Source organism: Lygodium microphyllum, chromosome 9 (genome assembly GCF_053477565.2).
Source record: "Lygodium microphyllum isolate KBCC chromosome 9, Lygodium_microphyllum_v1.1.10, whole genome shotgun sequence".
NCBI classification, from domain to species: Eukaryota; Viridiplantae; Streptophyta; class Polypodiopsida; order Schizaeales; family Lygodiaceae; genus Lygodium; species Lygodium microphyllum.
The window spans coordinates 24,346,336-24,490,514 of NC_141143.1; the positions used below are offsets into that span (position 1 = coordinate 24,346,336).

At 41.1% G+C, this 144,179-nt stretch overlaps 2 protein-coding genes across 8 annotated transcripts in view; both read right to left on the reverse strand.

The window, feature by feature from the left end:
• Nucleotides 1–11,847: 11,847 nt before the first annotated feature.
• On the reverse strand, nt 11,848–67,201 carry LOC148030874 (MADS-box transcription factor 23-like). Of its 4 annotated transcripts, XM_087684402.1 has the most exons (10): nt 67,051–67,201; nt 66,494–66,926; nt 66,250–66,334; nt 55,742–55,803; nt 55,541–55,640; nt 55,349–55,393; nt 13,056–13,103; nt 12,708–12,798; nt 12,418–12,487; nt 11,848–12,324 (listed from the first exon to the last, which is right to left on the reverse strand). In XM_087684402.1, exons 2-10 carry the CDS (start codon nt 66,838–66,840, stop codon nt 12,318–12,320), a joined length of 855 nt encoding a protein of 284 aa, XP_087540528.1. In that variant the 5' UTR covers nt 66,841–66,926; nt 67,051–67,201; the 3' UTR covers nt 11,848–12,317. The 4 variants fall into 4 exon arrangements, 3 of the variants coding, with proteins under 3 accessions (XP_087540528.1, XP_087540527.1, XP_087540529.1); XM_087684401.1 differs by lacking the exon at nt 67,051–67,201 and having other exon boundaries at nt 66,494–67,037; XM_087684403.1 differs by lacking the exons at nt 55,349–55,393; nt 67,051–67,201 and having other exon boundaries at nt 66,494–67,039.
• A 28,114-nt stretch (nt 67,202–95,315) lies between these two features.
• Nucleotides 95,316–144,179, reverse strand: part of LOC148030875 (agamous-like MADS-box protein AGL1) — a 54,492-nt gene continuing 5,628 nt past the window's right edge. The window contains exons 3-9 of one of the 4 annotated variants that reach the window (XM_087684405.1): nt 138,771–138,832; nt 138,589–138,688; nt 138,399–138,440; nt 96,430–96,477; nt 96,070–96,160; nt 95,783–95,852; nt 95,316–95,693 (exon numbers count right to left, since the gene is read on the reverse strand). In XM_087684405.1, the coding sequence (XP_087540531.1) occupies nt 95,687–95,693; nt 95,783–95,852; nt 96,070–96,160; nt 96,430–96,477; nt 138,399–138,440; nt 138,589–138,688; nt 138,771–138,832 (420 nt within the window). In that variant the 3' untranslated portion in view covers nt 95,316–95,686. Of the gene's footprint in view, nt 95,694–95,782; nt 95,853–96,069; nt 96,161–96,429; nt 96,478–138,398; nt 138,441–138,588; nt 138,689–138,770; nt 138,833–144,179 lie in introns of those variants that run through there. The other 3 variants (XM_087684406.1, XR_015691822.1, XM_087684408.1) reach the window with 3 other exon arrangements.

The window sequence follows — 144,179 nt, forward strand, 5'->3', positions numbered from 1 at the left end:
CTTTATAACCATATGCTTTTGAGCTTGTAAACATGCACAAAACTAGATCATGGAGCTCTAGATGGGCTTATGCCAACGTATTGCCCTTTACTTATGCATGTGTTGCAAACTTTGTAACACACCTTTTCTTTTATATATTAAGAAGAGTTCTTTAGTCATATTAGAATCTCTCAACGTGAGTCTACTGAGGAGAGTTCCTTTATATGAACATATTTTTAAAGTGGGTCTTTGATTTATTTAGTACATGTATATCTGACTAATAAAAATGAACATTGTATTTAGGTGAATGGTCAACACTAGTTATTGCAAGACGTTTGCTTCTTTTCTATGTTAATGGAGTTATGATGAAATGGTGGCACTAGTAGGCTCCACGCCATGCGCGTCTGGATGGTCAACTCCATAAAGTTGGGAAGCGCCTTATGTCACTAACGCCCAAACCGGTGCAATTCCTTGCATAGTTGGGGCCTTGTTATGATGTGGGGATCTAGAGTACCATGACCTCTTGGAACTTCTAGTAGTTGATTGTTGAATTAATAGAGAAACAATTGGCTATGATTGGTTTAGATCTCTAGCTCAAATTCAAGTTATTGCAAGATGATTGTACCCTAGAATTCTCCTATAGATATCATTGTAAAGAAGGACATAGTATTGAGAAGATTGCATTGAGAAAGAATACATACCCCCTCTTCAGCTCTTGAATGTGATTCAGATTGACTTTGCTAATGTTGAAAAAAGCCATCAAAATCACAAGAATGCACCCAAGATCATCCTACACCTTCCAACAAGAAGTTAGCAATCAAGGCATTCCCCTTAGTAATCCCAACCCCAAGTCCTTGCCCTAGATCCATGGGAGACGATACACAAGTGATCCCTACCCCTTCCTCTCAAAACATAAAGTAGAAACCAACAAGAGACTAGGTGATAAAGGCACTTGGTATTGAAGGGGAGTCATTGTGAATGCACAAAACATCATCATGGCTTGCAAATGGACTATTCTGCAAAATCAAACTCAAACAATAGTCCACAAGGTAAAAGTATCCGCACCAAGGAAAGGAAATTGGCCCTCTTGGCCTAATGAAATATATCAAGAAAAAATTCTAGAAGACTCTCAGGGCCACAATTACGACACACATCTTCAACAAAGGCCTAATTAGCCAGGGAATCTACAAAGCGGTTCCATTGATGGTGGGCAATTAGTTGATAAGTCATTGACTCAAATATCTCTACCATGTCCATGGCTACACGATAGTACATCCATAGAATGGGGTCCCTCACACTACAGTTTCCATTCAATTGGTTGATCACAACTGCAAATCACAAAATGATGAATATGACCACATGTGACTAAATTTAGCCCCATAAGTAAAGCATTATATTCTACCATATTATTAGTAAAAGGAGTGCCAAAATAAAATCCCATTTTCATAATTACTCTACGACGAGGATATTTAATGACACCCCTACACTAGCGTGCTTCGCGGGCCCTCACGAAGCACCATCAAAATACAATGTATAGCCCAAGGCTTCATTGATGTGCCATGCCATAGCGATCAACCTACACATACTTATGATAATCAAAGTCCAACAACCGAGAAAGGGGATTTATGAGATAGGTACAATTCCTCCTTCCTCACACTAAACTTAATGAGAATACTAGAAATAGCTCTACCACAATGGTGGCAATAAACCTTAATGTCCCATGTGAAGGATCCGTCTAGCCACTCAGTAATGTGATAATCCTTACTCCACCAAACAACTCTGCCTTGGTGGTAGTGTTGCTCTAAGTATGGATGCTTAAGATAAGGAATGACTTTTCCCGTCCAATAGCCTTGATATACTCTACAAGTTTAAGCTGGCGGATCTTGGAAGACTTGCATAGGCACCAAGTCCAATGTCAGTCCCTACACATAATAGGGCTTCAGCTTATTGAAGTTCACTTTAGTCTTAAACTCTACCCCTTGTAAATCTACTAAAATGGTTGTAGAGCCATTCTTCCCTATACAAAGAATTCTGTAAGGCCCATCCCACTTGGGTTCTAATTTTCCAGGGAATAGCTCACAATGTGCATCATAGTACACGGCCAATTGACCCTTAACAAATGTATATTTCTTGGCTCGTAGATTGTGTAGCACTTTTATCCGCTTCTTCCTTACCTCATGATGCAAGAAAGTATGTAATCTGATTTCATCAATATATGCTAAAGAAGCAAACCACTCTTGCAATGCTTCTATCTCGCCTAAAGAATGATTTAAAGCAAATCTTACGGTAGGAACTCAATCTCCAAGGGGGCAAGACATACTCTCTCCCATATACTAACTTGAATGGGGTATGGCTTGTCATTGTTTTGAATGTCATGTTATAAGCCCAAATAGCCACCTAAAGTTTCTTATCTCAATCATGCTTGCCCTCTGCTACAGTCTTGGATAAAATCGCCACAAGTTACTTATTGGTGCTCTCCACCTAGCCATTTGCTTGGGGGCTAAAGGTTTAGTTTTATTGTGTTTAATTTTTAGATATTCTGTCAAAGTTTCTGAAGAAATGTGTCCCACGGTTAGACACGAGCTCCTTGGGTGGATCAAAATGGCAAACAATCTATTTAAGTATGAAACTAATTGTTTCCTTGGCATTATCCTTCATTGTAGCACGAGCTTTAGACCACTTTGTAAAAGAGTCAGTTCCGACAATGATATAATGCTTCCATGTTGTAGACGAAGGATGCATAGGTCCAAGAAAATCAATGCCCCACTTTCCAAAGGGTAAGGTCACTAGAATCGAATTAAGTGGTCGCTTATAATTTTCACTAGTATCGTGCCTCTGATAGATATTGCAACACTTTACATAGTCAAAAGCATCTTGAAAAATCGTCGGCCACCAATATCCAGCATGTAAAGCCCTCTAGGTGGTAACTGTCGAGTGAAATGACTCCCTATGGTGAATCGTGGCATTTCTCTAAAATGAATGGCACCTCATCAAGCACCATACAATGGCCATAAACCTTATCCTCACCCTTTCTATACATCACACTAGCTATTAATGAAAAGTGCCATGCATGTTGTTGTCGAAAGGTATGCAATTTTCCAAAAGGTTTAACATATACTTCCTTATTGCCATATTTATTTCTTACTACTATTTGCTTTGTAGAGGGAATTGGAGTAGTATATATATCAACATACTTGCTAGAGAAATTATCCTCATGAACTCTCTAAGTGGTATTCATGGCCAAGCAATAAATGTATGTTGTATGAAAAGTTGCTTGCTTTTTTGTTGATGGTTTATTTTATTTGTTTGTCTATTTTAGTTACAAGTTTCTATGTGCAGTGTTTGCAAGCTTGTGACTACCTTGTTAGACACCACATATGAGGATATTGCTAATCCTAAAAAGCCATACAACTTTCTTCAACAACAAGTACCATTGCAAAGTGACACACATACTTGTGAATGGAGAGTGATTTCAAATGTCTACATGATAATAGATTCAAAGCTACTCAAGATAGACGGGGTGAATGTAAGTCTTTTTCATATTGTTCATTTTTAAAGGAACCCTTATTGGTTCACCAACTTGTTGGCGTATGGTGCGAGGATTACCCTGACTCATATATGTGGTGGATAAGGGAGTGGTGTATTGAGTTGATTTGGGATAGGATAATCAGACTAGTCGATCTGAACTCCCCTCCACAAAAATCTTCAACTAAGAGAAAGGGCAAGGGCAAGGGCAAGTCATCTATAAAGACTAGTAAGGTGAACTCCAAACAAAAAGGAATGCCAATGCTTTCTCTTATCAAGTTTGATCCATCTCCTCTTGAGCCTGAAGAGAAGAGAGTGCCTGCCAAAGTTGAATTCTATCAACAAAAACCAAAGAAAAAGGCCCCTGTAAGAAGACTACGAATCTTTGTAGAAAGTAACAAAGAAGCTACAATGCCAAAGAATAAGAAGGTGCCGGAGCGGGAGGAACATATATGCAAACAAAAACTTAAGAGGATGTCTTATTATTTTGTATCCTTGTATATTTTCACTTGAATTTATTTTTATAGATTCAAAAGGTAACTTTCATTTTTATAGATTCAAAAGGCAACGTGCTTCATGATAGCTTATACGTTTGTATTAAACAATATCTTTTTAACAATGTCACTCAACAAGATGAGATAATGTAAAGTTTTTATAGTTATGGCTCAAAACTTACAATTGTGGGATGCAAACAACTTATACAAGAGAAAGAGCGTTTGGCTCTCTTCCCAATTGTTTTACCATTGACTTTGAACTTATATAAGGGGATGTATTGTTTAGTAGCTCCAAGGTATTCCTTACATCCTTTAGACTCCAATTGGAAGTAACATTTATCTATTTTGCTTCTTCATGTGCTATAACTTGCACCTTAAGTTTAAAAGGCATGCAACCTGTATCAGAATCCAAGGGAACCCAAATACTTAGTCTAAGTTTATGTCTCCTATAATGAAAGCCCAAAGCAAGAGTTTGTCAAGTAATGTTGTAAGACAAAGCCAAGGATTAGAGGCATACATTACACCTCATGGCATTGCCCTTATGGTCATACTCTCTAGATTTCCAAAGCCTTCATATAATGTTATCCAAATCCTCTTCCACAAAACTTCTACTTAACCAAGATACCTTTGTTCTTTGTAAATGTGCTATTTTGAAGCATGCCACAAAGATATGTAAAGGTATAAACCATGATAGGCGTATTCTTCTTGAGATCCTTGCAGCCATCATGGACTTTTGAATATCTTTTGAGTTTAAAACTCCCATTGCCTTGTCAAGAATCTTCCAATTTAGAGATGAAAGACTTGGCAATGGCAAATCCTTGATATGTCCATATGTACCCGCTCTAGAGGGAACCACAAACTATGCATAATATATAAAAACCCCACCCTCACTATGAGATTTGAAGCAAGCTACCAAAATTGCAAGGAATTGTCGAATCTCTAGTAGACTTTCGTGAGCCTAAAAAGATATGGTAGTTTGTGATGAAATCAAAAGATTTGAAAAACATTGTTATGTTTGAACAAGATCTCGAAAACACTTCCATCCATAATAGTGGATCAACAATAAATATACTTTTAGAGATATCTTGGCTAAGAGAAGCAATCAATGCTCTATAGCCAATAGCAAAAACACAATAAAGTTATTTACAATCAATAGCACAATCATTCTAAATACTTAAAACTTTTGAGAACCAAAATGTATTCCCTCATACAACAATAAACTACAAAATCAGATAATCAAATATCTTTTTTCTCTAGCATGGACTTGTCCTTAGGAGGTATGCTAATATAGTCCTCTTTTTCAAAAGTACAAGAACCATTGACAACCATTTGGCCATACAATTTACCAATCCTCTCATAATTAAGTGATTTTTCTCTTGCAAATCTTGTCCTCAGTTTCTATGACCTCTTATGTTTTTTCTTCCTGGACAAACTCCTATTGAGATACACCCCTTGTTGGATATAGATGTGTCGCATCCTCGATCTTTGGATCTATAACTTTCTTGGATAATTTTGGGGGAATGTTAAGAATATCATAGGCTTTTTTATCAGTAGTAAGCAAGGGCCTCAATACCTTGTCCAACCTATACTAGATTCTGCTGACTATGCTAAAATCTTTGTTCATCAAGATGATCCTATGAGCATGAGTAGTAGCAACGCAAGCATCATTCATAAAGTCAATAACGAAATATTCAACTATCTTTTGAAGATAAAGAATTATTGCAAGCTGCAATTTCTTATGAAGACCTAATTCAACGGCCACTCTCTTAACAATCTATTAGAAATATCCTTAACTCATTTGATAAAAGTTGTCTTTGAAATGGCATGTTGTGTGGCTCTCTGGCCCTTCCTTATCTCACTAAAATACTTATGCATACAGTAGAATGTAGACCTTCTCTTTCTTTTAATTAGCTTTGAAGGCTCACTACCTTGAGTAGAAGAGGATCCAACTTGATCAATTGGTTGATTAGGTTTCCTCAGGGAGGTTGGAACCTTGCCATATGGAGGAGAGGATTGTCCACCAAGATCATAGGGTTGGTTATCAATCACAAGGGGTATTGTTACCTTGCCTTGAGTAGGAGGAGAAGACAATCTTTGCACTAGATTGCTTTGATTACTTAGGAAACTAAACAAAACCAGGAGTAGGAGGGATTTCAAGGGTAATAGCCTCTGGAACCTCTGATGGCCTAGCCTCTTGTCCACTATCCTTGTTGTTTATATAAACTTTCCTTGCTATCTACTTTGTTCTTGCCATTGGCCTAATAGAAAATAACAGCAAGAACAAACAAGGAATATCTGACTAAGGGAGCAAGAGCAAAATGATAAATCATAACTAATAGTAGTGGGTCTCGTCCCAATCGAATTATTGCACCATATCCTGGAGGAGGTTGCAAGGCATGGGCCGAGAATAGTTGATATGATGTAAGGAGTGGTAGTCCGTCCGTCCCTTTGACAAGTTTCAATCGCACTATATCGTGGAGGAGGCTAGGAAGCATGGGCCGATATGGTGGTGCAAAGAGTAGTAGTGCATCCCTTTGAGGACCTTCAATCTCACTGTATCATGGAGGAGGCTACACGGCACGATAGAAATTTAGTGATATGGCATGAGAAGCGACACTGCATCCCTTCCAGGACTTATAATCACATTGTATTATGGAGAAGGCTACAAGGCACGGGCTGAAAGTGGCATGATTATGATATGGCACCATAAGTAGAAGGTGGAGAAACTTGAAATTGACTCTCTACCATTGTATGATGACTAAAATGGTCAGCATAAGCCAAGGCCTATCTTATATAGTTGGTGTGGCCGATGATATGTGGCATTCTATATTGACTAGGGTTTCTGACAGCTGTCGACATGTCAAGTCGTCCCAATGTTGTATAAATACCTATGGCAAGCTTCTCGTACATTTTTTAACCCGATCTTGCAACTTTGATTGTTTTGTGCTCTTAATGTTATTTTTGAGTCTTCCTTCTCAGTTTTGCACTTTTTCTTTGGCTCATTTTTTGTAAGACAATACAAAGCAAGGATAGCCATTCGATAGGCTTGCAAATTTATTTTTGTGCCATATTTGCATTGCATCGATACAAAGCGAGGTCACATTTTTTGTGTGATCAGGTATTACTTTTTGTGCCATATCTTGGATCCTCGGATGTCTACCCATATGTAGACACACATAAGAGGAAAAGAAGAACGTTTTCTTCAGGGTCAAGGAGTTTAGTTTGTGCTGCCTTTGCTCTTGAAATTCCCTCAGCTTTTTCTCCATGCTCAACAGCAAGTGTGGGAATGCCTAAGAAATCTCTAGGCAAAGATAAGTCACCATTGAGGATTCCTAGATTATCTCAAATCACAGAGGTTTCTCCCTCATAAAGGCTCCTAGAATTTCTTCTTTCGAATGGCATGGAGTTATCTTATTATGCAATTGTAAATGATATTTCCAACCCTAATTGGGATCTTGACCATGTGGTGAACTCATTTGCGTGGATGACTTTATTGAGTTTGAAAGTCTAGCATTGCATGTGGTTGAAAAGGATACAAAGGAATATGTTCATATATCTATTGCGACCTCACCTTTAGAGAAGTCACTATTCACAAGGAAATGTGGAGCTCATTCTCTTCACAGGTTTTGTGCAATAGATGTGTTTTATTTTGCTCATTCTAGCAAATGCAAGCTTATGTTAAAATTAGTCGCATTCATTGTATATACTCTTGTTAAATATCCTATTCAATCTGATGAATAGTAGTTGGAGGTAGCACAGTCTTCTAGCTTTTGCCTAACTTTTTAGGTGGCAAATGAGAAGTGTACAAAGGAATGTATGGACCCTCAACAAGAAGCATATATTGTTGATAGACTAGATGTCACCCAATTCAGAGATGAGACCATTATTGCGTAGAGGTTTGTGATGTTGTAATAGCATTGTTGATGTCGAGAATAAATCCAAAGAACAGTTACTTAAATTGGACATAAAAATTGTAGATGACAAGTTTATTGTTGCAAGGGATATCCTTTTCTCTTTGTTTCAACAAGGCAAGAGATGCTAAGAAAGAGTTGGAGGTTATTAATGAGGAGTTTAACCGTCTTCAAGATCTACTTGGAATTTCCAATTTTGGAAGAGAGAAATTAGAGTATATTAAAGAATTGCAAGATAGCAATGAGACATCATTATCAATTAGTCTACGAAATCCAACCAAACTAGAGCAATGATGAAAAACAATTGGTAATATTATCTCTCATTTTGTAAGATACATTGATATATTTGAGTTTGACTTTTATCTGATATTTTTCTTTTTTGCAGTTGGAGATTTTTAATTCTGGTAACTTCTTGGGATGTGGCACAGGGTAGAGAGCTGGTGGTAGTTCATTGAAGGACATTGCACTTGGGCATTACTTGGCAAGGATTGATCCTCATATTTGCTTAGTATTCCATAACAACTTCTTAGAGGAAGCAACATGGCTTATATTGTGTGCTAATGCAATTACAAGGCTACTTGGTTTCTCTAGGTTATAGTATAATGCCCGCAAGGTGATAGTTTTGGAGAAAACACCAACAATTAGGATATTTGGTTATGGTCCTAGTTTCACTACTTCTAGAGTTGGATACTTTTTTACCCTCTCGTCTTATGCTTTGGTAGCAAATCAAACAGATATAAAATCCATAGTTGGCTATAAGAGAACATAATTTCTACGTTATAGAGGAAAGATCCCTAAGGAGGAGGAGGAGGATGTGAAAGCTCTTGAAAGCTAGCTTTGTACTTTTCTATCTTTAAAAATACTATAAATTCTCAAGTTTCATTGTCATCTTTAGTATTCATTCTTTAAAGTTGTCGTTGAAAAAACCAATTGAATAGCTCCTCAAGAGCATTGCTTTTCATAACTCCTTCTCCATATCTTGTTCTTTGAAAAAAACTTGTATATGCTCGATAGTGAGATTTTTCCATGTTGCCTTGGCCACAATAAGTTGCTAGGGGGCCTTGCTCCTCCACAAAATAAGGCTCATAGATATGAAGGATGTGATGCAATATAAGAGAGTAACAATCATTTTACACCATTGGACAATTTATCAAAGAAAACGTCGATTAAATTTTTTCTGTCTTACCAAATAAAATGTGATATGCTTTTCTCCCCATGCCTCCTTTATTACTTGAAGAAGATTTGTAATTGAACATTCAAACTCTCTTGGATATATGTATGTTGTCTTTTGTTGCTTGAGGAGCTTTAGAAAGACATTCAGGTGTCTCAAAACCTCCATTCTTAGAAATTCAAGTCGCAATGTGCTTATAACATTTGTTGTGATCCCAGACAACTCTCTCCAACACTCGTAGGTAATGCTCACTTGTTTTTTTAGTTTTTGAGCCTCCCATAGAGACATCAGCCGATACATCCCTTATTTTCCCTGAAAGTGTTGGAAGATTTTTTCTTAAGTGAACTTGACCCCCATGAAAATCCATTTTTAAGAGTAATGCCTCATATTTATTAATACACTCATCTAATAAAGGCAAGGGCTTAATCGAATATGCACAGTCGAGATGCAACTTGAGAAGTTTATCAATCATTCTAATCTCTATATGCAAAGTACAAATATGAACATTTCTAAGAGGAATTGAAAGAATAGGATCCCATGTCTTCCATGTTTTTAAATTTACTCAAATCTATAAAGTCTCTAGTTGGAGCTTTTCTTGTTGGGCTCCAATCTTTAGATCCAACGCTTTCCATGCAATAAACACAAGGATATTTTACATTTGCCCTATTGCATATTCCAAGCATACATTTGATAGTTTTTAAGTCGATGCTCGTATGCCATTCCACTTTAAAATTACAAATTCAATCAAGTATCAACATTCCTCCTTCACTTTGAGACTAAATAATGTTTGGAATACATGTATGAATGAATAACCATTTCAATGTTTGATGATTTTCAATTGGTACCTGCACCACACCAACCTACCAAATCTCCATCTCAGAGTGAAACTTATGCACTGATGCTTGACCCTCACCATTGTTGTAGTCCAATATCTTGTTCATGATGCAAATATTGACTCTTTCCATCTTTTGTCCTTTTTGAATATGTGCTTCATCCAACTTCAAGGCAAACTTTAAAACAATGTGACATTTTTATATCGTGAGTAAATACATATAGACCATTGCAATCTACACTCTTCTTAGATCAACCCATATTCTTAAATTGGCTAACTATCTTAGCCTTCCAAAGACAAGTAAAAAAAATGGACAAAGTATAAAAAAACATATAAGCATATTTGCACATACTACTTTGTATGGATAAAAGATCACAACACAAAGTGTACTATTATTGAAAATATATCCCTCTTGGAGTACCCTCAAAGATAACATACTTGAAATTCTTTATCAATCACTTGCTATTTTACACTTTCAACAATCTTTCCTAACATTAAGTCACAACCACTTTATCAATCTCTCTCTTATTATGGTATAGAAAAACCTTCTTTTAAAAGAGAAAAATAATGTTAAAAGATATTGTTACCCTCTTCAAGAGAGAAGGAATGTTAGAATAATGAAATATACTCATATGAATATGTACTTAGAGAATATCTAACTAGAAAATATCTAGATAAATAGGATAATAGATAAGATAGATCTAAAACATATGGAGGATACTTCAATAAAAGAACCTGCGATATCCACAAATTTTTTGTATATATATATATATATATATATATATACTCTCAACTATTCCAATACAAGTGTCTGATTCATTCTCCATCTCATTGCCTCATTGTCTCTTTCTCTTTCCCTCGCCATCACTTTCACTACAAACACGACTAATTGAAAAGCCATTTTCAAATGCATTGCTCTTAGTATCTTTTGTGCCTCCTCAATTCCATTACCTCCATACACATCACAATTCAATTATCCATTGACATATTCCCTACAAACGTCTATCACAAAATTATGTTCACATACTCCTAATCGTACGTAACACAAAGCAATGAAAGTGATGTATATTCTCAACATGAATGACATCATTTGGACCTCTTTGAGAATCATGTATAACCAACATATAATCCAAGTGTAATACATTGGAGAAATACGTCTCCTTTAACAAACTGAACTTTGCGACATAGCAATATGTACCCAAAACAAACAAGTGAACAATGAAGTAGATCATCCTCTCTTTTGAAGGAGAGCAGAATGCAAACAACATGTGCTCATCTACCTCAATAATAATATACCACCACTTAAGTTGCATCTTCATGCATCTAGGGGGTTCATATCGAGGCAAGATTTTCAATTTCCCAAAGGTTTGTATATTTCCTCAAAGCCAACTATCATGTTGCTCCAACCACTTTCTATGTTAGTAACTATCTTGATGAGAGCATGCATGGCTCGGATAAATAGGACCTTCCTAAACCTTAGCTCCTAAGAGACATCACAATTAAAAATAACAAAATCAAATGTATGATTCCTCAAATTGTTGAAGTTGAAGTGTCTCTTTGAGACCTATTCCTCACTCTTCTAGTGTTGGAAGATCTATGGAACCTAGAATCTCTAGCACTCAAACATTTTGGCTTAGAACTTTCAACCATATGGTCCTAGAGTCGTTAGCTACATTTAGTTGGTATCTACAAAATTACCGGAGTGTATGGCCTACTTTCCACTAGAGTGTAACAGAGCATACTTTTTTGGGTCACATAAAGTTCCATGGCCCATTAGTATGTTAGTGTGGGGGCTAACATTTTGGGTGTAGAAGACGCGTTCTAAACCTTGGAAGCTTCACGTCCAAGTTGAGTGAGGATGAAGTGCAAAACATGGAAGGACACATCAATATCAAGAAGTGGAGATAGATGAAAGAAGACCTATGCCCGGTTCGATAAGTGGATGGGACAGCTGGTTGGTTGTTTGTGAATGCCAATCCTGTTCAAGGCTACAAGACACTTGAACAGCATCAATTTGTACATCATCAATGTTTAATATAACTGCGGCTTATGTGCACAACCTCAAATAGCTGCTGATCCATACAGATGGTACTTTAAAATCTCTGGCAACATATGCGCAGTAAAACACACTCTTGTCATCTGTACCAGTTCTTGGTATCTCAAAAATATGTGCAATATTTATATTAATTAGCATACAGCCTTCCTTCTTAAAAGGAAATGCTACTCAAAATTAGTAGCAGCATATGCACAGGAAAAAAAACACGCTCAAGTAAGCTACACCACCTGTCTTGATATCTAAAATATTTGTGGAATGTCTATTGTCAGCATAAGTAAAGCCTTCCTGTTTTATTCAGAGGGGAATTTCTTACTTAGAATGTTTCCCTGAAGTGTGACCAGGCAGACAGCTACAGTCTGTACATGACATCACAAAAAGGATGAAGTTATTCACCACTTTCTTTTGAAACAGAATCCACCTGATCATGAAAGCAGCATAACACAATTTACCCCAGCTTCAATGTAATGGCATCATAGCAATCATCATCGGATGTGTGAGCAGCTCGGCAACTTGTCATTGCTGTAGGAAAAAAAGAAATAAGCCTTTTTAGACTAATCATTAGTTGCTTCATCGCAGGATCTGATCTACAATGGAATACCATTGAAAGTATCCTACTTTAATGTTAATCAGCCTGCAATGAACCCATTACAATCATTTTCAGTCCTATTCTTCAGAGCCAGCACCTTAACTGTGAAAACAATAAATATTGCTTGTATCGATTGTGAGGAAGATTTTCTACCATTGCCTTCAGAGATTGTTCCAGAACATGCTGTCCCAATGGTACTACTTGTTTTGTCCGGACCAGAACTTACTGCAGTAATTTCAGCCACCTGCTCGATATAAACACTCACCAGCAATTTGATCAAGTCAGTACCAGGAAAGTTTACAAAAAAATCAAACAAATAATGTTTCTTGTAGCGTGTAACTTAACGCAATCACCTATCACCTCTCACACCAATCAGTTACTGAAGTTCAAGGCTGATGCATGAACATTTTAAGTTCCCGACTGAAGTTCTCCCAAGAGTAGAAAGCAAATCCAATTTACGCAAAGTGTCAGAATAATTCAGAAATGGAAAAAACACTTAACCTTACGTTTCAGAAACTCATTTTCCTCTTGTAAACGTAAAAGGCTCTCCTGCACACAATTCATAAGGATCATGAACATACACAATGACAATGACAGCAATAATATTCATAAGGATCATGAACATACACAATGACAATGACAGGAATAATAATGCCAATGACATTGATAACAATGATAAGAACAACGTGGACAACGACAACAATGATGAATCTAGTGTCAAGGCATGCATGATGGTTACGTTATATCAAGTCAGAGATGTGTTATGTGACAATGTTTTACAGCATTTATCGCACTGTGAAGACTTTTGAGAATTTAGGATACATGCCCAAGAGTAAGGGACAACCCATGCAAGAGAATAAACTCCATTAATCAGGGATATTGCAATGCCAGTAGGTTCGTACAGGTTATCAATAATAATTTTCTTTTCAAATCAATTCACTAATAAGGTGTGTTTGGACTGTTGAATATGCAGCCCAGAAATGCAAATATATTGATTCTCTACTCATGTCATTATGCTCACAGAGGCTCCTACTAATGTGCAGGCCGCCCAGGGTCAGAAAAGACAATTATATTCATTAACTAAGCAGGTGCACTCTAGACCATGCCTCTAGGGTTTTGCAAACCTGGGTCGCAATTATATTTGCAATAAGAAAAGAAATAAGAAATTAGCCAAGTTTGTGAATGTTTTGGACTGGGGATGTGAAAGTAATATGGCAAAGAGAAACACTTCAAACATTTAGGCATTCAATAAGGATATTTGGCATCTCCTCATAACCAATCCAAAATGACAAGATTGGGTAATTATTTCAGTTGCTTTAAGCACACTGCAATAGCCAATGATTTATGAGGACATCCTCCAAGTGGACACTTAAGTGGGTCAAGAAACCACTCAGTGCCATGAACGAGGGACAAACCCCATCGCTTATTAAAGCCTGCTCAATGACTTTTAGCTCCTTGGAATGGCTCCACTGTAGGGTTAAGTAATCATGATTCATCACGTACTCGAAAACTAAGAGAGAAGCCCAGCGTATGTTTGATTTGTGTGTCATAGATAGAGAGAGAAGTGACAAGACAAGAGCAATGGAAACTCCATACACACATACAAAGTAAGATGAGAGAGCAAAAGAGACTGGATTAGGCCAATAAGTGTGCACAGGTTGCTAAACTTGGACATAAATCTCAGACCTTTGCATATTCAAGAACAACCAAGAGTTACGTAAGCCATTCTCCAATCCATCTACGTTATTTCTATGAGTGCTCTACATCATTCCCATAAAAGCTCATAGAGCTGAACATCTGTGACACGCCATCCCAATCTCTTTATAATTAAGAGAAAACCTATTAATAAATGCCCCAAGAAACTTTTATTCAGGGTTGTCTCTGTACGTAGTACAGACTGATTCGTACGGTACCGTACCTTTCTTGCCCAGACTCCAATCCTTGGGACCTTTTGGCCTACCATCTCCGCCAAGCTCCTTGGAGCATGTCTTCTCCACCCATGTCAAGAAAACGTGCAATTTTTAGGCCCCAAACCTAGCCCCATCTGCTATCCCCTACTTTTCCCAATCCCCCCCCACCCCCCATCCCATCCTAGAGAGGGTCTATGCAACAAGAATGACCTGCAAATCAATGGTATGACTACATCTCACAGTCCAAATGGACCAAGCAATAATACTAGCAATCAACTCCCACCTATGGTAGTGCCCTCAGTCTATTCTATCTATGAGGAGTCTAGTGTGGGAATCGTGCTCAAGTGCTAACAACAATGATAACTCCCGTGTGTTCTAGTGCCCTCAATCCACTCTTTGTGTGAAGTTTGACATGTGAGAAGCTTGGCTTGAGAATCATGTTGATCAACAATGAGAAAAGAGTGACTGCCTTAAATAGATGAGATTCTAGGCCTACAAGTGGGCTGATTTGCATGCAATCACCAAGGGGCAATTTAGGGTTTTATGCTGCTCATTTGTTGTGCATTGGATGTAGAGGTAAATTGAATTTAGTGATTGTTAGCTACAGAGGGCAGGGCAGCTTGCTATTCAAAATGTTGTTAGGGCATTAGACCAATCTAGCAAGAAAGAGTGGATCCTTGGAGAATGATCCCTCTCAAATTCTTGACTCTTCTTGGGTATTCACTTATACAACAAGTGTTTGGAACTGATGTGAAAAGGAGTAACTGCAAGGATACCAAAGTTTTGGGGCCAATTGGGTGTCAACTCATCTTAATTTTCTTGGGGGAAATCTAGCCCAAAGTGGTTAAGTGTTGAATTTTTTATTTCCATTTGCCATTTATTTTATAAATTTAATTCCTTGTTGTAAATTATTGTAAACCAATGCATTTTAGGACTCCACCACCCTTCTCTAAAAAGAAAGGTTGGTTTCACCAATGGTGCTCCCCTCCATGTCTATCAATCTAAGGACACTATACACGAGATTCATGGTCTTCACTAGGCTAGCCGCATCCTCCCACCAATACTCTTCCACGACAATGTGACAAAATGCAATTGCCTTGGGTTCATTATTCTCTTCCCAATTCTCCCACTCACGGCAAACAATAGTGTGAAGCAAGACATGCCACACCCTAATAAGCCTCCCAAGGAGATGAGCATATATGCAAACCTTGCCTTCAAAGGCTTAAGAAGCCCTATATCAATGTTTGCCCGTGTATGCTCAGAACCTTGGTTTAATTTCAAACTATCATTTATTTTACGAATTTCTTACTTGTTATAAATTAACCTTTTATAACTAGTGGTGTGCCCCTCCATGCCTATCAATTTGAGGACATTGTACATGGGATTCAAGGTCTTTACTAGGCTAGGTGCATCCTCCCACTATTACTCTTTCATAACCATGTCACAAAAAGCAATTGCCTTGGGATCATTCTTTTCGTCCCAATTTTGCCACTCTTAACAAACAATAGCATATAATAATAAGCCTCTCCAAGGTAATGAACACGTATGCAAACCTTGACTTGGAAGACTTAAGCAGCTTTGAATCATTGTTTGCTCTATACATGCTTAGAACCTTGGGTCTCTTGCAAACAAAATTGACCATGCTATATTCAAGAGAAAAAATATGATCCACCTACGATAGCTTTGTCACATCCTCCATCACAAGGCCTAGGCTATGTGTAGCACAAAGTGTCCAAACAATAGTAGAGAACTCTTCTTCAAACATCTTTCCCATAGCCACACAGTTTAACCCATTATTTGTAATCACCTGCATAATGTTGCTTGGACTTATACTAACGATTGCTTGTCATAAAATGGACCATATGTACGCACCTTTGGCCATACTACTTGCATTTGATCCATCTATGGGACATAGAAATATAATGCCTTTGCAATAAGAAACCAATATGTTGCAAACATTTCTCTTTCACACATCAAACCATCCATCACAAAGCGTATTGTACATTATGGACATTTGTAACTTCATCCACAGTATTAGGATGACATGATTGTAAGGGCGCTTGGGTAAGTAAACAATTCCCTTGCGAGGGCACTGTCCAAGCATCACTATTGCATCGCATTTTGCATGAGCATCAAAACTTGCATCTTCCTTTGCATTATCTTACACATTGGCATTGTGTTCATGTAAACATGCATTTATGCGCATTTATCCCTTTTCACTCACCCTTGGAGTGGTCAACTGTGGATCCACTATACTCATGGCATTGCATATGGCAATCTCCAAAGGCAGCTTTTTCCCCCTATGCTTGCATGCTCACTTTGCTTGCTCACACGTCATCTTGCTTGTCTCTCCACACATTTTTTTAGCTCAACACTCCTCTTAGGCCTAAACTTGAGCCATGAGAATAAGCCCTTCATAAGCTCGATAATAGCTGAGGCATTACAAGCCTTCCATAAGTAGATGACCTCATATGAAACAAGTGCAAAATTAGGATGGAGTCGAAACCCTTGCACTAAATCCCATAGGTTCTGAGAGGCTAAGACAAGCCTCATCAAGTTTGACCAAGTGGTGTTGTTTGACCCGTTGAAACGAGTCTTATCATTAAAAGCATGCTTGGCAGATAAGGAGTTAGAACCATGAGGTGTTAGTAAAGATGGATAGGTGGGTAGGGTGGAGGATAAGATGGTGGTGGATAAGGAGGAGGGAGTAATAGTGGATAGGCAAAAGTAGGGTGCTAATGTTCAATGAGTGCCAATTGATGTGGAGATACCGAAACGGACATAGGTCCATATGATATCGAAGGTGGAGGTGGGGGCACTAGGACACGATAGCCCTATCCAAATGTCGACTGGGGCACAAAGTAATGTCGGAATGGTCCACTAGGTAATGCCATAGAAGCACACTCCAGTAAAACCGACCTTTTGTCAGAGTGAAGCAATGCAAAAGCGAATGACCAAGACAAAGAGTCAACAAAGAAAGATATATTAACGTCTACACAAGGCCAATGTCGCCTATGAGACAAAATCCAGAGTACATCCATGTCTAATGTCATCTCATCAGTAAGATAAAGATAACATGACAAATAAGTGGGTGGCCTATGAAACAGTACTGAAAATAACTAAACGATGGGATTATACTAGGGTTGAACCATGTGTAGTGTTGTTCCATCGATAGAAAAGAAAGGGAAAAGAAAGGAGAACCAAATCTAATAGAACCATGTACAAAAGTGTGGTGGAGACTATGGGTTATAGCTAATCTCAAGACCTCCACATGATCTCAACTATGATGCGGTCCCTAGCTTCTTCACTGATATGCTTGGTGGTGAGTCTTCGGTGTCTCGTAATAATGGCTCTAATCCGACTGTGGTGTGGCCTCCTCAGACGTGGTCCTGGTAGACGGGGTTGTCATGCTCGACAAAGGGAAAAGGCTCTATCCAATGTGACTCCACGGTGTGGCCTGTAAGGTGTCTGGCAAGGTGGCTCTGTCTCTGCTAGGCTAGTAGTGTCAGTAGGGTCAACTCTGTAGAAGAAGTTTGTCACTACTCTCTGTGTGTGTCCCTCTGGGTGAGCTGGCCTCCTGTCTCGCAGTAGTGCAATTCAATGCCTCTCGAGATCCAGGAGGAAAAGACCTAGGCATCTCTAGTCCTCGTACTCCATGACACGACGAAGGGGTCCAAATCCATCACGGAAGAGGCAGTGGTACCGTCCTTGTATGTCATAGTATGCTGTGCATCTCCATATTTAGTGCTCCTCCGTCTTAAGCTCTCGACCACAAAGTCGGCAAGTCCTATCCTCTGCTAGGGTATTTTTCCATCTATCTGTCTCCCTGAAGCCTATGTGAGGAGGTACGGATCTGTCCGATAGCAACCCATACGCTATGGGAGAGATGGATGTCCATATATGCTAGCCGAATAGTGAAACCATCATCAGAGAGAGACAAGAAATAATTTTGTAGAACTCCATCCTCGATCCTAGAGGGAGTGGTAGGAGGTGGTTCCCACCGCAGTTGGAAAAAGTTGGTGTCCACCATTTTGGCCATATCTCCCGACTCATAGCTCCAAAAAATTATAAAAAAATACCAGCCAAAACTTCAGCTCACGCGCTACAACTTTCATGTTGAAAAGTTTTTTGGATTAGAGTGGAAGTTCTTTTAAAAAAATCTTACAAAATCATGTGTCTGATTTTTCTTCCACTAATGTTTCCAAGAAGGGTCCTAGATCCATGTCTTTGCTGTCTCAATCCTCAAGATATTAGCTTTGACCACCTGGTTTAACTCTGATCGGCTGAGAGAAAGTACAGAGCAATCAAGGCTATAAATCAAAGGTGGAAGGCCGTCAATATCCAAACCATGTAGACTCATCCAAATAGCCATCTCTGATAACCAACGGTTCTTCTCAGCTCCTACTGCTAGTTGTTTAGATGAGGTTAGTGCCAATCTAGAGTATCTATGGCGTGGAAGTTCCCATAGTTTGTGCCAAAAGGTCACTACCTTGAAGAGTGCCTCCAGAACTATAGGTATTGCTCCTAGCTCTGCTCTGACAATAGAATGTGGGGTGGAGGGCTTACTCCTAATCATACATGCTATCATCATGATCAATGGTCTTTCCATGCTATCCCAACCATCATAATAATCCCTCTCTACTCCAATCTGATCAGTGAGTGGGCTAAGACGCTTGTGGTACACGCTACAATCCCATACCTCTGCTCCATATAGTAATGTAGGTGTGACTAGGGTGTCAAACAACCAGAGTTTGGTGTGGGGCTCTTGGAACTATATGTGAGCACATTGACTCTCGAGTGCCCCTAGTGCTGCGTATCCACATGCCAAACGTGCTTCTGATGCCCCTCTCAACGAAAAACGTGGGCCAAAGAAGGTGACTCCCAAATAGACATATTCCCTCACATGCTCCAATATGTCTCCCCCAAATGTGAATTGGTACATAGATCTAGTCACCCATGCTGCTGAAGTATTGAAAACCACGGTTTTGGTCTTCCCAAGGTTCACTGAGAGGTCTTTATCTCTATAGAAGATGTGCAAAGCATCTAGATGGCACTGCAATCCCTCCGGTGAATCTGAAATGAGAACAATATCATCTGTATACAGTAATATCAGTATCAGCACCCTTGCCAGGCTGGCTCCAGCTCCTCGGTCTATGTAATCTAGAGAGAGGAGAGAGAGAGAGAGAGAGAGAGAGAGAGAGAGAGCAAAACATAGAAAATCTACAGTGAAGAATGATGTATAAGGATGCAGAAATATACACGGGTGCAGAGAGAATGTCTGTGTATGTCTCCACCTCAAAGATCTCGATCTCCATCAGCCCTGAGGGCAGTCTCCATCGTATGCAGCCTGAAAACTGGGAGCACAACTAAGAAAGATAGCAAAAACCAGGGCCAATAAATAGGCCTGCAGAAAATGCCAAAAAATACCAAGTTGCCTGCATTAAGTGCAGCTGATTGGTCAACAATCTGGCCAACCAGCTGTTCGACCTGAAAACTGCCATCACCTAACACGTCAGCCGCCACGTGGCACTCCTATTGCACCTGTCACATGTTGTACCTGCTATACGTGCTGCTCCTACCTGTCCAAGGAATGACCAGATCTAACAACCCCTCTCAAATCATGGACACGACAGAAGGCTAAGAAATCTGCCATTGCACCTGTCACATGTTGTACCTGCTATACCTGCTGCTCCTGCGTGTCCAAGGAATGTCCAGCTCTAACAACCCCTCTCAAATCATGGATACGACAGAAGGCTAAGAAATCTGGAGTGCTATCGGAGTAAAGCCTAGGGAATCATCTTGGTAAACAAGTCTGCAAGATTGTTCTCTATCTTGCAATAGACCAAGGAAATGGTCTCATCCAAAATCTTCTCCCGAATGAAATGGTACTGGATCTCAAAATGCTTCGTCCAAGCATGAAACACAAGAATCCTAGCCAAGGCAATGCAACTCTCATTGTCGCACTGTAGAACAATAGGACTGCTTTGCAGGCAACCAAGCTCCTCCAAGAGCCTACGAAGTCACACTGTCTCATAGGTAGTAGAAGACACTGCCCGATACTCCATCTCAGTCGAAGATAGGGCATCCACATCGCCAGCCCAATCAGAATCACTCCATGCTATAAGTACAAAGTCTGTAGCACCGGTACCAACTGGATAATAGATTCCAAGATCAGGGGTCCCCCATAGGAATCGCAATTCCTCTGAGCAACCTGCCAATGTAACATCTTGGGTTCACTCATGAACCCGGCCAGCACACCGACAACATAACATAACTCAATACAAGTATTAAGAAGCCAGATCAAGGAGCCAACCAACTACCTATAATGGATGGCATCTACCAAAGGAGAATCAGAATGAGCTAAAGCCTTTCAATTCATGTCCATAAGAGTCATAAGGGAGTTGCATCCCTCCATCTCATACGTAGTCAAGAGCTCCTGTACATACTGCTGATGGGAAAGAAAGATCCCCCTCAGAGTCTGATAGATCTCATTATCTCAAAAGAAGTGAAGAAGTCCCATATCCGTCATCTCAAACTTCTCATGAAGTGTTGCATTCATCTGCTCAACCATCTAAGTATGGTTACTTGTCACAATCAAGTCGTCCACATAAAGGACAAGCAACACACGACCTCCACCTGAGGTGTGTACACAAAGCTAGGGGTCAGCTTTGGAATCCCGATACCTTAAATTTCTCCTGGAGGAACCAGTCAATCTTCTCATTCCAAGCACAAGGAGCCTGCTTAAGGCCATAAAGAGCCTTCCTCAACCTATATACCTTACCATCAAAAGAACCGAAGCCTAGAGGCTGCTCAACATAAATCTCCTCCTTTAACTCCCCATTCAAGCAGGCAAACTTCCCATCCAACTAATAGACCGGCCATCTTCTATGGCTAGCCAAGGCAAGAACTATGCCAATAGTAGCCATCCGAGTTGTAGCGGCAAAAGTATCCTGGAAATCAATGCCTGGGCACTGTGCAAAACCTTTAGTAACAAGGCGGGCCTTGTGCTTGTCCAATGTGCCATTACTGCGGTACTTGGTCTTAAAGACCCATTTGACCCTAATGATCTTCTTATGAGGAGGCTTCGCATAAGATACCAAGTGTCATTCCTCTCAATCAACTCCAACTCCTGCTCCATCACTTTCCGCCCATGATCATGCTGTAAAGCCTCCTTCACGAAGGTGGGCTCCCGATCCAGCATGACACGAGTCATCAAACAGTAATTAGTGTAAACAACCGCAATGTGGTATGCTTGGTTCCTCCGAGAACGCCGTGGACCATCTTGCGACTGCCACTCCTCAAGGATCCCTGCATCACGAAGAGTGTTGTGAGCCCTGTCAAAAGATGACGTACCAGCGAGAGAATAGGGTTTGCAGGGAGGAACACGGAGTGAACTCAGCAAACATGGAGAAGAGAAGTGAAGAGAGAAGAAACTCTGATGAATGGAATGATGAAGTTCCGAATCATGGAGTGAATGTGATACAAGGGAACAAGGGTACCGTAGCAATCACAAGCCACGAACTGCAATGTCCTCTTGAAGGGGTGTGAGGGTAGTGGAGAGGCTGGAAAGAAGAGGTGACGGACTGAATGAATCAGCCGTGAGGAATGAATGAGAGAGTGGCCTATAAATAGGCACAGTCAGTCCAGGATGGCGCCCCTTTTTGGGGCTGCAAACCCTAAACGCAAAACGCAAAACGCAGAAACACAAACTGCGGGTGAAGGGTTTCTCAACATCCCCTCTCAGGCCCAAAAAGGGAAACAATGCTAAAGAATGCTCAAGCAACAGGTGCCACTTGGATAGTGTCCCTTGTGGGGAAATTGTTCACTTGCCCAAGCGCCCTAGTACAAAGATGAAGAAAATATGCAATGCATAGCAAGAATGTCGGACTTTGTGTGGTGCCGAGCTTCATGTGGAGTAGGTTCCCCCTTTGAGGTGGGAGGTGGAGGGTCCCCAGCTATGCCGCCTTTGAGGGTAAATAAATAACATCCCCCTCTGAAGTAGATAGGGAATCCAAAAACTCATGGATCACGACCGAAAAGTCTGATGACGAAGGAAGTACCACTTGTTGTGCCGAAGAAGGTGTTTGGGGTGTCGAAGAGCTCCCAAACGTGGCCTCTCGAACTTGAGTAATCGAGGGTGGGGAAGGGTGGGGCTCAGAATGAGCAAGAGGTGGGCAACAATCGCTATCTCTCAGTGGAACAGACTGGGTCGCCGAAGAAGAGGAAGGAGTCGAGCAGCCACTGTCTCTCGAAGGAGCAGACTGACGAGGAGACGGTATCAAACAATCACTGTCTCTCAATGGAGCGGACTGCAGATCTGCAGGTCGTGGAAGCCACTATACCTGAAAATTAGTGGGAGAAGACTGCTGCTGGCATTGCGACGATCTCCAGGAGGTCATAGCACCAATTGATCCTCCATGTGCTCGAAAGGACTTAGTGCGCATCGGATGCGTCTTGTTGCCTTGAGCATAGTACTTTGATAGCCGATGCAGAACATTCTCTGTGGCCTAGAAAGGAGAGATGGCACAAGGAGTGCTTGGTGGAAGACGCATGTACTCTGGAGGGGTGGGGAGCAAAGGTTGAAGTCGGCAAGCATGGGTGGTGTGTTTGGTGATGCCACAGTAGGAGCACCCAGTAGTCTGGTCATCTATTGGTAAAGAAGCCATGGATACCAGTGTGCCTTGCTGAAGAAGGAAGAGGTCATCCACCATGAACCACGAACCGCAATGTCTGCCTCAAGGGGTGTGAGGGCAGTGTGAAGCACGAACCGCAATGTCCGCCTCAAGGGGTGGGAGGAGAGTGGAAGGGTTGGAAGTGGGCTGCCAGTGGGAGGAGGATGTGGCCAGCAGTAAGAGTTTGAAATCTGCAAAAACGAGATTGTTTTCTGAATGGAGAGTGATCAGTAACAGTCGTTCTACTTAAACAGCTGCAAACTGCGGGTGGAAGGCTGGAAATAGACGCTAGACTGTAGATGACAGCAAGAGACGGCTGAGACTGCGATGTCCTTTGCGAAAGGGATATGGGCAAAAAGAAGAAGACAAGTGGATGCCGAACCCGCCACACCGGTCTTTGCCTTTACTGGAATGGAGGATCTTTGCCGCTGTTTGAGCAGATCCAACTCTGATACAATGTCAAAAGATCACCTACCAGCAAGACAGTAGGGTTGACGGGGAGGAACATGGAGTAAACTCGGCAAACATGGAGAGAAGAGAAAAGAAGAGAGAAGAAACTCTGATGAATGGAATGATGAAGTTCCGAATCATGGAATGAATGTGATACAAGGGAACAAGGGTGTCGTAGCATAAGGAAGATGATGATGACAGCCACGAACCACGAACTGCAATGTTCTCCTGAAGGGATATGAGGGTAGTGGAGAGGCTGGAGAGAAGAGGTGACGGACTAAATAAATTAGCCGTTGGAGGGGGAGCTACGGAGCTCTACCCCGAGACCTACGGACCGCTTATTGATTAAGCATTTCAAGCCGAGCAGCCATGGCTACCTCTCACATAGTTGACGCGCGATGCCTACCTTACGGGTGTAGTGAGCTTACCTTGATGCTCGATCGAGTTCCCTCCTCTCTCTTGCACTCCGGTAGTTCCATGATCTTTGTGGCAAGCTCAAGCAACCTCAAGCCCCCTCCCTCAAGCTCCATCCTCCATAGCCGCGCGAGAGAAGAGAAGAGAAGAGAAGAAGAGAAGATGAAGAGAAGATGGGGAGTTTCTTCTCCACGATCCCTCACTCTCACACACTCTCTCACTCGCACTCCCTCACTCTCTCACTCAAGCACAAGCAAGAAGGTAAGAAACAAGAGAAGAAGAAGAAGAAGCTTTGGCCACACACAAGAATGAGCTTCTCATTCACTTTTGAACTTTATATACATGCCCTACTTTCTGGGCCGTCATCCCCACTTTTTACATGGCCGACCATTAGCCTAGGCCCTCTTTTCCTATTTCCCACCATTCTAACTTATCCCATTCCCAACTAATGCATACAATTTGCACAGGAGTGAGCCTGGCACTCTTTTACAAGGATTCGGGAGCACTTTCACAATTAATGGTGCGCTTATACTCTTTTCTTTTCTCGAGGCGACATTGAGGCCTTCTAGAGAGGTCATCATTCAAATTTTTCAGGGTCTGACCTCCATTCGGGGCGCCTTTTCCTTCCTTTGTCTTGTGCCCTTTCGGTTATCTCCTTCCATTTTCCCGCTCCTCTGCTCCATTTTCCGATCCTCTGTGTTGCGGTAAACATTACCCCCCTCCTAGTTGAGTGCCAGCCCCATGGCACTATGGTGGGGAATAGTGGGATAGTTGGGGTTGTTGCTAAGTGGAACTGGTGGGTAGATGACCATGATCAAAAGGTGTTGTTGTGAATGAGAGGTGATGGAGTTTGATTAACGATGACTGGGAGAGATTCCGGCGTGCTTTAGACTTCATGAAGATGCTCGGCATTTGTCACACAGTTGTAGCTCCCATCTGCAACGGCTGTTGAACCTGGGGATCTCTAATCATTTGGAGAATATGAGGTTCCAAGATCTATGCCAATGGTGGGTTCATCACAGAGTTTTCCTTCTACTTGATTGGGTTCACTCATGGTAGCCATCAGCAGGTAGATGGTCAGCTACATCAAGCATGTTGGTCCATCCAACCGTCGGAGTATGCAAAAGCTCCTGAAGCTGCTGTAGTGGTGTCCTGTCCGACTCATGGAAAAATTCCTAGTCATTAGCGGATATCGTGGATGGTCTTCTTTAGTTGGGTAGCCATTCACTGAGTCACGATCATAGCCTGCAAGAGAAAGTTGTGCACTCCCTAAGGGGTGTGTCTGTCTCACGATGTGGTGTAAGTGCATGTGTAGTGGAACTGGGAGATGGGTCTAACCTTGGGTAAACCCTTGGTAATGTCCCACACTCAAGGACCCAGTTCGAGTGTTGTTGGAGGTGCAGTGCAAAACTTAGGGTGACAGGTCTGGAAGTCTTGCCCTTGATGTGCCCTAAGCGTGAAGTGGGGGAGGGGCTAGGTATAAACCCTAGGTGTAGTGAGCGAAGTGAGCCCTTATGCTTTTTTTTTTTTTTAAAGAATTGCATACAAGGAAGGTGTCTTGGCTAATGCCTATCACCTTCAGCCAGATTAAGAGGTGGTCGCAAGCATTGGGATAGGAATGCGCGACTTTGTAGATACTCTTTAATAGTGGCCCGAGCCTTCAGAGGTGTGGATGACAAGAAAGGATGATTGCACCTCGTGAAGCGGGTATCACTCATATCCTCTAAGATTTCTAGGCAAAAGGAGGGAAGCAAGGTTGCCCTCATCATTAATCTAGTCATGGCTCTACTATCTATCCCTAGGTTGATGTAAAAAAAGAGTGGAGGGAGGTGGGCTTCCTCGGCTGTGGGCCTCTGCATTAGTGGGAACTTGATAAGCCTAAGATAATTACAGGTGATTAAGAAGGCTGGATCCGGGCAAGAAGAAAAATCCGCGAGGAAGCGGATGATAGATGGGAGGAAATCCTCTAACCTAAAGACTAGGCATTCCTCGAGACTCCGGGCATTAACATTATATATCTTAGGAAAGTCAAAATCCAAATGAATGTTTCGATCGTAGTCAACTCCATGCCTACGGGGGTAGGGCATGTAGATGGGGTCATTGCGTTCTTCAGGGAGCGAGCTGCAGAAGGCGGTCCAAGCGTCAAAATTGGTATCCCAAATCCTCCTCCGCCACTTCGGCTGCGCCTCGTAGCCTTGGACGGTTTTGGGAACCCTGTTTACCTTGTCCTGCCAGTAGTTCTGCAGGCTCTTGCCTCCATCTTGTTATTATGAGGCTTCTTTTCTCTATCCACCTGTTTGCAAGATCATTAGCTAGATCCTTGATCTTGGCTAGAATGCCTAGAGGCAACGCACGGTCCAGAGAGCGTGGATAAGCAAATGAAAGTTCAAATGGCCTCGTTTGGAACTCCCGTTCACGCCATATGACCAATTCCTAAGGCCAATCGATAGGATTGGGATCCCCTCGTAGTGGCACCGGCTCTTCAGGGAATTGTCTTGACAGTGACCGTGCTTTGCGTTGGGCTTCCTCTGCCAGTTCCTGTTTTTTTCTTCTGGCTGCCACAATGCGCTCGGACATGTAGGCATCTTCGGGCTCTTCAGGCGAGAGGTCTGGTAGAGGCGGACTGGGCATTCTTTGTTCCTCTTCTTCAACATCTTGCTCAAAGTCCGGACCCTCTTCGACATTCTGTTCGGCCACTGCTGGGGCCACTTGTGGTGGTGGTGGCGGCTGCTCATGTTCTTTGAACCCAAGTTCCTGAAGCTCAACAGTGGAGAGGCCGGCACGGCATATGTAGTGAAATTGCTGCTCTTTTGTGATTCATGTGCCTGTCGGAAGCTCCCATTCTTCTTGAAGGCCATACCTTAGTACTCGGGTAGTCAGTTCTAGCTTCCTTCTTACCTTCTCCACTGAATCATTGCCCTCCGCTTGGGTGACGTGTAGTATTGTGCTGAGAAAGACTTACCTTTGTGCGTTGGTGCATACATCAGCAGCTTCTGCTCTGGACTCGACAAGCCTCTCTCGCACTCAGCCACCGCCAAGTGTTCTGTTAAATGCCTAGCTCTTTCAAAATTGTTCTTTTCCCACTCGCTGGCTCTCTCATTCATCTTCTTTCTTCCCTCCTCCAGCTCACTTGCCAGGGTTGTCACAGCCTGCTGCTGCTCATTTGTTAAGAACCAAAGTTGATTTCTCTCCCTAGATTTCCGAGCCGACTGTTCTTCAGCAATTTCTTTTGCTTGATTTGCAATGCTGAATCTCTGTTCTGCCTCAGCAATTAGTTCTGACTTTTTTTGCACAAGCTGCTCGTGGCTTTGGATCTTCTTTGTGTGAAGGCCATGGCCATGAGAGCCTCTGTGTCTCCCTTGGCAATCTCCAATGCACCTTGCAGTCGTTGTGCCTCATGTTGCAGCCTTTGTGCTTCTGCTGCGAGGATTGCCGGCCTTTCTTGTGCTAGGAACTCTATCTCTTTCTCCAGTCTGTCTTATTCCTCAAGTCCATACCATAGCTGAAAAGCTATAGTATCCTCTTGTCGCTCACTTGGCTCGCCTTCTTGAGTTGTTATCTGTCCGTACCTTTCTAGTTTGACAGTTCTCTGTTCCAGGTCAGCATACTGCTACACTAGTAACTTTAAGCTCCGCTGCTCTGCCACCGGGTTTTGCTCTTCATCTTCCAGCCTTTGTCTTAGGCGGCTCTCATTGTCCTAGGCTTCCTTTGTTTTTGCTTCCAGTTGATCTTGTAGCGCTTTCACCTCCCTTTTTCGATTGGCTCCTTGCTTTGAAACTTCTAGCCTTAAGGCTGCCGAAGTTTCCTTTTCTTTTTCTAGCTCCACCAGGGCCACCTTCTTTTCTTCTTTCGCCTTGCCCAATTGTGCTAGAAGCTTAGCCACATAAGCGTCGTAGTCCACACTAGGTGGCATGGGAGTAGGGGCTGTAGTGGTTGACGCCTCTAGCTTTTGTCGTTTTGGATCTTTTCTGGACTCGGCATCTACGGCAACAGGTGAAACCGGCATGTCCTCTGGAAAGGGCGGTAGTGTACAACCAAAATATATAAATGCTTTCACCCAATTCACAGTCGCCTACTTTACCTGAACTTAAAGACACAGAATCAAGAAGAAATACAGGAAGCTAGAATGCTCCTGTTGCCATACAGACACCTTGTTGGCCCCTAAGTCAGGCGCCCCTTGCGGTATTTCTTTATTTTTAGACAGAGAGAAAGTACAATGGGCTGTATTTCACCTATTCTGGGTGAAATTTGGCAGCATAACAGTACAATTACTGACCCAAAACAAGTTGACCAAGACGGTAAACTCTGCCCAAGTCTTAAACCTCTGGTTGGAGTACAGAATTGACCATTTCAGTCTGCTGTAATTACTGGTTCAGACCTGTTCTGAAACCTGTTTTCAACTCATACTGTTCCCTATACTGTTCAGCCCACTGTAATTACTGATTCAGACCTGTTCTGAAACCTGTTTTCAGCTCATATTGTTCCCTATACTGTTCTGCATCATCTGTGCCAAGTGCCCCTTGACTTTGACATCAATTGGGCTCTGAAATAACCTCTGAACAGTCCAAAATCTGTACTGATTTAGTGCTGTTTCAGACACCTGCTTGGTGAGATTACCACCCTCACCTATTCCTGCTTGGGAACAGCAAACAACTGCTCCTGTTCCTGAAGAAAGGAGGCTCTTGCCTCATGCAAAGACAACATATTCCCACACAACTGTACATAAATCAGAAGAAAGGCCCTTGATTCTGAAGCATAACCATACTGTCAGGGAGAAAGAGAGAGAGAGAGTAGGGAGCAAGCTCAGGCCTCTGTGCATCATGGACAAGGTAGGCAAGCTCTCCAATCTTCTCCATCAGCAACTGTTCCTCCATACTCTTCAAATGAGCCCCCAAAGACCCAAAAAAATGCACGCCAGCCTCTCTTTAAAGAGGCAAGTGCACAAATTTGTGCCAAATGGCAGTATTGGAAGATATTTCCCGTTCCAACCTTCCGGTCTAAAATTCTCCATCCTCGGTTCAAAATTTGACCTCGGAACAGACCAGAGGATTAATCCTCGTGCAAAAACGAAGATAATGACGCGAACAGATTCTGGGGTCTGAAAATAGTAACTCCCTAAATTTTAGGAGTTGCTTCCATTGCGTCCCTACTAGTCTTCTGACCATCTTTGCAAACTCTGGCTACATCCAAATTTGCAATGTAGCTCAACTGAAAGTGAATTTCCACTGATGATCCCACATGGACTAATCTCTTGAAGATTTGTCCATCTTCACTTTGAACTAGTCTCTTCCAGGCTAGTTCTTCAACACACTTGTCCATATACACTTTCACAAGTCTCTTCCAGACTTGTACTGGACCTTAACTGTCCAGTCTTGACTCACTTGACATTCCTATCCGTTTCACATACTGGCCATGCAACTTAGGCGTTTAGATTTCGAGAGGGATCCTTCCAAAAAGAAAAACCAAATAAAGTAGTAATAAAGAAATCAGCAAAAAGATAATAGTTGTCACAGTCTTGTGACAGCGGGTCTTTTCGCTCTGGTTTCCGATACAATCTCAACCACTTTACTGACAAGCATCTGCATCATGCTCATCAGTTGGGCCGTGTCTAGAGAGGACGTGGGTTGCGGGGCGGTTGTGGTGTCAATTGGCACTGGCACGAAGGAGGAAGGCAGGGGGTGCAGCAGGGACTTGGCCTTGCCTACAACCACTGGGGCCGGTTCCACACTGCCACTTGCTTCGGCCTCATGGCGTGGACTCAAAAGGTTGATCTCTCCTCCCCCATGGGTTTCTTGGACCGATCTACGACTAGCCTCTGCCAAGTCAACAAGTTCTTTCATCCTCAGCTCGTCGGCTTCCTCCTCCGCCCTTTTTTGCCTCTCTTCTTCTATCCTCCTTGATTCTTCTCTAATTCTTTCAAGTTCTTTCTCTTCTTTTTTCCTTCGTTCCTCCTCCACCCTCCTTGACTCTCCTTGAGCCCTCTTCATCTCGGCTCGCTCTTGTTCGCTTAGTCTTTCTTCCTTCTTCTCCTGGCTCTTGTCAGTCTTCTTTTGCTTCCGTGGTTTAGCCGCTTGAGTGGGTGGTACCTCCGGCTCTCCTTTGTCGCTTATTGTGTTTTCACTCGAGCCTTCTTCCTCACGGTGAGGTAAGCTTCGGTGCACAGCTTACTCTTCACCTACGCCGGCATCCTTGATAGCCTTATTGATGATTGCTGTCAGGATACCTCTGTATCTGATTGTAGAGGCTTTTGAGACTGATTTTTTTCTTGTGGATTGTGCAGTAGAGGCAGGAGACTCCCCCCCAGCTGGTGCTGCGGCTAGAGCGAGGAGCGCGGCTGAACTCTTGATAGTTTTCTGGACAAAGCCGTTCCAATCCACCTCCTCTGGAACTCCTGCAGCGATGCTTTCCAACAATGGCACCCTAATTCTGTTCATTAGCGCGTTGTATCTGTGTCCTGAGAAAAGGGCGTGGACCATTTTAGCTTGTATCCTTGTCGCAGGGTCTGGAATGTCAGCCAAACTGACTCCATCCACCATGTGCACGTCCTCTTTTTTGACTCCCATCATAGCATACAAATCTCTTTTGGGCGCTTCTCCTTCTTGGACACAAGCCCTAGGGCTATCTCAACAATAGTTGCATTAAGGGGCACTTGCACCCTTCTTTCCTGGTCACCAATCCTTACTGTGACCGTGCCACAGCTCCTTCCTTCATCAAAGCTCCTTAAGAAGTCAACGCACATGCTGTAATCTACAGCCTGTCCGACCTTTTCCACATACTTTCGGAGGTTGCATTTGTCCACCAACTCCTTCACTGCCGGCTCTTCCAGGATGGATTTATTTAAATTCATGGTATGTTTGAACGTGAACTGGCTGAATCCACGTGTCTCAACACTGATTCCATACTTTGTCAGCTCCTCTTCAGTGAATGGGAGTTTATCCTGTCCTGCCATGGTAGGTGCCTGTCATCACACCATGCCAACATTAGCATTATGAATTGACTCATCACTAACAAAAACCCAAGAAAGAATGCGTGTGACAATTTACCATGCTGATTCAGAGGCATGAAACTTGGAAATAATTCAAAAGCAACATCTATTTCCTCCTCCTTTCCTATTTGAATTCAATTGATCATTTTCATCCATTATACATCTTGCTACATCACTTGGCTCTCACTTTGCTCCCCCCCTCTTTCCTTAAGTTTTAAGGGAATCCTTTCTAAGATTAGCAAGGGGAGAAGGAGGGCTTGCATGGACTTTGTGGGGCGAGTTACTTAGCCAACAGCCAAGTATAGAGATTAGGGTTATATTCAAGCTGGGCATGACGATCAAGTTCGCATAGTCGTATGGAAGCTTGGGTGATATAGGTCAAGACATCATGAAAGATGTCCTCGGAATTGAGGCGACTAGCAACGTGCAACGCCTCTTCTGTAAGGAATTGGTCAATGTAAGGGTGAGCCAACACATGGTCATCTAAGTGTATGTTGCGTGTAATGGCCAAAACCCTAAACGAAAGAGATGCCACATAAGTAGGGTCGTGTTCGATTGTTTTGATTGTCCTTCTTTGCTCGGCATTGGTCATGATGCGGCAGCCTCTTTTCTCCCATTGGAGTCGCAAAGCATACCACAATTGTAAAAACAAAGAAGCAGAGCTAGCAAGTTGCGTGAGCTCCTTCAGTTCTTGTTCAGGTGTAGAGCGAGCAGGCTTGCGATACGAGGTAATTAGTCTTCTGAGAACGAGATTTCTCCATTAGCGATTAATTCGGCCGCAATTTTGGGGAATTTGACGGTCATAAACTCGTAGTCTTCCCGAGTGTATGGCAACGCACGAACATCAGAAGCAAGGGGTTCATCAAGAAGTCCTAGGTCAAGCTTCTCATAGCTCCTAGCGAATGTGGTGAAGGTGTTATCTAACTCCTTGATGCATGTCAGTACGTCATCTCCCGAGGTCTCAACAAGATCCTTGTCCATTGAAAGGAAAGATCGTCTTTTATACGAAGGCCTAAGACCTACTGGTGGTAATGGTGCAATTGGGCTGGACAGTAGTGACTCCATTGATGGCGTCACAAATGGGACTTTGATCTCAGGAGCACTTTAAGATGCTGCAGGGAGCTCCAGTGGCATAGGAGGTGTGCTGCATTCTATCTAAGCCGACATGGGGGTGCGCAACTCCTCTCACTTGGATGATGCTCGGACATCTAGCTTGAAACGATAAATGTGTTGGGATTCATTAATCACGACCGGTGCTGGTCCTGCTTTCTTTGCAGTTTGTGCTCCGTATGTGCAAGCCTCCCTAGCTAGAGTGGGGTTGCTTAGAGTTGAGCCTCTTGAATGTCCACTCTTAGGCACCCATATCCAGGGGTTGCCCTCATAGTATCCTTGTGCTCGCAAGAGATCTTTGGGAATCCATCACGGCGTGGTAGTGCGCCTATGTCGATGGCATCTGAGCTGCCTCTTAGGCTGTGACTAATAGTTTTTGCGTTTAGAAGCACGTTTCTATGGTTTACACGGAGGTGACCCTTGTCGTTTTGGCACCCATATGAGCGTGGACTCTTTGGCCTTGTGAATGGCCTTGGTGGGCTTGGTTCTAGCAGTTTGAGCGTGGGGTGAGATATCGCAGCCCTTCTCTCTAGGCTTGGTCATAGGCGTAGTCGTAAGAGTTTCTATCGGTGGCTTTGCAATTGTAGAAGGATCAAGATAAACCTTGCTGAAAGTAGTCACTATGCGCACACTGCCTATAGCAAGGTGGATGCGATCTAGGTTATAGTCCACATTGCAGTTCGTCTGCTTTTTAAAAGTGCGACCTAATAGTGACTTATTATCGGCCCCTTTAGTGTTTGGCAATACATAAAAGAAGACTGGTACACTTTCAGACTCGATAGAGACAGCCACTTTGCATTTTCCTAAGAGTGAGTAAGTATTACCCCCAAATGGGCTGAGTTTAGCGTTTGTAGGCTGTAATTTAGGTTGACCAATGCGTGTCCAATGGTCATGCGTCAAGATATTATAGTCGGCACCTTCGTCGATCAAGGCATCAAAAGAATACGTACGTTCTGCATTGACCGTGATTCGTAGGTAGGCGGGTGCCACTGCTTCTTCATCTTGATCTGTCAGTTCGGTAATAGTGGCCACGCAGATGTTGACAGGGACTTCAAGCATAGGTGGCTCGTGCAACGGATGGGAAGGGGGGTAGTACTTTTTCATGCAACTGCCATTGAAGAAGCCTATTCCTTCACCTTCGAGCGTCTCCAACTCAACATTGCCTGTTCTACTAATTGTACGTACTTGGAAAGGTCCTAGTCCTCGAAATTTCATTTTCTGTTTATGACCCTTCACAGAGTATAGTAAAACGAGGTCCCCCTGATCAAAGTTGCGCTGTTTGATATGCTTGTCAAACCACATCTTTCGTCGTGCCTTCTCACAAATCAGAGCATGGGTGGCTAAGAGTCGAGTCTCCGTGAGACGCTCTAACTCCACTAAGCGGTTGGTCCAAGCCTCTCTTCCCTCCCAACACTCCTGAGCTGCTATTCTTAAGCTAGGGACAAAGAACTCTAAGGGTAGAATGGCTTCTGTTCCGTAAGTTAGCCTGAAGGGCGTCTGTCCTACAGCCATCTTATGAGCTGTACGATAGGCCCACAAGGCCGCCATTAATTTGTTATCCCAGTCACTCCGTGATGTGGATACTATTTTCGTAAGCACGTTGACTAGGATTTTATTAGTGGATTCTGCTTGGCCATTTGCTTGAGGGTAGTAGGGCGAGGATCTTCTATGAATGATTAGGAAGGTCGAGAGCAGGTGGAATCTCACTTCATTAATGAAGTGTGTGCCCTGATCACTTACTAGTTCAATTGGACAATCAAAACGTGAAAGGACCTGCTTCCAAAAGAACTTCGCAGTGGTTCCAGCGTTGTTCTTCCTAGTGGCTCTAAACATCACCAAGTATCTTAGGGAAACTTTGCCTCTAAACCTTTCTTTCATTATGTGCCAAGATCTGCTCAGGTACCAAAATCTCATCCAGCTCCTCAATGTCAAGCTGAATTTCAGCATGCCATCCTCTAGCACATCACCACGGAAGGCTTCAACAAGCTAGCATGAAAGGCATTGTGTATCCTCCAATGTAGAGGTAACTTCAACTCATATGCCGTATCGCTAATCTTCTCCAACACTTGGAAGGGCCCATAGTATCTCATACTTAACTTTGAATATAATCTCTCTCTTCCTTTCATCCTTTTCAGCCTTGCCTTATCAAAACGCAACAATATAGAATCGCCCTTTACAAACTACAAAGCCGTCTATGGCAATTAGCTGCATTCTTTTGCTTTTCCTCTGATCTCTGAAGTGCATACTTTATCTTTACATAGGTTGCCCTTCCTCCTTAAAGAGAGTCGTAAATAACCTCATTTAGCACTAATCACAAGAAGCATAAAATTCACATAAACTGAAAATGCACACTTTATCACTTTCATCTTGAACATTGGACACCCTGTTGGCCCCAAAATTGACGCCCCTTGCAGTATTTTTTTATCTTATATTGCAAAAGGAAGGAGTATAACTAAGCTCCTCTGATTTCCTCCACAAATCCAAGTGCCTCTTGCTATCAAAATTGACTGGCAAGCCTCCAGACCAATTTGTCCCTTGGTTTGCTTGGGGATTAGCCTTCACCCTGCGCCTTGAAACACAAATTCAGCCCCCAAATCTGATACTGGTTGGTTGGCCTCTTGAATCTTCCTGAAATTCTATAATTTCAGCTGTTGGAATTCAAGTCCTAGGCCCTCAATTCTAAGCATCCATCCCGAGGCATTTGTCAAAACCCTGATTTTTACTGTAAATTAGGATTTACAGCAAAGATTGACTAAAATCTCTTCCTCTAATCGCTCAAACTGTTGAAAAATGCTGAGATAACTTAAAAGATGGCTAGGATATGAGAGAGAATACTGTAGAGAGAGAAATTCCAGAGTTTCATTGCAAGAAACGTTGAAAAGCTACTATTGCTCTACTTAAACAGCCATGGGAGCTGTCATCTACAGCTTAGGACCACCAAAAAGACCACTGCCCCCTTCTATATGTTGTCATCTGTACCAAAAGGATCTTGGGCTACTATCACTTGCTCTCGGAGCATCAAACAGCTGTCACATGCTATAGGACTCATCTCTAGTAGCTACAAATCACATCAGCAACCTCTCCTTACTCTTTAACAATCTCCTCCTCTCTCACAATGGTTGGAATAGACTCCACCAACCCCTAAAAACGTTTTTTCCACTTGCATGGGTAAGTCTTGCCAAGTGGCAATCTTCTAATCCCATTTTCTAGCATTATCCAGCTTATAAAATTAATTTAATAATTATTCTACTGCTCAAAAATTTACATTCACCAACCTATAATTAAATTGGCTAGGCCAATTTTTCGTTCAAGTATCCTTGAGTACTTATTGACCCTTAGACTGGCATTAATTACTTAATTAATGCCTAGTTTCTGATGTCACCACTAATATTAGTGGCTTATAAATTGGTCTAGGCCAAAATCTGACATCGGCTACCACCTAGTACCTGTCAGACATAACTTATTACAACTTTTTTCTTTGGCACCCACTGCATCCTCGAGGTCCTTGATATAGTTACCTGGAACACGAAACACAACTCACGAGAGTGAGGGAATTGTTCAAGGTCAAGGAACGGGAACGGGGGTAAGGACACATCTCTTAAGTGCCCCAAATTGCCCCAATAGCCCCCCAATGCTACAAATCACCCAAATTGCCTTAAATGCCCCAAAATTACCCCAAATTGATCGCAATGCTCTAAAAATGTAACAATTTCTCAAATGCCCCGAATGTCCCTCTAATTGCCCCTATACCCCTCAATACTCGAAATTGACCCAAATGTCCTAAAAGTTGACTTAATTACCCCCATAGCTCCAAATTGCCCTAAATTGTCCCAAATGCCCCAACTACCCCAATTTCTGTTGAAATTAGAAATTGACCCAAATGTCCTAAAGTTGACTTAATTACCCCCATAGCTCCAAATTGCCCTAAATTGTCCCAAATGCCCCAACTACCCCAATTTCTGTTGAAATTAGAGAATATAAATAGGTGATTACCTTGGAATTGAGAATAGGACTGAAATTTGATTGTAATTAGAAAGAGTTGATAATGCATCAAATTTGAACTTTGCATGGACTCATGATTGGTTTGTGGCTTGTCTTGACACTTTGAATCTTCAATGAGTGTGTGTGTGTGTGTGTGTGTGAGAGAGAGAGAGAGAGAGAGAGAGAGAGAGAGAGATTAGTGAGTGCACATTAGGCAATGGAGATAGGTAAACATGTGGTAGAAGGAGTGCCATAAGCAAGAAATAAAAAATAGAAAAAATGTCAATTTTTTGTCAGTAGGCCTAGAACGGCCATTCCATACAGGGAACGGCAGCAGGAACGGCATGCCGCCTTGGCAACGGTAGGAAACTAATGGCAAATAGTGCTACCACTGCGTCTTGTGCTCTAAAACATAGCACCTGGAAAGATCCAATACTATGGAATTTGCTTCCTCAGACTAACCATCTGTCTGCGGATGGAAGGATTATGAGAATTTCAGTGTCATACCTATACCCCTTCCAAAATAGACTAGTCATCCGAGGGTCTCAATCTCACTGACGATTGACACTAGCATACCGTGATACTTAAAAGATATTCTGCAAAAACAAGCATGCCATGTGATCAATCTTTATTTTCTTCCTCACCAGAATGAAATGGGCTTGTTTGCTAAACATGCAAATAATAGTCCATATTCTATCATTCTCTGTAGGTGTCCTAGGAAGTTCAAAAATAAAGTCTATCTCAATGCTCTGCCAAGGCCTATCAAGAATAGGCAAGGGCTGCAACAAGCCTGAGATCTTTTCCCTATCATGCTTTACCTTGTGACATACAATGCATGTCTTGACAAATTGCTCTACATCATGCCTCAAAGCTGGCCAATAAAAGAAATGCTCCATTGCCTTGACTATGGCATTAATGCCTCTATGTCTTGCATACGGAGGAGGATGACTTTTTGTGATAACTAAAGGCCTCAGTTGCTTCATGACATAGAGTCATCTATACATCATCAGAAAACCATCTCTTAGCACAAAGTGCATTTAGCATTTTTGACCTATCCAACACACACGTGACCCAAAAAGTGATAACTTCATAATTTTCTCGTGCCAAATGATTTGGATCTCGCACAGACTCCGAGAACCACACATGCCTTAATCATCCAACACCCAAATTGCTACATATGCACAAAATTTGTCCACAATGCCCCAACATTAGAACAATTTATGCAAATTTCTTAAAATTTAAATAAAATTGAAAGCAGTATACATGGTTAGTAGACACCTTGGAATTTAGAAAAGCTGAAATTTGATTATTGATGATATGCCAAGTGTAAACCTCCCACTCTAAACGACCTCATGACAACCCACGGGGCTTGGAAATGAGATGAGAGGAAGTGATGTGCACGAAAGAGAGAGAGAGAGAGAGAGAGAGAGAGAGAGAGAGAGAGTCTAAACAATCTGTGAGAGAAAGAGGTGGGTAGCTTGCAGGCGACTTGCTGCACATACAGCGTGGCGTTGGGTAGGAGCTTGGCGAAATCAACGCAGGTCGACACAGAATGATAGCCGGACAGTGACGGGCGGGATATTGACGATAGTGGCAGGGGCTTCTCGAACACACAATGGGAGGAATATTAAAGTACATTTGACTTTTTTTTGTAAAAGTAAGCCATGCTGAAATGGCCATTCCAAACAACGGCCATGGAATGACCAAGGAACAGGGCAAGGAACGGAGCAAGGAGCATTCTACAAGCATTTTACAAGTTCAGTCCTCCCGGAACGCGTTAATCCGTTCCTAAGTACCAAAACGGGTGTTCTCTATTTTCATAGCACCAACAATGTTTGATTGATGGCGACAGCTCCAACTGATGACATCAGCAACAAACGCAAGGTTCTAAGTGTAGGCAATAGCTCCAGAGTACCAAGTGATAGATCCAAGGTACTAGGCGATAACTCCAAGATGTAGGCGACAGATCCAGGATATAAGTGACAACTCACAAGTGGAGACGAAGGCTGGAATCAGGCGCCAAATGACAGCATACAGCAAGGGTAAGGCTCTGACAACGATGTCCTCCCCAAATGGGATCTGGGCAGTAAAGATACAGCTCCTAAAACCTGCAAAAACGAGATTAAGGAGAGTGGTGGGCTGCATGCCTATTTATAAAAAAGTTTGCAGCACCCAAATTAGGATTTGGCATGTGGGACATAGTAACTCTCTAGGATCGCGTTTCTTTTTTAAAATAATAAGGCTATTTCATTAATTAAGCATCTTTTGGGGCTGCTTCAGTCAGCCTAATGCAGTTTTAGTTGAACATCGCCTGCAACTGTCGTCTAGTACCCTGGAGTTGTTGCTTGCAATCACAACCTTGCGTTTGCTACTAATGTCATCACTTGGAGCTGTCGCCATTAGTTTGACACTATCCTCATCATCCAATTCCTACATTTGCAAGGTACAATCACTTTTGGTGACATCTCGTGGTGCCTATTTGTGATGTTGACACATTGCCTCTATTTTCCAACTGTCCATCTCGAAGCTCATTATCAAAAGTCCTCCATGTTTCGAACTTTGGCTTCTATCTACTCTTTATTCATGGCCTCCAACAACTCCATGCTCAGGTTGTCATCACCGAGCAAGCCGAATTTATTGAGGACTCGTCATCAAGAGCTATTCTTGTGACATGGCACGAGAGGGGGGATATATAGGCTCCATTCCCCTCCTAGTGCGCCCGCTCTTACCATTGAAAGGTGAAAGAGAAGCAGGCACTACCTCTCACTCCATCACATCGATAGCAAAGGGGGGAGGAGAAGTATCCAATGAAGAGTAAAGTACATATCTTAGGTCACAGGAGGAAACTTATGAGGCTCAAATTGAGGCTCAAAGGCAAGAGGGTTACCAATGCATTTCATCTAAAAGACAAAGTGATAGACACTTCAGATGGAGGGTTACCAATGCATTTCGTTTTAGGGACTAAGACTTTTTTGGTCAATTGGGCAGGCTATCTTGGGTGCCCATATTATAGGCCTGGCCACTTGTGTACAAGTTGTAGCCCATTTTTCCTATTCATAAGCAGCCTGTCCCCCTTATTTATTCATCCATTGTGATCATTCAGCTGGCACTCCTCGTTCTCTCTCATCCCCCTACTACTGTCTAGAACCCACACTGACGCTCAGTGCTGCATGTTGGGGCTGACTGTTGCAAATTTAGACCTTTCAGCCATTGCAGCCAGTTTGTTCCTTCTCTCTCCTGCGTTCTTTCAGTCTTTTCTCTGTGTTCACTTTCCTTTCCATTGCACACTCTCACACGCTACCATTTGCCGTGTTGGGAGCGAAAGTCTTCAGAGAGGAGCAGTCTGTCTGCATTCCAACCAGCTGGGCGTCATCTAAGGGTGAGAAGACCTTGTGTTTACTGTGCTAAAGGGCAGAGCAGCCAGATTTCTGCCCATCCAAGCTGTGTTTGGATCTGGACTCCACCCCTGCACCCTGCATTTCAGCAAGAGCGGCGAGGATCCTTCCTCTCTGCTGGCCGGTGTCTCTCTGCCTGGCGCCTTTTTTTTGCAGGGACAGGTTCTTTTTCTGCTTGTGTTTCTATGCAGGCAGCTCATCCTTGACCTTTACCATGGGCTGCCTCTCCAGTGAGCTGGGCGGCACAAGAACAGTGCTGGACGGCTATTCTTCTCTGCCTGGCAGGGACAGGCCTGCATTTTTGTGCAGACAGCTCCCTTTCTCCAGTGTTTTGTGCACAGCCAGGTCCCTCTTTGTTGGGCAGCTCCTTCTGCAGCCTGGGCAGCAACCTCCTGTGCTGGGAGACCTCTATTTACCTGCTGATGTCACCCTGGTTCATTGCCTTCCAGTGTGGGACAAATTCCTCTGCTGGTTGCTCCATTCCAGCCTGTTGCAAAGGCTGCTTGTCTGTATCCAGCAGCCTGTCCCACTGCGTTTGGCAGTACAGACTCACCTACAGCAGGTTTTGTACTTCCTACCTTGAATACTCCTCAATCTTTACTGCTGCCATCATCTACTCTGCTGTACAGCAGCCTACTAAGCCCTAAACAGGCAGCCTGTTGCACAGGCTGTTTGTCTGTCTCCAGCAGCCTGTCCCAGTGCGTTTGGCAGTACAGACTCACCTACAGCAGGTTTTGTGCTTCCTACCTTGGATACTCCTCAATCTTTACTGCTACCATCATCTACTCTGCTGTACAGCAGCCTACTGAGCCCCAAGCAGGCAGAAGACACTCTTTTTTAGGTCGCCTTCTCCAACAGTTGCAGCATTCTCGTGTGTTTTCCGTAGGCATTCTTGAAGGACATATATGGCCAACGTGTATGACTAGGGGTCATGTGGATCCAATCTTAGAGAGTGATAAGGTTTTGCATTGAATAGCAAGTAAAGCTCGAAATTCTAGGTAATGTATCATATATTCTACTTTGATATCAAATCTAAGATGTCAAATGAGATTGGGATCATTCCTAGATGAGTAGGGCTTGAGAGGGAAGTAATGATGGGATGGAGGTAGAAGCTATGGAGTGTAAGATGATTGAGAGAGAGAAACACATAAGAGAGTTTGGTGGATACAGTGAATAGTACCCTTATTCTTTATTATCTTCATTGATATATGACTTTATAGTGTGGACAAATACAAGGGGTATCTCCTTGGCTATTGGCCATTAGCCTTTACCATAACAACCTCCCACTTAAAGGCTAATGCACCTTTATGAAAGTGAGGATACTATTCCATGCGCACAAGCAAAAGATAAACTCTTCATGAGAAGGTCTATAGGATTATTATTTGTATGAATCTTGACAAGCTCAATACACTTGTCCTCAAGCACTTCCGTAATGAAGTGATACTTCGTTTCAATGTGCTTTGTCTTTGCATAAAAGATAGGGTTTTGTGCCAATGAAGTTTCTGGTCTTAAGTTTGATGCCATCATATGAGGTGGAATTCGCAAATTCACCAATGAAGTTGTCACCTCTAGATATCCCTTGCAAACCACCTACATTCGAAAGGTCTAGAAGATTTGCTCAGATGCTCAGAGAGGGCATGATAATAGATGTAGTTAACACAAAGCAAGCATAAATTGCTGACGAGGCTGGTCATGGCCGGTGGAAGCACTACTGGTAAAGTGGTCCAGTTAGGAGTCGAAGAAAATATGGAGGCATCGCGTGTCATTTGCTAAAGTGTAAAGGCTGGTACATGACAAACAAAATCAAGAAAAAGGTGGCAGCACGTTATTTTTCAGAAAGCCTTAAGGCTTTTACCAAAAGCATATTTAAAAAACAATAATGCTTTTGATAAGGTCGAAAAACAGAAAGAAAAGCCTCATGGCTTTTAGGAAAGTAAAACATATGAAAAGCCTAAAGCTTTTGAAATATATTTATAATGCATGAGAAACCTATATATATAGGAGAGTGGACAAAGAGTCAGGGACCCTTCTCGTGAGCTTGTTTTTTCTTGCCTTGTATGTGAGAAGAGAGCAAGGTCACATACAAGCTTTCGGAGTTTAGTGTGTGTTCGTCAAACTTCCATAAGCCTAATGCTTAAGGCTTGATGCATTACCACAACCCCAATGAGGTATGAAGATTTTGTGCAATTATTTTCTTTAAGCTCGCATTCTTTACTTTGTTTGAGATTGCAGATGCTCTATATTGTGTGTTTCAGTGTGTTTGAGGTTACAAGAGGCATAGTTGTTGTATATTTTGGATCGATTTTGCTAGTGTTTTGGTCGTAAATTATCAAAATTTTTCATTTAGTGTAGTATTTAGACAAAGTCAATCAAATAACCGGCACTCCTTGTCGCCTCATTTTCGGGTTGTGTGAGAGGATTATCTTCGATCACCGCTCATAAAACAACGTTCTATCCCATCCTCCACCATCTCCTGCAATGGTTCCTTCAAGCTCCCAATCCCTTCAAAAAAGGACCCCTTGTGTTTCAAAGGGGGGTTTCTAGGATCTTAAGGAACTTTGCAGTCATCTTCGGGCCTTCATTTCTTACAATGGCCTCTGTTCTTCGTCATCAAGCCACCATCCCCTGCTGCCTAGCCTTGGTTTCTATTCTTTCTTTGCAAGTTATGACACCTTCGATAGCTCCTTGCTATCATCTCTCAATTGGGTCAGAGGCTTGGCTTACTCATCCACAACTAGAGTTTTATAGAGTGATCCATTCGAGGCCTATCCACTCCCATTAGTCTATGCTAGTCTCCCATTGGATTGGGCTTTCATTTGGAGAAAGGGGGTCTTGCTTCTGTCAGAGATCATAGCCTGGTTTCAGGCAGGCAGCAGCTGCACAGTCCAGCTGCACAGTCGGACTGTGCAGTCGGACTGCCACGTGGCAGTCCGACTGCCTGCAGCTGATTTTTATCAGGCTGCGCCCTATTTTGGTGCCCCATTCGAGGCAGATTTTCGCCTATTTATTGCTGACGTTTTCAGCAGTCTGGCATTCATTCTCTGTCGCAGATTACAGACCGGTGCCGTGCAGATCTCTGTCTCTGTTCGCAGATTTCAGACAGCAGACAGTGCAGACTGCAGCAGACTTCGAGGTGGACAGCAGGTCGCATCGTCGGGGTGGAGACACGCAGTCCAGCACACTGCGCCCGTGTATATCTTTGTATTCAGCATTCTTTATACAGCAGATCTTCAGTGTACACTGTCTCTTTCTCTCCCTTCTCTCTCTGCGTTCTCTCACTCTCAGTCCTACGCTTCCGCACCGCTGCACTCTGACATGGTATCAGAGCAGTGTTTAAGGGCTGACTGAGCGCAGAATCAACCTGAAGAGGAGTTTCCATCGCGACACAAATTTGCGTTTTTTGCGTTTAAGGGCAGACAGGAGGGCTGCGCCTTGGAACAAGGCTGAAACGAGTGTGGGCGCACAGGAAAGGAGTACAGGTGGTGGATTTGCTGCTGTTTACTGCTGTTTGACGCGGAGAAAGTTTGAGTTTTCAACCTAAAAGTGCAGGTTTTGCTTTTTCATCGCCTCCGGCGGGTGAAGAAGCTTCGGGACGCTGAAGAGCCTTAGCAGGCTGAGTCTACTCAGTCAGAGGGGGCTGCTTTTGCGTTTGAGAAGGCATTGCAAGTGAAGATGTCTACAGAGATGGACCTGGAGTTCCAGGCGATTATGGACCGGAAGGTGCCTGTCCTACCGGCTCTTCCTACAGATCAGAAGCTCGACGGCGACAACTACCGCATTTGGCGCGTTATGATGTTGGCCATTCTGGAGTCCTATGATTTGGCGGAGTTGGTACAGGAAGATATTGACCGGCCTTCGGTAAGAGATGAGTCCAAACTCTCTTCCGATGCTCGTGCGGAGTTGGCCAGGGCCCAGTCTCATTGGGACAAACTGAATGCCAGGATTCGATCCTTTCTCTTTCTATCATGCACTACAGCCGTGATCACTCACATCGAGCACTTGACGGTGGCTCGTGAGATATGGCTGGAGCTTGATCAAATGTACAATCGGATGACCCTGATGAAGAGGGTTTCTTTGGAGGTACAGATGCGGACCTTGTCCGTCAATAAGTCTTCTTCGCTAAGGGAACACATTAACAAGCTAAGGCAGCTACAGATGCAGGTTCAGAATGCGGGGAAGCCGATCTCCTCCGAAGATATGGCGATCACACTATTGTCCCAGTTGCCGCCACGATTCGGTACATTTTACTCTGCCCTTATTGCTTCGGGGCGAGAGTCTACTCTTCGGTGGGAGGAGTTGGTTCCTATGGTCTTGGACCAAGAGGAACAGTTAAAGGGACAGAATGCTTCCAAGACGGAGGCGTTGACAGGTCAAGCCTCTCAGAAGAAGGGGAAGGACCAAAAGAAGAAGAAGGGGGATAACAAGTCCAAGAAGGACAAGGAGAAGGACAAGGACAAAGACTCCACATGCCATATTTGTGGAAAGACTGGCCATTGGAAGAAGGATTGCCCTGACAAAGACTCGAAGGACACCAAGAAGAAGGACACCAAGGATTCTGGAGCGGTGGCTGCACCCTCATCAGCTGCATTTCTACATTTAGTTGTCATTGAGGATGCTTCACCGAATGCTTCTGATGCTGCGATGGCGGCTTTCCAATCTCGAGAGTGGATTATTGATAGTGGTGCCTCACAGCACATGACTCCTTCATCAGATGGTGTTGCCCAGCTGCGACCTTCGCGTGGGCAGGTTCTCATTGGAGACAGCTCTTCAGTTTCTATTGCAGGTCGGGGTAAGATGCAGCTTATTCCGGATGGACGAGGTGGCACCCATACTTCAGAGGTTTTGCATGTACCAGGATTGGGGTACCATCTCCTTTCAGTCCATAAGATTTGTTCCCTTGGTCTTCTGGTGGAGTTTGACAGTTCTACAGTGCGAGTCCTTGATCGTGAATCGAGGAAGGTTCTATCATCTGGATATGAGGAGAACGGCATTTACAAACTGAAGTCTTCCACTGCCCTCTCTACTCTTCTTCTTACATCACAGTCACAGTCTGAATTATGGCATGCTAGGTTTGGTCACCTGAACTATGACTATCTTCGGAAGGCGTCACGGGGACAGCTTGTTCGAGGGTTACCGGATATAGTGGTGAGCCAGCAGCCATGTGTCTCCTGCATAAGGGGGAAGCAGCATAGGGATGCCATTCCCCACACCGCTTCGCGGCGGTCTACTTCACCGATGGAGTTAGTATCTACGGATCTATGTGGCCCTATGAGGAATGAGTCCCTGCGTGGGAGCTCGTACTTCATGCTGATCGTGGATGACTACAGCAGGATGACATGGGCCTACTTTTTGGCACTAAAATCAGAAGCTTTCTCGCACTTCAAGGATTGGCTTCTCTTTGAGGAGAACCGATCAGGCCGGAAGTTGAAGACCTTGCGATCCGACAAGGGAGGTGAATTTGTCTCTAATGAATTTGATCGGTTTTGTGCAGATAGAGGAATTCACCAGGAGTTTGCCAATACGAATACTCCACAAGAAAATGGTATTCTCGAACGGAAGAACCGCAGTGTGATCGAGATGGCGCGCACCATGATGGAGCACCGACAGACCCCCCAGGTTCTGTGGGCCGAGGCTGTGGCTACTGTAGTCCACATCCTTAACCGATCTCCTACTTCGGCCGTGGAAGGGATGACTCCATTTGAGGCGTATTTTGGGTCGAAGCCAGATGTTTCTTACTTTCGGGTCTTTGGGTGTGATGCCTATGTTCACATTCCCAAAGCTCACCGTGACAAATTCGAAGCGGCTTCCCGCAGACAGGTATTTGTTGGCTACAGCTCCCAGTCCCAAGGCTACCGACTGTATGATCCCGTCAAGCGGGATGTATATACTAGCCGTGATGTGCGGTTTGTGGAGGTTCCGGCTTCTTCAACGGGTGAGGAGCATCCCGTTCTTGGAGATCCAGGGGAGAGTTTGGCTCCTTCTACAGTTCCACTGGAGCCTGTGCCGTTTGATTATGATTCTGTTTCTGACACAGAGTCTACTATTCCACCGGATCCTTCTGAGGAGTTACCACCGGTGGACATTCCAGAGTCTTCTACTGATAGAGAACGACGAGGGGAGGTTCGGCCTCCTCCTCGCTGGGCCCGTGACACACTCCGTGATTCAGGGATCGAGGGGGTTCCTGAGGAGTGGGGACCGCAGGATGGTCCGCGGCGGTCACGGAGGCACCAGGCGCATTCTTCGGAGCTTGTGTGCTCCAATTATTATTTGATGTCCCGAGTTATGCAGGATCGAGAGCCCACCTCCGTGAAGGAGGCTTTACAGTCCGCCCCATGGAAGAAAGCTATGGAAGCTGAGTTGGAGGCTATTGAGAGGAATGGCACTTGGTCACTTGTGCCACGCCCCCCGAAGAAGAAGGTGATTGGAGTCAAGTGGGTCTTCAAGACCAAATATCTCAGTGATGGTACTTTGGATAAGCACAAGGCTCGCCTTGTTGCTAAGGGTTTTGCCCAGCGCCCAGGGATTGACTGTCATGACACCTTTGCCCCTACAGCTCGTATGGCAACCATTAGAGCTGTTCTTGCTTTGGCTGGCCATAGGAGATGGCCTGTTTATCAGCTGGATGTGAAGTCGGCCTTCCTGAATGGTGATTTGAAGGAGGAGATCTACGTTGAGCAGCCTCCTGGCTTTGGTTCTTCGGACGGGAAAGTCTACAGGTTGAAGAAGGCCCTGTATGATCTCAAGCAGGCCCCGCGAGCTTGGAACGAGAAGATTGATTCGTTCCTCCAATCTCAGTTGGGATATCGGCGGTCCAAGGCCGATCCGCAGCTGTATGTTCACACTTCCGAGGATGGTTGTGTGCTGTTTGTATTATATGTTGATGATTTGATTGTCACAGGTGATGATGCACAGCAGGTCCAGGAGACAAAGTCAGCTTTACATCGGACGTTCGAGATGACGGATTTGGGGCTACTCCATTTCTTTTTAGGACATGAGATTTTTCAGTCTCAGAGGGGGATCTTTCTCTCCCAACAGAGATATGTACAGGAGCTCTTGGTATCTTTTGAGATGGAAGATTGTCGGGCCCTCTCTACTCCTATGGATCCGAACTGGAAGGCCACTTCCCACTCAGCTTCTCCTTTGGCGGATGCTTCCCGCTATCGACAGTTGATAGGGTCTTTGATTTGGCTTCTCAACACGAGGGTTGATCTATGTTTTGCTGTTGGGCTCTTGGCAGGGTTCATGAGTGAACCTAAGACGGTACATTGGCAGGCTGCTCAGAGGATACTTCGGTATCTGAGGGGGACGTCTGATTTGGGGATTCATTACCCCGCAGGGACAGATGGGTCAGATCTTGTACTTGCAGGTTGGAGCGACTCGGATTGGGCCGGTGACGTGGACCACAGGCGGTCTACCACAGGTTACTGCTTTACTTTGGGTGCAGGTGTTATTTCATGGAGTAGCAAGAAGCAGCCCACGGTAGCCCTTTCGTCTACTGAGGCGGAGTATCGGGCTGCGTCTTCCACCACATGCGAGGTTGTGTGGCTTCGGAGACTGTTGGAGGAGCTTGGGTGCCCCCAGACTCGTCCTACATTGCTGCGATGTGACAATGAGAGTTGCATTGCCTTGGCGAGGAATCCTGTTTTTCATGCCCGGACGAAGCACATTGAGATCCAGTACCACTTCATCCGAGAAAAGCTTTTGGATGAGACCATCACTGTGGAGTATTGCAAGACGGAGGATAATCTTGCGGATTTGTTTACGAAGGCGCTTCCTCAGGCTCTACTTCGGCAACATTCCAAATCCCTCAGGCTTCTGCCCTGTCCAGGCTCTGAGAGGGGGTGTTAGAGATCATAGCCTGGTTTCAGGCAGGCAGCAGCTGCACAGTCCAGCTGCGCAGTCGGACTGCCACGTGGCAGTCCGACTGCCTGCAGCTGATTTTTATCAGGCTGCGCCCTATTTTGGCGCCCCATTCTAGGCAGATTTTCGCCTATTTATTGCTGACGTTTTCAGCAGTCTGGCATTCATTCTCTGTCGCAGATTACAGACCGGTGCCGTGCAGATCTCTGTCTCTGTTCGCAGATTTCAGACAGCAGACAGTGCAGACTGCAGCAGACTTCGAGGTGGACAGCAGGTCGCATCGTCGGGGTGGAGACACGCAGTCCAGCACACTGCGCCCGTGTATATCTTTGTATTCAGCATTCTTTATACAGCAGATCTTCAGTGTACACTGTCTCTTTCTCTCCCTTCTCTCTCTGCGTTCTCTCACTCTCAGTCCTACGCTTCCGCACCGCTGCACTCTGACAGCTTCTTAGCTGGCGTTCTTCATTAATAAACTTCATCTATAGTGGCACTCTTCTTACCACCCTCATATTCATTTCATCTCCTTTGCCATTCCACCACATCCAAGGTCTGAGAGAGGGTGTAAACAAACATGTGAGTCCTATATAGTCATCTCGTGCATGCGAGTCTTAATCTGAGGCAAACAACGACATTAAGAGCTCTATCATTGTATTTGTCTGTCACTTTGTCTTTTAAACACTCTAGATAGTGGATATATTAGTGCATTTCATTTTAGCATAGAAACAGGGAACGGCCGTTCCAGCGCATAGGAACGGATTAACGCGTTCCGAGAGGTCCGAGGCCAGGAAACGCCAACGGAACGTTCCAGCCCGTTCCAGGTCCCGTTCCATCCCATTCCAGGCCATTCCTTGTCCGTTCCAGGGCCGTTCCTTGTTTGAAACGACCGTTCCAGCAATAAAAATTAATTTTTTTAAAAATTGTTTACTGCCCAACTTCGCCACTCCTCTCCTGCCTATTGCGCCCGTTGCCTACCTGCTTCGCCTACTTCGTGTGGCCCGCCTAGCTCACCTGCGTATCCCGCCAGCTCTCGCCTGTCGTGCCAGCTCCCACCTGTCTCGCCAGCTCTTGCCTACCCCGCCTATCCCCCCTACCTCACCTACTGCTCTCACCTGCCCCGCCTGAGCCTCACCTGCTGCTCCTGTGTGCCCCGCATGCCCCGCCTGCTCGCTCCTGCTTGCCTCTTCCGCCTGCCTGGCCCTTGGCCCCCCGCCCGCGATCAGGTGAGGATTCTCGCATCAAGCATTGACCGAAGTGTTTCAACTTTCTCTACTCAGTATTGATTTTTGTTCAGTAGGACCATTATCTCCCCCAAATTTGGGGCATTTTGGATCAGTTGTCGGCAGTTGCCCCAAAATTTGGGGCTTTCTCAAGGATTGGGGCCCAAATTTGGCTGCAATGTCCCCAATTTTGGGGCATTGGGATCCATCATCCTAGGATCTAAAAGAGCCCCCAAATTTGGGGCATTTTGAATCAATCATTGCCCCAAATTTGGGAGCTGAAAATGCGCCAAATTTTTGGGGCATTTTCAGCAAGGGAATGCAAGCTAGAATGCCCCAAATACATGCTCTATGAACCTTGTCCAAGTGCCCCACTGAAGATTGACAGGTTGCTGTCCACTCAGATCAGCAGGCGCAGATTTTCAGATACAGGTTGCTGTCCATTCAGATCAGCAGGCGCAGATTTTCAGATACAGGTTGCTATCCATTCAGATCACAGGCGCAGATTGTCAGATACAGGTTGTTGTTTTTCAGGAGGCAGTCCACGATTTTCAGACACAGGCTGCAGTCCACGATTTCAGGACACAGGTTTTAGGAGGCAGTCCACGATTTTCAGAATGCAAACTTTGCACTTATGCTCGCACTAGTAGGGCTGATAAAGTGAGAGCCCATCTTCTACATAAGGAGGGGAAATAGGTGCATTTTTGCACTAATGTATCAATTGAGAAAAGGTAGGAGTTGCTTGACCGCATAGCCACTTCTATGGGAAATTCACATGCTAGGAGGACGCCAAATATAGCAATGGATCCAACAAACTGGACTCCAAGGCCAGCAGGGCATAGTGCTTCATGCAGAAGACCACCAGGATTAGTGGCTACGCAACCTTTTCGTAGGCCATCAGTGGCAGCAGGTCGAGGTGTTAGACAAAGTTCATTACACACTTCATGGGAACCAAAAAAAAAGAGGAAATAGATGCAACACTGGCACGCTTTTTTTACCATGACCATATTGCATTCAAATCAGCCAGGTCACCTTATTTTTTAAATATGGTGACAAAGATTGGACAGTATGGACCCACATGTAAACCCCCTTCATCAGAAACTATCAAGACTACATTGCTGCAGAAGGAGAAAGCAGCCATAGAGATTGCGACAACAAATTTTCGCAATCAATGGGCAAGAAATGGAGTGGCATTGATAGCAGATGGATGGAGTGACACACGCCATAGGTCCATACATGGTGTTGTCGCATATTCTCGTGGGGATGTATACTTCATTGGTAGTCATGATGCTTCAGGGACTAGAAAGAGTGCAAATGTATTGGCATCCCAGTGGTGCGAGACAGTGCAGGCTGTTGGGGCAAAAAATGTAGTGCAGTTTGTGGCAGATGGTGAACCTACAAACAAGGCAGCAGGAAACATTTTAATGGCAATGTATCCACATATCACCTTTAGTCCATGCATGGCGCATTGCTTGAATAACTTGTTGAAGGATATTGGGGACTTACCATGAATTGCATCTCTTGTTGCGAAAGGCAACAAGATTATCACATTTATATGTAATCATCAGTACTTGCATGCTGAGTTTCGCAAAAGAAGTGACAAAGAACTTCTCAAATACTCGGATACACGATTTGCATATAACTTTCTTATGCTTGGTCGATTGCACTATTGCAAAGGTGCAATTAGGGAGCTATTTGCTAGTGATGGGTATGAAAATTGGACTGGGGCTGCCACTGCTACTACTGTGTTATGTAATGCATATGTCTCTGATAGAGATTTTTGGGATGAAGTGAATCGCACCAACCAAATGGTTGATCCTATTATGCACATGTTGAGGCTTGCAGATGGCATGGATCCATGCATTGGGAAGATCTACGAAGGTATGGATCGCATGCTTGAGAGGTTGGAGAGTTTGAAACCAAATGCAGACAGGTATAAGCAGATCAAGAAGTTATGCATTAGTAGATGGAATGAGTATGACTCTCCTATGCATGCTGCAGCATATGTGCTTGATCCTGAGTTTCAAGGAAAGATGCAAAAAAGAGACCTTGAGGTGGTCAAGGCTTGGAACACATTGCTTGCAAGGCTTTATCCTAGCCGTGAAATGCAACGCAAAATTAAAAATCAGCTCTCTGTGTATCGGCAAACATTAGGGATGTTTGGTACAGAGGATGCACTAGAGGACAGGACAAATATTGGGGCTGCTTTATGGTGGGAGGACTTACGGGGCAGAAGCTCCAGAGTTGTAGAGTTTGGCTATTCGTATTCTTAGCCAAACAAATAGCTCTTCTTGTTTAGAGTAACTATGGAGCTCATTCAATCACATTCACTCAAAGAAGAAAAATCGTCTTGATACAATGAAGACGAATGACCTAGTCTATGTGAGCTCCAATCTTCGCTTGCTAGCTCGTACATCAGTTGCAAAGGCTGATTCTTTTATACATAGAAAAAAAGATGACGATGACGATGGTGATGGTGATGGTGATGGTGATGGTGATGGTGATGGTGATAGTGATGGTGAGGATGTTGTTCAGCAAGATGAGCATTCAAGCATAGTGGAGCCATCTTCCATGAATCAGAGCACTTAGTGGCTAGCCTTTTAGAACTTTAGAGTATTGACTTGGAAATTGGAGCTCTTGTAACTTGAATCTTTAGACTTTAAAGTTTAGTGCATATTTTGTGTCTTTGCAATGCACACTTGTTGGACTTATGCAACATTGTTGATTACAATGTTGAATCATGAATCCAACAATCCATTGCTGATTACAATGTTTTGAATCTTTATTATTGTTGAAACTTGATTATTATGTCTCTAATTTCACGAATTATGGTTAATATGATATGTCTCTCTAGATTCTAACTTCTAAGACTTAAGTATTGATTCTCTCTCTCTCTCTCTCTTTATATATATATATATATATATATATATATATATATATATATATATATATATATATATATATATATACGAATTATGGTTAATATGATATGTCTCTCTAGATTCTAACTTCTAAGACTTAAGTATTGATTCTCTCTCTCTCTCTCTTTATATATATATATATGCATGTATGCATGTATGTATGTATGTATGCCGTTCCCTCCGTTCCCGTTCCCGTTCCCCGTTCCTAGTAACTATGCGTTTTAGGTTTAGTGATTGTTTTCGTCAGTTGGATGGGTTGTCTTGGGTGCCCATGTTTTGGATCAAATCACTTGTGTATCAATTGTGGGCTTAGTTTGCCTATTTGAAGGCCATCCCTCCCCCCTCAAAAAAAAAAAACATCCAGCCAACCCTCCTCACTCTCTCTCATCCCTCTACTACTCCACTGCCCACATTGACTCTCAATGCTACATGTTTGGAGCTAACCCTTACAACCATGTATCTTTCAACCATTGCAATCAATTTGTTTCTTCTCTCTCATGCATTCTTTCAACCTCCTCTCCATGTTCACTTTCCTTTCCACTACACACTCTCATAGTTTGCCTCTCTATCGACATGTGCTTAATATAGCCATATAGAAAGGATTCCCACAAACTATACCAAATAAGACCCCATCTTTCCCTATGCGCAAGATTTCCCTACCACATTATCCAAGACACAAGAAAATAATAGACTAGTAGACCTGCACTTATCACATGTCAAAGACTTGTGCCTCTTTGCACACACATGTAATAAAGCCATATGAGAGGAGCCTCCACAAAATTGGGGCAACTAATACTTTTGCTTCAATGCACAAGGTTGGATATCCCATGTAACCTAGTAAATATAAGGCTACTATTATTGGCCACAACTTAGCTACACTTCTCGTCTCCATACTTGAGTTCGAGTTGAGCAATTGGGCCAACGACCTAACAAAAACCATTAAAGAAGGGAATAGCTTCTTCCATGGCTCCTTTGGTAGAAAAGGTCCTCTACCAACGAGCTTTACCAATAAAACTCTCCTCTTAACACTCTAGATTGAAAATTGCTAATCCTCCATTGGTCCTTACCTAAATACTCATGCCCCAAGTGACGTTAGATCCTGCTAGGGTCCCATCTCCCCCTTTCAAATTCAAACATATCATAAACTATTCAACAACCACCATACTGGTAATTGGCCTTGCACTAACTTTCTCTTTTGCCTCAATGCCAAAGGCTCTAGAAAAAGTCTAAGTGCCCTAGGAAGGAGAAGTCAATGGACACTTTGACATTGAGAATAGCATTCATTGATGCAAAAAGCATATAACCATTAAAACATGTGGCTTTACAGGTTTATGCAATCTTGACCTAACCTTTCCTACCTTGCTCCAAGAGGCACCAATTGTTAAATCATCCAAGCATATGAAGATTTTGTTTAGAATATTGCATGAATAAGCATTGACATATAATTATTTATTTTGGAGGAATGGGCCACTCAGCCTAAAGGTGAAAGCTCACAATGCATAATTCCCATGTTGAACCAACCATTAATGGACTTCTATTTACCTTGCGGATTTTGGGTAAAGTAGTGACACGAAAGGACTAGCGTCATCACATTGTTGTTAGCAAATTAGTCAGTTCATGGCTAAGTCTGTGCATGTGGTATACCAAGCTGGGCACCAGTCATATTTTACGGCATTTATTTGGCCTATATATTCTCAGGCTCCCTCCTCCACATTCATTCGTCACCTGACAGTTCTTGGGGAGAGGGAGCGAGTGCCACTGCCCCCACAGTCGGTGACTCACATTGCTTCTGTACTATCTCATGTCTTGGTATATGGATTCCATTTCCCGAGCATCTCTTTTCTTCTGAGTTCTCTTGCAGTGTTTCTCTTCTCTTTTCTCTCTCTCTTATGTTCAGCAGTCTATTACAGCAATCTCCCATGCTTCCATCGCTGCATCCACTTTTGACATGGTATCAAATTTCAAGATCGATTGCTCCTACTGTATTTGCTGTTTTGTCAGTTTTGACTAATTTTTTGACTTTTTGCAGCAACTTTTGTCTTATTTTGGTCAAATTTTGGGTTATACTGTATGTGAACTCTTGCTTTTTGCAATCTGTGCTCGTGTTTTGGCTGAGTTCCCTCTCCAAATCCCTTCTTTTCTCTACTTCTCTTCTAAATCCTCTACATATGACTCCTCCATGCACATCCACCGATAACAAGCTCCATGGATCTGATTATCACACGTGGAGTGCGATGATGAAGGCTTGGTTCATCCAAAAGCAGTTATGGTACGTGGTTTGCGGTGCTATTGCACGTCCTCATCAACCTTCTCCTGTTCCAACTGATTTTGATGAAGACAACCATGAGGAAGTAGTGCTTACATGGATTCGAATGATGCCCGTGCTTGTTCTCATCAACCTTCTCCTGTTCCAACTGATTTTGATGAAGACAACCATGAGGAAGTAGTGCTTACATGGATTCGGATGATGCCCGTGCTTACTTAGTCTTACTTCAGTGTATTTCCAAAGAAGTCCTACCGGCGGTCACCTCCTACAAGACAACTTCAGAGAGGGGTTCAAAGACGAAGAAGTCAAAGGCCCAAAGTTACCATTGTGGCAAGAAGGGCCATTTGCGAAAGGACTGCAAAGAGTTAGCGGCTTCCAAGAAGAAACAGAAGCAAAAGACCACACGAGATGTGGACTCCTCTAACGAGTTCCAACTCAGATCCTCCGGCCAAGACGAAGTCCAAGGCGCGAAAGGGATCCTCTTCTTTAGATCGTAGGAGGACTTGGTGGCCCCTTCCTCAACTGCTTTCTAGTGGTGGTGATGCGGTTATCCCTCACGACTCTCCAATGCTAGAGAGGGAGTGTGAGAGGATAGTGAGATGGGGCAACCACACCTCATCTATATTTCTATACAGATGCACAGAATCTAGAGAGGGACGTCCTTGACGCATCGACCGAAGTCTGGCGGGCATAAATGTTGGAGCTAGGATTAACATCCAGGTTCATGATGGGCTGGTTATTTAACAGAGAGTGGGTGGCTTTCATCTAGAGCTAACATGAGGGGACACTTTGGCACTTTGACTAAAGAAGGGGAATTCATGGTCATTTATACATTGTGGCATTGGTGACAAGCCGGTCACGTGTGCTACATCAGAGACATCGTTGACGAACATGAGAGCTGCTATGATTCTTCTCTATTTTCAGGAGCTAGTACAATTGACATCGACATTAGGTTCTCTCCAAGGCACCTTGGTGGTGGCTTGCGCACCTACTACTTGGGTACCCATGGTTCTACTCTGATGGACATTGTTGTATGTACTATGATGAGACATTATCGTTATATATTGTATTGTATCACATCACCCATGATCTCAAAGAGGGTGTTAGCAGATTAGTCAGTTCATGGCTGAGTCTATGCATGTGGTACAATAGGCTGGGCACCTATCATACTTTATGGCATTTATTTGGCCTATATATTCACAGGACCCCTCCTCCACATTCATTCATCACCTGACAATTCTTGGGGAGAGGGAGCAGGTGCTAGTGCCCCCACAACTGGTGACTCACATTGCTTCTGTATTATCTCATGTCTTGGTATATGGATTCCATTTTCCAAGCATCTCTTTTCTTCTGAGTTCTCTTGCAGTGTTTTTCTTTTCTCTTTTCTCTCTCTTGTGTTCAGCAGTCTATTACAGCAGTTTCCCATGCTTCCATCGCTGCACCCAATTCTGACTTTCCCATGCTTCCATCGTTGCATCCACTTCTGACACTTGCCTGCTCATTTCTCACAACTCAATCAATTTTCTTGCCTTGCATGGTAATACCTCTTAGATTAGCAAAAATCTAGTCCCTCCCTCTCAACATTGAGTGGAACTGCAGAGAAAATGCACCTTTTCGGGCATAGTTTGTTGACTGTCGCCTTGCAGTAGTTCCATCTGCAGCAACACACTGGATTAACAGGAGACTTATTTGATACTAATCTCCAACACGAAAGACATATACAAATCGTTCTTTGTAACTGGGTAACAGCACGAATGCCTTCCACAAAGGTAACTATATGTGTGCTTGTAGAAAGAATTTACCTTTCGTGCTGTTATCCTGGTTAGAGCACCCCCCAGGGTGGTTTCAACCATGTGAAGATCGGAAAGCGATAAGGAGGAGAGATTCTCACCCATCATGTAGCTGTGAATAATGAACAAAACAATGTAAGATAAAGATGTCAAACAGACAGTACAAATTATCATCAGCTCCACAAATTACCATCAGCCCAACAAAATTGTTACCTTTGAAGATCAGTCAATTGCTTGATACGCTGTTGTAAGTAGATAGCTTCGTGTCTCCACGTCTGTATGAGTTATTACGTTAGAGAGTAGCTTTGTTTGAGAGAGAGAGAGAGCAAATTGGCTTACGAGACAAATCAATTGACTGGCCATAGCAAATCATACTAACAAAAGCCAAAGATTCGGTTTGATGAAAAATTGGCTACGATATTGCCTATGATATTACAATGTATGGAGGTGAGATCAAAAAGAGTAGTGTAGCTTTTATGCACTAAAGCATCTAACTAAACAATTGTCGATAATCGATTTGCACCTGTGTAGAGCAACGACTTCTCCAATATGTGAATGTGAAAGGTAAAAGCATAAGTATTATGAAAGAAGTGCAAGTAAAATCAAGGAAAGTTGCCAAGCCAAGGCCCGCTAGCTCGACTGGCTTGTACAATGCAAAAATTTGATTATGGCTATTGTTGGCTTGTCTCACTAAGATGAACATTGTAATGGGACCATGTGTTGCGTTTGTACTCAAGGGTTTGAGCACCCTTCTAGTACAAGTCTCAATGTACGCCTTGACATTCAATTAACACAGTATTCTTTTGTGTTTAAAATGAAGGAAAGTTAGTAAAAAGCATCGGATGAAATGAATGTAAACAAGAAAACAAAACTCAAAGGTATACTAGCTTTTGTTTATCTAGTACCGATCTTAGAGGTAGCAAACCAATTACTGGAAATGACTTCCAAAGAGAATGAAGCTCTAACAACCAAAGCACAAGATTCCTCATACCTAGGAAATAGCACCAAAACTCCCCAAGCTTGAAAATAGCAGTAGAACTCTACATGTATTATCAAGAAATGTGAAAAATCGATTCATTATATTGAGCAAAAGTAGTACTCTATGTGATGGGGGAAGATGGTAAAGATAAAAACGAAAAGTATAATAACTACCAACCATATAAGCTTTCTTGTTGGTGAAAATCATGGTTGAAGGACCCGCCAAGGTCAAGGAGGTCGATGTGGCCAGGGAAGGGAGATCCCACGACCTGTCTTTATAGTCAATGACTTGGCTGAGCAAGATGAAGCAAGTCTCATTACTCTCTTGCGAGAGTATGTAGACGTCTTTACTTAGTCCCTAAAAGGGCTCAAGGGGGTAGACTCCAGTGCGGTTACTCACAACAGATCCATGACACCTGATGCAACATCGGTAAAGCAGCGATCGTATCCCATGAATCCGAAGCATGCCCACGCCGTCAAGGAAGAAATTGATAAGCTAATGAGGACAGGATTCATCTATGAAATTGAACACATGGACTATGTTTCTCACAACTATTAAAATATTTATGCTGAAGAAGTCTTCTTAGGTGTTTGGTTTACGTGTAAGAAGTTGGAAAAACAAGGTCTCCTTACTCAAACAATAAAGAGGAAGTAGCTAAGATGTCCCAATAGTTATAGAAATTTTTGAAATCCCCCTCAAATGTTAAAAGATATACCCTTGAATTTTTTTGTCAAAGTTATACCCTTGAATCTTTTTTGTCAAAGTATATATCGGAATTGAAAGATAAAGGAGTCTCAAACCTAAAGATCTCAATTTAGGCTATGGCAACATTCAAAAAGTAAATAAGAACCAATCTATCAATTCAACACTTGCTTTAAGATTAGTAAAAAAGGATTTACCATTCATGTTGGGTACAACTTGAATCTCAATAATTTCCTATTTATCTCCAACCAACCATCCATCTTTGTTTTTATACATTGACATATTTTGATATACAATGATATTTTGTTAAGATTTGTATGTAGACAACGTGTAAGTCCCTATGGGGAAAAAGCAACGACTAAATGGTTATTTACATCTACTCCATATCTTCTTCTTTCCAAGAAAATTTGAGAAAATAGGCTATATATATATATAGTCATATGGCTTGGGCAGCTTCAATGGCAATTTTTAAATCCTCCCTTTCGCTCACAGTTTGGGGAACAAGCAGGTTAAAATGAATCATTAATCCAAGAGTCTATGAAAATATGACTTTACCATTAGCAAGTTGCATCTCCCCAAATTCTCTCCTTTCACTTTTTGTTTTCATGGATAACATATTTAGTACAAAAAATTCCTATCCATTCTCAATGGGATATAATATTCACATCCAATTTGTGATCCATAAAAGTGTCCCAATCCCAAGGTAGCTAGCCACTTATGATTTGTCAAGCAATTAACAATGAATACTTGATTATTCAAATTTTTTAGTTGTTCCATTTCTTTTGCACAAAGGCATAAGTTCTCGATGATTAGAAACATTGTAGTTCCACATGAAAGCAATTCAAACAATAATAGGATAAGATCTAACCACCAACCTTGAAAATTAAGGGTTCCTCTACAGAGTAGTCCAACAAAAGAAAGTAGAAAATCATAATATTGGGATAGGATGGAGATTCATGCACCAATGGACCCTACCCCCAACAAACCATATGTGATTTTTCCATTTCCTTATAGCTAATGCAAATTAAAAAGTTGTGCAATAGTCTACAATTTACTTTTAGTCCATATCAGTTTCTTGGTAAAACTTCTTGAATATTCCCTCATTAGAAAAAATTGGGTAATTTGGCCATTTTGATTGGTTCCTTACAAATTTATATTGTGAAAATTGCATAGTCCATTCCTTTCTACACCAAGAATCGACCCTTTCGTGCCTTGGACAAAAAGCATCATGAATGGGCTCAAGAATAGTAATATATGTCTCTATGAATGATAAACTTTTTAATCTCACCAATGCAATACCAAAATTCATATTTCTATCACTACGCACTTTGGGAAATTCAATGAAAGGGGACGGGGGGGTTTATTGGAATTTAGACCAAATCAGGTAGGTATATTAGTCAACAATATTTTGGGAGTTCCCAAAAGGTTGGGGTATTTTGGGTCATTCTCCTAATAGTGAAATCGAAGTAAAACATGGGTGCAAAAGCAACAATCAAATGTAAGAGCAAAATTTGAAATGAACTAGGAGTAGAATCCAGATCATTTATTGAAAGCAAAGAATTTTATGTCATCAATAGATTTACAATTTTATAAGTAAGGTCGATCATTTATTGGAAGCCATGAATTTATGTCATCAATAGATTTACAATTTTATGGGTAAGGCCTTTGAAGCTTTGTTAACATAGCATATAGAAATAATAAATGTTCACAATGTTGTCTCTTTTGAGGGTGGTTGCTATATGGTCTTCTAGAGGTATGGATTCCATTGGTATGAAGGTGAAAATGATGCTTTCATGCCTAATGCTATCCTATCCTTACCATCCATGTGCTTTGAGAAAACTCAACTATAGTGCTTGCCACTTGGAAACTCAATTAATATTCTCTTTAGTTCCTCTAATGTTCTCTCTACTTCTTGTAAGCATAGAGTGACTTGGATTGTTTGTAAAGATCTTCAACTTTATTTGATTGTCTTACTCCTTCTATTAAGGGCAAGTCTAGGTCTACTTTCACACAAGCTTTATGGAGAGCTTGTTTGAGGAGACTTCTCCATTCCATAGTTTATGGCAAAGGAGCTTGTGAAAGGGGTTGATAATGAAAAGACAAAAGATGAGAGGGGTGTGTCCCTAATATAGTCTTATGCATAGGATCCCCCCTATCACCCTTTGAGGAGAACTTGGAAATGCCTAAGAAGATCAATTGTAAAGGTGGTGGCAAGATATTTGGGATGCTCAAAGACAAGTTTTGGTAAGATCTGTTCTAAAGGCATTCTATGGTGGCATGATATTTGAAATGCTCAAAAACAAGGGCTTTGGTAACTAAGAAGATAGCCACTCGTTTATTGATTGGTGACTAATGAAGCCCAATGGTTTGGATGGGTGAGAAAAAATTTGAATAGCCTATTGTAACTAGAATCTAGATAATATCATTGAGGTCTTCAATGCTTCTATGGAAGCTATGTTGTAGAAGTGAAAAACAAAAAAAAAATCTATGAGAAGAGACATGGAATCATGCAAAGAGCTTGAGTGTTTTGGTGCGAATTGCTCCCCGCTCTACGTATAAAGCTTGGAGGAGAAAAATCACTATACTTTTGAAGGGTACTCACCCTCATAAGCTAAACCTAGTACTTTGGAAAGTAGTGATAAACAAATTTTCAACTAAGGATAGACTTAGTAAGACAATCTATATATCCCCACGCTGTCCACTTTGCAAAAGGGAAGAAGAAAATGCACTAAATTTATTCTAAGATATCAAAAAATTAGATGTATGTGGAAACTACTTAGGGATTCAATCAGGAGTGTATGATTTATTGATGATATCACCATAAAGCTAGCCTTGTTTAGTGACCAAGGATGCATTCATAAGGAATCTTTGGAATTTGTTGAGGGTGGTTACTACTACCTTCATTAGGAAGAAAGATGGACTTTTTGAAAGATCCATATTCCTCTAGAAACATATATGGCATAATGCATTGCACCCTCAAAAGAGTTCTAACCTTCATACAAGTAAAGTCCATTCCTTTAGGAAAATATGTAGCACCACCCTCATAGAGGCAACATTGTGAACATTTAACGTTTCTACATATTATGCTAACTAAGCTTCAAAATCCTTGCCACACAAAAGTATAAACCTTGATTTTGTCCTATAATACAATATTCTTAGGTATGGATAATTTTTTGTCTCTTTAGAGATGGGAAGGAAACAATCACACATCAAACCTGTTAGAGAATCCAAGTTTGATAAGAAGATTTTCTTTACCACACTATAGCAACAATAATTTGAGCTACATCCCAACTACGACACGCTAAACATGCTAGGTTCATGGAAAACCTTCATCAAGGGATTAAGAGCAATGCCTTGATAAAAGGCCTAGTGGAGTAGTGTGGCCTAAAACCATGTGTCTGAGTAGCATGTGAGACACTTGTGGATATCCCCTATCCATCCTTCATTAGAACTTACCAATCTCAAAAATTGAGACACTTGTGATCTTGACAAATAATGGAAGAATCTCTTATAATATCATGCTCTCAATGAAAGTACTAGAGTCGTCCTTAGGAATCATTTTGAAGAGGAAAAAACATGATAGAACTAGGAAAGCCACGTCTATCTTAGCTAGATAAGGAGATTAGATTTGATGCCACAAAATTATTTGCTTCCAATAATTGATCTACTAAGATTTTTATCTACACTTTTCTCTCGTATGGTTTTATAATGCATAAATCTATCAATGGGGTAGATATCTACATCACCTCTTAAAGGAGCTTTTCAAAGATAGATCTCCAATTGGCCATCAGTGCTTACAAAGCCTAAAAGATCCTATCCTTCCTTTTGACTCTCATAAGGCTATAAGGGCCTTCTCCTCCTATTGGGGACACATCTCTTTCATAGATTTTGTCATTGTCCACTTGTATGAAGCTTGTATGAATGTTATAATTCTCTTGATGCCTAGTGTTACCTCTCTCTTACTATTCATTGGCTTTGAGAAAAATCAACTATAGTGCTTGTCGATACAATTTAATCTTTTCTTTAGTTTCTCTAATGCTCTCTTTACTTCTTGTAAGCATTGTAGACTTGGGCTGTTTGGCAAGATCTTCAACATTATTTGATTGTTTTATTACTTCTACTAAAGGAAAGCCTAGGTCTACTTTCACACAAGCTTGGGAGAGGAATCTTGAGACTTCTCCATTTTATCGTTTGCAACAAAGGAAGTGCAAAAGGAGCTGATAATGAAATGGAAAAAATATGAGAGGAAGCTAACGGTCTAAGAACTCAACTAAGAATGCGACAATCATAGGTTTAGGAATCTTGCAAAGAAAACTAGGAAGTCCACCTTTTGAAGGATAAGATTTGATTCCTTAACATTTAGTATCATGTTAGCATAGTTTGTGCCAATTTCTCAATTTTAAATCAAAAGTTAAGAACTCCATTGGAAGGCAATAGAGTGAGCCAAACTTTCCATTAGTCAATTTTCTTTTAAGTTCATATGGTCCCAAGATAATGACGATCTTGAACTTCCACAAGATATAGTTGGTCCCATCAAGTTTGCCTTCCATGATTGTACAACCAGTTACCATGTTGATGCTTCCTTCGCAACTGTTGAGGCCATTACCATTGATCAATATCATTCCTAGTCTTTACTACTACGAGAGCTAGTTCTACTTTTTCTAAATTTGTTGTCTAGAATTCTATTAAAGAAAGCATGACAACAAAAGATAATATGAATATACGAGAGAAAATGAGAGAAGTAAAAATTGTTTAATATTAATCTCACACGAGCGGTGGTTCAAGGCTCTATCCAACCATGCTTTCTTACAAGCTTTGAAGGTGATTCCCAATAGATGCTAGATGGAGGCTAGTATGTAGAAGTTATGAGTACTCCGGAGTTGCTAAAATTTATTGTAGAGGAATTAGAGAGGCTTTGTAGTAAGGTTACTAAAAATTATCGTAGAGGCCTAGTAATGTTACTAAAATTTATCAAAGGATCAATCATACACATATGAAAGGCATTTTTGCTCAAAAGAACAATGTAGCACAATTCAAATCACTTGCAAAACACATATGAAAGGCATTTTCGCTTAAAGCTTATTCACAAATTTGGCAAGGGGAGGGGTAGAAGACAATTCTCTTGCACATGTTGGAGACACTATACAGTAGACCAAAGGCCTTTTGTGAGCCTTGAGGAAGGGACTAGTGAGACGTTTAGTAATAGTACTAAAATTTATCATTACTAAAACTTATTGTAGAAACCTAGTAATGTTACTAAAATTTATCAAAGAGGGAAGACAATCATGCACGCATGAAAGGCCTTTTTGCTCAAAAGAACAATGTACCATGGTTCAAATCACTTGCAAAAGGTGTTTTTGCTTAAAAGCAAACAATGTAGCACAATTCAAATGGCATGCAAAAGGTTCTTACAACATATCTCATGTTTTCACAATGTAGCACACTTCAAATGGCTTGCAAAAGGTTCTTACAAGGTCTCACATGACTCAAGGGAAAACATGTTATTTGTCTCTTTGTGGCCACCATTTTTAAATCACCACAATGCATTTGATCTTAACAACATTTGAATCTCTTGCAGCACAAGAATCATCACAGCGCACTTGATCTTAGTAAGATTTGAATCTCTTGTAGCGCGAGGCTTCAAAATTATTGTGCTAGTCAACCATTTAATCATGTGACAAAACATTGGTTCCTTCACCCTACTATTGGGAATCTTATTCTGCATGCTTTAAGCTATCTTTTTGGAAGCAAGGTGAATGTCATTGTCCCTACCTTATGCTCATCTCTAAGTAAGATAAATCTCTTTGTGAAGCAAGGTGAATCTCATCGTGCATGCTTTATGCTCTCTCTATGGAATCTTACTGTCCATACCTTATGCTTCTCGCCACTTTCTGTTTCATGCAAAAGTCTACTAACATAAGAAAAACAAAAATTAAGACAATGCAACACAAAGTTCAAAATTCACGGTTCAAGATTTGTGGTTGTGCCATCACTAGGGTTCGAGATCTGCGGTTGTGGCACCATTATGGTTTAGGGGACACAACCAAAATTACCAAGGAAGAGCTCAACACCCCAATGGTCACCACATATACTATAGAGCCGCTAGCCATCACCACATATACTATAGAGCCACTAGTAGGCTCTACGTATGCTCATCTCTTCCCCAAACTCTTGAACTATCACCACAAATACTAAGGGCCTCCATCATCATCACAAAGTTCAAAATTCAAGGTTCAAGATTTGCGGTTGTGCCATCACTAGGGTTCAACATCTATGGTTGTGGCATGATTATGGTTTAGGGGGGACAACCAAAATTACCAAGGGAAGAGCTCAACACCCCAATTGTCATCACATATACTATAGAGCCTCTAGTAGGCTCTAAGTATGCTCATCTCTTCCCCAGACTCTTGAACTATCACCACAAATACTAAGGGCCTCCACCATCACCACAAAGTTCAAAATTCAAGGTTGAAAGATTTGTGGTTATGCCATCACTGGCGTTCGAGATCTGTGGTTGTGACATTATTATGGTTTAGGGGGCACAACCAAGATTACCAAGGGAAGAACTCACCACATATACTATAGAGCCTCTAGTAGGCTCTAAGTATGCTCCTCTCTTCCCCAAACTCTTGAACTATCACCACAAATACTAAGGGCCTCCACCATCATCACAAATACTAAGAGATCACAAATACTAAGAGACCTCCACCAATGCTTTTTCTCATCTCTTTCCAAATCAATGGAAACTCTTATCTAAAATTCAAATCCCATGGACCTATGAATACCAAGTTCTTTGCAAGATACACTCCATAATTACTCCGTATTCCATATGAATCACATTTATCCTTCATATTAGATATTAGTTTTTAACGTGCTAAACTTATGAAACGCGAGCTCATTATGGATTGTCATAGCCATAATATATATAACAATGACATGTTGCAAATATGCTCCATAACTATTCCACACGAATCACATTCTTCATATCAAAATTATGAAAGTAGCCTATAACATTCATTCTTCTTATTAGATTTATGAAACTAGCCTTCACATGCTGCTAGCCTATAACGTTCATTCTTCGTATCAGATTTTATGAAACTAGCCTTTGCATGCTATATTTAGAAACATAGGCTGTTTATGGATCGTTTAAGCATAACATGTATAAGAAACTAGCCTAAGATTCATTCTTCATGTTTCATACATAAGCTGTTTATGGATTGTTTAAGCATTAACATGTAAAAGAAACTAGCCTAAGATTCATTCTTCATGTTAGGTATATGAAACAAGCCTTATAAGCTAGATTATTGAAACATGAACTGTTTATCAATTGTTTAAGCATAACATGTATAAAAATGACATGTTTTGAATGCTATGTTAATACATGCTAAATTTATGAACATGAGCTGTTTTATGGGTCATCATTGGCATAATGTGTATAAAAATAAAAATAACATGTCTCACCACATGTATAAGAATAACATGTTTTAAATGCTATGTTAATACATGCTAAAATTATGAAGATGAGTTGTTTTATGGGTCGTCATGGCATAATATGTATAAAAATAAAAACAACATGTCTCATCACATGTATAATCATAACATGTATAAGAATAACATGTTTTAAATGCTATGTTAATACATGCTAAAATTATGAAGATGAGTTGTTTTATGGGTCGTCATTGACATAACATGTATAAAAATAAAATGTTTCATCACATGTATAATCGTAACATGCATAAGAATGACACTAAGAATGCCACGTTTCGGATGCTATGTTGATACATGCTAAATTTATGAAAATGAGCTACTTTATGGTTGTGATTGGCATAACATGTATAAAAATGGCATTAACATGTACAAAAATAATATGTTTTATCACATGTATAATAATAATGTTTCGAATGCTATTTTGATACACGTCGCCAAGTTTATGAAGATGAATTGTTTTATGGATCGTCATTGGCATAACATGTATGAAAATAACATGTTTCATCACATGTATAATCATAACGTTTTGAATGCTATGTTGATACATGCCAAAATTATGAAGATAGATGAATTGTTTTATGGATCGTCATTAGCAAAACATGTATAAAAATAACATGCATAAGAATTGACATGTTTTGAATGCTATGTTGACTCTTACTAAATTCATATGTTTATAGTGCCACTAGCAATATGCAAAACCACAATCCCTTTCCTTTTTGAAGCTTAAAATTCCTTGAATTGCCTCGAAAGGAATTTAAGTTTCAAATCTGCAAATCCACAATCTCTTTCCCTCATACGACTTACCTCAAAAAGGTTAAATTTTAGATAGGTCGTACTATGATGACACTAGCATTTCAAAAATGTTAACTTTAGATGGACCATACCATGATAACACTAGCATTAAGTTTTCAATCTACAAATCCACATTTCCCACTCCCTTCTGCAAATTACCTCCATGGTTGGTTAAGGGTAGTGCACCTTTTATAGAAGACTTAGGACGACCCTCCATTCCTTAGAGATGAATAGGCTGGGATTGTTCGTGGTGCAAGCAACACTTGAAAACTAGCTGACCTTTTAATCACCGTAGACGCGATCATTTATCGCTGCAACGAGTATCATGTGGAGATATTCACTTCCTCTGTAATTGTTCAACCAATTTGGATCATAAACACAGAAAATGGTCGTCGTACATTGACGATGAGGACAAACATGTAGGGAACCCCATAAGATCGTATAAATTAGGCTCACATTTGTCTTCTTTTTGAACTATACATATTTCAACTGTAATTTTGCAGAAATGCAGCCTCAGCCGATTCATAAATTTCGCATCGTATGCACAAAAGTTCGTAATAATGGCAAGATGTACAAGTAAAACTGCGTACTTGGCAAGTCCTTAGGCGTTAACTCGCTCTCGTCAGGAGGAATTAGAAATTCAGCGCATTGAGACACAATAAACACGTGGGCGCATTCTAAGGTTAAAACAAGTATGCTTCACTTCATAAGAGAAACGGGGAAAATTGAATGGGCCTCTCCCAAAGGAGAATGGCCGTACCTCTCCGTCTTGCAGCAGCAGACGGTTGGTCGAAGGAAGGTCCATAGCATCGCACTGCCGATAACGTTCCAGAATGTCCAGCATGCTAAAACCCCCAAAATTCAGTACACACAATGAACAAAGCATGCATGTTGCCTAAATTACACCACGGTCGCAGCAGGCTGCAGCTGTGTGAAGGGTTCAATACCTAAATTGCCTAAATTGCATGATGAGATGCGCATGTGCTGTGAGAAGGGTTCAATACCTCGAGCTCGCATACTCATACATCCTGTTGGTGGAGGAGAAGATGATGACTGCCACCTGTGCTTCACAGAGAACGGAGAGCTCGTAGGCTTTCTTGAACAGACCAGTGCGGCGTTTGGAAAAGGTCACCTGGCGACTGGTGCTGTTCTCGATGCGACGGACTGCGCCTGGCGAGACATGGCTAATGGCAGGAGCACCTGTCTTGATGAGGCTGGACGAATCCGGCAGCCGTGGGATCAGAATGTCGGGGCGGCTGCTGTTGTGACGGTCGGCTTCTTCCTCCGCCAGCGCCGGCATGTGCGTCCCTTCTCCACCAGAGCCTCTGAGCATGCCTCCCTTTATCTCCATCGCTCCCCGAGTCTCTGTATCCGTGTCCCTTTCTCTCTCGCGCGCAGGCGGAGAGTCTCTCTAGGGAAGAGTCTGAAGGTAAAAACCTGGAGGGGGGCCGAGCAGGCACGGCCCAGGCACAGGCGCACAAAAAGAGAGAGGAGCATCAAGTCGCCGTCAGCGAAGAGCCACGCAGATTTCCCCGTGAAAAGCTGAGGAGGGCTTGCTTACCTGAAGGGAGTCTCCATCGCTCGGCTGTGTGGGGCAGCAGGGAAACGAGAGAAAAAGAGAAGGGACTCATCGCAACGAAAGGTGGGCCAGAGTTGTCCCGTCGCTTCTCAGCGCCGGGACAGCTAAATAGATACGCGTATCGCACTACTATACAATGGCATGGGTATCTTCTTACAGCATTGGCATTATCATGAAAGCCCACGTGGTAAGTAGCAAGGGGGACCGGGGTGTGGCAGACTAAGGCGGTTGTACACATAAATCATGATTCATGTGTGGGGTGGGTATATGTATGACATCCACCCACTAAGGGAAAGGTGCCCTCAAGAATCAACACTATCTTCCATTATAGAATTAGTATTATCTTAAGACACCCACGAAGAAAGGAAAAGGTCTCACGAGCACTTCCACGGCAGGCCGGCGGGCGGGAAGGGGGGTTAGGAAGGGGGGCGGCTGTGTGTTTTCAAGGATCCACACTTTTTTTTTCTTGCATAAATTGTAAATGCTCGTCAAAATGTTCCAATCTCACAAACAAGAGGCCTTTTGCACAGACACTATGCTAGCTAAGAATTTTGCACCACCAAACAATGCTTACACGTTGCACTAACTTAGCCAATCTCACTTTTCAATAGATTAAGGCCTTGTTCGAAGCGAGGAAATAGCCCACAATAGGTCAAGGAAACTCCAACCAGTCTTGCAAGATGAGGAAACTGCTTATAGGAATTTGAAGACGACACGGTTAGCCAAAATTGACAAAGTTTGAAATCATCAGCTCTATTTCTAAAATCGTGGAGACCTGATTGAAAGCCAAGTGTGAACCCTCAAATTACACCAATTAACTACAATATTGGCCTTGTGCAAAAGGATAGGGAGCTGTTTGCATGAGGGTGAAAATCAAAAACTAGTTTTTTGCCCATTTTTTGTTTTCAAATTAAGTTTAGGGTTAGATGAGATGGTTTGCAAATGCATTTTTTAATTGCAAAAGTCATCCTAGCCCCATCTACCTTTTGTGCACTATCACAACAAATTCGTTTTTTATTAGAAAATCATGCATTTAACAACAACCAATGATAACCTTTGTTTTGTAAGAAAACCAAAAACCGATCCATGTGACCAAACTAAAAACTGGTGTCACATGGACCGGTTTCTAGTTTTCTTGGAAGATCATTGAAACCAACCCCCCCCCCCCCCCCCCCTCTGAGTTGTGAAAAACCCCCAAGGGAATAGCTCCCTAGTTTCTTCCCAAAAAGCAAAAGCTTTCCCATGTGCCCAGGATTGGTTTCTAGTTTTTTATAAAAACCCCTCAAAACATCCAGAAAACTCCTTCAAGGAAACGGCTCCTAAGATGCAAGGATGAACTAGGACCATTAACATAACCCTCACGAAAACAAAAGTATAAGAATATATAAGCTTAATAAAAGTATAAGAATATAAAGTTCAAACCAACTTTTTACCGATTGTATTGTTTGTGGTCTAATGATTAATATTCTCGACACTAAAATTTATGTCATGACGTCCAACCTCCTCGAAGTTTTTTATTTGTCTTGGTTTCAAAAGTTCTCAATTTCTCCCCAAACAAGTATTTTCTAGAATAAGTTTAGAATCCAATCTTTTAATACCTTTAAAAGAGGATTAAAAAAAGCTATCTAGGTTGGGGGCCACATAAAAAAAGACGTGCATTAGGACTTTTTGAACAATAATAGAAAAATATTAGCTTACAAAGGCCCTTTTTAAACTTGTGGCCTTATTTGTATAGCTTGTAACACTAACCATCAGGCCAAACACAATGGCTTTTGCTATGAGAGTTTCTTTTAACTTGTTTATTCTTATATCTTATTTTATCAATGATTGTGCATATTTCTTTGATCGTTGGCATGTTCTAATATCCTTCAATGCCCTGATTTTCTAACAAGCAATTTAGTTTCATTTGATTGAAACTAAGTGGATTTAGTTATTGGATTTATATTGTGAACTTTTGTTCTAATTATTTGCCACATAATAGTGACCCATTACATGTATAAGCATGTAGCATATATTGAATTGTGCTAAGCAAACCACTGAGAATTTAATATATTTCATGTCTTTGATGAGCAAATCATTGGTGGTTAGAGAGATGAATATTTCATGATTTTCATTATTATTAAGGGAGGGCTTTGGTGTGCACAAGTAATATGTTGGGTACCATTGTTGTGTGATACCCTATTTTGAGCATAAAATATTTTGTAATATATTGAATACATGCACAAGGGAGGTGTTTACTATGCATACGGGGAGACTATACACAATGTCGTGGCATGCTCCATCTCTTGTTTTCTCAAATTTTCCTTGTGTCATCTCAATTTTCTTGCTACTTTGTTCAATTTATGGTTATATGAGTGTTAGTATATAGTGGAAACTATAACATTTAGTATGGCCATGGATACATAGTTGATTGAGATCTTTTCTGAAAGTGTGCCATTGTTGATCCCAACTCTCTTGTCTCTTTGATACCCATGTGATATAAACTTGAAGGAAGGTGGTTGCCCTTCTCTCTCTGCGAATGAGGGCACATTGTTGATAGGCAATAATCTAGTAGGAAACTCTACAACTTGTTTGCCCATCCAAGTTAAGGGCACGTGTTAAATGTAGGAGGGTAGATAAAATTTACAACCAATGATGAAGATAAAGGTGATTAATTGAACCTTTTACTTTGATAGAGATAATAGCAAAGAAGAGCTAGTTGGCTCATAATGATTTGTTATTGGACTTTGTTACCCTTCTAATGAGACAATTTGGGGGAAGGGCAATTTGGTAGAAAATGGAATAATGGCATGCATTAGGGAGATTCTTGAAGATTCTTCTTTCTCACCAATTTTGGTATCTTCTATGCATCTATGTGTTTTGTGGCCTAGGCTTCTAGTTGGACACTTTCGACATTGTGTTTATGCCTTGCATGCACACATATACACATGTTGTGTGCATTGCATCGCTTCTCCAACTCCACATTATGTGTGGCCCACTCATGCAACAAAAGTGGTATTTGCTTCAAGTAAGGGAGGTTAATACCATGGAAAATAGTCCTCTCTTATTTTTTTCATTAGATTCATACACCCAAATGCCTATAGATGGGGCATCTTCCCTCAAAATATTCATCTCTTTAGTACTATGGCCATTACGTTCTAAGCAATAATTAGTTCTACGTTTGTAGTATCTAGTTGACAGTTCTAAGTAGTACTCAAGAAGAAGGCACTTTCATACTTTAGCACTATGTCATCATTAACTTAACCATATTTAGAACATATCACCACTACATGGGTAACATTTAAGGCCTTAGTACCATCTTGTATGGTACTATGACATTATTGTTTAGCAGTTAGTAATATTAGTACTATTTTATTGGTACTAATTAGCTTTCCTAAAGAAACTAATATATCAGCAACTATAGTTGTGTATGGGTCTATACAAGGCTCATTTGCAAAGCTTAAGGAGTCGATAGCTACCCCTACAAAGGTCAATCCTAATAATAAGGACACATGAGAGAAAGGAGGTGAAACAAGCCTTGATTTGAATAATCCGGAGGATAGGAAGGCTCATATGATGAAGAGGAGTGCAAGAAGAAAGCCCTCATTAGCCAAATACAATTTTTAAGCTCTGATTGTAGTAATAAAAGCTACCCAATTTAAGTTGTCAAGTAGACCTCCTCTTCCATGAGGGGCAACACACTGTGAAGGTGGGCAATTCAAATTCCCATGCTAGCTTTACGTAATAGATTTAAATCTAGCATACTAATTTACATGTAATTTAATTGTGACTCAAGTCAAGCTACCATTGAGATTATCCATGAGGATTTTTTCCAAGTTCAAGATATCACCATCTCCCAAAAAAAAAAAAAAAGGTGTAAACGAAGTTGTACAACTAGAAAAGGATTAGCAAGCAAGGTATCTTTCCACTAGTTTAGGGTTAAATTATTTTAATTGACTTTGTCACTCCAATGATCCAAATGATAATAAAGAGGCTGAAGTGGTTATCACACTAAAGCAAGAGAGGGAACCACTGTCCATAAAGCATGCTAGGATGATGAGGAGGCCACTATCTAGGAGCAAGAGGTTATTATTGCATCCCTTAAGGACATTGCCTTGGAGCATGAGGAAGCCATTGCCTAGGAGATACATAAGGAGAACAATGTGAGGAGCATGAGGACATCATTCCTAAGGAGCAAGAAGCCTTTATCCAATCCCTTGGTGACAATCTAAAACCATGTAGCTTGTTCCCAGTTAGGTTTAGGACACATAAAACTCATCATCTTTATAGCCATATGCTTTTGAGCCAATAAACATGCACAAAACTAGATCCTGGAGCTCTAAATGGGCTTATGCCCATATTTCCCTTTACTTATGCATGTGTTGCAAACTTTGTAATGCACCTTTTCTTTTATATATTAAGAAGAGTTCTTTAGTCATATTGGAATCTCTCTGTGTGAGTCTATTGAGGAGAGTTCATTTATATGAACGTATTTTTAAAGTGGGTCTTTAATTTATTTAGTACATGTGTATCTGACTAATAAAAATGAACATTGTATTTAGGTGAATGGTCAACACTAGTAATTGCAAGACGTTTGCTTCTTTTTTATGTTAATGAAATGGTGGCACTAGTAGGCTCCACCCCATGCGCGTTTGGATGGTCAACTCCGTAAAGTCAGGAAGCACCTTATGCCACTAGGGCTCAAACTGGTGCAGTTCCTTGCATAGTTGGAGCCTTGTTATGATGTGGGGATCTAGAATAGCATGACCTTTAGGGAATCTAGTAGCCGATTGTTGAATTAATAGAGAAACAACTGGCTGTGATTGGTTTAGACCTCTAGCTCAAATTCAAGTTATTGTAAGATTATTGTACCCTAGAATTCTCCTATAGATATCCTTATAAAGAAGGATATAGTATTGAGAAGATTGCATTGAAAAAGAAAACATACCCCCTCTTGAGCTCTTAAATGTAATTCAAGTTGACTTTGTTGATGTTGAAAAAAACCATCAAATTGACAAGAATGCACCCAAGATCATCCTATGAGCACCTTCTAATAAGAAGCTAGCAATCAAGGCATCCACACCAAGGAAAGGAAATTGGCCCCCTTGGCCCAATGAAATATATCAATAAAATTTTCTAGAAGACTCTCAAGACCATAGTTAAGAAATACATCTTCAACAAAGGCATAATTAGCCAAGGAATTTGCAAAGCGGTTCCACTGATGGTGGGCAACCAGGTAACAAGTCACTGACCCAAAGATCTCTACCATGTCCATGGCTGCACGATAGTACATTCGTAGAATGGGGTCCCTCACACTATAGTTCCCATTCAACTGGTTAATCACCAACTGCAGGTTGCCTTTTACCATAAACGACAAATATGACCACGTCTAGCTAAATTTAGCCCCATGAGTAAATCGTTATGTTCTACCATATTATTAGTGAGCGCAGTGCCACAATAAACTCCCATTTTCTTAACCACTCTACGATGGGGATATTTAATGACAACCCCTACACTCGCGTGCTTGATGGGCCCTCGAGAAGCTCCATCAAAATACAATGTATAGACCAAGGCTTCATTGATGTGCCATGCCATAGAGATCAACCTACTCATACTTATGGTAATCAAAGTCCAACAACCGAGAAAGGGGATCTATGAGACATGTACAATCCCTCATTCCTTACACTTAACGAGGATACTAGAAAGAATGTAACCACAATGGTGGCAATAAACCTTAATGTCCCACATGAAAGATCCATATAGCCACTCAGTAATGTGATAATCCTTACTCTACCAAATGACTCTGCCTTGGTGGTACCATTACTCTAAGTATGGATGCTCAAGATAAGGAATGACTTTTCCCATCCATAGCCTTGGTACACTCTACAAGTTTAAGTCGGTGGATCTTAGAAGACCTACATAGGCGCCAAGTCCAATGTCAGACCCTACACATAATAGGGCTTCAACTTATTGAAGTTCACTTTAGTCTTAAACTCTACCCCTTGTAAATATACTAAAATGGTTGTAGAGTCATTCCTCCCTATATAAACAATTTTATAAGGCACATCCCACTTGCGTTCTAACTTTCCAAGGAATAGCTCACAACATGCATCATAGTACATGACCAATTGACCCTTAGCAAATTTATATTTCTTGGCTCGCAAATTGTATAGCACTTTTATCCACTTCTTCCTTACCTCCTAATGCAACAAAGTCTGCAATCAGATTTCATCAAGATATGCTAAAGAAGTAAACCCCTCTTGCAATGCTTATGTCTCACCTAAAGAATGATTTAAAGCAAATCTTATAGTGTAGGTAACTCAATCTCCAAGGGCAAGACACACTCTCTCCCATTTACTAACTTAAATGGGATATGGCTTGTCGTTGTTTTGAACGCCGTGTTATAAGCCCAAATAGCCACCTAAAGTTTCTTATCTCAATCCTGCTTGCCCTCTGATACACTCTTGGATAAAATCCCCACAAGTTACATGTTGGTGCTCTCTACCTATCCATTCACTTGGGGGCTAAAGGTGTAGTTTTATTGTGCTTAGTTTTTAGATATTCTGTGAAAGCTTCTATAAACTTATTCAAGAAATGTGTCCCATTGTTAGACACCAGCTCTTTGGGTGGATCAAAATAGCAAACAATTTATTCAAGAATGAAACTAATCTATTCAAGAGTTAGTTGCAACGATGATATAATGCTTCCACGTTGTAGACGAAGGATGCACATGCCTAAGAAAATCAATGCCCCACTTTTCAAAGGGTAAGGTCACTAGAATTGAATTAAGTGTTTGCTTACAATTTTTCCTATCATCGTGCCTCTGATAGATATCGCAACACTTTACAAAGTCAAAAGCATCTTGAAAAATCATTGGCCACCAATATCCAGCATGTAAAGTCCTTTAGGCAATAACTGTCCAGTGAAATGACTCCCTATGTTGAATCATGGCATTTCTCTAAAATGAATGGTACTTCATCAAGCACCATACAACGGCCATAAACCTCATCCATGTCCTTTCTATATAAGACACTAGCTATTAATGAAAACTACCGTGCATGTTGCTTAATCTTTCTCTTTTCGGACTTAGAAAGAGTTTCTATTAGGTTACATGTGGATAGGTAATGCGTCATAGATGGATACCATGATGGGATTGGGGCATCTTGCATAGATCCTCATAGTCACTAATACTAGTCCATTCTTCCTTAGGCTCACAAAAGTCTACTAGAGATTCGACAAATCCTTGCAATTTTGGTGGTTTGCTTCAAATCTCATAGTGAGAGTAGGGTTTTTATATATTATGCATAGTGTGTGGTTCCCTCTAGAGCGTGTACATATGGACATATCAAGGATTTTCCATTGCCAAGTCTTTCATCTCGAAATTGGGAGAGACTTGACAAGGAAATGGTGTAGAGTTTTAAACTCAAAATATCTCACGATATCCAAAAGTTTATGATGGCTAGAAGGATCTCAAGAAGAATATGCCTATCATGGTTTATACCCTTATTTCAAAATAGCACATTTACAAAGGACAAATGTATATTGGCTAAGTAGAAATTTTGTAGAAGAGGATTTGGACAACATTATAGAAAGGCTTTGGAAATCTAGAGAGTATGACCATAAGGGCAATATCAAATTGTAGACTGCATCTGTCATATCAGAATTAGGCCATAGCCTTACGTAACTTCCGCCCCTTGCATCCATCTTACACAACTATATATGGTTGCTCAACTGAAAAGCCAAACGTTCATTTTTACTTCCTAAGATATGAAAAGTCACCATACACAAACTAAGGTTGATACATATGCCAAAAATAATCCGCTTGAGGTGCTTGCCCTTATATAATGATGGAGTGAAAGAATGGTGAGAGAAAAGAATGAGACAGCATGTTTGTAGATGGAGAAATGATCCCAATGTCACTAGATATTATAGTAAAAGAGAGATTGATAGGGTGCTTGCGACTTGATCTTTCGAAAGGTTGTTGATAAATATGAAAGTGTAAAATAGCAAGTGATTGACATGGAGGTTTTCCCAAGCGTATTAATGGCTATCTCAAGTGTTAGCAGCCTTGGATTCCACATAGCATCTCATACGTGTTACAATGCATAAACGATCTAAGCGTAAGTGCTCTAATTTTCATAGCAAATAAAATTTAAATAAAAATTTATTTTAGTGATAGATAAAGGAAGACTTGAACTTATTTTTCACTACTTTACATTTGTTGTTCACTAGTTTTTTAATTTATTATGAAATACATAATAAAAATTATAAATAATAAAAATAGTTAAAAATACAAATAATTAGTAGTATGCCAAGAATGATTTAAGAAATCAAAAAATATAAAAACATCCCACATTCATTCTCAAAATATTAAAAAACAAGGGTTTTTATGTCCAAATATAGTGATTTAGTATTGGCATAGAGTTGGCCTCGATGCCATCCGTTGTATTATAAGTGTACCAAGTGGTTAAAATTCTAATAAAGATTACTAAAACTAATCAAATTCGAATGCTCATCATATATAGAATGATCTTGTGTTATTTGTTTACTCAAAGATAGCATGAGTTAGGATATTCAGTGTGCTTGCGAGTTTGTGTAACAACATGGCATATCGTTAGAGGATATTCATGAAAAAACATTGAAAGATTGTTTACATCATACACACATTGGTTTCTTCATTAATAATACTTGTGCACCTTTCCTTCACTTTATGCATGCAAGCATTATTCTACACACACGATGCATAGTATTCATCTTCTTATTGGCTGAGTATGTGTGGAAACTCAAGTTGTCTAGATATGAGGTTAACAACGGTTGAATAATGAGGCTAACTGGGGTAAGTGTTACGATATGCACAAAAAGACCAGGACCAGTGGGCCAAATCTCTAACAAAGTAGTATACTTATAATTGCAGACCACGATAATTAGCCGAGGAGGAGCTTGTGTTATGTTTATGTAGTGTGCTAGACACCTTACATTAGGCGAGATTTGGACTCAAGTTTGGGCCTTTTAGTTTTAGAGAGAGAAATCCTCTCAACCAATAGGAGGAGAGCTACCATTATGACACAATAGGGTTTTTCCAAATTTGAAGTCTTTTATCTTGTTTTTATAGATTTTTGAAAAGAAGCATTTTAAAGTACTTTTGGAGCATAAATTCGTGGAGGCATAAGAAACAAGAGGTATTGGCACAATTAAAGATAGTAGATGGAGACATTTCTTGTCACTCCTGCACAACCTTGCAGTATCACAGTCATTTTCTTGAAATTCTTGAATAATACACCCAAACGTTTTGGCTCCAATATAGTATCTCTCCCTTTTTTCCAAAAAGCTCAAATAGTTCGGCAAAGTGCATGTTATCCCTTCATTTTTGCACAATATTTTCTATTCTATTCTCTCTTTTCACTCAACGTCTTCTTCTGCTTCATCTTCTATGTCAATGGAGGCCTCACCTCCTTGGCATCTCTCCTCTTCTATCAGAGTAATCACAATCTACAACAATTTTGATATTGACAACAATAGGTGGATTCCTACTACTGTCTCTATTGGTAGTTGGGTTATATTGTAGACAAGGAAGAGAAGATGACGTGGAATTGAATTCATTATCACCTCTATAAGGGGCAAGTTTGAAGGATTTTAAGGTCAAAGGATCATGAAAAAAAATCAAGGAGGTGCTTATACAACATGCGTATATGCACTCATAATTGCATTTGCAAAACTGGTCTATTGATGTGGCACGTCATAGACCAAACTGTAACAAATTTCATAGAATTTATTGAAGTTTATTTAGGGTTGTAGATATATTTCCATCAAACCTTGAAGACTGGCAATCTATTGAAAGCATACTTGGAATCTTTGATGCCATTCACAACTCTATTGGTGAGCAGTTGTACAAAGCGACCTCTAATAGGTCATTGGCCAAGGATGGGGTTTTTTTAATGACAAATTTTACAATACACCACTAAGCATAACAAAATTTAGATCTCTGAGCCCTCTTCCACTCCCGGTTTTGGATAATGCAGAGTGGCCAATCATGTGGATCTTATAGATTAAAGATTTATGCAAATATTCAAAGATATCTACGGCCTAATGTAGCTAGTAGACAAGCGAAGATCACACCTTCATGTCACTACATGTTTTTGTGGATTTTTTTAATGATGAGAAAGTTGGAAAACAACAATGTTCATATGCAAATCGGAGAAATGTATGGACTTCCTAGGTTAGGGCTGGGATATAAAAGAAGTGTGTGGGATTATGTCCAAAGTGGAACGAAAATATATTGTTTGCAAATATATAATTATATCACAAAATTTTATTCCGACTTTATATTACATGAGATGGCATTATGTGAATGGAAAGATCATGGCAATTGATAAAGACTTACAAGATGATGTTGATAATCCTGTGATGATATTAGAGGTTTGGTTGGAGGATGAGCTCTTAATGATGCTCAGCGTAAGGACAAATGTCTCTTTACATCAAGTGTGAATGGACCTAACGAATGAGGACCTAAATATCATTGCTGCTTATTTGTTCAAGTGCAATGGTTAAAAGGTAAATATAATGCAATCCAAAAGTGTGGTACATTGTCCAAGATACATTTTTCATGTTTGCAAATAAGGTGAATCATGGTGAACCTTATGTGCAGGTGCCCCAGAGAAAAGAGAGAAATACTTTATGTAAGGATATTCACACTACACAAGTTTTCCTCTTGCTTCAACCTATCCAACAGTACAAATGGAAATATAGATGCAAAATTGTAAGAACGATGAAGTGATACAAAAACCATTTGAATTCAATTTTTAATGATGGCAATTTGATTGCAAAAGCTCTAGATTATGTATAAAAGGGCAATTTTTTATTTGAACACTATAATTTTGGCATATTTACAATCTTTGTATCCTCTCTACATCTGAAGTGTCCAAATAGTTGGTGTCGTCACTTGAGTGCAAATCATTTAAGTCAATGGCATTGGGATGGGGATATGGCATTTTGACTCGGGGTTCTGGATGTGGAGTTAGAGGGTCACATACATGTGGTATTGAGAGATTTCAATGAGAAGCGTAGTTGATTAGATTTTCAACAATCTTTGCTCTAAATAGAAGAAGGTGATCATTTGTATAAGTTGCTAAGTGCTCAACCTTCATACAATCGTAGAAATGAGACCAAGTATAAAATTGTTAAGGCTATGCAGAGTTAAATTAACAAAAAGTAAACTTATATTGCCCGTTCATTGCCCAAGTAGATATTCTGGGAGTAGTTTTGTATTGTAGCAAGCTCTCCATCCGCAACTATGGCCATCACTGTCACCCTATGCGGCACGAGCTTGAACCACTGTCATGATGCCTAGGAAATTCACATCCCTCAAAATTGTGGTCTTGAACTACTGTCTCAAAGCCCTTTACTAGCTTTTCCAAAGAATTGTTTTGGTAAAGAAAAACACAATTAATGCTTTAATTTCTTCTCCTCCCCCTCTCCCTCTTCCTCTCTCTCTCCCTCTCATGGAACTTAGTGCTTCACATTGTCATGGTATCCTTTAGTTGAGTTGGCTAGAAAGCATCTCCGTGTGGGAATATCATAAACAATCAGGCTCCAATGAGATCTACAAGGCAAGGAGGACAATAAAGTTTGGCAATAAAAAAAGATTTGAGTTAACTTAAAAGAAACATACCAACAAGGCCTTAGCTTTCTTGGTATGCCATAACCAGATGTTGTACGAGATCCAAATTGCAATGTCAGTACCATGGGCACATGTCCAGATACGATGTTCTCTCTTGGGTCAAAACTGTTGACATGAAAGAATCTATGATGAAAACCTTCTCTTGAATATCAAAGGGAAGGTTTACAAGAATTAAGCCGCAAAAGTAAATAGATTGCAAGATTAGGCAATATGCATGCGAGAAAAACATGCAAAATTTTTAGAGTTTCACAATATCTTAAGATTGCAGTCATTACACGATTGTTGATCTCCTTTTGAAGGTCTGAGAGGACTCGAATATCCTCCTTGCTAAAGCAGATGGTGCTGAGCTATTGTTGGTGTGGCCTTCTTAGAGGTAGCACAACATCAAAAAATGGACACGACATCTCAAGCGCCTCACAATTGTGCTCATGTATACTAACATGCCTCTCTCTTTTCTACGGGGTCTCTCTCTCAACCTCAGCCTGCCTAGCCTCTTTCTCCCTCGCCTCCGTCTCAGGAGCCTCCCTTTCTTCTTGGGAAACCTACTAGGCATTTAGCCTCATGTTGTGCGAATGTGAGGGTGTGACACCAATCACCTTCACTTCCTTGCTCTTATTGAGGGCAGGGATCTCTAAAATTCCCTTCATCTTCCTGTTCGTAATGCCTTGTGGGACCAAGAAGTTGTCATATTTGAACTTGAGTAACTTGAGGGATGTGAATTCCCTAGGCATCACTATCACCCTATGTGGCATGAGTTGCCAAAATACAAGAGTCTTGAAAAAATTCTACTATTAAAGTCCTTGACAGCTTCATGCAAGCAATCCAGTGCAGAGGCATGCCAGTGGAAGTCCAAGTTGTTTGTTTCATATATATATATTTAACAATCCTTGTAAATGGCCTCTTCGCAATTGCAAGCTCATGGCAATTCATGATCCTTAGCTCTTTAAGGATTGAGGCATCCTATTGGTACCACTTATGACGAGCTCTAGTCTATAAGGGGGTCATCCTCTTCTCCGAATTGGATTCCTGTTGCGAGCTTGGGCCAAGGGCTGATGCATCATCCTGCACATTTTGTCCAATGGATGCTCCTTATTGTGCAATGTGTGGGTCTTTGGATGATATTACCCCCGTGGTCTGCTTTGTTCTAGCCATGTCTATGAAAGAGTACAAACATAGTATTAGAACTCCCAATGAGAAAAGGGCGAAAAACTAGAGAAATGCGATAAAAGAGACCAAACCTGCACAATGTGAGGGAGGGGGGTTCCAAAATTAGGAGCCCCCCCCACATTGTGTGGGGTAGAAACCACACAACGCGAGGGCAGGGGGATGCAACATTAGGAGGCCCATGTCCTTGCGTTGTGCAACGTTCGGCCCATAAGGGGGAACAACACAATGTAAGGGTAGGGGCACAACATAGGAGGCCTCCCCTAGCATTGTGTGGCTCTTGACGGGGTGGGGGAGGACCACACAATGCGAGGGCAGGGGGTCACAAGATTGGGAGGGCCCCCCCTCGCATTGTGCGACTCCCACTGAGGGATAGCACAACGTGAGGGGGTGGGTCAAGATTTTTCCACATCCCCCCTCACGTTGTGTAGGACCTAGGCCATGGAAAATGTGAGGGGAGGATGCTCTTTCAACTCATTACAGCCATATCGCATTGTGTGGGCTAACTAGGGAGAGAGACTCACCATTGTAGATGAGCGGCGAGAGCTATGGAGGTTCAAGAGGCTTGTAACGTGCAAAGTGAAAAATCAATTAACTTAAATTTTGTGCTATATATGACGCTTACATGTGATGACGTCACTTGATGCCACATCAGTAAAAATGTGTATCCACACATGTGAGAATTAAAAGTGCATGCCATGTGTTTGCCACCACTATGGTCCATTTGCATGTGAAGAAATGAGTGAGGCACCATGTGTCCACCATTGAGGCTCCTCGCATGTGCAGTAGTGAATGCGCATGTAGTCACCACATGTGTAATACCCGAGGCTATAAAGAGCCGAGCTAGGAGTAGATTCACCCCCTATTCTGTATGCTCACTCGCTTCTTCTCTATCACTCTGTTCTCTCTCTCTCTAGCCCTTCCCCCTAGCTCATGTTGCTTCCGTTCTCACTCTTTGTCCTAAGGTGCAGCCCTTGTTGCACTCTCTTATGAACTTTTGTTGTTTTGGTATAGTAGCTTTCACCCCCCTGGGTGCCCCTCCCTTGGGCGTTGGAACTATGGAACTATACAATGCAGGGAGGGGGGTTTCAAAATCTCGAGGGCCCCCCCCTCACGTTTTACGGTCCCCTCCTCCCAAAACAACCACCAAGGACCAACACAATGCGAGAGGGCCTATAGATTTTGAACCCCCCCCCCCCCTCATGTTGTGCCGTCCCCCCATCCCAAAACAACCACCAAAAATGACAAGTACAACGCGAGGGGAGGGCCTCAATATTTGAACATCCCATCGTGTTGTGCTATTTTCCTTGTCCCCACCCCAAACCACCAAGGACCCACACAATGTGCGAGGGTAAGGGCTCGCACAACATGGGCGGGGGCGGGGGGGATTTGAACCCCATCCCCCTCGCGTTGAGCAAGTCGAATCCACCCCAAATTGCTAAGGACCCCTACAACATGAGGGGGGGCTTCGGGATTTTGAAACCCCTCCCCCCCCCCCCCCTCCCCCCCTTGCATTATCCGAGTTCTCCTTTTTTTATTGGTGTTTCTTATATAGTTGTGTTTGCATATATGGATGCTACACAAGTGCAGCATATGGAGGGGACTCTTGAGCCTGCATGAAAGGTGAGAAGGATCGAAGCTTGCACTTGAGAGCTATGGTGGGAGAGCAAGAGCAAGAAAGAGAGAGGCAAGAAATGGGAACTCCAACGGTCACAATGTGTGACTGGGCCTTCGTTTATTCAAACTGTCACTAAAAGAATAAAGAATAAAGTGACAGTGACGGGCGCCCGCCACATGCAGTGTGCAATGGTGGTGACTGTCAGTGTAGTAATACACGGGCGACTAGGCGGAGGCACCTTTATTCCCAACAACCTTCCACTTAAAGGCGAATCTGCCCTATTGAGGAGTGAAAAGAAAAACAAAAAGACAATACGACATGTACACATGTACAACAGGATGAGGAAAGACGTCATCTCATCCCACGCCCATCAACCTCCTGAGGAAGGCAAAGTGCTCTGTAGAGAGGCTTTTCGTGAGCAGATCTGTAGGATTCTGGTTAGTCGAGATCTTGACAAGATCAACAAACTTGTCCTCAATGACCCCACGCATGAAGTGATACCTCACCTCAATGTGTTTCGTCTTCGCATGGAAGACCGAATTCTTGGCTAACTAAATAGCACTCATAGAATCCGAATGCAGTGTAGGGATAGCATCAATACCAAGGTCAGCAACCAAACGACCCAACCAAATGGCCTCCTTGCAAGCCTCAGTGGTGGCTGCAACATACTCGACCTCTGTAGTAAAAAGGGCCGTGCATTTCTGCACCATGGACATCCAAGAAACAGCACCTCCAGCATATATGAATACATAGCCGGAAGTGGATTTTCTACTATTTGCATGTCCTGCATAATCAGAGTCAATGTACCCCACGACTCCTATATCTTGGCTGCCATAGCATATGCACATATCTGTAGTGCCCTTTAGGTACCTCATGATACCCTTCATGGCATCCCAATGCTTCTTTCCAAGTGTAGCCATATAGCGTGCCACAACACCAACTGCAAAGGAAATATCTGGACGAGTGGCTATCATGGCATACATAAGATTGCCTACTGTGGATGCATAGGGAATCTTGGCCATCTCGGCCCTCTGCTCATCTGTCTGCGGACAATCAGCCTGTGATACCTTCACATAAGAAGGCAATGGACAACCAATAGGCTTTACGTCCTGCATGTGGAAGCGCTCAAGGACTTTATGAATGTACTCCCTCTGTGAAAGTAGAGGAGTCCCTGATGCCTGTCGTGTCTAATGTGCATACCAAGTATGTGAGCAGCTTGTCCCAGATCTTTCATCTCAAAGCTCTTCTTGAGCTGAGCCTTAAGAGCATCTAGCTCATCATGAGCTTTCCCTGCTATCAGCATGTCATCCACATAGAGGACCAAAATCAATAAAGAACCATTACAGGCTTTCTTCGTGTAAAGACACAGATCCATAGCACTCCTGCTGTAGCCCTGTGACTGCATAAAGGCATCAAACTTATGATACCACTCCCTAGGTGCCTCTTTTAAGCCATAAAGACTTTTCTTCAATTTGCATACTAGGTGCTCCCTACTAGGTTCTGCAAAGCCCTTAGGCTGCTCCATATAAATCTCATCATGCAATTCCCCATGTAAGAAAGCCATCTTGACATCCATCTGGTATAAATCCAAGTCAAGTTGAGCAACCAAAGCCAAGACTAAGTGCAGGGTGGTCATCTTAACCACAGGAGAAAAGACCTCATCAAAGTCCACACCATGCTCCTGCTTAAGACCCTTTGCTACCAATCTAGCCTTCTACGCCGGCTTGGGGTGTCCAAGGGTACTTTTTAGCTTGTACACCCACTTGCATGGCAAAGATTTCTTGCTCGTAGGCAAGGAAACCAAATCCCAAGTGTCATTCTTATGCAAGGATTCTATCTTAGACTGCATAGCCCTCTCCCAGGAGTGACTGTCACCCCTGTGCATCGCCTCATCATAAGTGAAAGGCTCTCCTGCATTTGTAACCAAGACATAATGCATCGAGGGCTGAAATCTATCAGGTGGACGTCTGTCTCTAGTAGACCGTCTCACGGCAGGCTCTACTACCTGCCCAGCTGCCAGTCCAACACCCTGACCATGAGCATCTGCTCCAGCTGTAGGCTATCCAACTGGCTGTGCGATGCTGCGATCAGAAGACTTATCTTGGACTTTGTCTTTCCCCTTACCTTTGCGCCTTTCATTGCGCAGTTCATGGCATTGTGGCCTAATATGGCTCTTTTTCCCACAATGGTGACAAGTAACATCTACATTCCTGCCATGGGATTTGCTATGTGACTTCCCACGAGACTTGGACTGAGATTTTTGAGAATCCCGTCCACGGCCACCACTGCCGCTGCCACTGCCATGCTTTCCATATCCATCATTCCTGCCTCTAACTGTCATAGCATGTGACACACGAGAGGCATCCAAATTCTTACGGTTAACCTCTTCCTGTAGAAGAGCACTCTCAACATCAGATAATTTCAAGGTAGCAGTAGAGGCATATAATGCAGTGCGGAATACATCCCATGACTCATTAAAAGTACCAAGCAAGAAAAGAGGAGTGACATCCTCTGCAAAAGTGATGTCCTGCGAAGTCAAGTTCTTGAGTATAGCATGGAACTGGCTCAAGTGAGCAGACATAGTCACATTCTCCTTTGTGCGCAGATCCATAAGCTGCTTCAGCCAATACATCTGACTTGCTGGACTTTTCTTATCATAGAGATTCTTGATTTTATCCCACAACTGCCATGCACTCTACTCTTCCTCAAATACATTGTAATGAACCTGTTCTGTGAGAGATAACACAATAGTGGACTTGCATAACTCATCAAGCTCAAGCCATCCCTCATCTCGCATAGTTGCATGCGGATGCCCGCTCAACCTCAAAGGTTTGATCTGCGATTTCTACACCAACACCTGCCAAATCTGGCTCTTCTAATAAGAGTAATTCGTACCATCAAGCTTAGTGATGTTGAAAATAGTATGATCAGTGGACGAACTCGCCATAATGCAGGCTGGAAGACTGTAGACAGTTCAAAACTGCTTGTTGTTTACTACAGAAAATGACCAAAAAATCATCAAAATCGAGAGAAAATGGCGAGAAAAGTGTAACCAAAGCTGTTGCCCACTAAGTACTAGTGAAAGTACATCATTTCAGAATATTTCAACATGAAAAATCCATGTCAGTCCATACATATATGCTTGCTGTATTAAATTACAGATTTCAGTAAATGAGAGATAACAGTGCCAAAATCGGTCGGATCCCAAGTCAATCAGATACTGCCAAGACCAAAGCCGGCATCATGCGGGCATAACATATGCATATGATAGTCGATAAGCATGAATCCAACACCCAAACATGTCATACAAACATCTGCCAGTGTGAGTAGGCACACCCCCCAGTCAACGGGGCAAAGTGTTACTGCCACTACCAAGACTTGACACAAGTAGGTGTCAGCTCACAAAGAGAGGGACCCAAAGCAAAGAGTCAGCTCATAAGCATCAGAGGAAGAACCAAGACATATGAACCATGCATCATCCTGAAGGGTAAAATATCCCAAATAGTCTCAAAAGCTCAAAGAGCATAGACTGCCTAGTCAATGGCTGTTAAGCATCCAAAGACGCTCCCACTGGCACAAAAGCCGTAAATATCAAGCAACAAAGCTCGAACAAAGCATGTACAAGCACCAGTGAGACAAGTGTCCAAGATCAAGCATCAATGGTACATCCCGGACATGTAGGCGGTAGAGCATCCGTATGTAGCATCCATAAGCATGTAAGACATCAAGTACATCCCAAGATACAACTTTGGCAAGCCAATAAATAGCTCAAGTAAGCTCCCGAAATCCAAGTTCAAGCCAAGACCGAGCTCCAGTAGCAATAGGCTCCAAACAATGTAACTAGCATGTAGTAATGGCACAGGCTAAGCATGTCAAGACCGGTCAGACATAAGCAACATACATGCCATAAGTACATCCAAGACGGAGCATCCAAATGCTTTGCAAAGCAAGCTCAAGCTCAACCAACGATCCCAAATCAAAACCAAGCTCTATGTCGAGCCCCAAGTGTCAATACATCACCATATATGCCCGAAACATAGCCCGAAAAGCATAGGCATAAGTATACATGAGTAAACTGACTTCAGCTCAACTATGTACAGCAGTGATTTACTGTTCAAAACGGAGAATTTTAGCACCAAAATCAGCTCCAAATGGTTGCCAAACAATAGGCATACATTCTCCTAAGATCCGGGCATCAAACGGAACCAACCGGGCATCAAATGACAATGCCAAACAAGCTATAGCATCAAATGTCAGTGTAACACTGTCATAAACTACCTGTGGACTGTTATGACAGTCCCAAAACAGTGTTAAATCAGTCCAAATGCTATGCCAACACATCAACCATCAAAACCAAGCATCAAAGCATGTTCATATGCTCGAAATGGAGCCTTTCCAAGTGCCAATGGAGGGGGAGAGCTGCTGTTGTGATTGTCAATGCTGAAGACACATATGGGAGGGCTACATGATTCCGGCAACTGTAAATCCTGGTCCTGGGGCTGCAAAAAATGGTGGCCATGCTTCGGAGGGGTCCGGTTAAAGCCAAGGAAGGCCTAAAACAAGCTCCAACATGGGGAGAGTAGCCCACATATAAAAAGAGAGGTGGGAGTGTAATGGTTGCCCTGTTTCAATAGGGCTGAAAATTGAGGTAAACCCTGTAAAGAGTGAAGCAATACCTCTGTGTGAATGCCTTGAGGTTGCCCAAAGGGGCCGGGAAGGTGCTCGGGAAGCTGGGGAGTGACGGGAACTCGAAGGAGTCGGATATGGCTGTCGGGAAGGAGACCCAATGCAAGTGGGGAGTCGATGGGAAGTTGAGAATGCCACAAACCAAGCTCAAGAGTCGGGAAGCCAAGCTCTGATACCAATTGAAAGGTGAGAAGGATCGAAGCTTGCACTCGAGAGCTATGGCGGGAGAGTAAGAGCAAGAAAGAGAGAGGCAAGAAATGGGAACTCCAATGGTCACAATGTGTGATTGGGCCTTCCTTTATCCAAACTGTCACTAAAAGAATAAAGAATAAAGTGACGGTGATGGGCGCCTACCACCTGCAGTGTGTAGTGGCGGTGACTGTCAGTGTAGTAATACACGGGCGGCTAGGCGGAGGCGCCTTTACCCCCAACAGTGCAAAGGAGTGAAACTAGTCCTCACACTATGGCACAAGAGCTTGCTAGTATTGAAGGCACTCCTAGCACTCCGGCACAAGAGCCTAGAAGTGGACGCAGTCTTGAGAAGATGCTTGTAGATTTCTTTGTTGTTGAGTGGGACAAGAGCATCTGCTACCACAAGTATCCCATGTGTTTTCTATTGGTGCCTCTATGAAGGAATGGATCAAGGCCTTGTGAGTCTACCTCGAGGAACATGAGGCCACTTTTTTGGAGTGAACATCTATCAGATAGGTTTTTATTGAGGGCCTACATTATGTTCACATGAATAATGCCTTTGCTGAGAAGCCCCAAGGGAAAAGGTTCTATAGGGCAGTGCTAAGGGTTCCTGAGGGCATGAAGAAGACAGATCTACAATGCCATGCACACAATCAGAAGTGCCGTCTCGTTGAGTACTTTCATATGTTTGTATGTTTTCTACATGTGCTGCTAGGGGATGAAGGGAAAGAGCTTGTCCAAGACCTAGAAACTACATAACAACCTGTGAAGTGGAGATAGAGAGAGTGCAAAAGGTTTCACACCAGTAGATGTGGCCAATGAGAGGGAGGAAAGTGCTCAACTTGATGTCAAAGCTTTGATAAGGGAGAACATAGAGATGGTGGATTCTATTGTTGAGTAAGAGGTTGAGGAGAGTGTTGGTGAAGTTCCCACAGCTCTGCTCCCCTCCTTCCCTATTGGTGAAAGACAATATGTTCTTCTGTCCGATATCCAGCTCCTTTTCAACATTAGGGAGGACTATTGGCTAGCCATTGTTGCATAGAATCTAAAAATAGGTTCTAATCTTATTGTACCAAATTGGGATAAGTATCTACTTGTGGATTCAAATGTCAAGGAAATGGAATACCTCTCCATAGTAGAGACTTTGACTATGATACACAAGGATGCACTCTGATATGAGTCATCCATTCCTTCAGAGGAAGAGTTCAAGGTAACAAAAATAAATAAATTGAATGTTTCTCACTTGGGAAAATTAAACAAGGACTTGACTCCTAAGTCCTTACAAATAAGCTAATCAGCCATTCAAATATGGAGTGAGGAGTTGTTTGTTTCAGATGAAAATCAGAGGGGTTGTTTCACAAACTATGTTCATTTGGATACTATATTGATTTCCATAAAAATTTTCCTAAGACTCACTAGGTAGGTTTGCTATTTTTCAACTTGTTGTGTATGAAGATGGTTTCATTAGCCGTGCAGGTGGCAAAGGGAAGGGAGGTTTAGGCACAGACTTTGCCTTGGGCCATTACATCAAAGACCTCACATTTCCAAAGTTCATTGCATTCAATCACAAGTTCTCAAGGGACAATGTAGAGTTCCCTCTTTTTGCATTGAAGACCTTGTCAAGATCTTGGAGGGTATCCTATTAATTTGAACGCAGACAAGATAATGTTTTTGGAAAAACAGGAAGCTATGAGAATTTTTGGTTGAGGACATGGTTTCCAAAAACTAGGTGTCAAATACCACTTAGCGTATGCATCATTTGGACTGATGAGCAAGATCAAGGATCACAATATGCTTGCAGAATATGGAAAAAGGTGCTTGCTTAGAAGTAGATTAATTCTAAAAATTAATCAACAATCTTTAAATAAACTAGAGCAACCATTACAAGAAGAAGTGGGCCATCTTCAAAGAGGCCACGAGTAGAGAAGTGGGCTTCATTATTGTATCCTTAAGTGGTGGTTTTTTGAAAAATTGAGTTGTATATTTGGTATGTACAATGTTTCTTCCAAAAATAGATAATTGATAAGTATTCCTTTGTGTCAAAACTTCTACAAACACCTTAAGTATTTATGAGGAACTATTTGTTATGGGTATCCAAATTTTCCTTACCTTTGTCTCGTTTGTTGCCACATAGTATGTTTGATTGATGCATCAGAATTCTCCCACGATTCTTTTCTTCTTTGTCTCTCCAAATGTTGCATTGCTTTGTTGATTTCAGATGTTCTTAGTGCTTCTTTTCTATTAGCTCTATGGACAAGCATTTTGTATGTCTATTGGTATAATTTTTCTAAACTGTTGGCTTTCTCTACTCCTCCACCATGTCTTGCATGGTTGAAATAACAGGTACATGCTTGATAATGGGTTTTCTCCATACCTTGAGTTGACCACACTGATAAACTGCCATATTCCTTGGCAAACCAAGGGATGTGATTATATATAATATGTTATCAAATCATAAGAAAGGATGCTAAATTAGTGCTTCATGCACATGTGATTAAGTAATTATACTTTATTAGATATTATAAAGATAACGTACCATGTAGTGGGTAATGTGTTGATATGACCATGCACTAACCGTTGACTTTTTAAATTTGTCCAATGTTGTTTCAAAGGCATGGTAGTCATCTGAGTTCCATGCTTGTATGTCACAAAACTTAAAGATTGTATCTAAAGACTTCCAAATGTTGGCCATGCGTGATCATGCATCACTAGTATCAGCATAGTCCATAATTCCATTGTGGATGCACTTCCACCTGTTGAACTAAATTCTTTGAGTGGAATGTTTTACTTGACTAGAATTTCCTAAGGGTGGTGGATATAAAAATCTCCGTGCTTCCACACCCCAACAAAGAGTTCCTGTGATATGTCTCAACCATCCTTTAACCTTTTCTCGTCCCTTTCGATCTTCACATTTCCATCATGTAAACCAATGTCTGATATTGCCTTCTCAAGTGCTGCAATTGCCTTGACTTGCATAGACCTAGGTCGCATTGTCCAAGAAAAATATATATACAAGAAAAGTAATTCCTCAATGATCCTGTGACAAACCATGCATTGTGCAAATATGGACTCAAGACAAGGGAATATCTAAAACTACTCTCAAACTTGGATCTTTGAGGTGCCTATTCAGTGTCCTTTTCCAATTCATTTTGTCAAGTTCCTTTGTAGTATGCAAGCAATATATGCATGGGCTCTTCGAATTGGCCCCTTTTGAGACATTGTACATGCACTTTAGGGTCTTCAAATAACTTGCTAGATGCTACTCTACTTTGAATTTTCCAAATCCTTCTACATCCAAGATTCTCCCGTTTCTTTGCTCACTAATGATTTGGGGTATATTTTTCTTGTGGAAAATCCAATACAAGGTTTCAAAATTCTCAGACATAACTTGGAATTCTCGGACATAACTTGGAATATATACATATTATAAGCATGTGACACAACAATAATATTAGCATAAATAAACTTCCAATTTAAAATATATTGCTCACCTCAAAGGATCCCAGAGAGAATATTATTCTCAAGCTTGACACTAAACCATATTGGATTATGCTTTCAAATTGTTGGATCAAGTGCCCTATTCATCAGGGTGATAGCAACCCACTCTAGCTTTTTATCCTTCACAATTTGGCACTCATCAAGCTTGAGTACAAATTTAAGGAGACCATCGCATTCATCTAGAGTCACCTCAAATAATTGAATAGAGTATGACTATAGGGCCTCCAAGTTGTAAAATATATTATTGTATTTGTTGTAAACCATCACCTCCCATGGTACCAAATGATATGTATCTTTGATATGAAATGGAGCTCTTAGGAGTTGTAAAACTTGATCATTCATTTATTTTTGCATTCCTTTGAGTGATATTGGGTTTAGCAATATCGATTCTTGCAACTTAGATTTCTTCGTCTTCATGTAAAGAGATTTGTAAATAGTCGTGTATCCCCCCTGCTAGATATACATGCCTGATCCAAGAAGGCTTGCATATCACTTAAGCTAAGTTGACTCCCTCTCAGGAAAATCTCAATCTCCTGTTCTGTAAGATTTTGATATTTTGGATCCTTCAGTATTGCTTTAATAGCTTCCTTATTTCGAAGCATTTTAAAGTGTTCAATTGATGCCTCCATGTTTGAAGTCGTTTCTTCATTGGGTTGTAGGATATCCACGTATTCACAATTAAAAATGTTTAGTATAAATTATTTTACAAATACTTTATGAGATGGAAGAAAAAGTAACAAAGAGCGAGCTTACTTCACTACATGTATTCTTTTCTTAATACCATCACTTCGTAGCTTCATGTCTTGAATATTTTTGAAGTTTCCTACATCATTTGCAAACCTGCAATATTGTTTATTTAAGCCTGGATTGATCTCTGTATTTCTCTAACTCTAAAATAGTCTACTTGTTTTGTAGTAATTTGTGCTTACATTGCTCTAATGTTTGCCTTAAAAAGGCATTCTCCTTCTCTAACAAATCTCTTTCTAACTAATGGCATCCAAATGTTGAGTGTACCCTAAGAGGCCATTATAACCATTTTCAACAAAGCTTACTAAGGATGTAATCTCCCTAAACGGAGACACGGAGTTGTGCAAAGGATCTTTTGCATACAATTTCCTATCAGTCCATAGATCTATATTCCTCCTTCCTTGCAACCTACAAAGTTCTTTGGATGTAGAAGACATGAGATAGGGTTTGTTTTTCTTACGTAATGGCTCATACTCACAATCAAGCTCAACATGGAGGTGATATACCTCTCTCCCGTATCTCTATGATGATGATTGAGACACCGTCATCTCCCTTTATGATGTTAATTCCACCCTAGCCATCTCCATTTGTGGTGTTGATTTTTCCTTAGCCATCCCTGTTGATTCCACCCCCACCATCTCCGTTTGTGATGTTGATTCAACTTCATCCATCCTTGTCTGTGATATTTGTGAATTTGCTTTCAAAAAAATGAGAGAGAATACATGGAAATCCTCCAAACATATTGTGGCAGGCACAACTCAGGGCTTTACGTAGTCTTTTGGCTCGTCTTTTGATAAAAAGAGACTGTCATTAATTTCAATCGATTTAGATACAAGCCCTTAAGCTTTGAGCACTCATCATTTAATTCTAAAAATTGACATCTAAACTCTTAATTAAGGCTAATTGACAACTTAAAGGCTATGCGATAATTTGTGTATTTTGAAAAAAATGAACAAATCTTGAAAATGTTAAAATTTTAGCCATTTTATTGATTTTTGAATTACCTCTCTCTATGATGAGGTGAAATTTCTTACACAAGGCCCAAACTTTAGTCAAAATCTCCCCTACTATTTTGGGCATTCTTGCTTGGAGTTCAGGGTAGGCAATTAGTTGATTGGACTACAATGCAATAATAATATTTAGAGAGGGTTCTTCTAGCTATAGCCAATGGCTCATAGTTGCAAGGCTATGATAATTGGTTGTGTGGAATCCAATAGTGAGCTTAGAGTGTGTAAGAGCCACATTTTAGGTCTCAATAGGTGGTGTGTTTGTTGGGAGTCTTTATGATTCCCAAAAGGTCCTAAGACTTGGTTCTTGAGTGTATGCTTGTTCATTAGAAGCAGAGAAATAGATATTAAGGTAAGAACATGAGCCCAGACTATAGACCAATCTAATCTAACAAGAGCAACGTGAAGAACGGTTAAGAAAATGTACAAAAATTTATTGCAAGTACTCCTTGGATTGTACTAATCATGTATCCCTTGAAGTTAGAGAGCTTACAGACCCTCGTAGTAAGAGCAGTCTCAGTACACGCAAAAGTAGTATTTTACCCTTAACACCTACAACTGGGCAATCTACTCCTTCGAGGACTAGCCGAAGTAATGGATCAAACCCACCATCTAGCGGTGCCATTAGCAGCATGATAGTTATTCTTCCTGTACCTATTCCTATACCCTCACAAATGGCACAAACACCTTTAATACTCCCTAAAGCAATTCAAATCCTAATTGGTAGGATAGCTCTACTCGCTTTGGGATATCCACTACTTATCTTCATTGGAAACCCAAACAAAGATATCAAATTACATATCAAAGTTTTCCAAAAACTTATGTTTAACTATCAAGTCAAGGAGAAAGCACATCATTTGATATTCTTCAACATGACTTTAAAGGGAAATGTGGCCCAATGGTACTATAAGCTTGCGGCAAATTTGATTGCCACTATGTAAGGATTCTACATTGCATTTCATAGGGGGTTCTCCTATGAAAAGGGGAGCCAATATTGGCTATGTATCCTAAATGAGTCTCTACAAGAATTTAATGAGTGTAAAAGCATACGCTCATTTGGGTAGCACTATCCAATTACCCCCATGCCTCTCAATTGCAATTCTTCTTGAGAGGATTACATTATATGATCCAACTATATTTGAGCAAAATTGCACTAAATGATCTAGATGCAACTATAATAGTAGTAGAGAGGGTTGAGTCAAGAATTTAGGCTACTTATGCTGTAAGAGAACAAGCCCTCTCATTGGGTTGGTACCAAATGCGCTACTAACGAGTTATAATTAATTACTTACAACATCCAATTACGTAAAGTTGAGCCCTAAATTAAATTCCCCAATTATTTGTTCTTGCAATGCTAAATGTGGCCCACCTATGACTTCTATGAGCAATGGGTAGACCCTTATTGCAAACTAAGGGTTCGTACAAGAAGCAACTCCTTTTGCAAATCGTAAAGCCTAGTGCAAGGGTGGCTCCTAAGGCATTTGGATATGAATCTTATGCATCCAATATTGTATTGTAGAGAAAGTCGCTTTACCTTAGATGGCAACAAACAATCGCAAGTACTCTCTATTTTAATGTTTTCTCAATCTCATTATGAAATGGTCTACCACTTACCTTACCCAAATCATCATCTATAAATTGTATCTTTTTTTAATTGACCAAGACATCTTTCTCAAATTGACCCACTATCTTGGCCTTCCAAAGAGGAGAAAGTAAATGGATAAAGTACAAAGAAACACATAAGCACATTTACACATACTACTTTGCATGGATAAAAGAGTACAATAACACTACGTGTACTATTACTGAAGATGTTATGTTTAACTCTTGGAGTCCTCTCAAAGATAACATGCTTGAAATTCTTTATTAATAAGATGTTATGTTTAACTCTTGGAGTCCTCTCAAAGATAACATGCTTGATATTCTTTATTATTCACTTGCTATTTTACACTTTCAACAACCTTCCCAAATATCAAGTTACAAACACCTTATCAATCTCTCTCTTACTATGGTATTTAGTCACATTAGAAACATCTCTCTATCTACAAAATTGCTCTCATTCTTTTCTCATGCAATTGTTTCACTCCACCACTATCAAGTTCAAACGGCAATACATTATCTATCTATATGATGAGTCTATCGCTTATCAAGTCTATTATGAAGCAAACTACGAAAAACAACTCTTCATTGAGATATCCATTAATCAAAATTCAAATATCTTCATGATCAACTTATATCCAAACATTCGCAAACAATAACAAGGATAAAGTCTCATACTATACTCATCATTGTAATCTTACTTCTCTTGTGACCGAGATGATTAGCAAAAAGTCTTCATACTATAAAAGAAAACCCTCTTTTCTTTGAGAAAAAAGAAAAAATATTAAAAGATATCATTACCCTCTTCAAGAGAGGAGGAATTTTAGACTAATGAAATATAATCATATAAACATGTGCTTAGAGAATATCTAAAAAGACTATCTAAATATTTAGGAAAACTAGATAAGATAGATCTAAAACATGTGGAGAATACTTCAATAAGAAAATCTACTATATACACAACTTTCTTTATATATGCATTCTCAGCTATTACAACACAAGTGTGTATGTGTGATTAATTCTCCATCTCATTGTCTCGTCTCTCCCTTTTTCACTACAAACACGACTAATTGAAAAGTCGTTTTCAAATGCATTGCTCTTAATATCTTTTGTGCCTCTTCAATTCCATTACCTCCATGCACATCACAATTCAGTTATCCATTGGAATGTTCCCTACAAAATGTTTATCATAGAATTATGTTCACATGCTCCTAATCGTACGTGACACAAAGCTATGAGAGGATGTATCACTTCTTCTCAACATGAATGACATCATCTGGATCTCTTTGGGAATCATGTAAAACCAACATATGATCCAAGTCTAATACATTGGAGAAATAAGGCTCCTTTAGCAAACTGAACTTTGCAACACAGCGATATGTGCCCACAACAAACAAGCAGACAATAAAGTAGATCATCCTCTCTTTTGAAGAGAATAGAACGCAAACCACATGCTCATCTACCTCAATAATAATATACGAACCACTCAAGTTGCATCTTCATGCAACTAGGGGCTTCATATTGAGACAAGATTTTGAATTTCCTAAAGGTTTGTATATTTCCATAAAGGCAACTATCCTATTCCTCCGACCACTTCCTATGTTAGTAACTATCTTGATGAGGGCAAGAATGGTTCAGATAATTAGGACCTTTCCAAACCTTGGCTCCTAAGAGACATTACAATTAAACATAACAACAAAATCGGACGGGTGATTGCCTTCAAATTGTTGAAGTGCCTCTTTGGGACCTATTCCTCACTCTTCCAGTGTTGGAAGATCTATGGAGCCTTGAATCTCTAGGACTCCACATTTGGGTTTAGAGAACTTTCAACCATCTGGTCCTAGAGTATACTTTCCACGAGAGTATGGGCTACTTTCCAGGAGTGTAACAGAGCATACTTTCTTGGGTCACATCAAGTTCCATGGGCCATTACACACATTTGATTGTCAAGAAGTGGAGATAGATGAAAGACGAGCTATGCACGGTTCGATAAGTGGATGGGAAATCTGGTTAGTTGTTTGTGAATGCCAATGCTGTTCAACGCTACAAGGCACTTGAAGAGCATCAATTTTACAACATCAATGTCTAGTATACCTGCAGTTTATGTGCAAAACCTCAAATAGATGCTGATCCATACGGATGGTATTTTAAAATCTCTGGCAACATATGCACAGTAAAACACACTGTTGTCGGCTGTACCAGTTCTTGGTATCTCAAAAATATGTGCAATATTTATATTAGCATACAGCCTTCCTTCTTAAAAGGAAATGCTACTCAACAATTAGTGGCAGCATATGCACAGAAAAAAAACACGCTGAAGTAAGCTACAACACCTGTCTTGATATCTAAAATATTTGTGGAATGTTTATTGTCAGCATAAAGCCTTCCTGTTTTGTTCACAGGGGAATTTCTTACTTTGAATGTTTCCCTGAAGTGTAAGCAGGCAGACGGCTACAGTCTGTACACGACATCACAAAAAGGATCAAGTCACCATTTTCTTTTGAGAGAGAATCCACCTGATCATGAAAGCAGCATAACACAACTTACCCCAGCTTCAATGTAATGGCATCATAACAATCATCATCGGATGTGTGAGCAGCTTGGCAACTTGTCATTGCTGTAGAAAAAAAAGAAATAAGCCTTTTTAGCCTAATCATTAGTTGCTTCATTGCAGCATCTGATCTACAATCGAATACCATTGAAAGTATCCTACTTTAATGTTAATCTGTCTTTGCAAAGAACCCATTACAATCAGTCCTATTCTTCAGAACCAGAACTCTTAACTGTGAAAACAATAAATATTGCTTGTATCAATTGTGAGGAAGGTTTTCTACCATTGCCTTCAGAGATTGTTCCAGAACATGCTGTCCCAATGGCACTACTTGTTTTGTCTGGACCAGAACTCACTGCAGTAAGTTCAGCCACCTGCTCAATATAAATATTTACGAGCAATTTGATCAAGTCAGTACCAGGAAAGTTTACAAAAAAATCAAACAAATAATGTTTTCTTGTAGCGCGTAACTTAACGCAATCACCTATCACCTCTCACATCACTCAATATATGAATTAAGGAACCAGTCCAAGGCTGATGCATGAACAATTTAAGTTCCCAACTGAAGTTCTCCCAAGAATAAAAAGCAAATCCAATTTAGGCAAAGTGTCAGAATAATTCAGAAATGGAAACAACACTTAACCTTACGTTTCAGAAACTCATTTTCCTCTTGTAAATGTAAAAAGTTCTCCTGCACACAATTCATAAGGATCATGAACATACACACTGACAATGACGGCAATAATGATGACAATGACATTGATAACCATGATAAGAACAACAGTTGACAATGACAACAATGATGAATCTAGTGTCAAGCTGTGCATGATGGCTATGTTATTTCAACTCAGAGATGTGTTAATTTGACAAACTTTTACAGCATTTATCACACAGTGAAGACTTTGCGAGTTAGGATGCATGCCCAAGAGCAAGGAACAACCCATGCAAGAGAATAAACTCCATTAATCAGGGATATGGCAATGCCAATAGGTCCATACAGGTTATCAATAATAGATTTTCTTTTTGAATCCATTCAGTAATGTGTGTTTGAACTATTAAATATGTGGCCCAGAAGTGCCCCGTACTTTTGTCTCAAGTAGCCACTGTGTCAGCTAACAATGCAAATGTATTGATTCTCTACTCGTGTCATTATGCTCACAGAGGCTCCAAGTAATATGCAAGTCGCACAGGATCAGAAAAGACAATTATAACTAAGTAGGTGCACTCTAGACCATGCCTCTAGGATTTTGCAAACCTGGGTCATCATTGTATTTGCAATAAGAAAAGAAATAAGAAATTAGACAAGTTTGTGAATGTTTTTGGACTGGGGATGTGAAAGTAATATAACAAAGAGAAACACTTCAAACCTTTAGGTATTCAATAAGGATATTTGGCATCTCCTCGTAACCAATCCAAAAGGACAAGATTTGGGCAATTATTTCAGTTGCTTTAAGCGCACTGCAATAGCGAATGATTTATGAGGACATCCTCCAACTGGACACTTAAGTGGGTCCAGAAACCGCTAGGCCCATGAATGAGGGGTGAATCCCATCGCTTATTAAAGCCTGATCAATGACTTTTAGCCCCTTGGAATGGCTCCACTGTAGGGTTTATAATCATGATTCATCACGTACTCCAAAGTGAGTGCTCTACATCATTCCCATAAAACCTCATAGAGCTGAACATCTGTGACATGCAATCTCAATCTCTTTATAATTAAGAGAAAACCTATTAATAAATGCCTCAAGAAACTTTTATTGATTTAAAAATATAGCATACACCCTTCAAAAAAATTCGAAGGTAAACAGGAGGGCTGTAATAGCGAAGCATATGCGACTCAAAGTGGAAAGAGATGGCCAAATCCTAAGTAAGAATAAACACATGTCTAATTCTTCTAATGCCCTCAAAGTAACCCTGCAGTCCCTCCATGATCCATGTCCCAAAGAGGCAACTGGGAACACTAGGGGCAGGGATCCAGGATTCATTCCCTCTGTCCTACATCCCAAATCCACATCCCCCGAGTCCTCAATTGGTCTGTCCCATTTTGACCAGCCACCACAAGGGGACACAACTCGAGACTTTGGGGGACGGGGGCGATGTGTGGGACGTCGAATGGTGGGGACGGGTACGTTGGACCTGACACACCCATCTAGGCCATATCGTGTTGTAGTTTCCACGCCTTCCTGCACTTCTCATGACAATGATGTGTCATGCCTCCTTACTCTATGCAACTAAGGACTGACCGCCCAACTGCAGCCTCCCTGCCATTGTGCCCAACTGACAACTCTGCCTACCACCCAGTAGCTAGTTTCCTGCCGTCTCCGCCAATTCCCAGCTTCCATGCTCTTTGGACTGCCTGTCATCCCTGCCCAGACTCCAATCCTTGGGACCTTGTGGCCTACCACCTCAGCCAAGCTCCTTGGGGCATGTCTTTTCCACCCATGTCAAGAAAACGTGTAATTTTTTAGGTCCCAATCCTGGCCCCATCCCCTGTCCCCTACTTTTCCCAAACCCCCCCTCCCCCATCCCATGCTGGTATGATCTTTGTCCAAATCCTACAGAGGATCTATGCAATGGGAATGTCCTGCAAATCAACGGTATGACTGCATCTCACAATCCAAATGGACCAAGCAATAATACTAGCAATCAACTCCCATACATATGGTAGGGCCCTCAGTATATTCTATCTATGAGGAGTCTAGTGTGGGAATCATGCTCAAGTGCTAACAACAATGATAACTCCTATGTCTAGTAGTGCCCCTCAATACACTCTCTGTGTGAAGTTTGGCATGTGAGAAGCTTGGCTTGAGAATCATGTTGATCAACAATGAGAAAAGAGTGACTTCCTTAAATAGGTGAGATTCTAGGCCTACAAGTGGGCTGACTTGCATGCAACCACCAAGGGGCAATTTAGGGCTTTATGCTATTCATTTGTTATGCACCAGGATGTGCATTGGATGGAAGGGCAAATTGAATTTAGTGATTGGTGGCTACAGAGGGCAGGGCAGCTTGCTATTCAAAATGTTGTTGGGGAATTAGACCAATCTAGGAAGGAAGAGTCGATCCTTGGGGAATGATCCCTCTCAAATTCTTGACTCTTCTTAGGGATTCACTTATACATAAGTGTTTGAAATTGATGTGAAAAGGAATAACTGCAAGGATACCAATCTTTTGGGGCTAATTGGGTGTCAACTCATCTTAATTTTCTTGGGGGAAATCTAGCCCAAAGTGGTTAAGTGTTGAATTTTTTATTTCCATTTGTCATTTATTTTATGAATTTATTGCTTGTTGTAAATTATTGTAAATCAATGCATTTTAGGATTCCATCACCCTTCTGTAAAAAGGAATGGTGGTTTCACCAGTGGTGCTTCCCTCCATGTCTATCAATCTGAGGACACTGTACACAAGATTCATGGTCTTCACTAGGCTACCTACATCCTCCCACCAATACTCTTCCATGACGATATGACAAAATGCAATTGCCTTGGGATCCTTATTTTCTTCCCAATTCTCCTACTCACAGCAAACAATAGTGCAAAGCAAGACATGCCACACCCTAATAAGCCTCTCCAAGGTACTAAGCATATATGCAAACCTTGTCTTCAAAAGGCTTAAGAAGCTCTATATCAATGTTTACCCTGTGTATGCTCAGAAACTTGGTTTGATTTCAAACTATCATTTATTTTATGAATTTCTTGTTATAAATTCAACCTTTTGTAAAGGGAAGGATGGTTTCACTAGTGGTGCCCCCCTCCATGCCTATCAATTTAAGGACGCTGTACATGGGATTCAAGGCCTTTGCTGGGCTAGGTGCATCCCCCCACACCAATACTCTTCCATAACCATGTGATAAAAAGCAATTGCTTTGGGATCATTCTTTTCCTCCCAAAATTTCCCCTCATAACAAACAATAGCATGTAATAATAAGCCTCTCCAAGGTAATGAACATATATGCAAACCTTGTCTTGGAAGACTTAAGAAGCTCTAAATCATTGTTTGCTCTATACATGCTTAGAACCTTGGGTCTCTTGCAAACAAAATTGACCATGCTATATGCAATAGAAAGAATATGATCCACCCAAGGTAGCTATGCCACATCCTCCATCACAAGGCCTAGGCTATATGTAGCACAAAGTGTCCAAACAATAGTGGAGAACTCTTCTTCCAACATCTTTCCCATCGCCACACAATTTAACTCATTATTTATAATCACCTGCATAATGTTGCTTGGAGTTATATTAATGATTGCTTGTCATAGATAGGACCATATGTACAAACATCAAGCCATCCATCACAAAGCATTGTGCCATGCTTCTCCCATGTTGCCACCAAAGGCTCTAGCTCTCTTGTTAAGGCTTCCATTGTGAAGCCCCTTGTGTGCAATATCTCATACTTTAGACCCTCCCACACCCAATGCGAGAGATGACACAAATCATTGACTTTCATCAAGGATTCGAAAGTATTGTGAAAAGATAAGCCACTTGTATAAATAGCATTGTGATCTCTCTAGTAGCTTCCTTAATGCTTGCCTTTTGTAGCGATGCTTTCATGTCTCCTTGCTTGTGTACTAGTGCAGTTCTCTTAGCCGAGGGTATGGTCTACACGAAGAACCTATACCTTCTCACCCCTATATAGAGCTAGCATCCAATATGCCCAACATTTGGGCTTTCCATGGCTTGAGGCTGTTGAACACTTTTTCAAGCACTCTTGAACAAGGGCTTTGTTTGTGAGAGATGAGTTATCAACCTTTGGACCACACCATGGTAATACTCCACACAAAACTTGCACATTTGTTTACTGCCCCCTTGTTGAGCTAAACTTGCATTAGCCTAACTTAACCAACCCCAAAAACAACTTCATTAATAAAGAAACCTTATTATTTTAAAAAGAAATATGATCCTAGAGGGTAACTGTGTCCCACATGCCAAATCCTAATTTGGGTGCCCACCACTCTCCCTTAATCTCATTTTTGTATATTTCAGGAGCCGTATCTCTATTGCCCACACCCTGTTTGCGGAGGACATCACGGTCAGAGCTTCCCATTGTTGCTTGCTATAATATGGTACCTAGTTCTAGTCTCGGACTCCACTTGTTAGCTATCACCTTGATCCTAGAGCTGTCACCTGGTATACTAGAGCTGTTACTTGCAGTCAAAACCTTGAGTTTGCTACTAACATCATCAGCTGTAGCTATCGCCATCAGTCTAACACTGTCGCCATCATCCAATCCTGACGTTTGTTGAGTTTCTCTCTCCTCTAGCTGTATACTACACTTCCTGTCCAATCATCTACTGTCTCTACCTGCAGCCCAAATTTTCTCTCTCCTCAAGCATTTTTAGTATTTCTCTCTCCTCATTGCCTGTCTACATCAGATCCAGCCTCTCTAGTTGTGTTTGCTGGTTTTCAATACACGAAGGCTGCCTTGCTGTGTTTTGGGAGCCATTTCAGAGTATGACACGCTCTCCAACTCATAATCTCTTCCTTGATCCCGGAGATACGAGAGTTTGAGGTTCAATATTCACTACATAGTGTGTTTGCTGCATGAGCATTGTATATTCAGTAGTCACGCATTTCATTATTCATTGTATTCACTATCTCTAAGTTACCCTAACCGTGACTGTGTTCTGTGTTATCAATGTGTGCTTTGTTGTACCATTGTTTTTATGTTTTCTACGTTTAGAGCATTTCTTCACATGGTATTAGAGCTAGGTACTCTTTGAGAAACCTTGGCCTTTGATTGAAAATCTCATCTGCAAAAGTAAGAACAACAGAAGGGTCAAATGACTTCGAATGCATTCACATCACCACTCCAATGTGAAGTCTCCACAGCCAAACATGGACAAAAACAATCAAAAGTGGACCTCCTAGCCTGCTACTACTCAATCTTACATGGGTACAGAACCATAGAACTACCATGGAGTCCACATACCATATCAAATTTCTACCGCTATGGCAGATGGAACTCCATGGGTGTATGTGTGTGAACTCTTGCAAGTACACAAATTAAAAGGTAGATTAATCATGATAGATGAGATATGTGGGATGAAAATGAGATATGTGGGATGAAAGTACAAGTGATAGGGCCTGAATATATAGGCTAAGGTATCCACCTATACCTTTGACCCTTAGTTAATGGCAAATGCTAAGTGGTGTAAAAGGTATTCACACCTAAGCATACACTTTTAACACAATAATGTATATTCAAACTTCACACACGGAGATAAATCTAATAAATAAATCTAACAAACTCCCCTTCAGGTCATGGGTGACTGAACCCGTGATACGAAACATACGAAAAAGGAAAAGAAAAGGTCTTACCTCGAAGAAGTAATGTCTAATCCGTACAATGATTCTGGAAAAGAAAATACATAAGTGAGAGAGATACGACCTGAGGTAGGTCATGATAGGATCTATCAAGAAGCTCAGGGACCGGATCTAAGATATGATTCAGAGGTGCGTGTGTATGGCTCAAAGGCTCTTCAAAAGCCAATGTGGCTCAAAGGCACTGGGTATATGACCAAGCTAAATACATGGTTATAGCTTTTGGAATCAACTCAAAGGTCATGCGCAAAGTGGCTAGCTTAGAGGCATTGGGCACATGACCAAGCCAAATACATGGGTATAGCTTTCGGAATCAACTCAAAGGTTATATGCAAAGTGACTAGAATCCCCCTTGAAACATAAACTCCTTGGTGAATCAGATGGAATAGAAAGAAATACAACTCATTTTGGATTAAAATCTAGATAGAGGACCCCACACAATTATTTAATAAGTGATGGAAAGATCTTAGTACATGTGTGAGCATGACCAGTGTCTAATTCCGATCACACATTATTATATCTTTTACTTTTTACTTTTTTTTATGTCATCGCCAAGCATTGTTACTTGGCGGGTCATTTTACACCTGATGTCAAAGGCGAGCACTTGGGCAATCTTGAATGCTTCATTGAAGGCCTAATTTGATGGCAAAGGACTCCAATGTGCAAAGTCCCAATTTTTATGGAGAAAATATGTGAGAATTTCAACCAAAATTCAAAAATCCCCAAATTGCATGTGAGCTGCCCCTAACAGCTAAGGTTTAAATTCAGATTTATTAAAGTTAAATAATTTCAAGCTTTATTGGGCACACGTGATGACGTGATGAAAGCACGTTTTTGTGTTTTCGAAGTCGACCAATGGGATTGGGCAGGCATGACCAGCCACGTGTCACAGGCTGGAAGCGTCAGCACACATGCTGGTGTGTGTTGACGATGATCCACTAAGAAGGCATCACGGGCTGCAGGCGTCTGTCTGGAGGGCCGTGATTCGGCAAACACACTGACGCAGCTGAAGACAGGGCAGACTGTTGGGGCAGAGACAGATTGCCGGCAGATCTAGGACACATGGCGGGACACTAAACAGGGCATTCGCGGGCAGGTCAAGCTTGCATGTGGCATGACAATAGCACAAGGGCCTGGGCAGCGTCAGTCTTCCAGAGCAGGGCTCACAGCACAGTGACATGCTACATTTGAAATGTGGCGAAAGGCCTAGAGAAGCAGGCGACTGTGCAGGACAGGGCATGTACCTCTTTCTTCTTCTTCTTCCACTACAGGCGGAAAGAACAGAGCTGCTACGGCAACATTGATGTGAGCTGGTTGCGGTCTGCAGGCTAAGATGACGAGTAGAACCCGCTCTAATACCACTGTTCTGTATGGAGCTCACGAAGATGGACCAGCAGGTTATGGTGGATGGAACTCCATTTGGGTGGGGGGGAGGGGGGGCGGGGGGCATGTGTGTGTGAGAGAGAGAGAGAGATCTCTTGCAAGTACAAACAAACTGAAGGATAGATTGATAAATGATAGATGAGATATGTGGGACGAAAGTACAAATGGTAGGGCCTGAATATATAGGCTAAGGTATCCACTTACACCTTTGACCCTTATTCAATACTAAGTGGTAAGGTAAGCCTAAGTTATCTCCTTTAGATTCAGTGCACAAAACTAATGATCTTGCAAGACTTTCGGAATCTCCACTATGGACTAGCCATCTGCAAGTGGAACCTGGCTTGGATTACACTCCAGTTCCATAGAAATTCTTTTCTCCAATGCGGGCACAAACCCTATTATGTCGAATTCTATGCCAAGTGATTATGTATTTTCTGTTGGATCGAGGAATGCTTGTCAAGAAGAAGAGACTCTTCAAAATAACCTTTGGTTTCTTAGTAATGAGGAAGACAAGTATTTCTTTATGAACTCAAAACTAGGTAAGAAGCCGAAAGAAGAACTTGGAAGTATTTCTTCCCTTCCTTTTCCTTCAAATAATTTTGTTTCACATGGTCAATTCGGAGTAGTTGCATCTTCAACCAATGCATTTAATGGACAAAAGGAACCAACCATATTTCCCACAACATCTATCACTAATCTATTTGGACTCCCACCCATCCCTCCCTCATCTTCTGTTGCACCTTCCTTTCCGCTTCTGTTAAGTGCATCACATTTACCACCACACACCACACCAGGGGGGTCTACACACTTAGACATAGCCTTAGGACCTCTACATACCCCTTTCTAGATGGTGTACTCGTGACGGAGACTTGATCTCCAACACACTTTTAGGTTATCTCTCTAGGAGTGCATCCCAAGCATACTCGAGTGTGGATCGTTCAGTATCACAAATTGCCTCTATGGCATTACCTAGTGGAGCATCCGGTCATTATGTTGTGCGCCATCCGATATTTGGAAAGGGCTTTTGTGTCCTAGTGCCTCCACCTCCACCTACGTTACCATATGGAACTATGACAATTTTGGTGCCTTCACATCAATCGGCACTCATTGGACATCATCACCCTATTTTTGCCTATCCACCATTGTTCCCCTCCTCCTTATCCACCACCACCATCTTATGATCCACCTTACCACACCTATTCACCTTCACAGACACCTCATGGTTCTAGCTCCTCATCCCCTAAGCATGCTTTTATGTCTAATTTGATGAGACATATCATAGACTCTCAGAACCTATAGAATTTAGTACACGGACCTAATCCTGCACTTGTTCCATACGAGGTCATTCGCTTTATGAAAGGCTCGTAATACCTTCGCTATTGTCGAGTTTGTGCGAGGCTGATTGCTTGAGTTTCACTCTTAGCCTTAGCATTTTGACTTAGTATCTAAGCATTGGGTACACTTGACTAACCGCTATGCTGCTTGAGATAGGACCCATTGCATCGAATTGAGCTCCAAAACTTTAAAATCACAGACATGGATGACTTGAAAGTCAAGTTGGGGGAGTATCAGCATCGCCTCGCTGAGTTCTCAATCACACTGAGTCTCCTAAGTCCTTTGCCGATCAGGTTACTCTATTCCTTAACAAGCTGCCAAGAAAATATTTCCATTTTGTGCAGCAAGTGATTAAACCCCAGCAGCGGGAGCAAGGTACTAGCAACCCCCAACAGGAGTATTGGCAAGGCCAGAATCACTGCCATCGATCAACCATCACAATCGGTGAACTATTCAACTCCAGAGGATTTGTCTCACCGATAATCGATGTCCAATTGTGGCATTCCCTAAAAAGACTATGTATGAGGCATTTTTTGGTTCTCGACCTGTGGTTTCTCACTTCAGAGTCTTCAAAAGTCGTGCTTATACACGCATCCTTGATGACAAGATAGAAAATGTCATGAGGACATGTATTTATGAAACCTCACTTAATATGTGGATTAATTTTCAATCACATGATTATGTAAATGTTGCACATGTGAAATGCAACTGGGGTTACAGTAAATTTACAAGCTCAGGACCTAAGAAAATCACAGGATGTCAAAGGTAAAAGTTGCTATAAGTTATATTGCACAGGTACTTAGTGGTAACTTGTGTCAATTGTTGACCTAAGTCATTCATTTGGCCATAAGTGTCAATTGGTGACACTAGAGATGTGGCATTTAATGGTATCTAACACTGATCTAATGGTCAAAGATGGCACAAAGAGACTCTAGAGTGAAAGATGCCTAGCCAATTTAATTATTGGCCAATCAAATTATTTTTCTGGATAGCAAAATAATTATTAGATTAAATTTCTGTAATTAAAGGCTGAAAATTAATATTTAATGGTGGATAATGTTGGAAAAACCATTTGGGAAGACTGCCACTTGGCAAACTTGCCCATACAGGCTAGTAAAAGGCGAAAGAAGAGGAAAAACGAGATCATTCTTGCTGTAGCAAATGTGGAAGAGCTGTGAGCAGGCACGGCCATCCTATTTTCAGCCATTGCAGCTAGCTATGAGTGAGTTTTGAGGAGGAGAATGGAGATTCAGACCCTCCACAGCTGGGCGATTACAACCAGGTACAAGGTGACAGCTGATTTGGATGTCTCGGCTGTAGGCAATAGCATTTAATGCTATTGTGGTAGGGCAACAGCTGCATTTGGCTGATTTTCAGTCATTCTTCGTGACAAAACTCTGAATTTTCTCTCTCTACAGCTTTCTCTCTCATGTCCCAGCCATTTCACAGCCTTGCTCCGAAGATCTTAGTATTTGGACAATTGGAGGCTGAGAAATTGCAAATTTCTACGCTGTAAACCCTAATTCACAGCAAAAATTAGGATTTAGCAACAGCCTCGAGAAGTGTGCCAAAAATTGGAAGCTCCAAGACTTGGATTTTTTAGGCCTGAAGGTGAATTTCAGCTAAATTCAGGTGGAGGACTAGCCAGCCATTGAATTTGGGGCATTTCCATCGTCTATGAAGTGGGTGAAGGCCAATTAAGTGTCCGAATCAAGGGGCAAATTAGATTAAAGGCTTGTTGGTCACTTTGGACAGCAAGGGGAGTTTGGATTGCAAAGGGAATCGGGAAAAATCCCATAGAAAATCAACTTCTTCTTCAACAAATCTAAAGAAATACGGAAAGGGGCACCAATTTTGGGGCCAATTGGATGTGCATTGTCCAAGATCAGTAGGTAAATTTGTATTTTCAGATTTATATTTATTGTTTGCTGCTGTAATTAAGTTGTAATGAGGGATTTGCCACCCATCCACGAAAGGAAGACTATTTACACGAAAGCTCACCCCTCGAGCTGATTTCTTGATCTTTGTGTGCTATTCTTCCAAAGCAAAAGCCTATCATTTGTTCAATCCTTGAACAAACAAGACGATCATTAGGAGGGATGTCATCTTTGATGAGAGGGACATTATGTAGTCTTGTGCACCGGACTCTACATCCTCACCTCCGCTCACATTATATGAGATTGTGCCTTCTAAGCCAAGTCTACTGCCCGCTCCTGACCTTCCTGCAAACACTTCAGCTCATAGGCCCCCTCCGCAAGATCCATTACCTCGCTGGTACCACCAAACCATGCAGGATTTGGGGATCCTTCCATCCGATTCCACCCCGAAGGACCCAAGTAGGTCTACTCGGCTCACCTCTCAAGCTTTATATACATCATTGTTTACAACTGATTACACTGCATATTCCGAGCTAGTCAGTTGGCCAGAGACTCTCCAAGACTCTCTATGGCATGAGGCCATGGAAAAGGAATTGGATAGTATCAACCGAAATGAAACTAGATATTGGTGGATCATCCTTGTCACAAGCTTGTAATCAAAACGAAGTGGATTTTTAGGACCAAGCTAAAGGTTGACGGTACTTTAGACAAATACAAGGCTCACCTCGCGGTGCAATCTTTCACACAAAAGCCCCACATTGACCATGAAGAAATCTTCGCATCTATTTGCTCAATTGACATCATTTTGTCTATTGATTGTGCTTGCCGCTCACCACAGTTGGCCAATCTATCAGATGGACGTCAAAAGTGCCTTTCTAAATAGTTATTTGAAGAAGGAAGTATGCGGGGAGCAAACTCCGGGTTTTTCTTCCGCTAACCGGAATAACAAGGTATTTTGCTTGCGGAAAGCTCTTTACTGATTGAAGCAAGGGCCAAGATCTTGGTATTGTAGGATCGACAAGTTCTTACAGACTCATGGATACCATTCTACCCCCTATTATCCAAATCTACATTTGCATACTACTAGCGTGGGGATCAACTATATCATACTATATGTTGATGATATACTCCTAACTAGCTCAAATTTAGCAGCCATAGTAGAAATCAAGGCAAAGTTTTGCACTCCATTCTATATAACCGACCTAGGTTTGTTTATCTTATTTCTTGGGAATGTAGATCCTTCAATCCGAGGAAAGTATCTTTCTATCACACCAAAAGTACGCCTACAGCTAGTAGAACAATATTGCACCGATCAGACACGACATGTGGCCACACCTCTTGATTTCATTGTCCATCTGCATAAGGATACCTCGAGTCAACCTTTCGATGCTCACACTTATCGCTCTGTTGTAGAAAAACTCCTTTGGTTGATTCATACTAGGCCAAATCTTGCATACTCAATTAGTTGCTTAGTCGGTATTTTGATGCACCTAGAATGTCTCATTGGATTGCTTGTCTTCATGTGTGAAGATATTTAAGGTGTACCTAAAATTATGGACTCACTTATGGTAATGGTTTATACTTGCACGAGTATACTGACTCTGACTGGGCAAGAGATCCTGACACCCATCATTCCCATAGAGGCTACCTTGGATACGGTACCCATCTCTTGGGCTAGCCGTAAGCAGGAGATGGTGGTGACTTCCACAACCAAGATAGAGTATCGACTCTCTTCGATGGTACCACTAAGGCCATCTAGCTGAGAAACTTGTTGGCCGCACTTTAGTTTCCTTGTGAGGCACCTATAGTTGTCTACTGCGACTACTAAAGTGCCATTGCCCTTGGGGGCAATCCCATCACCACCCCTTGGATATGACACATGGTGATTCGTTACCGCTTTACAAAGGAGCAAGTTAAGCTAGGTACTATTCGCCGAGTGTTTGTGCCTTCCAGTGACAATTTTGCAGATATTTTGACCAAGGTGGTCAACAAGCCAGTTCTATAGTATCTTCTACCTCAGATCAGCTTGGATACATCCTCCTCTACTTCTTCAGAATGATAAGGAGAGAGTACTTTCCTCTTACTTCTCCTTCCAATTTGAGAGGGGACGGTTTCCTTCTCTTAATAGTGACAATGATGATGTTTACAATTTTTCTCTCAGAGATTTATTTATTTTATATTGTACATTATGGACATTTGTAATTTATCCGCACTATTGGGATGACATGATTGGAAGGATGCTAAGGTAAGTGAACAATTCCCCTGCGAGGGCACTTCCAAGCGTCATCGTTGAATTGTATTTTGCACGAGCATGAAAACTTGCATCTTTCTTTGCATTGGCATTTTATTCATGTAAACATGTATTTTTACACATTTATCCCTTTTCGCTTATCCTTGGAGTGGTAAACTCTAGATCCACTATACTCATGACATTGTTTTCCCCCATGTTTACATGTTGACTTTGCTTGTCTTACTTGCTCACACATTGTTTTGTTCATCTCTCCATATATTCTCCATATGATTGGCACACACGCACACCCTTAGGTAATCCCTAAGCGCTTATCCTAGTCATGCGTGGAATTGATTTGCTTGCTTTAGGAAGGTAGTGGAACTTCCCATCATTATTTCTTGTACTTTAAGGCACAATGCCTCAATGGACTGAACATTGATTTAAAACCCTTACTTAATGCTAAATCTTGTGATAAACTAAAACAAAGCCCTAATTAAAAAAACAAAAAAAGTTCAATGTTGATTCTATTCGCCTTTGCGGGCCTTGTTAGACCCATGGGCAAGCGACAAGCATCTTTGGTCCGATGCCTTGGCCTCTCTGCAGTGATCACTTGGGCTCCCTTGGTAAGATAACCATCACCTTGGTAGGTCACTAGGCAACCGACGTATACCCTTTGCCTGATACCCTAGCTACTTTAGAATGGGACGCCTTGGGGTAAAAGGGGGAAAAAAAAAACACAAGGGCCTATTTTCTCATGGCTTAGTTTTGGACCTTAGAGGGGGTGTTGAGCTAAAATTGCATTAGCCTAACTTAACCAGCCCCAAAAACCACATTTAATTAATGAAGAAACCTTATTATTTAAATACAAACATAATTCTAGAGAGTAAATGTGTCCCACGTGCCAACTCTAATTTGGATAAACTTTATAAATAGATATGCAGCCCACCACTCTCCCTTAATTTCGTTTTTTGCAAGTTTCAAGAGCTATATCTCTACTGCCTACTTCTCTTCGTGGAGGACATCACGGTCAAAGCTTCCCATTGTTGTGTGCTATCATTTGGCGCTTGATTCCAGTCTCTTACTCCACCCATGAGCTGTCGCCTACATCTTGGGGCTGTCACATGTGAAGAAATGCTCTAAACGCAAAAAATACAAAACCAATCATATGACAACACACAAACCGATACCACAAAACACAACTAGGGTTAGGATAACTCAGAGAACAGTTAACAAGTGAATGACTACTGAATATACAATGCTTATGCAACAAACACACTATGTAGAGAATACGAAACCTCAAACTCTTATATCTCTGGGACGAATGCAAAGATTATGAGTTGGACAATGTTTCGTACTCCGGAACAGATCCCAAAAACACAACAAGGCAACCTCTGCATGTTGAACACCAGCAAATGTAGTCAAGGAGGCTAGATCTAATGCAAACAGATAGTGAGGAGAAAAAGGCCAAAAACATAGGTACCTAAGAAGAGAGAAAATTTGTATGTTAGCTAGAGACAGTAGACCATTGTGCAAGAAGTGTAGATGACAACTAGAGGAAAAAGAAACTCAACAAACGCAAGAACTGGATGATGGCGACAATATCTAACTAATGACGACAACTCCAACTGATAATGTCAACTGCAAATGCAAGTTTCTAAGTATAGGTGACAGCTCCAAGGTGCCAGGCGATAACTCCAAGATACAGACAATAGCTTGCAAGTGGAGATAAAGGCTGGAATTAGGTGTTAGATGATAGCAGACAACAGTGGGAAGCTTTCACCGTGATGTCCTCTGCAAACAGGGAGTGGACAACAGAGATATGTCTCCTCAAAATTGCAAAAACGAGATGAAGGGAAAGTGATGGGCTGCATGCCTATTTATAGCAAGTTTAAGGCACCCAAATTAGGGTTTGGTATGTGGGATACACTAACTCTCTAGGATCGCATTTCTTTTTTTAAATAATAAGGTTTTTTCATTAATTAAGCGTGTTTTGGGGCTGTTTAAGTCAAGCTAATACAGTTTTAGCTCAACAGCGCTCTCAGGTCCAAACTTAAGCCATAAAAACTAAGCCCTTTATAAGCTAAATAATAGCTGAGGTATCATGAGCCCTCCATAAGCAAACAACCTCGTATGGAACAAGTGCAGAATTAGGTTGGAGTTCCAACCCCTGCACTAAATTCCATAGATTTTGAGAGGCTAAGACATGTCTCATCAAGTTTGACCTAGTGGTATAGTTTGGCCCGTTGAAAGGAGTCTTGTCATTAAAAGCATACTTGGTGGATGAGGAGCTAGAACCATGAGGTATCTGTGAAGACAGATAGGTAGGGTAGAGTGAAGGATAAGATGATGGTGGTGGTGGTGGTGGTGGCGGTGGAGGTGGAGGATAAGATGGTGGTGGTGGTGGTGGAGGTGGTGGTGGTGGTGGTGGTGGTGGTAATGGATAGGCAGAAATAGAGTGCTAATGTCCAATGAGTACAAATTGATGCGGAGGTACCAAAACGGATATAGATCCATATGATACCGAAGGTGGAGGTGGAGGGACTGGGACACAATAGCGCTATCCAAATGTCGACTGGGGCACGACATAATGTCCACATGGTCCACTAGGTAATGCCATAGAAGCAAACTATGGTACCACTGATTACAACAAGCATAACATTTACATAAACTGAAAATGCAAACTTTACCACTTTAATCTTAGATATTGGACATCCTGTTGGCCCCAAAATTGGCACCCCTTGCAATATTTATTTATCTTATATTGCAAATGGAAAGAGTACAACTGAGATCCTCTCATCTCCTCCGCTAAACAAGTGTCTCTTGTTGTCAAAACTGACCGGCAAGCCTCCAAATCAATTTGCCCCTTGGCTTCTTGGGGATTGGCCTTCGCCCTACTCCTTGAAACACAATTTCAGCCCCCAAATCTGATATTGGCTTGGCCTCCTGAATCTCCCTAAAATCCCTCAATTTCAACTATTGAAATTCAAGCCCTAGGCCCTCAATTTTGAGAACGCATTCCGAGGCAACTGTCAAAATCTAATTCCTACAGTAAATTAGGATTTTACAGCAAAGATTGACTGAAATCTATTTCTTTAATGGCTCAAATTGCTAGAAAATATTGAGATAACTTGAGAGATGACTGAGATATGAGAGAGAAATTTCAAAGTTTCATTGCAAGAAACGCTAAAAAGCTACCGCTGCCTTGCTCAAACAACCATAGAAGCTATCATCTGTAGCTTAAGACCACCAAAAAGACCACTGCCTCCTCCTATATGCTATCATCTGCAACAAAAGAATCCTGGGCTGCTATCACCTGCTTTTGGAGAGCTCCAAACTGGTGTCACATGCTGTAGGATTGATCTCTATGTGCAAATCACATCAACAGACTCTTCTTGCTCTTTAACAGCCTCCTCCTCTCTCACAATGGCTGGAATAGACTCCACTAGCCCCTAAAAACGTTTTTCCTACTTGCATGGGTAAGTTTTGCCAAGTGGCAGCCTTTTTATCTCATTTTTCAGCATTATCAAACTTAATTCTAATAATTAATTTAATAATTATTCTAGTGCTTTAAAAATTAATTTCATTAATCAATAATTAAATTAACTAAAACCAATTTTCTTTCAAGTATCCTTGAGCACTTATTGATCCTTAGACTGACATTAATTATTTAATTAATGCCTAGTCTCTAATATCACCACAAACATTAATGGCCAATAAATTGGTCTGGGGCCAAAATCTGACACTGGGTACCACCTACTACTTACCTGTCAGACATAACTTATTAAACTTTTTCCTTTGATACCCAAGGTTCTTGACTTTTTACCATAAAATAACGGCCATGTGCATCTCATATGCTAAACAACCTTGCACATTTGATTAATAACTTAATCAAATGTTATCAGCAAAATTAAAGCATCTCAAAATTTCACGTCCTCGTGTGACAGACCCCTCCATCCCCTTGAAAACCTTGCAATCATCCTTGATTGCACTACATTGTATTAAAGGAAAAGCATACCGCATTGAAAGTTCCATAAGGTATCATAGTGACAACATTAGCCACTATTATCCAACCATGCCACATGCCCTAAATGTTGCTGAAATTTTTCAGCCAACATAAACATAGCATAAAACTCGAACTGTTACTAGAACCCATTAGATGAATCCATAACTAATGTTTCTCAACTATTCTAACTTCAGAACCATATTAAAGCATATTTTTAGCATAAACCATGGCTAAAACTATCAATGGCATTTACTAACATGCTGCTGTCCATGGAACCAACTGTAAACCATTGAAAATTGAGCATAAATTGATCATAAATCAATCATAAACTGATCACTTACTAATCTAAGAATTGATCACAAACTGCTGCAAATGTGACCCCAAACTAATTGCAAAAATTGATTAGTAACTAATGCAAAACTGATCCCAAAAGTGACCGTAAACGGTTCTCAAATTGATCAGAAATTGAGCTAAAATTGATCAAATTTTTTTTTCTCAAAATTAAGGCAAAATTCATGCCAAACTGATCCAATGCCCGGATAAAACTCATACTCATCTACATACATCTCACAGTGACTAGTACACTAAGTAATGACCTCATGGCAAACATACTATTAGCACAGTACCTTGGATGTATATTGAATACATCCAAGATCCACTACATACGAGAGTTGTTCACAATTGGCGGAGTGGAAGTGTTACCTCCCCCTTGAGCATCAGGCAATACTCCAAACCCCTACTCTGTTGAACATGCCTGAGCCTTAACCAAAGTCGGTTGTAGCTAAAAGAGATCTAGATAAAGCTACAACAACTGAGGATAGTTTGTCAAGTCATCCTCTTCCGTCCACTTTGCATCTATTGGTAAAACAATGCTAAAGCTTCACTAAGAAGCATATAGAAACTTTATCTCTAACTTCACTTGCCTCGAAACCTCCACTAGGTTTTAGGCCTTTCTTTCCCTAAAGCATTGCGATGCTTTACACTTTCACATTGTTGCAATTCCAACTTAACTAATATGCAACATTGCATTCAATTGACTAGCCTCTCATGTGTACCTAACATGCTAGGAGAACCAAATGCATAAGGAAATATTCTTGTTTACACACTTTGGACCATTGCAATATGACTGAGCATGGGAATTTGCATACTACCAGTCATACCAAGACACATATTCGCATGCATTGCTAGCAACATTTTTCCTCATAACCAACACTATACAAAGCGTTTGTGTGACCAACATTAACACCATGAGTCCCAAACACAGTGTACTGCATATATGGATTGCCAAACTTGCCGCTTTGTGTTCCAACATCATGCCAAGTTCTATACATGGGGTTATGCATATTACTAGCCATACCCAAATACATTGGGCTTTTGTTATGAGGACATGTATTTTTGAAACCTCACTTAACATGTGGATTAATTTTTAATCACATGATTAGGTAAATGTTGCACATGTAAGCTACAACTCGAGTTAAAGTAATTTACAAGCCAAGGACCCAAAGAAATCACGAGATGTCAAAAGCAAAAGTTGCTATAAGTTATGCTGCACAGGTACCTGGTGGTATCTCGTGCCAGTTGTTGGCCTAGGTCATCCATTTGGCCATAAATGTCAGTCGGTGGCACTAGATAAGTGGCATTTAATGGTACCTAGCACCAATCTAATCGTCAAAGATGACACAAAGACACTCGAGAATGGAAGTTGCCTAGCCAATTTAATTATTGGCCAATCAGATTATTTTTCAAGGCATTGGAATAGTTATTAGATTAATTTTCAGTATTTAAAGGCTGAAAATTAATATTTAATTATGAAAAATGCTGGAAAAGCCATTTGGAAAGGTTGCCACTTGTAAAAAATGACCATGCAAGACTGAAAAACGTCTTTAGAGGCTAGAGAGGCATTTTTATAAATTCAACCTACAAGAGAGAGGAAGGAGAGACTGCTGGTTTGATTTAAAGTCATTGGAGGACCTTCTAAGGCTACCAAGGGTAGAAGAAGACCAATCAACAATAGGAGACAGCATCTACAAGCTGTTGGGACAGGGCAGCAACAGTAAATGACTGATTTTTTTCAATTCTTTGTATCTATAAGCTATTGTGGCAAGGCAGCAACTGCATTTGACTGATTTTCAGTCATTCTTCGCGACAAAACTCTGAATTTTCTCTCTACAGCTTTACTCCGAAGATCTCAGCATTTGGATCCTTGGAGGCTGAGAAATTTCAGATTTCTCTGCTGTAAACCCTAATCTATAGCAAAAATTAGGGTTTAGCAACAGCCTCAGGAAGCGTACCAGAAATTGGAAGCTTCAAGACTTCGATTCAACAAGGCTAAAGTTGTTTTTAGCCTATTCAAGTGGAGGGACTAGCAAATAATTGAATTTGGGGCATTTTCCATCTCCATCAAAGTGGGTGTCCTAATCAAGGAACAAATCAAATTGAAGACTTACTAGTCACTTTGACAGCAAGGGGAGTTTGGATTGCGAAGGAGATAGAGAGAATCCCATTGTAAATCAATTTTTTCTTCAATAAAGCTAAAGAAATACCAAAAGGGACACCAATTTTGGGGCCAATTGAGCGTGCATTGTCCAAGATCAGTAGGTAAATTTGTATTTTCAGATTTGCATTAATTATTTGCTGTTGTAATTAAGTTGTAATAAGGGATTTACCACCCATCCACGGAAGGAAGGCTGGTTACAGCCTTGCACCACGCATTGTTTGTTGCATATGATAAGGAGTTGTGTCATGCATTCCCATATGTGGTCCCTGACCCACCATTGCATGGAAACTAATGTCACCACCAAAGTATCATGGCTGTCCCATCATTGCATGTATGCCTTGCTATCTAAAAAGCACTGGCTTGGCATTTCTAAGTTAGCCTTGCATATGCATCAATTGCCCCATTTGCATCATTATCATGCTATTGTATTGGCTCTTCCTTCGGAGCATCTTACTGTCCCGAAGCTCTCGAAGATGATTTCCTCTTCTTGCTACCCTTCTTCAAAAGTTCAAAAAGTGCATAACTGAGGATCATTTGTCAATTGCATAAACATTTCACCTGCTATCCTCAGCTAATCTTTGCATTGGTCATTAAGTTCCCCTTCCTCTTGCTGGTCATCAACTTCAAGAGACCTAAAAGGACCCACTTCTTATCCAATTCCCTCATTCTCAACTTGCTATCCATGCTATGTACCTTGTCCAAGATCAAGCATTGCATTTTCCCTACCACTTTGTGAACTTCCACATTGAGAGGCATCATCCCTGCTTGATCCCATCTCACTATCTGAAGACATTCTTGTTGTAATGCTCAGCTGAATAAAATTTCAGCACTAGAGCAAAGCCTCTAACCTTCAATCAGGTGCCTCAAGCCCACCAATTCGAGGCAATTCATGGCATCCTGGCAATGGCACCATGATTCACATAAACTGAAAATGCACCCTTTACCACTTTAATCTTGGACACCCTGTTGGCCCCAAAATCGGCACCCCTTGCAATATTTCTTTATCTTATATTGCAAATGAAAGGAGTACAACTGAGATCCTCTCATCTCCTCTGCTAACCAAGCGCCTCTTGCTCTCAAAACTAACCACCAAGCCTCCAAACCAATTTGCCCCTTGGTTTGCTTGGGGATTGGCCTTCACCCTACTCTTTGAAACACAATATAATCCTTACTTGGGGATTATATTGGCCTGGCCTCTTGAATCTCCCTAAAATCCCTCTAACTGCTAGAATTCAAGCCCTAGGCCCTCAATTTTGAGCGTGCATTTCAAGGCAACCATCAAAATCTAATTTCTACTGTAAATTAGGGGTTTACAACAGAGATTGACTAAAATCTTTCTCTAATGGCTCAAATTGCTAGGAGAGCTCCAAACTACTGTCACATGCTATAGGACTGATCTCTATGTGCAAATCACATCAGCAGTCTCTCCTTACTTTTTAATAGCCTCCTCTTCTCTCACAATGGCTAGAATAGACTCCATTAGCCCCTAAAAACGTTATTTAAATCCCATTTTCCAGCATTATTCAGCTTAATTCTAATAATTAATTTAATAAATATTCTAGTGCTTAAAAAATTAATTTCACCAACCAATAATTAAATTGGCTAGGACAAATTTTCTTTCAAATATCCTTGAGCACTTATTGACCCTTAGACTGGCATGAATTACTTAATTGATGCCTAGTCTCTAATGTCACCACTAACATTAGTGGCCAATAAATTGATCTAGGCCAAAATCTAACACGGGGTATCACCTAGTACCTGTCAAGCATAACTTATTATAACTTTTTCCTTTGGCACCCACTGCATCCTCGAGGTCCTTGGCCCATAGATACCTGGAACGGGGGAATGGCAAGTCTTAAGTGCTCCAAATATACCCTGCATGACCCAAATTGCCCTGATACCCCCCAATACTACAAATTGCCCAAATTGCCTTAAATGCCTCAAAATTGCCCAAATTGCTCTCAACTCCCCAAAAATGCCACAAATTTCCAAATGCCCTAAATGCCCCTCTAATTGCCTCAATATCCCTGAATGCTCCAAATTGAACCAAATGTCCCAAAATTGACTTGATTATCTCCATAGCTCCAAATTTTCCTTAATTGAACCAAATGTCCCAATTACCCTAATTTTCCCTAAAACTAGACAATATAAAATAGATGATTACCTTGGAATTGAGGATAGGGCTGAAATTTGATTGTAATTTGCAAGAGTTGATAATGCATCAAATTTGAACTTTGCATGGACTCATGATTGGCTTGTGGCTTGTCTTGACACTTTGAATCTTCAACCCGAGAGAGAGAAAGAGAGAGAGAGAGAGAGAGAGAGAGAGAGAGAGATTAAAACATGCACATTAGGCAATGGAGATGGATGAACATGTGGTAGGAGTATGAACAAGCAAAAAGAAAAAAATAGAAAAAACGTCAATTTTTTGTCAACCAACCTAAAACAGCCGTTCCATACAGGGAACGATAGGAAACGATAGAGAACGTTCCCTGGCTATTTCACCTTCTCGGAGGGTTTGGAACACATTAAGCCATTCCTACAAGTCGGAACGGACGTTTTCTATTTCTATGCCTTGGCATGTTACCATGAAATAACTACCATGTGCATCATATATCCTAAACAGCCTTGTACATTTGATTAATAACTTAATCAATGGATCAACAAGATTAAAGCATCTCAAAATTTCACGTTCCTAAGACAAGGTACATCCAAGTTTTTCACATAATGATCATCCTCAAAGATTTTATCCTTAGTCTACATGATAAGTGATACCATTTTGCCACCCTAAACCACCTCAAGTGGAGCTTTGCCAATGCAACTATGCACTATGTTGTTATATGCAAATTCAACTAATGGCAAATAGTGCTCCCACTATGTCTTGTGGTCTGAAACATAGTACCTCAAAAGATCCAATACTGTGGAATTTGCTTTCTCAAACTAACCATCTATATGCAGATAGAAGGACGATGAGAATTTCAACGTGATATCCATATTCTCAAACAACCCCTTCCAAAATAAACTAGTCATCTGAGGATCTCAATCCTTATGATTGGCACTGGCATACCGTGATACTTAAAGATATTCTGCAAAAACAAGCATGTCATATGATCAATCTTTAGTTTCTTCCTCACCGGAATGAAATGGGCATGTTTGCTAAACATGCAAATGATAGTCCATATCCCATCATTCCTTATAGGTGTCCTAGGAAGTTCAAAAATAAAGTCCATCTCAATGCTCTGCCAAGGCCTATCAAGGATAGGCAAGGGCTGCAACAAGCTTGGCATCTTTTGCCTATCATGCTTTACCTTGTTACATACAATGCATGTCCTGACAAATTGCTCTATATCATGTCTCAAAGCTGGCCAATAAAAGAAATGCTCCACTACCTTGACTGTGGCATCAATACCTCTATCTTTTGCATACGGAGGGGCATGACTTTTAGTGATAACTACAAGCCTCAATTGCTTCATGGCATAGAGTCGTCTATATATCATCAGAAATCCATCTCTTAACACAAAGTGCATTTAGCATTTCTAGCCTATCCAGCACACACGTGACCCGAAAAGTGATGACCTAATAATTTTCTCGCGCCGAATAAGCTAGATCTAACTCGCACCGACTCCGGGAAGCACGCACGCCTTGACCACCCAACACTCAAATTGCTCCATATGCACAAAATCATAATGCCTCAACGTCGGAATAATTTACACAAATTTCTTGAAATTTAAATAAAATTGAAAGCGGTGTACATGGTTAGTAGACACCGTGTTGTTGATGATGCGCCAAGTGTGAACCTCCCGCTCTGCACGACCTTGTGACAGCCCATGGGGCTTTGCAATGAGATGAGAGGAAGTGAGTATGCATGAAAGAGAGTCTAGAGAGAGAGAGGGAGAGAGGGACAGTCTAAAAAATCTGTAAGAGAGAGAGGTGGGCAGCTTGCAAGCGACCTACTGCACATACAGCATGGTGTTGGGTAGCAGCCTTCTGGCAATTGTAGCGCAGGTCGACACAAAATGATAGCCGAGCAGTAACAAGCGGGAGATTGACGATAGTGGCCGGGGCTTCTTGAACACGCAATGGAAGGAATATTAAAGTATGTTTAATATTATTTCGTAAAAGTAGGCCACGCTAGAACGGCCATTCCAAATAGAGAACGACCATGGAATGACCAAGGAACAAGGCAAGGAACGGGGCAAGGAGCATTCTCCCAGCGTTTCAGAGATTCAGTCCTCCCGAAATGCATTAGTCCATTCCTAAGTACCGGAACGGGTGTTCCCTGTTTTTATGACACCAACAATGTTTGATTGATGGCGATAGCTTTGACTGATGACATCAACAACAAACGCAAGGTTCTGAGTGTAGGCAACAGCTCCAGAGTACCAGGTGACAGCTCCAAGGTACTAGGTGACAACTCTAGGATGCAGATGACAACTCACAAGTGGAGATGAAGGTTGGAATCAGGCACCAAATGACAGCATATAGCAAGGGGAAGGCTTTGACCACGATGTCCTCCCTAAATGGGATCTAGGCAGTAAAGATACAGCTCCTAAAACCTACAAAAACGAGATTAAGGAGAGTGGTGGACTGCATGCCTATTTATAAAAAAGTTTGGAGCACCCAAATTAGGATTTGGCATATAGGACATAGTAACTCTCTAGGATCATGTTTCTTTTATAACATATAAGGTTTTTTCAATAATTAAGCATCTTTTGGGGCTGTTTAAGTCATACTAATGCAGTTTTAGCTCAACATAACCTACATCCTAAAGTTGCCGTCTGATACCCTGGAGTTGTTGCATGCAGTCAAAACCTTGTATTTTGCTACTAATGTCGTCAGTTGTTGTCTGGTACCCTGGAGTTATCGCCTGCAGTCAAAACCTTGCATTTACTACTAATGTCATCAGTTGGAGCTGTGACCATTGGTCTAACACTATTGTCATCATCCAATTCCTACATTTGCTGCAAGTCTCCCCTCCAATTGCCGCCTACACTTCCTACACAGTCATCTATTGTCTCCAACTGTTGCCTAGTTTTTCTCTCTCCTCAAGTACCTGGTCTTTGGTCTTTCTCTCTCCTCATTGCCTACCTTAAAAGTACACACAACATTTGTTGTCTTAGTACGTAAAGCTTTCCCTTCCACTTAATTAGTCAAGTCTTCACGAGCAAGCACAAGATACCTCATTTGCCAAAGACCTGTAGGCATTGTGACCAAATCCACCACCCACTTAAAATGAAGAGACAATGGATATATGGGTTGCAATCCATCCCGATGTCTCACAGATGAATACATTTGACATGTCATACATGTTTCCACAAAGTGAGTAACATCCTTATACATACCCTACCACCAATATCTTTCTTTGATCTTTTTAAAAGTACCCCAAATATCTCTATGACCAGCCCACAAGCTTTCATGAAATTCTTGCATTACTTTTACTTGTGAAGCTCTGGCATACCCTGTTTTTTTTTAGCATGTTTCCATAAGTATCCATCTGTTTAAAAAAACCCATACGCTTTCCTCTTGATTTTCTTAAACTCCTCATCTGACCATTCATCTCTCTTTGTTAATGTACTGAGGTATTGACCAATTCTCAGCCACTCTCCTGTATATTTGTCTTCCAGAAACACTTCTACACAAGATACAAAACATCTAAAGTGTCTTCTCTTTGTTGTCCAAGCTTCTATTAATGCTGTAGCAACACCTTGCCTTGCTAAATTCACTCTTGCAATATCATTTTCAGCCATAAGAAAGTCATCTTCTTCCTCCTCATCCATCATCCCATCTTCATTCTTGTAACGTGCTTGAGATAATATGTCTGCCACTGGGTTATCTCTTCCTGCAATATGCTGAAATTCAGGGCTCAAGATTTTATGTATGCAATCCACCGGAGCATAGCAATGTCCAAAGTAGCACAACTAGTAATCATACCCAATACCGGCAAACAATCAGTCTCAATGACTAGATGAGCACCCATAAAATACTCCTTGTCACATTTAAAGGCTGTCACAATTCCCCATAATTCTCTTTTAACCTGTGGATTTTTTCTCTGTTGTTCAGTCAATACTTTAGCACCAAGGCGAATTGCATACCTTTGCCCTTCCTCATCATCTTGCCCAATTTCCCATCCAATCCTGATCGGGCTTGTATCAACAGTAATAATAATAGGCTTTCCATGTGAATAGTCAGCATTTCTCAATGTAGGAGCAGATTTTAAGAGTTCCTTCAATTTCTTTATTGCTTTCTAATGCTTCCTTTCCCAATGAAATTTTTTATCTTTTCTTAGAAGCTAATAAAAAGCATCGGCTACATGTGCAAAGTGAGGAATCCATATCAAATAGAACACACATGCACCCAAGAATCTACGCATCTCTGATACATTCGTGCGTACATCTTGCATTCTATCAATCCCATCTATTTTTACTGGTGATGGCCTTTGCTCATAAGGCCCACACATATGCCCAACAATCAAAACCTCTTCAACTCCAAAGACAGACTTTTGTCCAGAAAGAGTTAAATGCACCTCTTCTAGACGTGTCAAAATCCTCTCACAATCCACGATATGGTCTGCAACAAACTGTCTGCATCCATGAGCATCCATCTCTTCATTCTTTTCATCCACTGCACACCCTTTGATTGGAACATCATCCAAGAAGGGCATAGTCAATTGTGGTATAAAATCCCTGAGTACCCTATTCATAGCATTTGTCATGTGTGCCACTGAGTTTGTTGCACCCTGTGGGAGAGTACACATCCGTACTAATCCAAAGGGGTGTTCATGGTTGTGATATCCCTGCTTTCAATTGCAAGCTGAAACTGATCATAACTCGAGTAAAGATCACCCAAAGAATAGATCGCTCTACCTGCAAAAGCCTCTGCAAATTCATCAACCACAGGACCTACACCCACATTTCTTATGGTCACTTTATTGACCGGTTGCATGTCTTGAATAAATCTCAAAGCCCCATTCTTTTTGGGCACAGTAAACCAACGATTTGAGTATGGGACTGAAGAATGCTCCAAGATCTTCATGCGAATCTTTTCATTTAGCAAATACATTAGCTTTGGCAAGTAAGCTTTAGGCACTGGAATAGGCCTCAAGTTCCATGGTACATGTGGCACAGTAAATATGACCATAGGAGAGACAACATTTGAATCCACACAACCTATTTCACTTGGCTGAAATGCAAATGCCTTCCCATGTCTAGCCAACATCCGCATAAAATAGTCTCTCTCAGCGGGCAAAAGAAACCCTTCACCAACTTTCAATTCCTGTAATGTTTCAGATGTAAACTGATGACCTATATCTTTAGGATCCCGTAAGCTTGGCTGCCTTGATACTTTTTCATAAATACATTCTCTCTCTGGTGGAAGTGGCAAAGCAATTGGTTTCACCTTTTTGTCAACTGTCTTATACTTTGTCTCCATAAGTGCTTCAGCCCATTGTAATCCTTCCTGCTGAGCAAACAATGCTATAACATCATACATATCCAAAGAACATACTGACAACACTCTGTTTTCAGCCTCATTTTCTGCATGTATAGTTGCTGAAATTTTAGCCATAGTGTCAGTAATATTCAGTCCATAAAAGATGCCTGAAATGCCATCATTTTTAGCTAACAATCCCAATGCTCTCAGTTTCTTAGTAGCCCATTTCATAGATATGCGTTCACTCCTACACATAGCTTCCATAGGCTTAAACCAACATGAATTGTTTGCTGTAAATTGAGAATTACCAATAGTAAATACATGCTTCATTTCATCAAAAGGCGAGTACACCCACTGAACAGCACTACTGTAGCCCCGCATTACAGCAGTGCTGAATGAAAATCCAGATCTTTGAATTCTCTTGCATTTGGAACCAAGGGAGACTCTCGAAATGTATCTCGATTTCTAAGATGCTTAACACAAACAGTAAGAAATTGGACTGCTTTTCTCCCATCCTTGCTTCTGACTCTTGTATAAGCAGAGCCATCATCAAGCACATTTGTTTCCATACGCACACCTGTAATATAGGGCTGTCCCAAAATCACTGCATATGAGGAATTATCTTGCACAAAGAAGTGTTGCTCTTCCTGTACATCACCAATCGCCACTTTTACATTAGGACATGCAGCATAGAGCTCCCCTGAATAATTATTTGCAGCCCTCATTCGCCAACCATGATCAGTGTCTACAGGCCATGCACCATTTTCATACAATCCCTGCTCAATGACATTTATCTCAGACCCATGGTCAAGTAAAGCGACACAAGGAGTTTCACGTTCCCCTATTTTCACTACTGTTTTAGTTGTAGCTCTAGCCCAATGATTTCTTGTGTAGTGACTTCGAGGAATAAATCCTAGAGTCTCTTCTCCATATTGTTGCATTTGCCTTACTCCACCATGCATATTGCTACAAGATAATGCATTTTCAGCCACTTTCTTCTCTTTTCCACATACTGTCCATTGATTAGTAGCATCCTGCATAGACAATCTTGTACTTACTTCATGCTCATATTCAGTCCGAATACCCAACAAACTAGTTTCCTCTTCAAATTGCAGCAATGCACTAGTGGTATCACCAAAAAACTGATGCTTTCTTTTAATTATGTCAATGATCTCATTATGAAATTCTCGCTTGGCAATGCCAAGCACCTCTCCCAAGGTAAATTCCACCCAACTGTTTAAGATCTATTCTTCAAGAACCTTCTTAAGATCTGTGGTTGTCTCAATATCAGATTACAACTCATATCCTGACTGCTTACCCTTCTTTTTGCCCTCTTGTTTGTTATCATGTTTTTGCTCCTAACTGACCTCTTCCATAACATGCTCGGAAGGTTGCTGATTTGTAGCTTTAGGCTAATCCATACTTCTTTCTGTCATTCTTTTAGATGTCCCTGCAATATCTTCATCTCTTTTTCGTTTTTCTTCCATAAGTACATCCGTGTTTTATACATTTGCTAAATATGCATACACTGAATATGCATCTACCGGTGATTCCCAACCAGTTATGCCACGAATGTCTTGCCCTGCATGAGACATTTCACTATCAGTGACCTTTCTCTTTTGAGCTACATGTAAAGCATGTGTCCATATTTCAGCATTTGGACCAACCATCACTTGGCCATGCATTCTTTCCAACTGTAGACCAAAAGTAGAAGCATGTACCGCCGCATAAGCATTTCGGACAGCCAAGTCTTCCAACAATTTCTACATACCTCCCTTTCCAAAATTCAAAGCAAGAGACAATTCCGTTTCTTGTGCATGGATCTTGCCATCTTTCCAAAAAATAAGCTGTCGTGCCAAGGCCTCCTGATAGGCAGCACAATCCTTTCTCTCGTGCTGCAAACTATCACACCACATACATCTTTTTCCAGGCTTAGGAGCTACTGCCCGTCCCCTTTCCTCTTATCCTTTTTCGTCCAATTTTGCAACCTTCGATTGAAGATCCCGCATACCTTTGACCAATTCATCTAAGACATCTTCCCTAACAGAGGAAACAATAGCAAGTACAGCCATAGAATTAGCCACATAAGTAGGTGGCTTACTGGATGCATCAACTGTCTTGCCCGTAACAATGGGCAAGCTCGAGACATGCAATCTTTCTCTTCTTCTATGCTTCTTCACAAGTGCAGTAACAGCTTCCTTGACATGTCTCCACTTTGTTTTCAAACATGTCTCTGTAGTCTGATCCTCAAGCAAATCATCAAGCTTCTCTTGAAGCTCAGGATTAACTGCCTGTAGAAACAATTCAATTTTCTGACTTACAAGAGCTTGTTGTTCTACAAGATTCAACTGCTCAAATCGACTTTCAAATTCTCTTAACAATTCCGTAGCCACAAGACCCTTATTGGTTTGTAAAACCCACTCTTGAAAAGTCTTACGCGTAATCAAATTGGTGTCCTCAATGTAAAATTCTTCCCTGAGTGCCTTCTTGAAGGCTACCCAGTCTGCATCCTGTAAGTATAATTAAGTAATCCGTGCTTTCAGTTCATGAACAGTAACACGTACAAAATACCGGCTCCATGCAGATTGAGCCACCCCAAAGAATTCCATCTTCTGAGCATAGGTATATACATATGCAAATACATTCCTGCCATTGAATAACTTTACCTCACGCTCAACTACTTGCAAAGCATTCATCATAACACTTTCTGTTTGAGCTGAAGCTTGCATCACCTGTTATTGTTGTATCTACATAAGCATATTCATATTTTGCACCAACTGTTGCAAAACATCACTGAAAAATGTATTCGAAGATTCTCCCATCTTGTCTTTCCTTCTTCTGACGACCTTTCACGTCGGGTTCACCAATGTCAGAGGGGGTTTTGTCGAAAGGTCGAATCCACCGGGGATCAGAAGTAGAAGGAAGTAGAGATAGAAGATGGAAGAGAAGATAGAGAATACCCAAGTTGTAAACACTACAAAGACAAATCACAATGAATTGAATCAATATGTATTGAAAGAACCTCGAATCTTCGCACTACTTAGAAGCAATCTCCAAGCATTAGATCTCCTGGAGCTTCTTCGTAGAACAAAACGTGCATAAAAATTACAGCTTATTCTCTGCTGCTCGGAACCCAAATTTGATAGCTCCGAAAGGGGGGTAAAACTCCAGGATACCTACTCATGGATATCCCAGATCACTCATACTTTCAGTTCAATCTGTAGTTTTCAGCCTGTTTACAACGATTGCGACGCGCACGATTTCGTCAATCTGTCCGTCTTGTGAAAATCCCCTAATTGGCTGAAAAAGCAACTAGCTTCTTGCATGCCATCCTAATCTAGAAGCTTTTTTTTAATTTTTTCGGATTTTTACAATAAATAATATAAAAAATAGACTAAAATTATCCAAAAATCTAGTATTTTCGAATAATCTATGCAACTCACACTAGTACTAATGGCTCAGATCACATTGACTCTCTAGATCAATAAAGAAGTCGGATGATGATGCATTCCATACTTTTTCACATTGCGTCCTCATAACATCACGACAGCGCATATCTCTACTTCAATAAAGATGCTTCTGGTGCTTAGTGAAAAAATAAAGAGAGATCACACAACCAAAAATGTAGGGAAGCTTAAGAAATAAGATAATAAAAGCATAAATGTGCACCAAAAGAGAGAATACAAGCTTGAGCAAACCTTGTGAGCATCAAGAGATTAATAAGTGGGGAGAGGGTCACATCTCGATCATTCTGATAATTTAAACCAAGGAAGGCAATACACTCCACGAGCATTTGGAACCAATGGTCTCGAGGGAAAGTGGTTTTGGGCGCTTATGCGTATTGAAGATAGATGGCAACGAAATCGTAGAGATCAAGGATGCATCTTGCATATCCACAATGGAGACAAGATGTGCCCGAGGACCAAAGGCCATAGGAGTAACAGACCAATCAAACAACCCTTCCAAAGTAAAGAAGCAAGCTAGTTAAGCGCGATGTCCACAAGTCACGTGATTAGCCTCTCCATTGCCAAGGAGGTGCAACATTGCTTGCTTTGGGTCACCTAAGGACCAAAGTTCATAGGAGTGACAGACAACACTCATTGTTAAAATGGAATGCCTTTTTTGGCAATGTTGGCAAAACCTATTTTTCTTTTGTATATGATGTCATCACAGCTCCAAACTTGATTGGGAAGAACTACTATGCTTGTCACCAGTCCTCTTAGCGTTACTGTTCTTCCTAATCTTTGGCTTCCCTTTCTAAGAAGTCGTGGATACCATAGCCCTCTAAAGATGTTAAGGGAGACTTCTTATGGATTGGTCAAATAACTTTGCGAAACACAAGAGCTGGCACTCAAACTTATAGAAGGTGAAGAGATTGTGACTATGATATGGTTTGCTCCATAAAGTTGAAATATTTTGGAGGTAGCTTATTTAACAACATAGTGAACTTGGTCATCATTTGACTTTGAAGGGTTAGTTGTGGTAAATTCAGCAAGTGAGCACTAAGACTCAATCAACTTTAATGTCAAGTTGTCTTTCTTAATTAACTTGAACTCCAGCTCATGGACAAGGTTTATGCAAACAAGTACAATCACGCAATAGCTAGTCAAATGTGCTTAAGCTCAAATGCAAGGTCAAAATGTTGAAGTTGGGAAAGGAATCCAGGTATAAGATTGTGTATCAACTCAACTATATCGACAACATTACATTCTTCCAAGAGCAAACTACCTCACATGAAGACCACCAAGGATCAAGCAAGGGTTCTATCCTAGAACTAGGTCCATAAGTCTTGTGAATCCAATATGTTGCACTAGTTAGACCATGTTGTATAATTTAACCCATTGAAACAAGTCTTGTTACTAAACCATAGCAACAAGGTGAGATGATGATGAGGTGGAGGATGTGCAGGATATGAGAAGCTCGCCATAGGCACTCCAATATCATGGCCCGAAATGGAAGAAAATCACCGAAAAAGAGTAGCCCATTAGGCCTAGGCATGTTTGTGAGTTATGTAGCCACTTGAGAAATAGTAGGACTTGACATGCACAACATGGACATGTACTTCTCACATACCAAAGACTTGTTTGTGTTAGCAAGCATGCCTGTCTTATACAATTATCTCCTGCCTATGAGCCTCAATTTGAGCCAAATGAGAACATTAGGAGCTCTTACATTGTGTTTGTCTATCACTTTGCCTTTTAGACACTTCAGATGGAGGGTTACCAATGCCTTTCGTTTTAGGCACTAAGACTTTTTTGGTCAGTTGGCGGGCTGTCTTGGGTACCCATATTATATGGACTGGCCACTCGTGTACAAGTTGTGGCTCATTTTTCCTATTTTTAGCCAGCCTGTCCCCCTCATTTATTTATCCATTGTGATCATTCAGCCAACACTCCTCGTTCTCTCTCATCCCCCTACTACTACTGTCTAGCACCCACACTAATGCTCAGTGTTGCATGTTGGGGCTCACTGTTGCAGCCTTATACCTTTCAGCCATTGTAGTCAGTTTGTTCCTTCCCTCTCCTACGTTCTTTCAATCTTTTCTCCATGTTCGCTTTCCTTTCCACTGCACACTCGCATGGTATCATTTGCTGAGTTGGGAGCTAGAGTCTTCAGAGAGGAGCAGTCTGTCTGCATTCCAACCAGCTGGGCGTCGTCTAAGGTTGTGAAGAACTTGTGTTTACTGTGCTAAAGGGCAGAGCAGCCAGATTTCTGCCCATCCAAGCTCTGTTTGGAGCTGGACTCCACCCCTGCACCCTGCATTTCAGCCCAAGTGGCAAGGATCCTTCCTCTGGGCAGTGTCTCTCTGCCTGGCGCCTTCTTTTCTGCAGGGATGGGTTCTTTTTCTGCTTGTGCTTCTATGCAGGCAGCTCATCCTTGAGCTTTACCGTGGGCTGCCTCTCCAGTTAGCTGGGCGGCACAATAGCAGTGCTGGAAGGCTATTCTTCTCTGCCTGGCAGGGACAGGCCTGCATTTTTTGTGCAGACAGCTCCCTTTCTCCTGTGTTTTGTGCACAGCCAGGTCCCTCTTTGCTGGACAGTTCCTTCTGCAGCCTGGGCAGCAACCTCCTGTGCTGGGCAACCTCTATTTACCTGCCGATGTTACCCTGCTTCATTGCCTTCCGGTCTGGGACAAATTCCTCTGCTGGTTGCTCCATTCCAGCCTGTTGCACAGGCTGTTTGCCAGTCTCCAGCAGCCTGTCCCACTGCGTTTGGCAGTACAGACTCACCTACAGCAGGTTTTGTGCTTCCTACCTTGGATACTTCTCAATCTTTACTGCTGCCATCATCTACTCTGCTGTACAGCAGCCTACTAATCCCCAAACAGGCAGAAGACACTCTTTTTCAGGTCGCCTTCTCCAACAGTTGCAGCATTCTCTTGTGTTTTTTGTAGGCATTCTTGAAGGACATGTATGGTTGACGCATATGACTAGGGGGGTCATGTGGATCAGGACCACGAGGACCGTCAACGCTACAACCAAAGTCCGTGGAGATTAGTGTTCACAAAGTTGTGACCATGAGGATCATTGGACACCCCAACCACCATCTTATCATTCTCTCCCTTGGCAATCCTTCAGGGATACCAATCCCAGATTGGCAACGATGGCAACCCCTTGGAAGGTGCTAGTCCTACCCTCTCTACCCACATCCAAGAATCTGGATATGATGAACTACCCTTTATGGTCATGTAAAGTCAAGTGCATCCTCGACACCATTGACCTTTGAGATTTTGTTACAGTCCTATTCCCTAACCTACTATGGATCCCCATGTTGGAATGACCATGGAATTCGTAACTTTATAGGTTCTCTTTTTGAGTTGTGAAAATTTTGTGCTCGTGCATGTAAAAACACATTTGCACCACTGCAGAGGTCTATAAGAGATTGGCATCTCTCTACCCAAGTTCAGACATTTGGGCATCCCTCAAGTGCCCCAAGCTTCTGTCATTGCCTTTTTAAAAAGGTTCAATTGGTTTTTGAAGTCTTTGAGATCATCATCATTCCACTTAGTTTTATCACCAAATAAAAGAATACTTTGTCTAGTGTTTCCCAAACATTGGCTTTTCTATTCCGAGCTTGTCCATTATCAGCATGATCCTTAACTGCATTATGTAGGCACTTCCACTGATCGTATCTAATAGTTGAGCCACCATTCCTAAAGTTTATCTTACCAAGTCTCCCATGAAAGTCTAGGAACCTTCTAGCCTTCACTCCACCAATAGATGGCTTTTTAGGGACACAATTGCCATCCTTAGACTTTTGAAGATCTAGTTCAATAACAACATTACCACCATGCAAACCAATTGCAGATAAAACTTTTTCAATCTTTGTTATAGCATCTGTTCTAGTTGATAATGGCTTCAACTTCCATGCAAATCCTATATAAAGATAAACAAGCTTTTCAATTATCTTACAAAGCGCATGAAGTGTACAAATATGGGCATTTACTAAAGGAATATCTAGGACTGATTTAAACTATGGATCCTTGTTGTGCCTAGAGGGAGCTCTATTCCAATTGCTTGAGTTCAACTCTATGGCTGGGGACATGTAATATAGGCAAGGAGATCTAGAGTTGGCTCCCTTTGATACATTATACATACATTTAAGTACTTTTAAGTCACCGGCTATGTGCCACTCAATCTTATAGTTCCCAAATCCTTTAATAAATAGCTCTTCTCCTGCTTATTGTCTCTTAATAACATCAAGTATTGGTGTTCGATAAAAAATCTAATACAATATATCAAAATCCTCTGTATCTACTTCGAATGCTCCTAGCCACTAGATGTTGTGTTTCGATTGAACACTAAATGACATTGAGTAATTCCGATGATCTGATGAAAGTGCTCTATTCATCAAGGTTATAAAGACCCTCTCTAGTTTTGTACATTTTAGAATCTCACTTTCATCAAGTTTAACCACAAATTTAGCCACTCCTTGTGTCTCTTCTAGTGACAAGTCATAGAATCTAATCATTAAGCATTGTAGGGTGGGCAAGTCAAGGAAAATATTGTTAAATTCATTGAATACAACTTCCTTTTTATTGCCCTTGAAGCTAGCCTTCATATGAAAAGGCTCACCCAGAATCTCCATCACTTTATTATTCACTCTCTGTCTAATAGTTCTAACCACAGATGGCCTTGGAAGTATGCAATTACGTACTTGTCCTTGCTTCATTTTTTACTGTAAAAGCTGAAAAAGTTGTATATAAGCATCTCGACTGATACCAATATTATTTAGTGTCTTTTACACTAACTCAGTATCCAAAGAATGATCCTTTATAAATGACTCCAAGCATTGTTTCTTTGCCTTTTTAAGTTTCTTCCTCTTCAAAATATCTTTTGAAACTACTCAAGGAAGAAGATGATAATAAATTAAGATGCTTTCAAAGAATCTCTTTCACTTGCATTCGGTTTAAGAAGAGACCTAAACAAAATCAACATCACAAATCAATATAATTAATTATAAACAAAGTCATATTTCATATTTTTAAAGTGAAAAAAAATATACCTTGTTGCTTGGATTCTTTTACTACAACCATCTCCTCGTCTGAGACTCAATATATCTAAGAGTCTTTTGTTGATTTCAAAGGCCTAAAATAGTTTGCTTTCATTGATAAGATTAGATGCGTTTCTCCAACGAATGAATCCTCTATTGATAGCCCTCTAGCTTCTGTAGTAACTCCTTGTTATATTTTGATAAAAGATGATTTTCCAATTTAAGGACATTCTTTTCTGCAACCAAGTTGTGTATGACCTAAAAACCCATTATAACCATCACCAATGAACCTCAACAATGAAGAGCTATTATAGAAAGGCAAAGTGCTATTTTTGCTAGGATCTTTGGGATATAGCCTGCCATCTAACCAAAGATCAAGATTCTTCTTTTCTTTAAACTTGAGTATATGTTTCGTAGACTCTGTAATAGTAATGGGTTTTGTTCTCTTCCATATTGGTTCATACTCACTATCCAACTCAATATGAAGATGATAGAGAGGTCTTTTACTAGAGCTACAGAGATCATTGGATAACTGATCCATAGCTAAGGATGTGATTAAAATATTAGATTGAAAAACTATGCGAATTAGAAACAAGAAGGAAAACGGAGAAGAAACTAGTAAGAATGGGAAAGAAAAAAGAGAGTGAGAATGGAGGAAAGTAATCAAAGGTCGAACAAGATTCAAATTGAATATTAGTTTTCACTTTAATGAGGATGAGTAAAATCTTCATTATGATAATTTTTATCACCTTTATGGCAACCTAGATTTCTAGGTTGGATATGACCATGAGAATATTGCAACAATGACTTATTAACAATTTTTAATATATTTACTTACCAAAATATAAAAGGTTTTAAAAATCTTAAAAATGATTTTATTTCCTAAAATATTTTCTCTCTTTACGATCGCTTACAAGGCATTTTCGAGACCTCAAAACTCCCCTAATGAAGGTCGCATTGAAGGACGATGAAAGATTGACCAGAGATGTGGTGGTTGAAAATGGAGTAGAAAAAAAGATAGATGCTGCTATGAAGGAGAAAGTGAATCATTATTGTATGTTATATCATGCATCCATGGAGAAGTGGCTCACTTGGTACGAGCAGGCCAAAAAAGAGCGAAAGGGAGTGCAATCAAAATTTCAACGCAGTACACGTCATCAATTAGTTCGATATCCCGAAGGCATGGAGAAGATGCCACAGTTTATGTCTATGTGGTGGTTACATGAAGCTTTGATCGCAACTTCTTGCGAAGGGATAGAGGTCTCTACTGAGAAGTGTGAATTCTCAAGGGGATGTAGTCCAAAGGTGACAACATGCTTTATTTACTGTCATATCTAGATTTTATACACAATAACTAGTCTAACCATTTCAGTGTATACTACAAAATCTACAATACAGCGTCATTGCACGGACGACATTTCCATATTGAGCGCATCAACAAAAATGCACTCCACAATGGATTGTGGTGTCAAGGCAAAGTTCGAGCAAAAGAGCCGACGATGGACCACAAATCCAAATACTATAGTAGATGAGATGGGGTATTTTGAAAACTTGTAAAGGGTTATCTCAGTAGATTACCGTAGCTTCTCCATGATCATATTCGATGTATAGTGGTTTAAAGTGGTATTGGAAGGAGTTGGAGCAATTGTTTGACGAAGTCCATCTAGATTTCTGGAGATAGATTTCGAGAAAAGATAGACAGACATGTGCGACATGTTTGTCCTGTTAGGTCATTGTGAATAGATGCATGGCATTTTTAATTAATTTTTCCACGACATGAAACAATCACAAATGTTGATTCACTCTTATGTATAATATTGAATGTGCAATCTTTTATCCAAATTCCCAATAACCTCAATGGTGATATGTTGTGTCGTCAACACCTCGAAGTACACGAGTGTATGATCAAAGTAATGTCCCTGGTGTGGACGAGGGGAATATGCACATAAAGAGGTTGATGTTACGGAGGGTGGAGGGCGAAGAGGGCTTGGAGCATGCAAAGAGGAGACAAGCATGGGTAACGTAGATGAAGAGATAGGAGACCATTAATATTTCAAGAATGAAGTGGACTCCTCTCTCTGTGGTGACCTATCTATAGACCTTCCAGTGTAGCCGAGCTATACCAAAAGCTTGACATGGAGCCATAGGCCAGGTCCTATTTACATCCACTTGCTTAATTCGTTGATAATTCACTTTTAAAGTTAATTTAGAATATGCATTTTAATTAGCATCATTTATTTCAGAGTTATGTTGTCGTGCTTTACCTAAATTCTTATATTGATTATGCTAATATCATTTTCTGTCTATGCAAGTCACTTTGACGATACCTAGAGAGCAGGATAAGTCCAGGGATGGCTGATGAGGAGTTGCAGGAGATACTCATACATATGTCTCCATATCAAATGGCCCGCTTTAGAGATATGGCGGACTAGGAGTTGTCATGGATATCGTCAGGCCGTTCTATAAGGTCAGCACGCTCCGATGTTTCTATCTCTAGTAGGCGAGGTCAATGCTCTAGACTAGCCCCCCGGATGGAGGGGGTGGTTTTGGGAGGTGTTTCGAAGATGTAGATATTGTGAGCCCGCGGTCAGTTCGAGAGAGGATTGCTACTCCTTACCGGTTTCTGAGAGGGTGGCTCGAGTGGATGTTCTAGAGACACCGATACAGTGTCTCCGTCTCGTTCATCTGGTGGATACCTATCACCTCCAAGATTTGTCACACCTGTAGGGACATCTACTCCCATGACTCTGGGTCAGCCGTCTGTAGGTGGCATTCCTATGGGTGCTACTCTGAGAGATACTACCCCTACTGCAAGTACGCCAGATGTACAAGGGTCTCTTGGTTATGCCCAAGAGCGTGGTCGCAAGTGGGAGGCCACACCTTAGACATACCCTAATAGGATATAGATACCTCGTAGATCACAAGACGTGCTATGATCATGAATGATGAGGAAAGGAGGGTGATGTCTCGTATGAGAGAGTTGTGCTAATAAGTATTTAGGCACAATGTTATGGACAAATTCTCTATCTCACAGATTCCCCTATAATGAAGGATCACATAAACAAGATGGAGAAGATTTGGAATGAGCTTATTTCCCTTGGTAAGATCATTTCTTTAGAGGACCTAGTTGTGACACTTCTCACATCTTCTGTCGCCGAAATACGTTGTGTTCTAAGCCAATCTCCTCACCTCTTGCACAAGGGACACTCTCACTTGGCTAGTCTTAATGGTGCTTGAGCAGGATGCGTGTCACAAGGAGACAAATTTTAATGAAGCCAATGTACATGACCGTGCTTTTGCAGTATCATCCTTAGATAAAGGACAAGCCAAGCAAAAGAAAGGGAAGAAGTCCAAGAAATCTGAGTTTTCAAACTCCAATACCAATTCAAGGAGGAAGCGTAATGAATATCCGGAGTGTCCCCACTGTGGGAAGACCTCGCACCCCAAGGAGAAATACAAGAAGAAATACCCTCACCTTCATCCGAGAGCATAGAATGGAGCTAAATCATTGGAGGATAGAGCCTCCCTCTACCTCTACTTCTTAGTCTACACTAGTTATTTCTTATGAGTTAATGTTTCTTCACATCCATGAGATGGAGAAACCTTCTCTAACTGTCCCATCTTCTGAGAGGCCTTAGCTCATTGACAATGATGCATCGAGTCAAACTCCTCGTTGAGGAGATTGGCTTCCAGATCTTCGTTAATCTAAGGATACATCATTGGTAACATCTCATTGACGCCTATTCATGGTGATGGATACCCCCCCTTCCCAAGAGGTCACCCATCCCAGTATTTTTCACACCAATGCACACTTAACTAAAAGAATTATGGAAACCTGGCTCTATTTGGTCTAGGATTTAAACCTAGTCTCAACACATTGTCTTGCACCCATTGATACTCTAGCAAGTATGGATTGCATTTATAATATGCCCGCCGCCCCGCCTCCCCCAAGCCACACCTTGGTTGAGGTCATAATGCCATTCAAGTTCACCAATTGAAGCTCTAATACCATATTAGAAACTGGATGGGGGGCTCTACACATTCCCTTCCTCCCAAGAGGTCAACCATCCCAATATTGCTCACGCTAGTGCGTACTTAACTAAAAGATTCCCACAAGTTGGAATGGGCATCTAGGCCCCAAAACCTTAAGGTGATGGATGACCTCTGGACTATACAATTATGGAACTTTTGGCTCCATTAGGCTTAGGATTCAAACCCAGTCTTAGCAAGTTTTCTTGCATTGATTGTGAGCCGGTTTTCTCTAGCAAGTGTGGATTGCATTTCCAACAAGTCCTACATATTTCTAACTTGGGCTTCCATCTCTCCTCAATTCATGGCCTTACTAAACTCAATATCCAAGTTGTCTTCATTGACCAAGCCATCTTTGTTAAGGATTCTTTTTCAAGGGTCATTCTTGCAATAACTAGACAAGAGAAGGGCTATACAGGCTCCATTTCCCTTCCTTTGTGAAGGGCCCTCTGAGGAGGTTGTCCATTTCCAAACCCATTCATGATTTTGCATCAACCATCTCACACATTCTATCCCATCCTACACCATCTCCTTCAATGGTTCCTTCAAGTCCCCTAAACCCTTCAAAAAAGGATCCTTTGCATTTCAAAGGGGGGTTTCTAGGAGGAACTTTGCAGTCATCTTCGGACCTTCATTTGTTACAGTGGCCTATTTCCTTCATCATCAAGCCACCATCCCCTGCCGCCTAGCCCTTGGTTCCTATTCTTTCTTTGCAAGTTATGTGCCTTCAATAGCTCCTTGCTATCATCTCTCAATTGAGTCAAAGGCTTGGCTTACTCATCCACAACTAGAGTTTTCTAGAGTGATCCATTCAAGGCTTATCCACTCCCATTAGTCTATGGTGGTCTCCCATTGCAATGTCTCTCATTTGGAGAGGGGGTCTTGCTTCTTACCTACCGTTCTTCATCAACGAACTTCATCTGTAGTGGCACTCTTCTTACCACCCTCATTTTCATTTCATCTCCTTTGCCATTCCACCACATCCAAGGTCTGAGAGGGAGTGTAAACAAACATGTATATCCTGCAAAGTCATCTTGTGCATGAGACCTCAATCTGAGGCAAACAAGGACATTAGGAGCCCTATCATTGTGTTTGTTTGTCACTTTGTCTTTTAGGCACTCTAGATAGTGGATATATTAGTGCATTTCGTTTTAAGCATTGTGACTATTTTCGTCAGTTGGGAGGGCTGTCTTGGGTGCCCATGTTTTGGACCCAATCACTTGTGTATCAATTGTGGGCTTAGTTTGCCTATTTGAAGGTAATCGCCCCCGCCCCCCCCCCCCCCCCAAAAAAAGAACATCCATCCATTGTGATCATTCAACCAACCCTCCTCACTCTCTCTCATCCCTCTACTCCTCTAGTGCCCACATTGACTCTCAATGCTACATGTTAGGAGCTAACCCCTACAGCCATGTATCTTTCAACCATTGCAGTCAATTTGTTCCTTCTCTCTCATGCGTTCTTTCAAAATTCAACCTCCTCTCCATGTTCCCTTTCCTTTCCACTACACACTCTCATAGTTTGCCTCTCTATCGGCATATGCTTAATACAGCCCTATAAAAAGGATTCCCACAAACTATACCGAATAAGACCTCATATTTCCCTATGCACAAGATTCCTCTACCACATTATCCAAGACACAAGAAAATAATAGACCAGTAGACATGCACTTGTCACATGTCAAAGACTTATGCCTATTTGCACACACATGTAATAAAGCCATATGAGAGGAGCCTCCCCAAAATTGGGGCAACTAATACTTTTGCTTCAATGCACAAGGTTGGATATCCCATGTAACCTAGTAAATATAAAGCTACTATTATTGACCACAACTTAGCTACACTTCTCATCTCCATACTTGAGTTCGAGTTGAGCAATCGGGCCAACAGCCTAACAAAAACCATTAAAGAAGGGAATAGCTTCTTCCATGGCTCCACTGGTAGAAAAAGTCCTCTACCAATGAGCTTTACCAACAAAACTCTATTCTAACACTCTAGATTGAAAATTGCTAATCCTCCATTGGTCCTCACCTGAATACTCATGCCCCAAGTGACGTTAGTGTTGAGATATCGAGCTCCACTCGTGATATGCCAAGGTGACCGTTGTGCATTTATGTCACCGACTTGTCAGTTGTAGATGCGGTTGGTACACCGCCCATGAATAATAGCTAGATGATAGCTATCCTTATCTACTCTAGTTCATGGCTCAATTAGTATGCCACCTTAGTTAGTTGTCTTTGGTTTGAGACCCATATATAGGGTTCTTCTATTTCTTTGTATGAGACTTCTTTTTGGCACACACAACTAAGAAGAGGAAAACTGTTTTCAGCCTCCACCTTTGTGTGTATTCCCCCATTGTGCAAGCAAGAAAGCTACAAGTGAGGCTCCTTCCTTCTCTCCCACAATCTTGACAGTTAGATCTTGCTAGACTCCTGTCTCCCCCTTACCAAATTCAAACATCTCATAAACTATTCAACAACACCATACTAGTAATTGGCCTTGCACAAACTTTCTCTTTTGCCTCAATGCCAAAGGCTCTAGAAGAAGTCTAACTGCCCTAGGAAGGAGAAGTCAATGGACACTTTGACATTGAGAATAACATTCATTGATGCAAAAAGCATGTAACCATTAAAACATGTGGCTTTACAGGTTTATGCAATCTTGACCTGACCTTTCCTATCCTGCTCCAAGGGGAGCTGGTTGTTAAATCATCCAAGCATATGCAGATTTTGTTTAGAACATTGTATGAATAAGCGTTGACATATAGTTATTTCTTTTGGAGGAATGGGCCAATTGAAAGGTCACAATGCATAAGTCCCGTGTCAAACTGTTAATGGACTTCGATTTGCCTTGCGGCTTTTGGGCAAAGTAGTGACAAGAAAGGACTAGTGTCATCAGGTTGCCTGTTCATTTCTCACAACTCAATCAATTTTCTTGCCTTGCATGGTAATACCTCTTAGATTAGCAAAAATGTAGTCCCTCCCTCTCAACATTGAGTGGAACTGCAGAGAAAATGTACCTTTTCGGGCATAGTTTGACTGTCGGCTTGCAGTAGTTCCATCTGCAGCAACACACTGGATTAAGGGGAGACTTATTTAATACTAATCTCCGACACGAAAGACATATACAAATCGCTCTTTTGTAACTGGGTAACAGCAGGAATGCCTTCCACAAAGGTAACTATATGTGTGCATGTAGAAAGAATTTACCTTTCGTGCTGTTATCCTGGTTAGAGCACCCCTCAGGGTGGTTTCAACCATTTGAAGATCGGAAAGCGATAAGGAGGAGAGATTCTCACCCATCATGTAGCTGTGAATAATGAACAAAACAATGTAAGATAAAGATGTCAAACAGACAGTAGAAATTACCATCAGCCCAACAAAATTGTTACCTTTGAAGATCAGTCAATTGCTTGATACGCTGTTGTAAGTAGGTCGCTTCGTGTCTCCACGACTGTTTGAGAGAGAGAGAGCGAGCAAATTGGCTTACGAGACAAATGAATTGGCTGGCCATAGCAAATCATACTAACAAAAGCCAAAGATTCGATTTGATCAAAAATCTTGCCTATGATATTACAATGTATGGAGGTGAGATCAAAAAGAGTAGTGTAACTTTTATACACTAAAGCGTCCAAGTAAACAATTGTCAATAATCGATTTGCACCTGTCTAGGACAACGACTTCTCCAAGATGTGAATGTAAAAGGTAAAAGCATAAGTAAAATGAAAGAAGTGCAAGCAAAATGAAGGAATGTTGCCAAGCCAAGACCCGCTAGCTCAACTAGCTCATGAGATGGTGTGTTAAAACCCAAGGTTGAGGGTCTCACTAAGGTTGAGGGTTCCATCAAAAGGCTACAGTGAAGGCACCTTGTACAATGCAAAAATTTGATTATGGCTATAGTTGGCTTGTCTCACATGAACGTTGTAATGGGACCATTTGAGGGTTCCATCCTCAAAGGCTACAGTGAAGGCACCTTGTACAATGCAAAAATTTGATTATGGCTATAGTTGGCTTGTCTCACTAAGGTTGAGGGTTCCATCCTCAAATTTGATTATGGCTATGGTTGGCTTGTCTCACTAAGGTTGAGGATTCCATCCTCAAAGGCTAGAGTGAAGGCACCTTGTACAATGCAAAAATTTGATTATGGCTATAGTTGGCTTGTCTCACTAACATGAACGTTGTAATGGGACCATGTGTTGCATTTGTACTCAAAGGTTTGAGCACCCTTCTACTACAAGTCTCAATGTAAGCCTTGACATTCAATTAATACAATATTCTTTTGTGTCTAAAATGAAGGAAAGTTAGTAAAAAGCATTGAATAAAATGAATGTAAACAAGAAAACAAAACTCAAAGGTATACTAGCTTTTGTTTGTCTAGTACTAATCTTAGAGGTAGCAAACCAATTACTGGAAATCGATTCATCATATTGAGCAAAAGTAGTAGTCTATGTGAAGGGGAAGATGGCAAAGATAAAAACGAAAAGTATAATAACTACCAACCATATAAGCTTTCTTGTTGGTGAAAGCATGGGTGAAAAGTAAAGAAGAGAAAAGTGAGGAGGAAGGATTGAGAGAGGATAGGAAGACAAGGATGAAGAGGAAGAGGACAACTAAAATGTTTAGATGTACAAGTCTTCTTAGGTGTACAATTAAAATATTTGTGCTGAAGAAGTCTTCTTAGGTGTTTGGTTTACAAGTAAGAAGTTGGAAAAGCAATGTCACCTTACTCAAGAAGGGGGAGGTAACTAAAATGTCCCTATAGTTTATAGAAATTCCCAAAATCCCCCTCAAATTTAAAAAGATATACCCTTGAATCCTTTTTGTCAAAGCTATACCCTTGAATCCTTTTTGTCAAAGCTATACCCTTGAATCTTTTTGGTCAAAGTATATCGGAATTGAGAGATAAAGGGGTCTCGAACCTAAAGATCTCAATTTAGGCTATGGCAACATTCAAAAAGTAAATAAGAACCAATCTATCAATTCAATACTTTCTTTAACATTAGCAGAAAAGCATTTACCATTCATGTTTGGTACAACTTGAATCTCAATAATTTCCTATTTATCTACAACCAACCATCCATCTTTGTTTTTATACATTGACATATTTTGATTACAATGATACTTCTGTTAAGATGTGTATGTAGACAACATGTAAGTCCCTATAATGAAAAAACAACAACTAAATGGTTATTTACATCTGCTCCATATCTTCTTCTTTCCAAAAAAATTTGAGAAAATAGGCATAGCATATATGGCTTGGGCAGCTTCAATGGCAATTTTTAAATCATCCCTTTCACTCACAATTTGTGGAAGAAGCAGTTTAAATGAATCATTAATACAAGAGTCTATGAAAATATGACTTTAGCATTAGCAAGTTGCATCTCCCCAAATTCTCTCCTTTCACTTTTGGTTTTCATGGATAACATAAGTAGTACAAAAATTTTCTATCCATTTCGAATGGGATGTAATCTTCGGATCCAACTTGTGATCCATAAAAGTGTCACCATCCCCAAGGTAGCTAGCCACTTATGATTTGTCAAGCAATTTACAATGAATACTTGATGATTCAAAATTTTTAGTTGTTCCGTTTCTTTTGCACAAAGACATAAGTTCTCGATGATGAGAAACATTGTAGTTCCGCATGAAAGCAGTTCGAAGGATAATAGGATAAGATCTAACCACCAATCTTGAAAATTAAGAATTCCTCTACAAAGTAGTCCAAAAAAAGAAAGGAGAAAATCATAATATTGGGATAGGAGGGAGATTCATGCACCAATGGCCCTTACCCTCAAAAAACTATATGTGATTTTTTCATTTCTTTATAACTTATGCAAATTAAAAAGTTGTGCAATAATCTACAATTTACTTTTAGTCCATATCAGTTTCTTGGTAAAACTTCTTGGATATTCCCTCAATAGAGAAAAATGGGTAATTTGGCAATTCTTGTCAGTTCTATACAAATTTATACTTTGAAAATTGTGTACTCGATTCCTTTCTATACCAAGAATCTACCTTTAGTGCCTTGGACAAAAAAGATCATGAATGAGCTCAAGAATAGTGACATATGTCTCTATAAATCATGAGCTTTTTTATCTCACCAATGTAATACCAAAATTCATATTTCTATCACTGCACATGTATGTTGAAAAATTACTCTCATAGAAGCTTGCAAAATATTATGTATTGGGAATACTTGTGAGAGTTATAAGGGACAACTTTAAAAATTTGGCAGTGGAACTTTGGGAAATTCAATGAGATGGGGGGTCTAATGGAATTTTGACCAAATAGGATAGGCATATTGGTCTATTGGAACTTTGACCAAATAGGATAGGTATATTAGTCAACAATATTTAGGAAGTTCCCAAAAAGTTGGGGTATTTTGGGTCATTCTCCCAATAGTGAAATCGAAGTAAAACATGGGTGCAAAAGCAACAATCAAATGTAAGAGCAAAATTTGAAATGAACTTGGAGTAGAATCTGGCTCATTTATTGGAAGCAATGAATTGTATGCCATCAATAGATACACAATTTTACGTGTAAGGCCGATCATTTATTGGAAGCAAAGAATTTCATGTCAACAATAGATTTACAATTTTATGCGTAAGGACTTTGAAGCTTTGTTAACATAGCATATAGAAACAATAAATGTTCACAATGTTGTCTCTTTTGAGGGTGGTTGCTATATAGTCTTCTAGAGTATGGATTCCACTTGTATGAAGGTTAAAATTATGCTTTGATGCCTAATGTTATCCCTTCCTTTCCATCCATGTGCTTTGAGAAAACTCAACTATAGTGCTTGCCGCTTGGAAACTCAATTAATATTTTCTTTAGTTGCCCTAATGTTCTCTCTACTTCTTGTAAGCATATAGTGACTAGGATTGTTTGTAAAGATCTTCAACTTTATTTGATTGTCTCATTCCTTCTATTAAGGGCAAGTCTAGGTCTACTTTCACACAAGCTTTATGGAGAGCTTGTTTGAGGAGACTTCTCCATTCCATGGTTTATGGCAAGGGAGCTTGTGAAAGGAAATGATAATAAAAAGACAAAAGATGAGAGGGGTGTGTCCCTAATATTGTTTTATGCATTTCAAGTATGCATAGGATCCCCCCTATCACCCTTAGAGGAGAACTTGGAAATGGCTAAGAAGATCAATTCTAAAGGTGGTGGCAAGATCTTTGGGATGCTCAAAGACAAGTTTTGGTAAGATCAACTCTACAGGCATTCCATGGTGGCAAGACATTTGAAATGTTCAAAAACAAGAGTTTTGATAACTAGAGAAGATAGCTACTCTTTTATTGATTGGCGACTAATGAAGCCCAATGGTTTGGATGGGTGAGAAAAAAATTGAATAACCTATTGCAACTAGAATCTTGATAGTATCGTCAAGGTCTTCAATGCTTCTATGGAAGCTATGTTGTAGAAGTGAAAAAGAAAAAAAAAATCTATGAGAAGAGACATGGAATCATGCAGAGAACTTTGAGTGTTTTGGTGCGAAATGCTCCTCGCTCTAAGTATAAAGCTTGGAGGAGGAAAATCACTATACTTTTGAAGGCTACTCACCCTCATAAGCTAAACCTAGTGCTTTGGAAAGTAGTGATAAACAAATTTTCAACTAAGGATAGCCTTATACTTTGTCCACTTTGTAAAAGGGAATAAGAAAATGCACTGCATTTATTCTAAAATATCAAAAAATTAGATGTATGTGGAAATTGCTTAGGGATTCAATCAAGAGTGTAGGATTTATTGATGATATCACCATAAAGCTAGCCTTATTTAGTAGTGACCAAGGATGCATTCATAATGAATCTCTAGAATTTGTTGAGGATGGTTACTACAACCATCATTAGGAAGAAAGGATGGACTTTTTGAAAGATCCATTCCTCTAGAAAAATATATAGCATAATGCATGCACCCTCAAAAGAGTTCTAACCTTCATACAAGTAAAGTCCATTCCTCTAGAAAAATATGTAGCACTACCCTCAATAGAGGCAACATTGTGAACATTTAATATTCTATATATGAAGCCATTGGAGCTTCAAAATCCTTGCCACATAAAAATATAAACTTTGATTTTGTCCTATAATACAATACTCTTAAGTATGAATAATTTTTTATCTCTTTAGAGATGGGAAGGAAAGGATCATACATCAAACCCGTTAGAGAAACCAAGTTTGAAAAGAAGATTTTCTTTACCACACTATAGCAACAATAGTTTGAGTTGCATCCTCAACTATGGCACGCTAGAGACACTAAGTTCATGGAAAACCTTCATCAAGTGATTAAGAGCAATGCCTTGATAAAAGGACTAGTGGAGTAGTGTGGCCTAAAACCATACATATGAGCATTATGTGAGATCCTCACAGATATCCCCTATCCATGGTTTTATAATGCATAAATTTATCAATGGGGTAGATATCTACATCACCTCTTAAAGAGGCTTTTCAAAGATAGATCTCCAATTGGCCATCAATGCTTACAAAGCCTAAAAGATCCTATCCTTCCTTCTGACTCTCATAAGGCTATAAGGGCCTTCTCCTCCTATTTGGGACACATCTCTTCATAGATTTTGTCATTGTCTACTTGTATGAAGGTTAGAATTACTCTTGATGCCTAGTGTTATCCCCCTCTTACTATTCATGTGCTTTGAGAAAAATCAACTATAATGCTTGTCAATACAATTTAATATTTTCTTTAGTTGCTCTAATGTTCTCTCTACTTCTTGTAAGCATTGTAAACTTGGGCCATTTGGCAAGATCTTCAACATTATTTTAGGAGTAATAATACACTTTCTTTTAGGAGTT

Excerpts from the sequence above, each read along its gene's own strand:
- LOC148030874 (XM_087684402.1), bottom strand. The coding sequence starts at position 66,840 with ATGGAGATAAAGGGAGGCATGCTCAGAGGCTCTGGTGGAGAAGGGACG. Across the intron at positions 66,335-66,493 it reads TATGAGTATGCGAGCTCGAG|CATGCTGGACATTCTGGAAC; the intron begins GTATTGAACCCT and ends TGGGGGTTTTAG. Across the intron at positions 55,641-55,741 it reads CAATTGACTGATCTTCAAAG|CTACATGATGGGTGAGAATC; the intron begins GTAACAATTTTG and ends CATTATTCACAG.